The sequence below is a fragment of the Notamacropus eugenii genome, chromosome 7, assembly GCF_028372415.1.
Source record: "Notamacropus eugenii isolate mMacEug1 chromosome 7, mMacEug1.pri_v2, whole genome shotgun sequence".
Lineage (NCBI taxonomy): Eukaryota > Metazoa > Chordata > Mammalia > Diprotodontia > Macropodidae > Notamacropus > Notamacropus eugenii.
In genome coordinates, this window is record NC_092878.1 from 58226572 (window position 1) to 58370750 (window position 144179).

Here is a 144179-nt window from a genome sequence, read left to right on the forward strand (position 1 = left end):
CTCCTACCCTCTTTTCCAGTTATAGGATTTGATTACATGCTAGCTTGAGCTTCATCCTGCATGAGGCAACTTCTGTTATAGTTTGATCTTCACATCCTCTCTTTGTATCTCCAACCTTAGCCCTGGGGAAGCACCTTCCCATTGACCAATATGATTTACGTCATACAAAAGATTAATGAAGGGAATTTTATGTAGGAGAGCCCTGTGCTTCTTCTCTGTGTAAAGGATTGATTAGGGGAGTTCCCTGGTTAGCCTGGTGTTAGGTAACCAGGGTAGCAGGGCAGTGAGCCTTTGTTTGGTACTTTGTATTTCACCAATTGGGGATGAACTGGTTGACTTGGGCTGCTGCTGGGGATCAATTGGAAAAATAGAAAGACGCACTTTGACATGTCATGACCTATTTTGGGAAAGCAGTGCAGATGTAATCTGTATCCCTGTGTCTTAAGTTCAGGACTTAACATGAACTGAGTTGAATGGGGGTGGAATGTGAATTGAATTGGATGGATTGGACTTCTGTGGGTTGTATGCTGGGCCACCCTTTTGCTTGCCATGTTATAATTGCCTGGTTTGTTGAACGAAGAGAAGGAGTACTGGCCTTGGCCAGAAATGTCCCTTGGAGATCAGATTTTTGTGAGAAAGTTGAGGAGCATTAGGAAAATGTCACAAGACTGGAGAGACAAGAAAGAAGAAAGAGGCAAGCAGAAGGAAGAGATAAGAAGTGGCACATACAATGTTGGCTTTCAGAAGGAGAGATGAGGGCAGCAACCAAAGGCATCCTGATAGTGGGGAATAACAAAGAGACAGACTAGGTGAGTGTGTGTGTGTGTGTGTGTGTGTGTGTGTGTGTGTGTGTGTGTGGCCTTGGGAACTTCTTTGTTGCCCTCCTTTGACTAGCGGAGGACCTTTTAAGATTTGAAGGGTTTGAAGCAGGAATTCATTTTTTTAAAAAAATTATTTAGTTTAAACATCTTTTAAAAAAAATTTGAGTTCTCTCCTTCCCTCCACCCCTTACCCAACCCACTGAGAAGGCAAGTAATATGATATCAATCATACATGTGAAATCATGCAAAAAACAATTCCATATTAGCTATGCTGAAAAAAAAGTAATAAAAAGAAAGTGAAAAAATTATACTCAGTTTGCACTCAGAGTTCATCAATCTCTCTGGAAGTGTATAGCATTTTTCATCATGGATCCTTTGGAATTGTCTTTGATCATTGTATTGGTCAGAGTAGCTAAGTCTTTCACAGTTGACCATCCTTATAATATTTCTGTTACTGTGTACAGGGTTCTGATTTTGCTTACTTAACTTTGCATCAGTTCATATAAGTCTTTTCAGGTTTTTCTGAAACCATCCTACTCATCATTTCTTGTAACACAATAATATTCCATCACAATCATGTACCACAACTTGTTCAATCATTGCCCAAATGAAGGGCATCCCCTCAATTTCCAGTTCTCTGCCACCGTACACAAAGAGCTGCAGTAAATGTTTTTGTACACATAGGTATTTTTCCTTTTTCTTTGATCTCTTTGGGATACAGATCTAGCAGTGGCATAACTGGGTCAAAGGCTATGCACAGTTTTATAACCCTCTGGGCATAGTTCCAAGTTATTGTTCAGAATGGTTGGATCAGGTCACAGTCACACCAAGTGGAAGTGCCCACATCCCCTTCAACATTTGTCATTTTCCTTTCCTGCCATGTTAACCAATCTGAGAGGTGTGAGGTGGTATTTCAGAGTTGTTTTTAATTTGCATTGCTTTAATCAATAATGATTTAGAACATTTTTTTATATGACTATAGGTAGCTTTACTTTTTCATATCCTTTCACCATTTATCAATTGGGAATTGACTCTTATTTTTATAAATTTAATTTAGTTTCCTGTATCTTTTAGAAATAATGCTTCCATCAGAGAAACTTGTCAAAAATACACCCTCCCTCCAGTCTCCTGTTCTGCCTCTAATCTTGGTTTCATTGGTTTTGTTTGTGCCAAAATGTTTTAATTTCATATAATCAAAATTATTCATTTTATTTCCCATGATTGTCTCTTGTTTGAGGATAAATTCTTTCCTTATCCATAGATCTCCATAAAATTTTCCATGCTTCCCTAATTTGCTTATGATATATCACCCTTCATGCTAAGTCATTTACTCATTTTGACCTTATATTGGTATGAGGTGTGAAATTTTGGTGTATGCCTAGTTTCTGCCAAACTGTTCCCAAGTTTTCCCAACAGTTTTTGTCAAACAGTGAGCTCTTGCTCCCAAAGTTTGGATCTTTGGGTTTATCAAACGCAAGATTGCTATGGTCATTTACTACTGTTCATTGTGTACCTAATCTATCCCAATGATCTACAGCCCTGTTTTTTAGCCAGTACCAAATTGTTCTGATGATTACTGTGAAGCAGGAATTCCTTTTTGTTTCATGGGCCCCTCTGGCAGTCTGGTGAAGTCTATGGACCCCTTTTAAGAGTAATGTTTTAAATGTATAAAATACATAGGATTACAAAAGAAGCCAATTACGTCAAAATATAGTTGCCAAAATATTAAAACAATAAGTTCACAGACCCCAGAATCTTTGCTCTAGTGCCATTAAACCCCTACTTGTGTATTTGACCCCCAAGATTATCATCTGAGAATCAATTTAGTCAGCCAGATTTAAGCAGTTTTTAGAGAGGGGTATTTACTAAAACAGTACTTTAAGAACAGTTGGCACAAATGTACCCCTAGAGGTCTGCAACTCATTCTCCCTCAAGCATATTCAGAGTCCAGGATTAAGTTGACTCAAGCTTAGCAAACTCAAGTGGCAAAGGGACAATTCATAGTTCCTGGTTGCTGGAAGCTATTCTCCCCCTCCATCCCCCCATTTGTAGACTTCTTAAGAAGTTCCCCTTAAGGATGGTGAATCTTCATTCCTCTTTGTTCTTGACTCCCAGTGCAGGCAGTGCTGCTAACTGATTTGGGGATGAAATTGAAGATATTAACGGACAGATGGGAATTCCAAAATCCTGTCCTCTTCAAAGCTGAAAGTCTGTCTTCTAGGCAAAAACTGTGGGTGTTTTATGGGGGGGGGGGTGATAGATGAAGGAGACTTAGCTAAAAGGCCCTCCTCCTCTCCTCTCGCCTCCCCCCCATCCTCCACTTGATTCTTCCTCAGGGACTTACTGGAAAGTCAAATGCTCCAATTTTTGGAATTCAAAGCTCCTTCCAGCTAACTCAATACTTTTATAAATGTCTCTGAAGATATAAGGAAACAGCCCAAGCCAATTGAAACAGGCCTTTTTTCTGGATACATTTTGCTTCATCAAATGACTTTCAATTACTCTTCACACTTAGTTCAAGGTCTTTGAATTTATTAATTGATTGAGATGTTTTTATCTAATTAGGGTATCAGATTTATACTAGTAAAAAAAAAAGAGCAGCAGTACAAAAAGCTTTTGCCAACCTTGAAAGAGAAGTTAATCTGTACTTGAAAAAAGTTCAGAAAATATTGATGGATCAGTATGATTTTGGTTCATTTATTTTGGATAATATAAATCTCAGAAAGGGCAGCTGCTGGAATGCTTCGAAGATTCTGAGTCATCTAAAGTCATGGGAGGAATGCCATGTGATGCACCTGTCTAAATTGGATCCTTTTGGAATGAGTTCTCAGTATGCCTCTATCTTCAGCTCCCATGTTCACTGAAAAACCAAAAGATTTTTATGAGCAAATGCACTCAATGAGTCATGTGATTTTTGGAAGGGTTAGGTTCAACATTTCAAACTATGACACAGCATTAGGAGACTAGATACAGTGGTGAAAAATAGTGGAGCATGATGCCATGGAAGAAGAATTCTGTGTCTTTTTCCAGATAACTCATTTCTAAGTGCAGAGGAATTTGACAGTGCTGATGAAATCAAGCTATTTTGATTATGCTTACCAATTTCTACACAAGCAGGTGCCAGGGAATCAAGTCCCCTAGGACTTTAAGCAGGAAAGTACCGATGCTCTGATGCTCTAGGCTCCCGTAAAATGAATCTTTTGGTGATCAAAAAATGTCATAGTCCAATAACTTTTAGAAGTGTCTCATACCTAGAGACTAACCAATGGATTAGACAAAGAAACTTTTTTTAAATTAGCTGAATCAATAATTAATTTATGAAATTATGAATTAGGACAAATTGGGGGGAATAGTCAAGGGGACCAGGACAGAATACAATTTTAATAACACACTAGTTCTCATCTTTTTTTGTGCCTCTGGTAAAAGGTCATTTCTGAATTCTGGCTTTTACCTGAGGATGCAAAGTTTTTCAGTTGCTAGAAAACCATAGCTGACGAAAAGCCAGAAGTCCCTGGGTGTTGGGAGAGGAGTCCTGTCAACAAGTTGATCATTAAGCATTCATTAAGTAAGCATTCACTTACTGTATGCCAGTCACTCCTAAGTACAGAGGACATAAAAACAAAAACATAGTCCTTCAGGAGTTTAAATACTGATAGGGAGATATCCAAAAAAGCTATGTATATGAAGATATATCTATGGTGTAAATGGAAGGTAATCTCAAAGGGAAAGGGAAGGAAAGGGAAAGGAAAGCAGTGGGAGGGGCAAGAGGTGGTGGTGGAAATACCTCATGCAAAAAGTGGGATTTGGTTTTAGTTTTGAATGAAATCAGAGAAATCAAGAAATGAAGGTGAGGAGGGATAGTCAGTGCAAAGGTGCAAATTTAGAAATGGAGTGTCATCTTTGTGAAACAGTAAGGATTAACAGTAATAGACTGTGTCTATATTTATAGAGGGGGAATATAGCTATGTGGAAAGAAATAAAGTCTAAGACGACTGGAAAGGTAGGAAGCAGGAGAGAGGGGAATAATCTAGAAACTAGCAGGAGCTCATATAAACAAACAATAAACAAACATTCTAACCAGGAATGGTCCAAGGGCATATGAAGCCTAGAGTCCTTTGACCCAGGTTGATCCAAGGAGAGCGCAGCACTCTGACCTGAAATGATCAAGGGAGGAGTCTGACATTTTGTCCTCTGATATACCAGGTAAGATAAGAAACAGGAGATTGACCTTACCATTCCAAACAAGGATGTGTGATGAGGCAGTGCCTGACGATGGCTCAAAGTCTCAAACTCAGAACTGAGGTTGGAAATATGAGTAAACAGAAAAAAACACCAAACAAAACAAAGAAATACTAGGTATGTGTTAAGAGAAGCCTAAGAGACAAATCCAGGAGAAGAGAGTAACTCTATAACAAATATAAAAAAAGTCTCTAGGGAAAAAAACAATTTGGTCACAAGGCTTCCAAAGTGGCTGGAAGAAATTAAACAAAAGATTTTAAAAAATGAGATGATATGTGAAATAGCTCTGGAGAAAAGAATTGGAAGTTTATTAGGTAGAATAGAAGGTGGAAAACCTTATTCAGGTAGTGACTTCCCTGAAAAATAAATTAAAAGTAAAATAAAAAAGTAGATTAGCCCCCTCTGTCCTGTTTCCTATCTTTCCAATCTTCTTAGATCTCAGTGTTGTTGATGTTGAATTGTTTCAGTTGTGTCCATCTCTCTGCGACCCCATTTGGGGTTTTCTTGGCAATGCTTGCCAACTAGTAGAACAACATTATAAGACTGAAAAATAGAGGAAAATATAAGGTATTTCCTATAAAAAATAAGTGACCTAGAAAATGGGTAATAAGATCATTTAAAAATTGGTGGGTTAAAGAACAAATCATGGAAACAATAGGAACATTAAGGGGGCTAGTATCACTGGACTGAAGAATATGTTAGGAGTGGGGTGTAAGGTGTGAAGACTGAAGGGGGCAGGGGTTATAAAGGACTTTGAACACCAGAGGCTTTTATATTTGATCAGTTGCCCATTGAGCATTTCAAATTAGATGTCTTAGAGACATAGTAAGTTTGACATATTTAAAAGTGAATTTGGCATCTCCTCCACCTCCTTCAAACCATCCCTCTTCCAAACTTTCCTACTTTCTGTCAAAGTTGTTATCAAACTTCCAGTGTCTCAGATTCATAATTTCAGCATTATCCATTACTCTTGACTCTTTTTCCTCATCCTATATACTTAATAGTAATAGTATTTAAGTAGCACTTTAAGGTTTACAGAGCATTGGACAAACCTTATCTTACTCAGTGTTTACAACAACCCTGCAAGGTGGCTATTATTATTATTATTATTATTATTGCCAATTTTTAGATGAGAAAATTGACAGAAAAACAGGCAGGGGTTAAGTGACTTGCCCAGGGCATGTAGCTAGCAAGCTTCTGAGGGAGGATTTGAATTCAGGTCTTTCTGATTCCTTCCTCACAGTGGATAGAGCACTGCACTTGGAATCAAGAAGACTCATCTTTGCAAGTTCAAATCCCACTTCAGACACTTATTAGCTGTGTGAACCTGAGCAAGTCACTTACCCCTGTTTGCTCAGTTTCCTCGTCTGTACGATGAGCTGGAGAAGGAAATGCCAAACCACTCCAATATCTCTCCCAAGAAAACCCCAAATAAGGTCACAAAAAGTTGGACACAATTGAAAAACAACTAAACAACAACAACTTTCTGCTCCAAAATCCTATCTTTATCTGCTTTGCCACCTACCTACATCTTTAATCAATAACATTGGACCCTTTTCTCTATAACTACCACTTTGGTTCAGACCCTTACTATTTCTAGCCTAGATAATTGCAACAGCTCCCTAATGATTGACTCACCACTTGCAATCTGTCCTCCACTGGTACCAAAGTAAATTTCCTTAATCGCTGATCTGACCATTTTTATGCAACCATTCCAGTAACTTCATTGTTTGTGAGATAAGGAAATAAGTATTTATATATACCTATTAAGTACCAGGCACTGTGCTAAGTGTTTTTTACAAATACTATCTCATTTGATCCTTACAACAGTAACTGGCAGGTGGGTGCTATTATTATCCTCATTTTACAGTTGAGGGAACTGAGGTAAACATAGGTTAAGTGACTTGCCCACGGTCATGCAGTTAGGAAGTATCTGAGGCTGGATTTGAACTCCTATCTTTCTTACTTTAGACTCACTGAGCCACCAACTGCCTCTATAAAAGGGAAAAAAGATACAAACCCCTCTGTTTAGCTTTTAAATTCCTGCACAACTGACCTCATCTTATCTTTCCAGCCTTTATGGTTATTCTTCCAACACCCACCCTCACATCCCTGGATTCAGTCAAATCAGCTTACCCTTAGTTTCTTGTGCATAACAATCTATCTCTCAACTCTATGCTGTTTCTGGTCTCTGGAATATACTCATTCTTTGCCTTTCCCTCAATAGAATCTCCCTCTTCCTATAAGATGAAGGTTAGGCATCAACTTTTGTATGAAGTCTTTCTTGACTTTTTCCCAATTGCTAATGCCACCCCCCAACAACCTTGTACATATTTGGATTTATTAACTTTCTATTTCTGCTGTATATATTTTATCTCTATATTTGTTTTTTTCCTATGTTAAAATGTAAGCTTATTGTGAGTAGGGATTGCTTTATTCTTTGTACTTCTAAAATAATGATAGCTGGTATTTATTGTGTACCTCCCAGCTTGAGTCTTTTGTGAAGGCAAACTAGGTCATTTTTGCCTCCTTTCTTACCTAGCCTTTAACTACTACATGGGTGTTGCTTCAGATAAACTGAGACCTGGGAAAGACTTAGCTTAAAAAGGTCAAGGCTTCCCACTGCATCTGGGGCCATCACCAGTCATCTTGATGTATGTATTGCCCCTGGACTCCAGTGACTCTGGAGGAAAGACTTCGCAAGCTCTGCCTCACTTAAATCTAATTCACTTGCAAGTCAAGACATCACCCTCTGGATGTAATCAGTCATCTTTGAGAGCAAAGGATGAACAACCACAGTACCCATCACAGCGCCTGGTGCATATTAGGTATTTAATAAATTTTTGTTGACTTATTCTTTGGCTAGATGTCTAAACTGCAGAATCTTGTCATCTAATGAATTAAAGAAACAACTAAACAACCTATCTCTTCTACACAGTAGGTTGTGATTCAAAATCATGTTGTTTCTTTGAACTCACCCCTCAGACTTCCCTGGGCATACATGGGAGCTTGCCATCTGTTTCCCCTGATAGTTGACATTTTTGTCCCTGAAGGGATCAGGGCAAGAATGGAGAAATCTATCCTCCTACCTTTGCTGTATTCTGGCCTGGAAGTCCATTGGAAAGAAAGCTCATGAAAAAGAAAAGGCAATGAACTATCTCATAGGTCATTTTTCCAAACAACAAAGGAAAGAGACTCCTCCCAACAAAATGACTTTCAAGTGCCAACCATTTTGGGATCAGCCCCAGTCATTGAAAATTAATCAAAGGAATTCTCTGTGCATTCTTTGAATGAACTGGGGGTACATATCTACCTCCAAACTCTGTTGTACTGTCATCAAATTGATTGGATAATTCAGACTGGTCAGGCCTTCTCCTCAAAACTGTCTCCCCTAGTGTACATTTGAAAAAGATTTCCATTTTTCAAAAATGGAAAATACAACTCTGTCACTAAAGAGTTAACCTTTAGCTATGTGGGAAATGTCACTCTTCATTCTATAGCTGAGGCTTTACTGTACATCCAAAGAGTCTTATCTTTTAAAGTAAAGGTACAGAGAGGCACCATACTTATTCCAGGGAGGCTACTATTACATCAGTAAAATAGAAATTGTAATATTGTTCCCCCATCTTCCATGATAAACACACCAGGAAGATGAAGCAGTGTGGGGCCTTAGAAAGACCATTTGAAACACAGATGAGCAGGGCCAGTTTTTTTTTTCTGTTGTGTTTCTTTTCTCTGTAAATTTTCTACATTATTGTGAATTTAATTATCAACAAACATGTCAAAAGACAAAAAAAAAAGAACTATACAGAGCCTTGTGTAAGAAACTGTGAACTTCTATGATATAGTTGTTGTGTAAAGAAGAAAAATATGTTAAATCTAACAAGATAGTAACAAAGCTGTTATATTTGTATGTCTGCTGTACTTTTAAATTTTCTTCTGCACATTAAATAAAGTTTTATTGATGCTTTTTGGGGGGCATATCTATCACTACACACTAACCAATCACCTTCACCAAGTAGAAATTCTCCCTTGTGACATATGCATAGTTGTGCAAAATGAATCAACATCTTGGTCATGTTGGAGAATATCTAGTTCATTTGGCATCTCTACTTCATTAACTCTCTTTCAAGAGGTAAGAGGTACGTATCATCATCAGCCTCCTGAAGTTACTGTTCACTGATTTGGTCAGAGCTATGAGATCCTTCAAAGATGTTTTTCTTCATGTTATTGTCTTTGTCATCATGTAATTGTTCTCCTGGTCTTGTTCATTAAAAACAAACAACTACATGAAAAAGATGGGACTGTCAAGTGGTATAATAGATAGAGGGCCAGGCCTGGAGACAGGAAGATTCATCTTCCTGAGTTCAAATCTGCCCTCAGTATTTACTTGCTCTGTGATCCTGGGCAACTCATTTAACCCTATTTGCCTCCTCTATAAAATGACCTGGAGAAGGAAGTGGCAAACCACTCTAGCGTCCCTGCCAAGAGAACCCCAAAGGGGGTCAACAAAGAGTCAGACTCAACCGAATAACAAAAAATATGAAATAGAAATTCATAGTTTCACATATAATCCTCTTTTTCTGTTCTCTGTATAATTAAAGTTTCACATTTGTGATTGTTTATAAAAACATAATAAAAAGGAATTTTTTGGTGCTTTCTTTTCTTATAACTTTATTTGTTTTCAGTTTTCAATAGTCACTTCCATAAGTTTTAAATTTTCTCCCCCTCACTTCCCTTCCCCACCCCGAGACAGCATGCAATCTTATATGGGTTCTACACATACATTCTTATTAGACACATTTTCACGTTAGTCATGTTGTAGAGAAGAATGAAAACAAATGGGAGAAACCATGAGAAAAAAACAAACCAAAACAAAAGAGAAAATAGTCTGCTTCATTCTGTGTTTTGATTCCACAGTTTTTTCTCTGGATATGGACGGCATTTTGCATCAAGAGTAAAAAGGAATTTTCTTTTTAAAGGAAAGAGAATTGGACTTGGAGTCAGAGATCTTGGGTTCAAATCTCAGCTTTATCACTTGGGTAGTAAGTCTACTTTGAACAAATCATTTCACTTCCCTGGGCCTCAGTTTCTATAAATTTAAATGAGGGGGGCTAGACTAGAGGAACTCTGTGGTGCTTTACAGCTCTAAATCTATGAGCCTGTGATCCCATGTTGGCAAAGATCCCTTTACTCCTTTTTACCTCAGCCTGAAATTCTCCAAGTGCTTGTGATGTAAGGGCAATCAGCAGCTTTCCTCAACAGTTGCCCTGGCATCCTGCCCCCTTTGCAAAGGGCACTCACTGTTCTGAAAAATGAGGGTCCTGTTACGACTTGGCACCACCCCTTGGGTCTGAAGGAAGGAGCTTCATTACAATAGATTCTGTCCACTAACCCAGGCCTTTCTCTGAGTGATGGGTCTCTTGGCGGCCTAGAAAAAACACTTCCCACGAGATGACTTTGTCCCAGAGGTAAGTACTACGGCTGTAACTGGCTTCCAGCATTAGAAATGGAAATGATTTATTCTGCAAACTCTGCTAGTGTTACTATGGGATTATTAGAATAGGGGCTTTCAAGACCAGGAGTAGTTTTTCTCCCCCATCCCTCATTTCCAACTATTGCTATCTATCTGTTCTTTTGGCTTTCCCTCAGGTTTTACTTTCTTCAGATGGAAGCATTTCTGAGCCCAAGACCACCATAGCTCAAATCCTACTTTCTGCAAGAGGCCTTGTCCCTTCCATTGTTGGTACTTTCCCTCTGAGATTACCTCCATATACACCATATATATCTTGTATATACGTGGCTGTTTGCATGTTATCAGGGCAGCTAAGTGGTGTAGTGGATAGAGCACTGGGCCTGGAATCTGGAAGACCTAACTTCAAATCTGGTTTCCAATAATTACTGTGACCCTGATCAAGTCACTTCACCCTTGTTTGCCTCAGTTTCCTCATCTGTAAAATGAGCTGGAGAAGGAAATGCCAAGAAAACTCCAAATGGGGACAGGAAGAGTCAGACATGACTGAAACAACTAAAGAACAACAAATTAAGAAACATGCATTTATAGATCTAGCCTGTGTTTTTCATTTATTTTGCTTGACTATACTTCTTGATTGTGAGGCAACATGGCATAGTAGGTAGTGAGGTGGCCTTAAAACAGAATAAATAAATTAGTTAAATAGATAGTCAAGCAAAAAAAAAAAAAAGAAAACAAAAACGAATGAACAAATAGCATTTAGAGCATTTTAAGGTTTGCAAAGCACTTTACAAATGTTATCTCACTTGGTCCTTGCAACAACTCTAGGGAGTAGGTGCTATTATTATCTCCATTTTACAGATGAGGAAGTTGAGACTAGGAAATGTTACGTGATTTGCACAATCCCACAGTTAAAGAGTCTAAGGCAGGAGGCCAATTCACGTCTTCCTAAATCTAACCGCTAAATTCTATGCCTTGCCTCTGACAAGTACTTGGCTGTGTCAACCTGGCCAAGTAATTTAACCAGAATGTGCTCTAGACAGCTCTCTAAGACTATAAACAGCACAGAAGATGCCAACCTGCTTTGGCAGAGGGAGTTTCTCACCTGGGAATTCCCTCTATGAATAAAACCACAGGTCTGATCCACAATCTTAAACATCATGGTTACAAAAGAACATTATTGGGGAATGAGCGAATAATGAGTGATGCCAAAAAAAAAAAAAAAAGAAACAAAAGAAATAGCAATGAAACATTTAAAAATATATGAAAGAGAATTTCAGAAAGGGAAACTGACAAGCAGGACAGTTATATAAACTATAGTGCTAACAAACAAACAACCCCTACATAACAGAATGTATTACAAAAATCAAAAGTTATCAGTAAAATTGAAAGTTTATATTTAAGAAATATTACTGTATTCATAAATTATCATCAATAGCTTTTGGCTCAGGAAACAGTATGGGTGTCAGAAGGGTTGTAAGTCTAGTTTGGGGCCAAGTGGGGATCTTTAGGGCAGTCAGGCAATAAGCATTTATTAAGCCTTTAATTAAATTTAAGAATTTAATAAACATTTATTAATTTATTAAGTGACTTGCCCAGTGTCACATAGTTGGTAAGTTAGGCTAGATTTGAACTCAGGAAGATGTCTTCTTAACTCCAGACCCAGTACTCTGTCCACTGTGCCACCTATCTCCCCCCAAATGTTGTTGAGTTGTGTCTGAGTCTTTGTAACCCCATTTGAGGTTTTCTTGGCAAAAATACTGAGTAGTTTGCCATTTTCTTTTCTAGCTTATTTTTACAGATGAGGAAACTGAGGCAAACAGTTAAGTGATTTGCCCAGGGTCACACAGCTAGTAAGACCATGAGGCCAGATTTAAACTTATGAAGTTGAGTTTTCCTGACTCCAGGCCTGGCACTCTATCCACTATGCCACCTAGCTGCCCAAACATCTCTCAATACCTCTTTTTTTTCAAAAAGATTCATTGATGCCTTTCATTTACCTATCTATCTACCTACCTACCTACCTATCTATCTATCTGTCTATCCATTTATCCATCCATCCATCCATCCATCCATCTTATCTATCTATTTTATCTATCTATCTATCTATCTATCTATCTATCTATCTATCTATCTATCTATCTACAATATAGGCATCTCCTGTTATCCCTGATGTACTGTACCCTGCCCTCTTCCCCATTCTCATAACCCTACTTAACAATACAGGAAAAGAGTTAGGCAAAATCAGCTGATTGATAGGGTATGCACCAGTCTATACTCACAGCTTCTCATCCCTCTCTTGAGAGGGAAAAAGTAAATAGGTTGGGAATGAAATACTTTTCCATTATCTCATATAGCATTATATATCATTATATATTGTTAGAGCTGGAAGAGAGCTCTTTCCTCTTTTTTCTCAATTTTCTCCTCTTCTTAAATCATCTTATTGATATCTTTTGTTTTTATATCATCTTCACTTCTGAATATGTCCTCTCTCCTTTCCCTTCCCCAATGCATTAGGCATGTTGTCACTACAGTACTGTCAGATGATAAAATGTGTAGTGTCATGTTTATTGCGTGTATTGTTAAGGTGCATTTGTTTCTCTTATTTTCAATGGTATCATAAGTTGGTTATGTGGGACACCAGGAAAATCACTCTTGTTTTAAAATACTGATGTATACGTTTATGCATAGTTACAGGTTTCAAGTCTGTCCTGTCTGACTTTTGCAAGGGATTGCAAAAAGTTATAATCCAGGGAGGAATATAACCGCACTCCCACTCAAGTCTGTGGTAGTTTTTCTGAGGGTAGTACTGAGATGTAGCTCCTAATTGGCTGTGGGACTGTTGTATACCCGTATGGGGGCAGATACTTCTGAGAAATTCTTGAGAGATAGATTAAGAGAGAGGAAAACTCAGATGTTTAAATGGCCAATTGGAGAGTTCTTTGGAACTGCAGATGTGGATAAGCTGACTCCTGAACATGTCCCTTCATTGCTTGCAACCCTAGAGACTGCCAAGAACAAACTCTTCCCCCAACTCCAGTGGGATCATTCTCCCAGAATACCCCAGAAACCTCTTTGCCTTGGAAGCTCGCTCCAGCTCTTGACTTCAGATATTGTGGTCTCTTCTTCTGATTGGCTAGTTTTTCCAGAACCTCCATTTTTAAGGAGGCCACCCAGGCCAGTCACATCTTCCTCTCCAGGCTTCATACTTAGCTCTTCTAACTTTTATATGTTGTTTCCTCCATTAGAATACAAGATCCTTGAGGGCAGGGTATTCTGTCTGTTTGTATATGTATTCCCAGCACTTACTATAGTGACTGGCACAAAGCAAGTGCTTAATAAATGCTGGATGACTTGACTTGACTTCCTTGGGACGCTGTCCGTTCGGTGGACCTTTTAGTGAGAATAGCACAGAATTTGGGGTAAAATATCTGAGGTGGAGTCCCATTTTTGAATCTTATTAACTGCAACCTTAGACAAGTCATTTAACTTCTCTGAGACTCAGTTTCATTATGTGTGAAATGGAATGCTTGTGTTACCTACCTCATAATGTTATATGTGAGGAAAGATCTTTGTGTAAGCCTTAGCTCAAAGATCATTTGTATGAGACTCTACTTATTGGTGGAGATTGATTACCCACCTCTATGCCTTCATGAGGGGGAAAAGTTGAAGGGAACTTGAGAAAGAAGACAGATATTGGTCTTTTGGCTTCCAGTTTTGAGAGTTGAGAGAGAAGATACATGGTTATAGAGTCTCTTCAGGTTCCAGATGGCAGAGAAGGACTCTGTGAAGAAGTCAACAGTTAGAGGAGACCCAACTATAGTATAATTATTACACTACAGACTTTGGAAATTTCTCCTTTGGGTGAGATCTGGGACTCTCTCTCTCTCTCTCTCTCTCTCTCTCTCTCTCTCTCTCTCTCTCTCAGTTGAGCTGAGTTATCTTATTCCCAATGGGAGAGCTCATTCACTTTGTGAATTTTCTGAAATGTTCTCATCTGTATAACTTCTCTGATATCTGTTCACCATTGTCTTGGATAAATAGATTTATTTGCTATTTACTACATGGAATGATTAGGTAGCTAGTCGATAATTTGCTGTGCCTGGAGTCAGGAAAATCTCCAAATACTTACCAGCTATATGACCCTGAGCAAGTCATTTAAACTCTGGTTGCCTCAGTTCCCTCATTTGTAAAATGGGGATAATAATAGCACCTGCCTCCCAGAGTTGTTGTGTAGATCAAATGTAAAGTGTTTGGTGCAGTGCTTGGCACATGGTAATCATTATATAAATGTTATTTATTGTTGTTGTTGGTCTTCATTGTGGAACCAGCATTTGGTGGGAAAGCAGTCAAGCCTTGAATATATAGCTCAGGGCCTTTCTTCCCTGTTCTAAGGGATAGTGACAGGAACTGAGTTTTAACCTAAAAATTATCTCCCATAAACTAATAATATGTAAGGGGATAGATAGATACAATTGTAGCTTGTTGCCCATTTTTTGCCCTTTATTACATTATCAACATAATATAGAAATATATTTAATACTCTCTGTGGAGAGTAGGGTAATGACCAGCTTTTGGTCTGACTTTTGTATCTCCTCATGGGAAGAATCAGAGTCTTTCCTGGAAAAGGGCAGGTGGAGGAGACTCTAGAGAGAACTATCCTTCCCTTCTTTCAAGTCACAAATGTGGGCATACATAACCTATATAGGCAATGACAAAGACAATGTCAAAGGCAAATGACAAAGATACTATCTCCTTGCTCTTCCACATTTATGTAGTGCCTATGGTGGCTATGAATATGCTGGCACAGTTCTGAATCACAAAATATCACAGACTCTCCACGTGGAAAACAGGAACAAAATATTTATTCAAATACCAGAAAGCTGAATTCCAATACCAGAAAACCAAATCCATCATAGTAACCAAGAAGTCTGGCATTATCAGGCCTTCCCACAAACAGACACCCTTAAGCAAAATGCCCTTTTCTTACTCACAGCCAGCTGCCTGCTTCCTCTGTCCTTCTCAGCTCTGACTAGTCTGACCAATTTCCTCTCAGTTCTGCTTCAGCTCCACCTCTTCCTGCTCCACCCCTTCCTGTTCCACCTATTTAGCAAGCTCCTCCCACCATAGACTCATATGACTCAGGCAAGTCACATGGGCCTGTTAATGGATGGGAAAGATCTTCCCATTCCATTAAAAATACATTAATTCCATTAAAAATACATTAACAGTACAATGTGTAAACATTAAATTTCCCTTCAAAGGTATAATTGAGCTGCACCTGTGATTTCATTGTGTAGGGACATCCTGACTGAGGAAACTCCCTTTGTCAATGTATGGTAATCACTTTGCAACTCCTAGTTAACAAATGTGAATTTAATTACTCTAAGTGTGATCTTTATCTAATGCTTAGTGAGTCAACATACTGTGGTTCAGCTCTTCTGAACCACATTCCTAGTGTAACAATCATTGTTTTGACCCCATCAGGTGTGTTGTATTTTACCCCTCTACCGGGATTCTCTGATACCCTTAAGGGCTCTTGGGAATGTCTAGTCTAGGATTTTTGTCATTGGCACTAGCATCCACTGATGGTGTTTCCCCAGATCCATTTGACCACTAGAAGCTGGATTAGATTTTACAAAGAAATATTTACTACAAAAGTATAATAATTAACATGTAAACATACTCCCCAATATATGGGGCATAATCCCTCCCATATTCTGGGGAAGAGAAGGGATTAGGTTCACTGCTTAGTTCAGTTCTTATATAGCTCATTCCTATGGAGCCCAAGTTCAAAACCCTCCCTGAATTCAAGTTCCAGGTACCCTGGTTTCTCTGGGCTTCTCCACTGGACTGAAACATCCAGTCTTGAATTTTGTCTCCATGGTTGCTGTGGATCCATTCTGGTTCCATTGGGGATTACCACCTGCATCTGAAACTGAAAAAAACAAATGAAACACACTAAACAAACTCTCCAGGCTCATATCAAACCAATTCAGTTTATGGAACCTGGGCTGTGGGTGAAGCTTCATCCTCTCTGGAAGTCACACTTAAGAGAGTAAGATTGTTCCAGTTTTTTGAATTTAAAGATGCAGTCTGTTCTAGCTGTGTTGCTCATTGAAAGTGTCTGTCTACCTGGTAGGGAAATGCAGGATGTCTTCTCCAAGAAGCAGGGTACCTGCATGGTAGGTGCTGTGGACATGATCTAAAACTTCTGTTACATTGTTGTTCATTTTTGTAGAGAACCGATGACATCATAGGTGATGTCTTGACTTTCATGTGAATAGGATTTAAATGAGGTAGAGTTAAGAGAAACAGAACCTCTCTCTTTCATATGGGGACACTGGTCCCCATAAGATATTAAAAGGATCAGAGAAAGGCTTTTAACATATTGGGTAGATCCCCTATGGAGGATTTATTATAAGAACCACACAGGATGAAAATTCCTGTGGGTTACAGTCTGCTCTAGTGGATGTCATAACTACATTAAGGAGTTCTCAGAGTCATCCTAAGTATTGTCATTACTATCATATTGCATACAAAACCAAGAGAAATGTATGAACAGATAGTCTGATTTGGCCGTTCTTGAGAACTAGAAATCAGGTTGTTAGAAATACTCAGAAATTTTCTGAGAGTCTAAACTGGTGGTAGAATAAATCTCCCCATCTTTATAGAAATAATAGAGGTTAGAGAGTTATCTTCTCAGTCCTTTGTAACCTGTGGAAGATTTTCCCCAACAGAATGGCAGATGAGGACAATTTGTTCAATGGCCACAAAGCAGGCTCTGTAGAGTGCTTAGACCTTGGTCATCCACTGCATCCCAGGCCATTGCCAATCATCCTGACTTTTGTCCTGCCACTGGACTTTGATGACTGGAAGAGAGAGTGAGGTTGATGACTTTGTGCCACTCTGCCTCACTTAAATCCAGTTCACTCCCAAGATATCACCCATGATGTTATGGGTCCTCTGAAAATGAAGGAGAAACAACAAAATAACATCTTGTGGAATCTGGCAGTAAGAACTGATTAAGGCATGAAAGTTTTCTTCAGTTCTGAGGCTGAGTTGCTGCCATGTTTCTGATACATCAAACAGTCAATCTCTCTTAACTCCATCTCAGACAAACTTAATGATCTGCAAGTTATAAAATGGAAATTTTTGTTAAAGTTTAGGATTTAACTTAATGTATTTGATTATTTATGCTATGTTTCCTAAGATTGCTTTTACCCTCTGACTTAAATAATACATGAATGTTTTTTCACATACCTCATCAGATTGTCTTATCTGTCACTTTTTCACTCAGTCCTGCCTGGACCATGGAATGACTCTGCTTTGGTGACATTCTGAAATTCCTTCCTTCCCCACTCTTAAAACAGTAGCAACTATAGGACCCAGAGCTGTCTTGTGCAGAGTCTAGGTTCTCTGTCAAACATGTGGCCATTGACTATGTATAGGCTAAGTAGGCAGCTGCCTAAAATTCCATAATTCCTCTGAAAGTCACCCATTTAGAGGAAAAGCAGATATTTTCCCCCCACTCCTGAGATTACTGCCTAAAAGTCTACCACTAAAGATTCATTTCTTTAGCTTAAGACATTGTCATCTGTTAACATGCAGATACTCCTGGGAGAAGCAGCACATTAAACTGTCACCAGCTTAGCACAGTGTGAATTAATTTATCAGATCCTTTTTAAGGTAAGAGGCTGCCAAGAACCAGTTTTATTTTCTGAGGATGATGGCTCCAGTACCCTTCAATTGAATGTTGCAGGTCAGAGCTGTTAAGTGTGGGCTTAACTTGGTGGGCTCCCATTTTTCTTATCTGAGAACCCCTGACCACCTGTGAATCATATCTGTCAGGCATAGGCAGAACACTGTCCTTTATGAGCAGAGTTTAAGGAGAGTAACTCTTGTTCACCTACAGGTAAATAGCTTCATGAACTATGAGAAGCCTGTTATGTTAGTCAGTAGACATTTATTAAGCACCTACTATATGCCAGGCACTGTGCTAAGTGCCTGGGATACAAAAAGAGATGAAAGGCAGTTCTTGCCCTGAAGGAGCTCACAATATAATGGTAAAGACAAGAAGCAACAGAATAAATACATGCTGACAAGCTATATTTAGGATGAAAAGAAAATAATTAGGAGAAGGAAGGTAGTAGAATTAAGAGGGGTTGGAAAAAGCTTCATCTAGAAGATGAGATTTTAGTTTAGTTTAAAGGAAACCAGGGAATCCAGGAAGCAGATATGAAGAGAGAGAGAATTCCATGCATGGGGGACAGCAAGAGAAAATGCTTAGAGCTGAGAGATGGAGCAGCCAGGAGGCCAGTGTAACTAGTCTGAAGAAGAGATAGCAAGGAGAAAGGTGTAAGAAGACTGGAAAGGTAGGAAGAGGACTTTGAATGCCAAACACAGAATTTTGTATTTGATCCTGAGGACCTGTGTTTTAGGAACATCACTAGGGCAGCTAGGTGGCTCAGTGGATTAAACACTGGCTCTGGAGTCAGGAGGAACTGAGTTCTGATCCTGCCTCAGACACACTAGCTGTATGACCCTGGGCAGTTCAGTTGACGCCAAGTGCCAAAGAAAAGAAAACCGTTTTGGTGGCTAAATAGAAGACAGTTTAGAGCAGAGAAAGACTTGAGGCAGGCCGACTCACACTTTGCTTGCTTGTTATTTTCCTAGGACTGACAGCTGGCTCAGCTAGCTGAGGTTATTTAGAACCAACCCACTGCCAAATCTTGTACTTTCTATCTTCACATCTCTTTTCTCTACGTCCTCTTCACTGACACTGCCATCATCTGAGTGCAGGTCCTTATCACCTCTCATCTGCATTATTGCAATAGCGTCTTAATTAGAGCCTCTACTTCAAATATCTCCCCTTTCCAACCCTCCAATCAGCTGCTATGCTGATACTGCAAAAAACACAGATCTGAGCATATTACTCCTTTGCGCAATGAACTCCAGTGGCTCTTTATTATCTCCAGTACAAATTTAAACTCCTTTGCTTGTCATTTAAAGCTTTTCATAATCAGAACCCTTATTATTTTCTGAATCTTCTTGTACTTCATGCCTACCTTCTATGATTCAGCCACACTGTCCTACTTACATTTCCTTAAACCAATATTTCTCATTTATTTACTTGGTTGTTCATTCATTCATTTTTCCATCCATTCATTTATTTTTAGCATTCATTTTAAAAAATTTTGACTTCCACACTCTTTCCTTCCCTCCAGGCCCTCCCACAACCACTGAGAAGACACACAATATGGTATCAATTATTCAGATGAAATCATGCATATTTCCATGTTAGCCATGTTGTTAAAAAAAAAAGCAAAATAAATAAAATGAAGAAAGTATTCTTTGATCTGTACAAAGAGTTCATCAGTTCTGTCTCTGAAGGAGGGCAGCATTTTTCATCATGGGTCCTTTGGAATTGTCTTGGATCATTATCTTGATCAGAGGAGCTAATCAATCACCATTACAACATTGCTGCTACTGTGTATAACGTTTTCTTGATTCTGCTTACTTCACTTTGCATCAGTGCATACAAGTCTACCCAGGCTGGACCAATATTTCATGTGCCATCTCCATGCTTTTGCATCTGTTGTCTACCATGCTTGGAATGCTCGATTACCTTGGTTTCAGGACTCAGTAGAAGGCCTAATTTCTACAAGAGGCCTTTTGAAACTGCTAGTACCTTCTCCTCTCCTCTCATATTACCTTCCATTTATTCTGTATACACATACATATATATTATATATATACATATATATATATATATATCCTGCATGTACCTAGTTACTTGCAAGTTTACATACCTAGTTATTTACATGTTGTCTTTCCTGTTAAAATATACACTCCTTGACGGTGAGGACCTTTTTTTTCTTCTTTGTAGCCATATAGTGCTTTGCCCAATGACTAAATTAATAAATGCTTATTGAATGACTAACTGGTTCACAGTACTGAGTCTTTGCTATACTTGGCATTAGAATTCTCTGGTGAGACCATGAGGGCTAAAGGATATGATTCTACATTTGTAAATGAATTGCTTCTCTTTTTCTTGTTTATATACCCTTTTTGTATCATCAAGGTCAAGGTTGTTGTTTCAGAGAGGGATCAGGACCCAGAGATGTTTTTCTGGTGTCTCCCTGAAGAGTGAAAGATCTGTCTGGTTCAGATGTGCTGTCAGTGGTCTGAATATGAGGGAGACATATAAGTAGAATCACTGTCAGACAAGTTAGCCATCTCTGATGAGACCTGGATTCTTGTCCAAGGTAGTATCTGAGACTTTTACTTGAGGTAACTTAACTAGACATGATGGAGAAAAGTGGAAAGAGATGATAGTACTGGGTAGGCATGCGATGAGGAGTGGGTAGGGGGCACAAAAGAGGGTAGTAGAAAGCATGCAAATAGAATTTATCCCTTTGTGTCAAGGACGTAAGCTCACATCAACAATTCTTATGCCTGAATTATTCCCAGAGTCAATTATACTAAAGTCAAAGCCAAGTTTCCTTGCAAATGTTGAGGGTCGCCCAAAACTCTCCAGCCTGAGTGAGGACATGAACTAATTACCTGTTACCATTAACCCTATTAGATTACAAGCTCCTTGAGGGCAGGGACTGTCTTTCGCCCCTTTTTTGTATCCCAAGCATTTAGCATAGTTCCTGGCACATAGTAGGTGCTTACTAATGCTTATTAATTGACTGAAAGAATGCCAGACAGGTGAAGAGAACTGGTTTTGACTCTCAGCTCTGACACTCTTCTGGGATATCTAGTCTTTGAATGCCCTTGCATTTCTGGGGTTACTAAAATATTTCTCTTTTTAAATAGTTTCTTTTGCTGAATTGCATAGCCAGTTTTTCTGATATGACTTTTTTAGGCCTGACCAATTGTTTCAAAAGGACTATTGTGCTGTTGTATAGCAGTATTGATTTATGGGTTCTGTACAATCAGAATTCCAGGGGCATAAAGTGACTGTCAATTGGCTAACACTCTAGCCAGTGCTGAGTCCCAGGCTCTGCCTAGGAGCATGTGTCAATCTCAGGCTTAGCCCGCCCCTCCCCCACCACACCTATTTGGCCACCCTCCGTTTATTTTCCTTTCTTTTCTCTTTCAACTCCTTCCCTTTCCTTCCTAGTCTATGATTTTATTCATTCTTCCTTCACTCAAGGTGAGAAATTAAACACACAGTTTAATTAGATTAGTAAATGCATAGTGAAAGTAGAAGCATTTGTAACCCAAGTTCCAAAGTCCATTAGTACAGGATTCTGTCCTCATTAGTAGAGGGCAATGCTCTGAACTGAAACAGTGATCAGAAGTTAGATTGAACCTGTAAATCACATCCCCTAGTCTAATAATATTTAAGAGGGTAGACTTCTAACCTGGAACATCCTCTCTCCAAAGGGAGGAAAGTGGCCATGTTTCTGGAAAGCCTCTTACTTTCCCTCCTGTAAGAAAATCAAGTGTCTCTTGGAGAAGGGTGGGGTAGAAGAGGTTAGAGATTTCTATTCTGCTTGCCTTAGAACCATACAATGACACTCTTGTGCTATATGTGTGGGGACAGCCCTTCACACATATTCATCATGTGATAATGGAACTCAGGATCCAGGTTCTCCTAAGCAGAAACCTCCTTTATGCTGGAGTCCATTCCTCCTCTAATCAATTTCCTAGACACACCAAAGGAACAGGAAAGGGGCGTTACTTCGAATAGAGGTACCCAAATGTATTTGGCCTACTGCCCCCTTTTTAAAAAAATTATTCAGTACCCTATGGAAATCTACTTTCTTTAACCCTGTAATGTTTTTGTATAATTTGCTTCATTTCAAAAAATATAAAAATTTTTTAAAATGATGCATCTTAAATTTAATAATTTATTATAAATTTGTGGGTTTTTTCCTGCATTGAAATTTTGATGAAGCAATATCACATCATGTAACTGTATAGTATTGTACTGTAATGCATGCTAGACTTCCCAACAATGGAAATACATGCTTATGTGTTTCATCTGTTGTGTAACAGAGTTTGTCATATTGATTATATTACTTTCCAAATAAACACACAAATATAATCAATATGACTTAAACTCTGTTACACAACAGATGAAACATGTATAAATGTTTTTCCAAAATTCTCTTCTCTTCTTTCTTTATGCTTCCACTACTCCCTTATTTTTTTTCAACAGCCTCCAATTGCACCCAAGTGTACTACCACCCCCACCTTGAAATGTTCCAGTGCCCCTTGTATCACCCACTTTGGGAACCTAAGAAGTTCAGTTTCTTTCAATGGGCTGTATGAGTGGAAGGAGAACTCAGGCAGTTAACTAACAACTGGATTAGAGAGTACTATGGAAATGTCATTGCATCTCATGGTCATAGTTGTCTGGGCAAACTGGGACCCAGGGTCCCTCTGCCCAGGTCTCAAGGACTTCACTTTAGAGTCTGACTCATGCTCCTGTCTGTCCCTGCAAACCCAGCATTTAAAGGGGCCAGTTGAAATGCCCCAGAGGCTGATTTGACTGTCACAAATTTAATCCTGACAACCGCAGTGGGACCATCACAGTTGGGTGTCAAATCCAGCCACCATTGTGTCTCTCTCAATTTCTCTGTTTCCAGAATCCTGCATGTGAGAATATATCACCTCCATCACAGTTGCTCTTCAAATCTGTCAATTCTGTGTAAGTTTTCTCTGAGGAAGCATCCCCAATTACCTGAATCTGTCTGTGTCTGACTCCAGCTAGGGAGTATATATATATTGTATATAATATGTATGTATATATATAATATATAGATGTATATAATATACGCACACATATATATGTGTATATATGTATGTGTATATATATATATACATATATATACACCCCATCTACAGATATTTGTTGCTATTATGATTGAATGTTGGGTTAAAAATCACAGTGACTATCTAGTAATTGGAAAATCAGTGCACAATGAAGGAATTGGATTCTCATTTTGGATTGTTAGCTTTGGGTGTACATATCAACTGTTAATTATGGTTTGTCCTCCATTTTAGAAGAGGACCAATCATCACTGGGTGATGTCTTGATTTGTGGGTGATTTGGATTTTAGTGAAGCAGAGTAGCACAAAGTTGTCAGCCTTGTTTTCTCTTCCAGTCACTGAAATCCAGAGGCAAGGTAAAGGTCAGGATGACTGGCCCAGATAGGCATCTTCAACGTCTGACCAAATTCTAAGCACTTCATGGTGTCTGCTTCAACTGCCTTCATGGCAATTAGAACACATTGTTCTCATCCATCCATGCTTGGAGTAGATAACCCCAGTCCCCCGCCTCCCAATTCAATGATGGATTTAAGACCCATTGGTTCCCCTCAACCTGGTTTAGCCAGTCTGCTGAGATGGTTTACTGGGGTGTGGCCGCTGCACATGTCCTATGGCTTCTTAGAGCCACAGGTGAGAATTAGTACCAGGTAGACACCAAAGGTGGATAGCATCCTTACGTCTGAGATGCTAGGCCTCCTTGAATACCCTGAGTATTTTGATCAAGGCATTGAAAGAACCATGCTGTGAACAATTTGGGGAAATATCAGGTACCATTTAAGATATGTAAGGAGGCTGGCAAAGTACGTTCCACATTATATAAACTTTGAAATGGTAGTAAATTCTGTGGAGACATATTAAAAACCTTTTAAATTCAACTAGAAATATTTAGAAATAACTTTTTTTCTAGGCTAAAACCCTTTCTAGATTTTTTTCTTTATGGAAAATCAGTTGAAACAGGCCTTTTTTTTAGGGACATGGATTAAAGCAGATAACCAAATTTAACCCTTGTCTAGATAATATCATTGCTTTACTAGAAGTGATTGGAGGACCTAAGGGCATGTGAGGCCATACAAAGTAGGATCTTTTGCTGTTTTTGTTTATACCAAGAAATATAATGCTTCTGAATAATGTGATTAAAGAGGATCTTTCCTGCCCATTGTTGGGTCTGGGAAGATTTGTAGGAAGGTCCACACTTTTTGTTAATGAGGTACTAGTTCTCAAGGGATGTAATACCCTGTGTTTCTAAAAAGACTATAAAGACTCTGAGGTGTGGTATGTGTATTGATTATGGTCAGACAGAGGAAGTCATATCTGTTGATCTTTGATTTCTCTGTATTTTCTTTGAAGTTCAGGGTCCTGACTCCCCTGAACTAGGTGAATGATATATGTGCTTGATTAAAGTGATTGTTAACCCCTCAGAAGTTTCCTTTCCTTTTAGAGAAGCAGATCAAAGAACCTGTGTGTGTCGGGGTGCTTACTGATACAGGGCAGTATCCTTTTTTTTCATTCAAAGTTAAGATATTGATCATAGGAAGAGAACCCATTCATTTCTTAAGAAGAGTGGTCAAGGGTAGAATGGAGTAGAGACCATTCTGGAATGTTAATCTCAAACTATATTTTTTAACATACTTTGGTCTTTTCCTTGTTCAAGATTCCTACAAATGGGACTTCCAATCTTCTTGGGGTAGAGGCATGTTGGAGAGCACTGGAGGGCCCATGCAGGTCTGTGTATCTCTCTCTTTAAACTAGAATTGGCTCAAATATAGAATAATAGTAACAAATTGTTTCCGGAAGACTTGTGCCTAAAATATAGAATCTTTTTTTGTTAGACAATTAAATCATCATTAAAGGGAACGATGTTGGCGAGGTTGTTTGGAAACTAGTTACTAACTCTACTATTAAAGATGAGGAGATAGAGCTTTTGTTTAGTTTTTTTTTTTTAAAGTCCTGGTGCTCCAAGCAAGAGACATATCAGTGGAGAAGACACCACATGGACCCTGAGAATTGTCAACCTCCAAGGGCAAATACAAAGCACTTAATATATGAAGCTATGGTCCTCTTCAGTGGAGTATTCCTGTCTTCCAAATGAGTAAGTCTGTGAGTTTTGGTTAAGGCATACTCCCCTAAGTGGTAAGTGCAATAGAGGGAGAGAACAGATACAAAGAAATAGAAGTGGCTAATGGAAAAACCTCAGGAGACCTGCTTTTTGGGTCTCATGTTCCTTGAAAATGCAGTATTCCAAGTTCATAGAGTTGAAACGTTTGGGAAGCTGAATAGACAATTTGGTCGTACCAAGAAAACTTTCAATATTTTTCTTTCCTTCTTTCTTTTTTGGTTCATTAAAAATATTTTCCAATGAATATGCTTTCTTACCCATCCTGCTTCCTTCCCACTGAGAAAAAAATGAAAACAAAATTCTTGTAACAAATATGTGTAGTCAAGTGTAACAAATTTCCACACTGGCAATTCAAAATCTATCTTGTTCTTTAACTTAGGTCATTCTCCTTTCTGTCTGGGAGTGAGTAGTATGCTTCATCATTGGTTCTTTGGAATCACGATTCATTGGTTCATGATGTATTGATCAGAGTTCTTAAATCTTTCGAAGTTCTCAATACCTTCAATAGGAGGGACAAAAGTCCTCTGATTTTGTTTGTTATTATTTAAGTTATTCAGTTTTGTCTGATTCTTTGTGACCTCATTTAGCATTTCCTTGGCAAAGATACTCATTTTATAGTTCATTTTACAGATGAGGAAACTGAGGCAAACAGAGTGAAATGACTTGCCCAGGGTCACAGTAAATGTCAGGTTGGATTTGAACTCAGGTCCTCCTGACTCCAGGCCCAGCACACTATCCATTGCCTAGATGCTTGATTTTGTATTACATGTAAAAAGGCTATTTTTAGTGCATGATAGTCAAAAGATCAGATGGACGGTCTCAGATTATCTCAAGTGGCTGATCAGCTGAATTATGGCCAGAATATATAGGAGCATCTGTCATTGATTGTAAGGAAAGGACAATTTCCTAAGTGTATAAAGCTGGGGAAACTGCTCAGTTAGTCAATACACACTTTAGTGTTTACTATATGCTAGGTAAAGGTCATTTCCAGTTATCCTGATCTATATCTGGCCACTGGACCCAAATCTCTGGAGGAGAAAGTGAGGTTGGTGACTTTATACAGCCCTGCCACTTAAATCCAATTCACTTGCAAGTTGTAGCATCATCTTCCTGATATCATGGTCTTCTTTAAGAGCCAAGGATGAACAATACTTTGCCGAGTGCTGGGAAGATTCAAGAAATCAATCACAGATTGAGATTGACAATGAACAAACAGGTGTTACCTGGCTTTGGTTCCTCAGGTATGGTACACAGAAGCTAAATGAGCCATCTAGGATTATCCAGAATCTACCTTAGAAGAAGCTTAAGGGGATAAGAAAAGGCTTTGTATAGAAGATGATACTTGCATTGTGTCTTGAAAGAAGGAGAAAGTGCAGCAAAGTGGATAAAACTCCTCCTCCCAAACGGAAAAAGCAGCATGGGATATTTTTTAGCAAAAAAAGCAAATTATTTTTCACTACTAATGTAGACTCTGGTCACACATATGTCAAGTGCACTCATGAAGAAAATCAGGCATCAGTTTATCAGAAGCTGAATTCCACCAAACCTGCGTTGGGTAAGGAAAATGGGGTTGGGGAAAGTGCCGCCTCAAACCACAGAGAACCTAATCTATGCCCAGCAACTGTTCTTAGGTTCTTTCCACCTGAATTTATAGGACTGTGCAGAAATAGCCAAGAGAACTGAAGATGTAGTGTTCTGCACTCTATAGTTCTGCACTATGAGAGAATATAGTCTCTCATATCAAATCCATTCATCTGACCTGTCTTTTCCCTGAGCTTCACTCCTGCATCACCAGCTGCTTGGTGTATATTTCAAACTGGATGTCCCCAAGATATTTCAAACTCATCATGTCTAAAAAGGACTTCCTCCCCTCCCCCAAACCACCCTCCTTCCAAACTTCCCTATTTCAGACAGAGACATCATCATCCTTTAGTTTACCAAGTTTGTAATCAGTATTATCTTTGATTTCTTTTTTCCCTCACTCCACATATCTAATTAGTGACCATATCTCTCATATCTGGCCTCCTGTGTCCCCTCATACAGTCATTATCTTTCTTTAATCAACCAACCAACCAATCAATCAGTCATTTATTAAACTCCTACTGTGTGCCAGGCATTGGGCTAAATTTGAAGCAAAAAACAGTCCTTGTCTTCAAACAGTTCTTAGGTAGCCCTTAGTCATTGAATAGGCCTTGCTTCAGACAAACTGAGACCTGGGAAAGACCTTAATATCGAAAGACCAAGGTCACCCACAGCATTCTGGACCATCACCAGTTGTCCTGACTTTTGTCTTGTAACTTGATTTTGATAACTCTGGAGGAGAGAGTGAGGCAGATGTGAGGCTCTGCCTCATTTAAATCCAATTCATATGCAAGTCGAGACACCACCCTTGTGATATAATAATTGACTAGGAAAGCCCTAGAATTAAGAGGGTTTGGGGGAAGACTTCCTGTAGAAGGTAGAGTTTTATTTTTTAGGACCTTATTCCCTCTCACCTAGATTATTACCTCTCCCCATGCCACTCCATCCTGCACACTACTGCCAAAGGGATTTTCTTTCAGTTATTTCTTCCTTCTAATCTGACCATGTCATTTCCTTTCCAATTCAACAATAGCAGCTGCCAATTTCTTTATGTTCTCAAGACAGGATCTTTTGTCTAATTAAGTTTTGGATCATTTTCCTTTGTTGTGCATCTATTGATTTACAGATGCCTGAACTCATTTGCTTATCTAGAGGCCATCATTTCCCTCTGTTGTTACTGTTTTTCCTATTGATCGTCTGTGTGTGTTCAAGGACTTTGTGTTTACTTTTTCTTGAAATTTTTGGCAATTTCAGTCTTTCTCCCCCTTATTTTCCTTATCATTCACTTTCTGACTCTCTCCTCTCTGGTTACTGTTTCCTTGGAGCCTACATCTCAAAGTGCTTCAGCCTCCTCCTATACTAGGCAATTCACTGTTGACCAGCCTGCCCCAACTGACTTGAGTGATCAGAACTAGCCCCAACTGGATGCTGTGCTAATTTTCTCAGTCTTGGTGGAGTGCTCCACAGCCCCCACACACATAGTGACCTATCCCACTCCTTCTATTCCTCAGTTCTCTAGCTGGGCACTAGCAGTTCAGAGCTTTGCAGCATTGGTATTTGTAGGTTGCAGCCCCTGACAGGCTTTTGCTCCCGAAGGACTATGGCCAAGTTAGTTATTGAAGCTTGAGTAAACTTCCACAGCATGGCGCAAGAATTTCCATGGCCCTAGAAAGAGGGAGGAGAGACTGGGGTGTAAGGGTGGGTTTTGTTGTTAGCATGTTTTATGTCCTTCTATCTGCTAGTAGAGTCTTGCTACCTGGATTCTGGGTGTTCTAGACCATGGAGACATCTGAAGTTGCTTTATCCTTGGCACATAATTTCTCTTTTGGAGAGGTCTAAGGGGTCATGGGGATCAGAGAAAGTATCTAGTCCTCTGTCTTGTTGCTCACTTCCCTATTGCCTCTAGGATAAAGTGCAAACTCTTTTGTTTAGCTTTTGAAGACTTTCACAATCTGCCCCAACCCTATTTTTCTATCCATATTATAAATTACTCTTCCTTTTTCATTATTTGATCCTGCCAAATTGGCCTTCTCTCTTTTCCTTACCCATGACCTTCCATCTATTTTCTGTACCTTTGTGTTGGCAATCCTACATGCCTGGAATGTAATACCTTCCCACCTCTACCTTGTAGAATTTCTCTCTTCCTTCAGTTCAAAACACCCCCTTTTACATAAAGCATTTCTTGATCCCCCAATAGCTCATACCCTCCTTATATTCAACTTCTTAGTATTTATATTTACTCTCTTTAATTAAAATATATTTATGTGCTTGTCTCCCAATTAAGATGTAAGCTTTTTGTGAATAGGTATTGTTTCATTCTTCATACTGATATCTCCAGTGCCTAAGGAAGTGCTTGATCCATAATTAAAAATTAATATTTTATTGATTAATTGAATCTCATGTGACAATTATCTACCAGTCATTTTGTAAAAGACATTTGTGGTCTATATCTCTACAACCCATGGAAAGGCTAGTCTTCTGTGGATTGCAAGAAGACATTTATTCATGATGAATTGTATTACTGTGAGCTTGAAGTTCCCTGGGGAAATTTTGAATGTACACAGTGGGTCTGCACCACCATGGCATCTCTGGACCTGGGGAACATCTCTGGAGTGTCAGCATTGATTGGAATCAACTTTAGCCTGTCCAAGTCACTGGCAGAGCCTGGGCTTACTATTTGAATATTATGACAATCTAGTTCACCTGGCCTCAGCTTTCAATAAGCTATGGATCAGTGGTAGAAGAGAACATCAAAAGAGAACAAAATTCATACCATGAACAGAGGCAGGACTCTGGTGTCAGAGGGTCCAAATTCAAATCCCACCTCTGATACTGCCTAAGAGAACCTGGGTAAGAAATTTAACCTCCTATACCTCAGTTTCCTCATCTTCAAAATGAAGGGGTTGGCTTAGATGGTCAGTTATATCCTTTCTGACTCTAGATCTAAATTTGACTTTGAGTGATTCCCCAGTGCTGAAGAATGGAAATATTGTCTCAAGAGGAAGTTTATTATGAGAACTGATACCTTACTGCATGAATGGAATGTGTGGTGTATGATGACCTTTGTCCTACTTCCCCCCAGAAACCAAATCACTGCACTCCTTACAGAGATATTTATACTTGTATTACCCCTCTCACAGAGGTTTAAGAGGAAAGCACTTTGTGAGTCTTAAAATGATATATGAATGATCTTCCTTTCTCTCCTCCCTCCCTCTTTTTCCTCCCTCATTCCCTTCCTTCCCTCTCTCCCTTTCCTCTTTCCTTCCTTCCTTCCTTTCCTCCTTTCCTCCCTTCCTTCCTTTCCTCTCTTCCTCCTTCTTTTCTTCTTTCTTTCCTTCCTTCTTACTTCCTTTCCTTCCCCTCCAAAAGTCTTAGGTTTTGGGGAACAATTAGTTTTCCTTTAACTTTGAAAGGTCAAAAATACCTGGAAGTGAAAATAGATTGTAGTGGACTTGTAGCCAGTCATCATGTCCTCTTTCTATCTAGAAAAATGAACTGGATTATGTGAACAGTGTTACTGATTGGTAAGAGCCTACAGGAAGTGAAAGCTAGACACAGACTTGCTCCGCTGTTCTGAGACAGAAATTGAAACCTAGTCTCTGGTCTCAAGAAAATGACTATGGAAAGGAAGTTTAGTTAGGGAAGACTTTGGTCAATTTCATGACTTTCCCACTCAATTTGATGAGATTACAGGATGTGGACCTTTGTTTGGAGACTTTGGAAGGGGGCTACCAATGGAAGTAAATATTTGTACTGACACCTTGTTGGGAAGACCCAGGGGAGGAAACATGACCTGTACAGGAATTGGAATCAGGGAGAATTAGGTTGAAATCTCATCCTAGACATTTACTAGCTGTGTGACCCTAAACCTTTCTAGGCCTCATCTTCTTGTATTTGGTCCCTTCCAACAGTAAAATCTATGATCATCTGAGGATACTAGGTGGTGCGGTGGATGGAGTTACAGGTCTGGAGTTAGGAAGACTTATCTTCTCAAGTTCAGATCTGGCCCCAGACACAAACTGTGTGACCCTGCGTAAGTCACTTAATCCTGTTTGCCTCAGTTTCTTCATCTGTAAAATGAGCTGGAGAAGGAAATGGTTAACCATTCTAGTATCTTTGCCCAAAAAACCCCCAACAACCCCAAATGGGGGTTGGACATGACGGAAATGGTCAAACAAATATCTATAAACAGAGCTTATTTGTACATATTTGTTTCCCTTCCCCCCTCCTCCATTAGATTGTGAGCTTCTTGAGGGCAGGGATCATCTTTTGCCTCATTTTGTATCTCTAGCACTTAGCACAGTGCTGGGCACATAGTAGGTGCTTAACAAATGTTTATTGATTGATTAATTCTTTGTCTATATCAAGTGAGCTGTGAGACCACCTTGGGGGTTTTCTCTGTCTTCAGAATCCCCTTTTTGACTTTTTCCTTTTATTTTCTCTTAGAGTACAAGGGGTTGGGGGAGGGAGGAGTCAGGAGGGAGGACGGTGGTGGTGAAGGACAGTTCCTTTTTTCCCCTTGTCCTCTAGTCCATAGGAGCGCAAATGGTAAGTTACAGAACAAGGTCACAGCAAAGACAACATGGCTGGGTGATTCAGGGACAGTGTGGAAGAGGGGGGGATTTTGAATTCCTTAGGCAGAGTGATCCTGGAAGCTAGAAAAAGGAGTTTTCCTGGACAGCACCAACTTTGGGAGTTGCTTTGTCCCAACTTTGAGATTTCCTGAATTTGAGCATTTGAACACTGACCTCCTAGAAGGAAAGGATTTCTCCAGCCATGTGTTTCTAGGAGGAGAAATGAGATGATCAAGAGGAGATCAAACTATAGCTGAAGGGTTAATAATAATGACAAAAACAACTAGCATTTATATAGCACTTTAACCTTTACAAAAGAGCTTTACAAATTTAAGGTTACAAATATTTTCCCATTTGATCCTCACAATAACTCTTTATCATTATTACAGATTTATATTACAGATCAGGAAACTGAGTCAAAAAGAGTGATTTGCCATAGCTAATAAGTGTCTGATGCTACATTTGAATTCAGGTATTCCTGACTCCAGGTCCAGAGATCTGCCCACTGCACCACTTGACTCTCACATGGACTACTGACACTTCTTCTTAATTGGACTTAATTGGACTCTCACAGCATACCAAAATTTATGGGATGTAGCCAAAGCAATACTTAGGGGAAAATTTGTATCTCTAAATGCTTACATCAATAAAATAGAGAAAGAGCAGCTCAATGAATTGGGCATGCAGCTAAAAAAAACTAAAAAAAGAACAAATTAAAAACCCTCAATTAAACATCAAATTGGAAAACTTGAAAATTGAAGGAGAGTTTAGTAAAATTGAAAGTAAGAAAACCACTGAACTAATAAATTAATTGGACTCTCTATTGCCAGTTTCTCTCCATCTCCAATCCAGCCTCTTGGCAGCTGCCAAACTGATATTCTTAAAACATAGATTTGGCCATTTCAACCCTTTAGTCAAAAATCTTTGATGGTTTACTGTTGCCTATAGATTAAAATATAGCCTCATCATCTGATCATTTAAAAACCTTCCACAATCTGAATTCCACCTATCTTTCTGGTTTTGTTTCATGCTATTCACTCTTTATTCTAGTCAAACTAGACTGTTAACTGTTCCCAGCACATGACATTCCATCTCCTATGTCCATACTTTTAACAAGGGGTTCCCAAAGCTGGAATGCACTTCCTGGAATGCACCTCTACCTCCTAGAAACCCTAGCTTCCTTCAAAGCATCGCTCATTTGCTGACCCCTCCTACTAGAAGGAAATTAGATTTTTTTGTCTTTGGATTCTTAGCACCTAACACAATGTTTTTAACAGGTGCTTTTAAAACTTTTGTTCAACTGAGTGCTTTTTCTAAGCATATTTACTTAGAATTCATTGTAAAACCTTGCCCTAGTCAGAACTCATCTGGATCATTGTGCTCAGTTCTGCGTACAACAATTTAATGACAATAATGATAAACAGCAATAGCATTTATATAGCACTTTTAGTTTGCAAAGTGTTTTATATATGCTAACTCACTGATCCTTATAAAAATCCTGGGAAGTTGGTGCTATTATTATCCCCACTTTACTGTGATTTGCTCAGTCACACAGCTAGTATCTGAGGCAGGATTTGGGCTCAGTTCTTCTTGACTCCACGCCCAGTTCTCTAGTCACTGCATCACTTAATCCATCCAAGCCTGTTTAAGAGGATATTGACAAACTCAAGTGTCTAGATGATGGTGAAGGGACTGAAATCCATATCAGAAAAGATTTGATTTAAGGAATTAGGGATGTTTTAGTGTAGAGAATAGAAGATTTGGGAGGAACATGATAACTGTGTTTAAGTATCTGAAATGCTATCCTGTGAAGGAGGGAATAGACTTTGTTCTGAATGACCCCAGAAGCCATGGATGAAAAGTTGTAAGGAGGTAAAATTAAGTGCCATGTTAGGAAAAAAAAAAATCCCAAACTTCCTAATAATTAGAGCTGTGCAAAAATGGAAGAGTCTGTGTGGAGAGGTGGTGAGTTCCTGTAATGTTAAGTGAATTTGAAGATCTTCCCTGCCCCTTAATAGACCCATGTTTACCTGCTTTGAGCTCTTGCCCAGTCCACAGCTTGAGTCACATGGAGCCAATGGTGGGAGGAGCTTACCAAACAGGTGGAGCAGGAAGTGAGAGTGAGGCAGACTGGGAGAGAGTGAGGCAGACTGGGAGAGAGTGAGGTAGAGTAGCTAGCATGAGTGAAAGAGGGAGGGATTTTGCCTAAGGGAGCTTGTTTGTGGGGAGGCTTAATACAGGGAAGGCTTGGGGATGGCAGTCCTCCTTCTACTGGTAATGTGTACAAACTTTGTTGTTACCATGGTGGAATTGACTTTCTGGTATCTGAATAAATATTTTGGTTTCCTCTTTGAGGATGAGAGTTTATATTTTGCAAATTCACCCTGCAAATATCCATGCATTTCCATAGCAGCTGCTGTGGGCATCTCATTGGCATTACAGTTCCCCCTTCTTGGAAGTCTTCAAGTAGAAGTTGGATAATCATTTGTCAATTATGCTGTGGTGGGGATCTATTGAAGATATAGTTTGGGTTACATGCCTTCTGAGTTCCCATCCAACTCCCAAATTCTGTGATTATGAACTCGGGATATCTTTGTGGGCATCGACTGATGATGCCAACCCTGGTAAACAAAGAGGTTGTGACATCTGGGGAAATCCAAATGCCAACCATTCAGCAAGCATTTATTAAATACTCACTGTGTGCCAAGCATTGTGCTAAGCATGAGAAATATAAAGGCAAAAATAGTTCTTACTCTTACATTCTAAGAGGAGGGGAAACAACCTGTCAATACATAGGGCATTAGAAGATACATAGAGGGTAGATGGAAGGTAGGTAAGTCTAGAATGGAAGAACTAGAATTGCAACTAGTTGGGGGAGCAAGAGAAAATACTGTTGAAGGAATTGATGTTTGAGCTGAGCATTAAAGGTAGGAATCTTAAGAGTCAGAGATGAAGAAAAAAAGTGATTCAGGTTTTGGTAAAGGTATCAAGATGAGAGAATGGAGAAAGGAGGTGGAATGCTATATGTAAGTAACAAATAGACAAGTATGGCTACATAAGCTATGTAGATGGGAGTAGAACACTTTCAAGGTAAGAAAGGACCAGGTGGGTATGTATTCACATGATTACCTTCTAAATAAGAAATAAGAGGGATATCCAAGTTATGCTTTGGGAGTCATTGAATTGGTATCTTAATAATATATATAATTATAATAACATAATATGTTATATTATGGTTATATATAATATATTATGATTATAATATATAGTTGTGATATAATTATATATAATTGTATTATAATATCACATATATTTTCTTAATAACATATAGTGCTTTAAGATTTACAAAATGCTCAGATACATCCCAGCTGTGTGACGCTGGGCAAGTCACTTAACCCTGTTTGTCTCAGTTTCTTCATCTGTAAAAACGAACTGGAGAATAAAAAGGCAAACCACTACATTATTTTTGCCAAGAAAACTCCAGAGGGGGTCTCAGAGAGTCAGACACGACTGAAAGAAAACAGCAACTAAAATTGTTACTTCATTTTGCCCTGACAACAACCCTTGGAGGATTGCTATTATTATCCCCATTTTGTAGTTAAGGAAACTGAGGCAAAAAGAAGTTAAGTGACTTGCCTAAGTTCACCCAGCTAATAAGTGTCTGAGGATGGATTTGAACTCAGGACTTCCTGACTTCATATCCCATGCTCTATCCACTGTAACATCTAGCTTTTTTCCTTGTCAATTATTCCTGATTGCTTGGGATAGTCTTTCCCCTAGCTCCAGAATTGTTCCTGTCCCTCCTTTAACTCCCTAGTTCTTCTTTCCAGTTAACATTGTTTGGGGGCTGGGCCTTCCTCTCTTCAGTTCCTGAAAAGGCTGAGAGAGATCAAACCAATGATAATTTAGGGACTTACAATAGGTTCCTTCCTGCCCCAGAAAGGCAATAGCTACTTCCCTAAAAGAGCCATCTCAGAAGGAAGAACAGGATGTCCCAGTGACTGAACTATGATCATCACATGGTCAAAGAGCCATGGGCCTCCTGGGACCATATTTCCACTTAAGCTTGTCAGTTGGCACTCCTCTCCTAAAGCCTGTCTAAGCCAGATGCTGGCAATTTTTTCAACCCTCTTATGGAATTTTAGTTCTTAGGAATCTTTTCTAGGGGATAAGAATGATTGAGTAATTCCTATGGGAAATCTTAAAAGTGACTATAAGCCCCAAACAGACTGGACAGATCACCATGATATAATATCACATGAATCTACACTTGAGGGACTAGGGAATCCCCTATAATTCCATCATCCTAGTCACTTTAATTTTCTAAGTGGGTGTGGAGGGGATGAACTCCAGATAATTAGCCTGGATTTCTGCATTGGAGAATTCTTTGACCTTGGTCTGGGGCCAGCTGGAGAAGAAGGGAGGAATGTCTCCTTAAGAATTTGCAGAGAGGAAAGAGAGAACGCCTAGTTTACATCCATTTTACTCTGGTCAAATTTTATTGTCAAGTCACTAGATATCAGGGAGGGAAAATAGGGTGTGAACAAGCTTTGGAGGTGTGAGTTGGAGTGGGGAGTAGGCAGATAATAGAGTAGAGGAAAGAGTAAATTCTTCAGGGGGCACAGAAAAGGGAAACTGGCTGAATCAGTTAAGAGGATCCTAGAGAGTAGGAACTTAGGTTGGAAGGCAGTTATAGACAACTTCTCCTGAAATATCTAATTATATTTTCTTTTTCTTTTTTTTTCTCTGAGCTCCAGTAAGAGCTATGAAAATCTCTGGGAGACTTATGATATTTTCAGCATATTGTAAAAGCAAGCACCCCAACATACACAGGAGGGCCTGCTATCAGAGGTTCTTGATCTGCTTTTTAAAAAGGAAAGCAACTTTTGAGGGGTCAACAATCAAACACATATATCATTCACTTAGTTCCGGGGAAAAAGTCAGCACTTTGAACTTCAGAGAAAATACAGAGAAATACAGATCAACAGATGGTGCTTCCAGTTACCTGACATAAGCAATACATACATCAGCAGACAGGTCCAACTCTCTGACCATACATACATAGTTACCAGACAGAGAAGCACCAACATCTGGGTTTTCAAAGCTGGGGAGTTCCTTAGCAGCTGCCCAGAGTCTCATTTGGCCAAATAAACACTTCCAATGAGTTAGCCCCAAAGTAAAACCTCACCTCAGAGTATTTATACATTTTTCAGAGCCATCACAACCCTAGAGAACCAGTGTCTCATTAAGAAAAGGTGTGGGCCTTTCTACAAATCTTCCCAGGCCCATTAATGGGTGGGGAAGATCTTCTTTAACCATCTTATTCAATCAAAGGCACTTGATTATACTAAAACAAAACATGCATTATCAATACACATATATGTCAGTTTCCCATTGAATACCTTGACATCCCAGTTTATTGATATCAACTTCAGTAATCATGTAGCTCATGAAACTCTATTTTACCTTATCCAGTACCTGGGTGCTTATTCCCTTGATCTTGACAATTATCCATAAGTTTTCTACCTCTGTGATCCAGAACTCTGGAATTCCCTTCTCTGACCACAATTTTCTATCTTTCAGTCCTTCCCTTTGCTCCACTCCTGATCTGGTCTTTGTGTTAACCATGACTTTCACTCACTCTACTCCTGTCCGTTCTATCATCCATGCTCTAGCCTTTTTTAATCTTGTTAGCCAACAAAAATTCACTTTTAGTCAGTCAGTTAGTGGTTCAGTAAGTAATTCAGTTTTCTGCTGCTTCTACCTTTGAATCATTTGCCCCTTGTCCTATTGTGCCTTGCCAGACTCCAAACCTTGTCTATCCCCATTGTTTGTCTTTTCTACTCCTAGTAAAGTGCTGAAATTTATAGCATCTTATTTCAATGGAGTCCTCAGTGGTGCACAGCAGCATTTTTGTTCTTCTCTACTTGACCCTCTACTGTACTCTCAAAGCAATTGTTCTAAACCTTTTCTTCTCTACGACATCATCTTCTTTCTCAACTCCTTAGGAAAGGATATCATCTCCTACTTTACCAAAAAATCAGAGACCATTTGTCTCCCCCATTCCTCAAAGCTGTACATGATCATGCATTCTCTTTTTTTCTTTGCTGTAGTCTCTGAAGATGTGGACCTATATCCAGTCATTTTCAAACATCTATATATGCCCTGGATCCCATCATCCCTTTTTATCCCCTTAGGGAACTTGTCCCATTAGTTATCTCCCCCTTTCTTTTAATCTTTCATCTGTGTTTACCCACAGAGTTTTTCACTGTTACCTTCAAATAAGCCCTCCTCCATTCTTCAAAAATTTTCCTTTGACTATTCTCTCAAAGGAATTTAAATATTCCTTTGCTATTCTCTCAAGTTATCATCCTAGATCTCGCCTATCACAGTCAAACTCCTAGAAAAAACTGTCTGTATGATTGTCTTCACTTCCTTACCTCCTACACACTCAAAAAAACCCCAAAACAAATGAAAACTGGACTTGTGATTATATCAGTGTAAGGAGATCCCGGTGAAAGACTTCCTCTGTCTATTCAGATCACATTCTCTGAAACTTTGATATAGATTTAGAGACTTCTTTGGGGACTTGTTTTCTTTGAGTCATTTCATTCATGTCTGACTCTCTGTGACCCCATTTGGAGTTTTCTTGGCAAAGATACTGGAGTGGTTTTCCATTTCCATTTCCTTCTCCACCTCATTTTACAGATGAGGAAACTGAGGCAAAGAGTGTTAAGTGACTTTCCCAGGGTCACATAGCTAGTAAGTGTCTGAGTCTGGATTTGACTCAAGTCCTTCTGTCCATAGGTCCCCTAGCTGCCTGTTTCGGGGCGGGGGGAGGGGGGGCGTGGAATTGGGATGTTAAATGACTTGTGAAGTCACACAGAGGTAGAATTTGAACTCAGGTCTTCCTGAATTCAATCCATTCATTACTACTCAAGCTGCCTATCTTCCCATTCACTCATGTCTCAGTCCTTTGCAGTGACTTCTGATCATACTATTCAAGTGGAGCTGCTTTCTTTGGAATTATGATTAGCCTTTAAATTTCTAAATTCAATGACCTTTTCTTAATCCCAGCCTTTGAATACTTCCTCTTTTCCTTAGGTTTTTGTGAAACTACTCTTTCTGGTTCTCTTTCTACCAGCCTCACCACTGCTGAGTTTCTTTAGTTAGATTATCATTCACATTCTACTTTCTAAGCATGGGTTCTATCTTAGTCCCTCTTCTCTTTCTATATTTTCTCTCATCATCTTCCATGGATACAACAATTACCTCTACGTAGATGATTCCCAACCTGACAAATTCAGTCTTTGTCTCCTGAATTCCATTCCATGTTAATAATTGCCTACATTGTAACAGCTTTAGCAGGAAGTCTCATAGGCATTTCAAACACAACATATCCAAAACGGAACTCATCATCTATCCTCCTATATCCATACCTCCTAATTTCCCTATATCTGATACTCATAACCCAGTTTATAACCCCAGAGTCATCTTTGACTCAACTCTCCTTCACCATCATCCCCATCAATCAATTGCAAATTATATCAATTCTATCTCTTCAACATCTCTCTAATCCATCTGATTCTCCCAACAACCACAACCTTCACTGAGGACTTTATCACCTCTCACTTCGACTATTTCAATAGCCTCTTCAGCAGGCCTCTCTATTTCCAGTCTCTTTCCAGTCCAATCCACCTACCATACAGTTACTACAATAATCTTCCTATAGCTAGCTATGACTATATCACTCACTTGCAGAGGAATCTTCAGGGTCTCCCTATTGCCACTAAGATAAACTATAAACTCATATGACACTTAAAGACAAAAGATAAGAACAAAAAGGAGAGATCTATGAGCTCATTCATGTGGGTTCTCCCTGCAACAATTCAGATCAGAACCCATCCATGCCTGCCCAACCTCTGTGACTACTGTTCATGTCTTCCCATAAACTCACTCCCCAAAGGTTCTTACTACACCAGGAATATTAATAAAGAATTCATGGAAAATGAGTGATACAGACTCAAAATTCTGAGAGTATGGAGAAAATCCTTGAATGTCAGATTAAGAAATTTTTATTTTATCATTTAGGCAATGGGAGACCACAGAAACACAGAATTAGAGAACTGGAAGGGATCTTGCTTGATCCATACATGGAAAGAAAGTCCTCACAATAACATACCCAAATGGTCAGGTCCAGACCCTGCTTGGAGACCCTCTAGGAGGGAGAACTCACCACCTCTCAAGGTAGTCCACTTCTCTTTTGGAGAGTTCTAATTTGCTAAAGAGTTTTTCTTGACATCACATCTAACCTACCTTTTTAAAACTTATGCCTGCTGCCTTCTGGAGCCAAACAGAACCGATCTAATCTGTTCTCCGCTCAACAATCCTTCAAATACTTGAAGATAGCTACCATGCTCCCCTTAGGGTATTCTCCTCTCCCAGTCAAAAAAAATTAACTAATATTTACATATAAATTTTATTTATACTTATGTGTAAATAAATGATATTTATATATAAATATGTGATATTTACATGTAAATACACAATATGTTTATGGGCAGCCAGGTGATACAATGGATAGAGTGTCAGACCTGGAGTCCGGAAAGACTTTAAAATCTAATCTGCCTCAGATACTTACTAGCTATGTGACTCTGGACAAGTCACTTTACCCATTTGCCTCAGTTTCCTCATCTGTCAAATGAGCTGGAGAAGGAAATGGAAAACCACTCCAGTATCTTTGCCAAGAAAACTCCAAATGGGATCATGAAGAATTGCACAGCACTGAAAAGTGACTGAACAACAATATTTGTATAGTATTCGTTCTGTGCCAGGCACCATACTAAGTACTTTGCAGATATTACCTCTTTATTCATCACAACAACCCTGGAAGATGGGTGTTATTATTATTCCTATTTTAGAGATGAGGAAACTAAGGCAAATGGGGGTTAAATGACTTGCCCAGGTCACATGACTAGTCAGTGTCTGAGGTTAGATTTGAACCCAGGTCTTCCTGACTCCAGACCCAGTGCTTTATCCACTGCATTACCTAGCTGCCATTTCCTTAAACCAATTCTCCCATGACATGGACTAAACCATCAATGTGGTTTCCTCCTCTGGACTCTCTCTAGTTGTTAGATGACCTCTTAAATTATGGTGCCCAGAACTGCAGATAAGGCCTGATGACAGCAGAGGAATGTGAGATTATAACTTCCCCATTCCTGGAAAGTCTGCCCTTCTTAATGTCGCCCATTATTGCAATAGCTTTTTTTGGCTCCTAGATCATACTAAGCCTTCTGGATCTTTTTTGGAACAGCTATTTTCTAACAGTGTATTAGTTGCTCCTAGTTTTGTGTCACTGGCAGATTTGATGAACATATCACCATCTATATGATGAACAGAGTCCTGGGTTCAACTTCGGACTCTGATATACACTGGCTATGTCTGTCCATGGTATAGCTTAGCTCTCGGTATTTTAGGCAACTCTTTAGGACTATAAATTACAATGAAGTGATTTTTTTTTTAACAGCACATAGTACAGGGCTTTTTACATAGTGGGTATTTTATGAATATTTGTTAAATTGAATTGAATCTATAAAATGAGGAGAATGAGTTAGATAATCTTTAATGTCTTTTCCTACTCTTAACATTCTGTGATTCATAAAGAGTTGAGTTGTAGTTTGTTGGTATTCATTTCAGGAACTTATTGATAATGGTTAGCTCCTTCTGTCATGTGCGTTCTCTCTCTCTCTCTCTCCATCTCTTTCTCCCTCCTCTCTCTGTCTTGCTTTCTGTTTATTTTTTTCTCTCTTTCCATCTTTCTCTCTCTCTTTTCATTTTTCTTCCCCTTCTCTCTCTGTCTTGCTGTCTCATTTCTCTGTCTCCCTTTGTCTCTCTGTCCCTGTCCACATACACACACACACACACACACACACACACACACTCCTCTCTCTAATTCTTTAAAACTTTTCTAGGCTGTGTTCCTTTTGCTCATCACTATACACTAGTGTCTAGTAATAGATAAATCAGATAAAATAGTCCATGCTAGCTAATGTATTATCCCACTAAGAAAATGTGTGCTTTAACTTTGTTCAAATGATTAGGTATTTAAGGAAATGAAGACCTTCCTTTGGTACTGTACATATCTATTTATGGCATATATACTGTGCATGTATTAATGAAAGAAGAGATATCTAGACCATAGTCCATACACAGTAGTTGTACATGTTTTAGATTGCTTCATTGTAAATAAGGATCCTGGAAAATGCTTCTCTGTGGTGCACCAAAGATGGATGATCCAAGTTGATCTCTATATGGCTAGGAAGTTGGGAAAACATGAAAATAAAAGGATTTAATTGGGAATATAAAGTGATAAAGACAAAATTAATTTGTTTCATTTAGTCAATTTCAAACTGTGAACAGAATCTTAGAAAAGCTAGATTGGTTATCTGGATTAGGGAAAGGAGATTTCTGATTATGAGAAGGCAATAAACATTCATATAGCACCTACTCTGTGCATGGTAGAAGAAGGGAATAAGCATTTCTGTAGTGCCTACTGTGTACCAGATATTGTGTAAAATACTTTACAAACATCTCATTTGAACCTCACAACAATTATTATCTCCATTTTACAGTTGAGGAAACTGAGGCAACCACTGCCCAAAAGACTTGCTAAGGGTCACATAGCTAGTAAATGATGAAGCTGGATTCAAACTCAGGCCTTGCTAACTCAAATTCCAGGGTTCTATTTACTGTGCCACCTTGCATGGAAGACAGAGCAAAAAGTTTGTATAGTTGAGTAGTGATGGTTACCTGAAGGAATATTATCAGTCTTAATTTGGAAGTAATGTGTGTTGTTCGGTTGTTTCAGTCTTGTCTATTTTGTGAGTCCATTTGGGCTTTTCTTGGCAAAGATATGGGAGTGGTTTGCCATTTCTTTTTCTAGCTCATTTTACAGATTAGGAAACTTAGTCAAACAGGGTTAAGTGACTTGCTCAGGGTCACACAGCTAGTAAGTGTCTGAGGCCAGCACTTGATAGCACTGTACCACTTACCTACCCATAAGTAATGTATAGAGAAAAGTTAAACACGGCTGTGTTTTCTCCAGATTTAGGGAAGGGGAAGAGACCCTAAGGACATAAGAGGAAAGTGAATGGAAGTAAAAACAGAAGCTTAAGTTTATCCTTGAAAGTGGTCATAACTATATTTTTAAAAAGTTATGCTGCTTATCTGTAATTTGCATACTTCCATATAATTTGTATCACAAGATTTTTCTTGTCAGGAAAGCAATTTGAAATTATGGGAGGAAAGTGACTAAAATGTCCCTCCTCTTCAACTTTGACATTTTATTGTGAGGCATGTACACCAAGGAAGTTAAAAGACATAATACAAAGCCCCAAGAAAGGCCTGAGTGGTTGTAGCAATGGTTTTGGCAGTAACAAAGAATTGGAAACAATCTAGATGCCCATCAATTGGGGAATGACTAAATACAACCATAAGATAACATCTGCGAACTCTTCCTCCAAAGTGAAAGCAATCCAGAGAATGTGAATGAAAACAACCAGAACAAAGCAATCCACATGGAATGATGGGAAATTATAATAACCAAGATTGTCCCAAAGTAGACATAAAAGAGCATACCACCCCCACTTTGTAGAGATGGGGGCCTACGGGTGTGTAACAGTATATATAACGTCTGATCTTTTGGGATATATTGCTTAGTTTTTCTGTACTTTTTTCCTCTTTATTTTTCTCTTTTGTCATAAAGGATTACCCTCTGGAACAGGGTGGAGGGAAATATACATTCGAAAATGTAGGAAGACCAAATAAAATGAATAAAAATTATTTATTTATTAAAAAAAAATAATCCAAGTTTTTTCTTTTCTTCTTTGTGTGATATAACCAGGAAGAAACTACTTTTCAGTAGTATTGGGAAATCCATTCCTTCTAATGGTCTAAAATTTTACCATTAGAGATTCATTCCTTTGTATCCTTTTAAAATCCATTACTGTTGGGAGTACAGCTACACTTGGCAATACATTTATTCTACCAGTGTCATTTCTCAGTAATGTACAAGCATTACCAGAATTTGTTGTGTGGTTGTTTCATTTATCACCCATTTGTGCCATTGTTCGGTTTCATTGGAAGGGTTGCAGGTTTGATTGTCAGAGGACCTGGATTCAAATCTTGACTCTTAGTCAGTGACTGTTCAGTCTTATATATAATGTTTAACCAGACTTAGTTCTTCCTTTACAATTAAGGAAGACGAACAATTCCATGTCTCGGATGCCCTCTGCTCTACTCTCTGTAACATTCGGCATCAGTTAACAAATTGAGGTGAGGTATTAAGCCTTATGCTTGGAGGCTTCCCTGATGTTTTTAAACACAAAGAGTTCCACAAATCTTATGGGGAAATATTTATGGTCTTGGAGAGGAAGTACCTTTTGGTATTTCTCAGATTATGCCCTTTGGTCAGCTACTTCCTTTGTGTACACAGAAGACCAGATCTGATCTCTTTATAATGAGCAGTGCTACAAAGATATCTCATGGCATCATTTGGAGTTGGAAAATTCTCTTTAGGGGCAGCTACGTGGCCAAATGGAGGCAGCAGGGTGGCTCAGTGGATAGAGTGCTGGTCCTGAAGTCAGGACTGGACAAGTCATTTAACCTCTATTTGCCTCTATTGCACTGGAGAAGGAAATGGCAAACCACTCCAGTATCTTTGCCAAGAAAACCCAATGAACCATATGTCCATGGGACCATGAAGAGTTGTATACAACAGAATGAGGTGGCTTAGTAGACAGAGAAGTGGGCCTGGAGTCAGGAAGACCCAAGTTCAAATTTGATCTTAGATACTTACTAGCTGTCTGACCTTGGGGAAGTCACTTAACCTCTCTTTGTCACAATTTCCTCAACTGTAAAAATGGGGATAATGACAACACCTATCTCCCAGGGTTGTTGTGAGAATTAAATGAGTTAAAATTTGAAAAGTGCTTAGCATTAGTGCTCATCCTGGTATACTAGGCACTTCATGAATGCTTAATCCTGTCCCCTTCCCTTCCTCCCCTCCTCTCCCCTTCCTCCCCTCCCCTTCCTCCCCTCCCTTCCCCTCCCCTTCTTTCCTTTTCTTTCTTTTCCTTCCTTCTTCCTTTCCCACAATACAGAGGTGCTCCAAGCAAGAGAACAACCCATCCCCGTCCCCCAGGAAATAGGTGATTCAGAAAAAAACTAGTTGCTTGCTATCAGTTGGGAAGAGTCACTCCTTCTCCCCTCCCTCCTCTTCTGCCTTTTTACCCACCCCAAGACCCCCAGCGAAACCTTTGCTCTGAAGTTAAGCCCTTGATTCAATTGGGGCTCACTTTCCTCAGAGTCAGTTTGATTAAGTAGTAAAGGGAGGAGAGAATCGGCCAGAGGCCCTTGACATATCCACACTAGCACCTAGATGTGAGAAGCTCTAATGTTAGAAGGGCAGAGTATAGAGGCTGTGAAATTCACAGAATCTGGAAGTTCAGGTGGTTTCCACCCTGGTTGTTGTTAATGACACCATCTGATCCCAGGAGGGTCACACCTTCCTGGTGTGAAGGACCCTTACGACCAAGACAGGAAGAGTTCACAAAGTCTTTTCCCTAGGGAAGTAAGCAAACACAATTGGAAGAGCAAAGATAGATTTCACTGAGATGGGGAGCAGTTGTCCCATTCCTTTGGTTGGCTCTAGGTTTTGGGGTCCCTGGGGAAGGACATGGTGGGGATCAGAATCGGAGGAGTGGAAAAAAAGAATTTGAATCTTCTCCACCTTCCTTCCCCCCCATCTTGGTGTATACCTTATATAATCAATCACTATATGCTTAAGGGAGTTTAGGAAGGAAAGGGGGCTGGGGAAAGTGGTCTGGATGTTAAGGAGTGGTCAAAAGTGAGGGATGAAATTCATCTTGTAAGTATGTACATTTTACTCTTCCCTCCATCTGGTATATTTCTGTCATGCATATGTCAGAGCACATTAATACAATTATGCATATGCTTCTGATGGGGTGCTTGAGCCCCAATTCTATAATCAGTCACATTTCTCCCTAGCCTCAAAACATTATCCCAGGCAGTTTCTCCCCAGCCCAAGGAAACAGCCTACCCTAGCAACAACCATTATCTCCCTTCCTGCTATAGTAGCCAGCTGCACCTATAGATTTATTAGTGTGATCCAGCTGTGTACTGGCTGAACAGGCTGTGCACTTGGTTATAATGACATTTACTACTCACTGACCAATCATATGTATCCTAGACTTAGACATATGTATACTCCCTTACATTTATCTTGCCTAACAAGACACTGATGAGCGCAACCTGGTATTTCGGAGCTAGCCTGACAGTTCAGGTCTAAAACCACACCTCCAGGTAGCCCCCCACCTTGGGCTATTTCTCAATGATACCAAAAGTACATGTTCCTTTAAGAACTAATCACTCCTTAACCACTCCCTAATCCCACCCCAAAATACCTAGTTAGCATATTTGGCACATGCTTCACTATAGAATATCTTATATAAACTTTACCTGTACTTCTCTAAGGTTCCAGGTTTCCTAAGAACTCTTGCCTGCTGAAAAGCGTAATAAATCTTTACCTTGACCTCAACAATGCTTGAGTCTGCAAATTCCTTCTAGGTGACCTACCCCTGGTACCCTGGTCTTTGTGGGTGTCTCACCACCCCCTCCCTTCCCTCATAGCTTCTATAGGCAGCAGAGCAGTTTGATTGAAGTAACAAAATTTGCATAGACTACAATTGTCATTAAGGAAATAAAAGAACTGAAAGGAATTTTCTCACTATAATTTTCTCACTGAATTCAAATCCAGCCTCAGACACTAGCTGTGTGACTTTGGGCAAATCACTTAACCATGTTTGCCTCAGTTTCCTCATCTGTAAAATGAGCTGGAGAAGGAAATGGCAAACCACTCTAGGATTTTTGCCAAGAAAATCCCAAATGGGGTCATGAAGAGTCTGATACAACTGAACAGCAAGGCACCTCCCTCCCTCATCACCTTTCCCCTCTAGGAGCAGCAAGAGGAGGAGATGTTGAAAAGATAAACTTAATTGATTGAGGGATTTCCTAGGGAACAGACTGTGGCTAGCTTTGTCTCAAAAAAAAAAAAAAAAAGCTGAACTAGCCTGAGGCTATGAGTTTTTTCAGAGCTGAATCCCCAGCCACTTCAGAGTAGCATTGCCAGGGAAGATCATCTGTTGTTTTTCTTCACTTGTTTCTGACTCTTTGTGATCCCACTTGGGGTTTCCTTGGCAAAGGTACTAGAATGGTTTGCCATTTCTTTCTCCAATTTTCTCCAATTCATTTTACAGATGAGGAAACTGAGGCAAACATGGTTAAGCAACTTGCCCAGGATCACACAGCTAGTAAGTATCTGAGGCTGATTTGTACTTAGAAAAATGGGTCTTCCTGACTCCAGGCTGGGCACTCTATCTACTGTACCATCTAGCTGTGTTTTTCTACCAATAGGTAGAAACAGCAGTAGCTCATTAGAAATATCCAACGGAGAATAGCAAAGGACATTACATTGTTGGCATTAACAGGCAAGAAATTCATTACCTTGGTCATATGTGTGCCTTTCCACACATGTTCCCTGGTAGCACCTGTTCCCTACCTGTGTGTCCCTCCATGTGTATTACTTGGCTATCAATGTACCCTGTGTTTATCTCCCCCGACCTGGGTGGTTACCTGGAGAAGACTGTTTGTACTTATGTTTGTGCATGCAGGCATACTTATTTTGTCATGCTGTTCAAAGAAATGCCCTTTGCTTTGAACTACTGTGTATTTACTTGGGTTGGGTTAGTGAATGAAAAAAAATTGTGGGGGTTTGTGAACTATGGTTTTCAGGATATACTAGCCCACAATGTGCCATGAACCTTGAATGGCTTTCTGGGGATCCACGTGTGAGTGAGGGCTGTGGGTGCTAAACTTAGATAATTCAAGGGTTTGAGATTTCACCAGCAAGGGCATTCCTACCAATTTAGAATATAATTCCTCTTTACCTCATTAGATCTTTGTGACTTGTTGTGCCTGAAAAATTTCTTCATCTAGTAGCCAAACTCATCAGAACTGACTGATGAATTTCTCCAAATTTAGCCAGAGAGGCCAATCAATCAATCAGCAATCATTTTTTAAGTACCTCCGATGAATGAAGCACTGCCCCAGGTGCCAGGGATACAAAATAAAAATTCACTGATCACAACAAGCTAACATTTTATTAGAGGGAATGCACCACACATATCCTAGGGAGGTGGCCAAGGAGTGAACTATTAGGCATTGTGAGTTGAGCCATAGGACAATGGATTGCTTTCCAATAGCGATGGCAGTATTAATTTGTTTATTGTTCTCTGAGCAAAAGATGAAGAGAAAAGGGATGGGGGAACCACAGCAGTGAGACTGTTGGCATGATAACCTAAGTGGGCTAGCCCTTGCTTTCTAGACTGTGCTTTATCTGATCCAGTCATCCACTGGGGTGTCAGGGTCATGATAATACATAAGCATTTACATGTACCTTATGGTGTGTTCCAAAACAGAATGGATTAATTCCCCTGGGGTGGGGACAGGGTATCTGTAGGTTCAATCCAGAGGGACCTTGTGGTTCCAGATGCTCATTCTGGCCTGGCCCCTGGTATGTCTGTGAATGGCTGGATGGAATGAAACCTGATCCTTAAACAACTGATACTATCACATCTACACACGAAATCTTTCCCACTTAGTAGGACCTACTACTGATGAGAGAATCTTCCAGACCATAGAGTTACTTTCATGATGCCATGATGAAGCTTTAAAGCAGGATTTTAATGTTGATACTAATTTGATAAAATGAGAAAATTCTATTAGCTTTGTCAATATGGTCCTAGCTTTAATATAGCACTTTAAGATTTACAAAATATTTTATAAATATCAATTCCTGCAAAACCTGATCATATTCTTACCTTTCCCTCCCCGATAGTCCTTTTAATCTTGGAGCCTATAATTCTATGTAGTAAAAATTAGTGCCCCAAAGGAGTTTTCTTGGCTTTTTCAACCAGTTCTGCAACTACATTGTCAGCTAAGCTTCCTTTGGGGCAGCTGGGTATAAGTGGGTAGGAACCAGAAGGAAGAATTTCCTTCTTTTCTGTGGCCTGGGCCATGAAATAAAATCCTTCTCTGACTATAAAAGGCAGAATCAAATTCAATACCATTTCCTAATTTTCTTCACCAGTTGGAAACAGAATTATTTTGCAAAGATTCTAAATGGTGAATTGCTTTCTCTAGGTTTTTGGCACTTTCCCTGATACCTTCCACTGTTTCCCCATAGTTTAAAGTCTATAAAAATATCATAGTTAATATTGAGAAGCACTCAGCTCACTGTTTGTGTCCAAAGGAAGCAGCCAAATGTTTTGGGAAGGAGTATTGGTGTATTAGTTTTTTAAGTGGGAACTAGATCTACCCACAAGAAACACTGTTCCTAAGTTTTCAGCCTCATGATTGACTATGTGTGAATGATGATAGACCAGTGGAGTTGAATGCTATGTGTGGGGTAAATGCTTGTTGAATGAGTTATAAAAGTCTGAAGACCAAAATCCTGGCATGTTTGTGGAGCAGAAAGACTCAACTTACCACATCTGGTCAGGTTAACGTTTAATAATCCTCTTATTAATAGGAATATTTCCTTGGTTGATGTGGAATTTTTAAAAAATAGGGGCCAAATAATTCAATAGGGTTGCAAAATTTTGGTTCCGGAGAATTAATATCTGAGTTTTATGTTGTCTCTAGACGCTCTAAAATTTCTGGATGTGGGTCAGATGAAACGATTGTGAAAATCACATTTTATATTAAGTCTTTGGTATCTATGTTTCTGTAGTTACAAGGTCTTGTTCAGGCTATACCATATTCTTCTGTAGTAAATGGAGTGAATATTTCCCCAGGAAGCCACTTTTGTATCTTTTAGTGCTTAGGACAGTGCCTTGCACATAGTAGGCATTTAATAAAGGCTTATTGAAGTAAAATAAATTGGAGAGTAAGAAAAGGAAAATTGTTGTTATACTAGTGTGAAAACAATAAAATTGAATAAGAAATAGATTTTTGTATTTAAAGGTTGATGCTTAAAAACAAATCAAGTTTAGAGAAAGGTGAGGAGGTATATGAAGATGCCTGTGGAGATACTGCAGAAAACATCTTGCCACTTTCAGTGGTTTTTAGCAGGTTTTTAGCACACTTTTTGGTGTGATGGAGACCTTTGGCAATCTGGTGAAGTTTATCCACTCCTCAGAATAATGTTATTTAAATGTATAAAATACAATACATAGGATTACAGAGGAAACCAATTTTATTGGAATAGGCTTATCAAGATATTTTTAAAAAGCAAATTCATTAATCCTAAGTTAGAATCTCCCCTGTAGAGATCAATGGCACCAATCATTTGTTGTCCCTAACTTCACCAAAAAACAAATTGCCTTCCTTCTCCCTAATAATGTTATATTATTAGCACTACACCTATGCTTATTAGTCATGACTGAGTTGTTTGTTTTTTTTTTTCCTGGTTGACAAAGAAAGAGAAGGAGGGAAATAGCTTGGGAACTCACTGAGTTGTAAAAGACAGAAGAAAAAGGGACACATGGCTTGTGCAAAATCCCCTTGAGGGGAAGAAAAGAGGTAGTGTGGAAGAGGTAATGGACCAGAGAATTCCTTGGTCTGTGTGCCAAGTAGTGTTGTTGGCTCAGGTTGCTGAAGTGGGTGGGGATGGGTTAGAGATTTGAGGAGAGAGTTGTCAGCATGCAATACTGAAAGTTTGGAAATTCATTGCCCATAACATGAAGAGTGCCTGTACTTTTCATAGTTAGAGAAAAGAAAACTTTCATTTGAGAAGTGACCCTTGCAATGGAAAATATAGTTAGCATATCCCTTTGTGGTTCATTTGGCCATGAGGTAGAAGTGCCTTTACCCTCTGTGGAGTAAGCAAACTTGTGATTTGAAGAAAAATCTACACAGAGCTGTTTTCTTTTTAGGCGAAAGCTATGTACATACACCATTAAAGATCAAAGCCCAAATACTTCCTCAATCAAAAACAGTGCTAGTCCAAAGCCAATCTTTAATTTTCCAAAACTTAACAGCAAACATTATAGTAACCAAAACAAAATGAAACAAGTTCCCAATATATACTCCAATGAGTAATCATGTTGGTATTTTACTTCTTAATCCTTTTCATTGAGTCCTGATGGCATTTAAATTAACCCTTTACCCCTCTGGAGGAAAAAGAACTCATGACTAGTTGGCGTTAGACACTGGAAGGGTTAGAAATGAGAGAAAAATTGTGCATGCACGTCAAGCTACCTTCACTTGTTCACTTGTTTATTCATCCCTCTTGCCCTCAAGGTGTCACTCAACCTCTGAAAGCAAGAGTGGAGTAAAAAGGAAATAAAGGGCCTCTCAGCACACCTATAAGTTGAGTGTACCAGTTATGGAGAAAAAATGTTGGGTAGTGGTAGTGATGCAGACCATTGAACCTGAGTCCTCATTCAGGTCTCTCAGTTTGGCGTGAGGTGAAACCACAGAAGATTGTTTTGGTTTGTGTAGTTGGAGTATCCTTTCATATGGTTGTTAATAGTTTGCAGTTCTTTTGAGAATTGCTTATTAATATGTTTTGTCTAATTATCTATTGGAAAATGGCTTTCAGTCTTATGTATTTCTCTCCAACAAGCTTTTATCAAATGCTTGCTGTGTAAGGCACTGAGCTAGGCAATGGGGATATCAAAATGAAAGGAAAAAAGTTGCTGCCTTCAGGGGTACAACATTGAAACAGATAAATATACAGTGTAGTTTGAGTAGAAGGGAAACACACAAAAGAAGAAAAAGGGAAAGAAGAGAAAAGAAAAGAAAGAAAAAGTAGTAAAAAAAAGAGAAGAAATCATTAAAATCTTCCTACAAGAAGGTGTCCATGAGCTGACTCTTGAGGGAAGCTAGGGATTTTGAGGTGGAAGTGAGAAAGGATGGAGGCCATGAGCTGACTCTTGAAGTGGAAGTGAGAAAGAATGCATTTCCTTGCATTCCAGGCAGTTTGACTGATATGTAGTATGGAGGAAGTGAATTAATGTGATAAGTCCAGAAAGTTGGCTTCTACTTTCTTTCTTGCTTTCTTAACTCTCTAAAGAGTCTGGCTTCCAACCTCATCATTAAACTGAAACTACTTTCTTCAGCGTGACTAATGATCTCTCAACGGTTAAATCTAACGACGTTGTTCAGTCCTTGTCCTTCTTGATCTCTCTGCATCTTTGAACACTGTTGAACACCCTCTGCTCCATAATTCTCTTCTCTCTGGGTTTTCATGACGTTGCCCTCTCCTGGTTCTCTTCCTACTTGTCTGACCTCTCCTTCTGTGTACCCATTGCTGAATCTTCACCTAAGTAAAAGTAACTGTTGCTAACCCTGAGTGTCTCCAAAGCTTTGTCTTGGTTTCTCTCCTCTTCTCCATCTGTGCTTTTAAATTTGGTGACCACATCAGCTCCTAAGGTTTCAGTTAGCATCTCTAAGCAGCTGACTTTCAGACCTTCTTGTCCGGTCTTCTCTCTTAACCTCTAGTTTCACATCTTCAAGTATCTATTAGATATCTCAAACTGGATGTCCTGCAGACATCTTAAATTCAACATATCCAAAGCTGAACATATCACCTCTCCTCTCAAACTCTCCCCTTCTCTCTGCTTCCTCATTACTCTCAAGAGGACTGCTGTTCTCCCAGTCATCCACTCCTCATTATTTTTCACTCCTCTCCAGATCCAATCAGTTGGCAGGTCCTGCCATTTCTAACTTTGTAATATTTCTGATATATGCCTCCTTATCTCCTCTGACACTGCCATTGTCCTCGTACAGGCCCTCATCACCTCACACTTAGACTATTTCAATAGCTTGTTGGTTGTTCTCTCTGCTTCTAGTCTTCCCCCCCTCCCCAATCTCTTCTCTACTCCTGTAATCAAATTGATCTTTCTATAGAACAGATCTGACCTTGTTGTCTCCTTATTCAATAAACTCCAATGACTTCCTGTTGTCTCCAGATTCAAAAATGAAATTCACTGTCTCTTAAAGCCTTTTAGAATCTGGTCCCTCCCTACCTTTCCAGTCTTCTTAATACCTTATTTCCCTTTGCATATCCAGTGATCCAGTGACATAGGCTTCCTTGCAGTTTCTCCCACAGGACACTTGATCACCTAATTCTGAGTGTTTTCCCTGGCTGTCCCTATGCCTGGAACAGTCACTTGCATCATCATCTCTACCTTCTAGGTTCCCTGGCTTCCTTTAGGTTTCAGCTAAAATTCTACCTTCTGCATGAACTTTCCAAGTCCTTCTTAATCTATCTGATTTGTACCTTGTTTACATATTACTCCACCATTGGACTAAATGTTTTGTTTTTTTTAAACTTTCTTCATATCCCCAGAATTTAGCACAATGCCTAGCATAGAGTAGGTAATTAATAAATACTAATTGACTGATACATTTACTACCTGAAGAAGAACTGGGTGATAATCCTACCTTAGATAATTGCTTACTGTGGTGACCTTGGGCAAGGTTTTTAACCTCTTTGGATCTCAAAGTCATATGTAAAATGGTGATACTTACAGGTTTACCTCGCAGGATTGTGGGGAGGAAAAATTGAAATTAGGTTGGTAAGACACGTTATATAAGTCTTAGTGGCTGTAGTGTGAAGGAGGTGGCTTCTACCAGAAAGCTCATTGTTAAATTGTGATCACTTATACCTCAGAATCTCCAGATCAGGACTTGATTTATTGTTTTGCTGGTTGTCAAGACTTAAGAAAGTGATGGAGAAACTGTTAATAATATAAATTAAACTTAAAGGTATGTTTGTATACATTCCCCCTTAAGCCCTGGAAAATTAATTGGTAAACACCAGTATGCCCCTGACTTAGGGGATTACATAAAAATAAATTACTCTTATTGTGGCCCATTTTGTATAGAACCAAATAGCAGGCCAAATCCTAAAGTAGAAAGGATTGTTGTTTTCCACTTTCCTGGCTCTCTCTATCCTCAGGGCCCTTGCCAGCCAATCCCTCTCTTTTGGAAGTTTTTTGCTTTCACCTAACTAAAAAACCAAAGTTTGGACTGGATGATATAGTGAGAAATAATGGGTGATTAATGAAACTGGGGAAGCCATAAGGAGTGAAGTTAAATACATGACAAAGCCATAATCAGGGAAATTTCCCCAATATCTACTAAATGCTCAGAGTCCAGGTCAATGCCTTGGATGTGATCTGTGTTTAATTCAATTTAATCTAGACTTAAAACCAAAGAAACTAAAAAATAAACAAGGGCGATGAAATAAGGCTTGAGAAGGGGTAAAATTATCAAGTTCTTGGAGAGATTTTTTTTTTTAGGGGGGAAAGTCATTAAAAATTCTTGGATTCTTGATAACATTTTCTTTTTATTCTCTCCTTTGTGAGACATGTACACCCATTCTGTCCATCAATCACAAGAAGCAATGATTTATAAATCCTAGGAACGGAGGGTGGGGGAAGATCTCCCATCAATCCTTGGCCTCCCAGGGTTAAAATGAACTAAAGAGGATATCAATTCTAATGTGACATGTCAAACAGGGGCTTTTTCCTTTAAGAGACCATTTAGTCTAGAAGGGACCTTATAGACCATAGAGTCCTAGTCCTTCATTTGAAAAGAAGAGGAAAGTGATGCTCAGAGACAAGCTATGTGACTTGACCAGTGTCACATACCTGGGAAGTATCTGAGGGGAAATTTGAACCCAAATTGACTCCAAGTCTAAACTTGTCTCCTTGACTGCATACTAGACTGGAAAATGTTATAGATATGGGGCAGTACATAGATAGAGCTGCTTAAGTAGGGCATAGGCCTCCCTATATCATGTGAGAAGTGAGGGAATTTTCTGGGCAAATGGGAAAATTTTGTTTGGGGGCCTGGAATTTAAATTTATGACATTGTCCCTCGTTACTTCTGTGACAGTTGGGAATGGTGCTGCTGACTTGGTCTTGAGTCTGGTCTTCCTTTGAGCCATGATGAGAGCTGGGTGATAGGTATGAATTGGTTGAGTGCTAATGAGCTATTTTGTTGAATCATTAGAAAGTCAAGACATTTACACCTACCACCCCTACAGGTATAGATGTGAAACCTACCCCTCCTTCCCAATCAGACATAGGTAAAATTGCTTTCTTGAGTCAATAGTCAATAAACAATTATTTGGCACCTAACGTGTCCAGGTACCGTACTAAGTGCTGGGGATGTGACTATGAAAAAAAGAAAGATGGTCCCTTTCCTTAAGGAGCTGTTTAGTGGGAGAAGTTGTTCAGTCATATCCAACATTTTATGAACCTACTGGGGGTTTTCTTGACCAAGATACTGGAGTGGTTTGCCATTTCCTTCTCCAGCTCATTTTACAGATGAGGAAACTGAGGCAAGCAGGGTTTAGTGACTTGCTGAAGTTAACACAGTGAGTGTCTGGGCTGCACTTGAACTCAGGAAGGGGAGTCTTCCTGACTCCAGGCCCTGCATTCTATCCACTGCACCACTTAGCTGCCCAGAAGTAACGTATAGAGAAAAGTTCAACAGAACCTTGTTATCTCCATGATTAAGGGACTGGAAAGGCTGGGGGTGAGGTAGGGAGGTATCCCACATGGGAACACAGTGAAGAAGTCAGTCAGAAAAGTCCCAAAATAATGCAGCCAGGCAGGAAATAATGATATGTCTGAGTCCCTCTGAGGAATGAAGAAATCTTGGGTTTGTGATATAAAGAAGTTCAGTGCCCTTCCAATGACTTCCTTTGGGGCAGGGTCAACCCGTGGGGGTACATTGCTCAACCTCCTGCCTGGTGAAAAGTTCATAGGATCATAGACTCAGAGACCTCTGAGTACAACCATGCTCATTTTACAGATGAGGAAACTGAGGCCGAGGGAGATTAAGTGGCTTGCCCAAAGTCACACAGATAGTAAACCTCAGAAGTGAGTTGTGCACCTAGATCCTTTGGCCCCAGAGTTAATGTTCTTTCCATGGGACCAGGATACTTTACAGCATGTGCACTTTTGTTGGAGCAGAGAGAAACTACCCTTATATATCTGGAGGAAGCCCTGGTCCTTCAAGTGCATTAGATAGGTGGGTGGGGAGGACTCACTCAAGTGGTTACGATCTGGATCCCGCAGACGCAGACACTGCACAGGAATATTTAGGGACTTGTGGGGGTAGGGGAGTGGGTGCCTTTGTTTCCAGTCCAACCATTAAAAAGGCCCCCAGGCCAAGCAGAACCCTGGTAGGCTAAAAATAACCTAGGTTTGCTTTTGCCCACGCAGACTCGCCCTCCCACAGCAGGCTGGCTGGGCATCCATGGAAAATGAAGTCTGGGTGTTGGCAATTGAGCGCCGGGCTAGTCCCTGCGCGTCTTGTCTTTCCAGCTCCTACCCCACGGGAAGTCCCAGGAGGGGTGCCTCTCATTTAGGGGCAAAGCTTCGCTGCCAGCTCCCACCTCCGAGTTCCCTTTTAATCCCACCTCCCCAAGATCGAGTCTCCAACAAGGCTGGGCTCTGGAGCTGGGCGCCCGCCAGTCAGTCTGGCCAGAGAGGGAACTATTTTGGGAATTTTTATGATGGAACAATATTTTTTTGGTAAACAAATGGAAAGCTGTTAAATGGGGACGCTCACCCCTAGCTCCTGGTTCACCTCCCTCACTGCTGAGGTGTTACAGTAGCTGCACTGTCCAGCCTGGAGAATAGCCCCCTTCCCTGCTACCTCACCGGGAGGGGCAAGGTAAACAGTCATCAGGCAGGGAGGCAGGGCTTCCCTCTTACCTTACCCTCATCTGTCTCTGGACTTCTCGAAAACAGTAGCAATAGAAGAATACTGCCTGTGGAGTTCTTTTCGAAATCTTGGGTGGTGATGGCTGGGTACCAAGCATATTAACTCTTGAGGTGCCTTAAGGTATTCTCACCTTAGCAATCAATTTTTTTAAACCACCCACCCTGTCCTCTGAATCATCAGAGACCCAAGTGGTGAGGCACATGGTGGCTAGGTAGATGGACTGATAGATGGAGAGAGACAGAGACAGAAACAGAAATAAAGACAAAGAAAGAGAGACAGAGAGAAGAGAGAGAGTAGGGGAGAGAGAAAAAGGCTGAGAGAAGAGGAGGGACACACATAGAGACAGAGTGAGATGGAGAGAGAGAAGAGTAGAGACAGAGAGACAGAGTGACAGAGACAGAGAGATCCAGAGACAGAAAGAGACAGAAACACAGAGAAAAAAGAGAGAGTAGGGGAGGGAGAGAAAGGGAGAGACATACACAGAGATAGAGGAAGACAGAAAGAGAGAGAGAAGAGGAGAGACAGAAAGACAAAGAAAAGAGAGAAAGGGAGAGACAGAGGCATACACACACAGAGACATAGAGACAGAGAGAGAGATTGAATACTTATTAAGCCCTTATTCTGTGTCAGGCTGAGGACCCAGTTAAAACCTAACAAGAAAATCCCAACTCTCAAGGAGTTTATTCTAATGAAAGAAAACAAAACATAAAAAGGAGCTGGAAAAGGGAAAGGGGTTAGAGAGGATACAAAGCTGTACAAGAGAGGAGGTAAGGCTGTTGGTAAGGAGGTGAAGTTCATAAATGAATTGAGCAGGGAGTGAAGCGAGTGTGGCTGAGATCCCTCATGAAGTGGTGGCACTGAAATAATAAAAATTCAGAAGACCCTACCTAATTCAGTCACTGGCTTTTGGGCCTGATTGGGCACTGCTACTGACCTACCCTATTCCTCAGGTATCCCATTTGATAAAATGAAATAGTCAATATTATGTACTTCAAAGGGATTCTATATATATCTTAGGGGCAGCTAGGTGGTGCAGTGGATAGAGCACCAGTGCAGGAGTCAGGAGGACCTGAGTTCAAATCTCACCTCAGACACTTGACACTCACTAGCTGTGTGACCTTGGGCAAGTCACTTAACCCCAATTGCCTCATCCTGGGTCATCTCCAGGCATCCTGATGAAGAAGTGAGGCTGGTGACCTGCACAGCCCTCCCTCACTCAAAACAAAATCAATGCAAGTCATGTCATTATTTCTCTGATGGCATGGTCTTCTTTGGCAACAAAGGATGAACACAGGCACGTATATATCTTATTTGAGAAGTTGGTTGACTGCTTGAGGGTACCTAGGAACACCCTCTGTAGAGGCCACACCCAAGGCTAAGGTAAGGGGCCAAGTGGTGCCCTGGAGGATAAGAAAAAAATGTTCAATGTGTAAAAACTGGTTATGGCACAAATATAGGCTTCTGTTCATTTTTCTATTTGATTATTAGATAGCATGGCATCAACCCCTGAATTGGGACCATGATTATGGGCGGGGTGAGGGTGGGGAAGGGGGCGGTGTTTAGGGTAGGGAGAGAAGATTTAATTCGATTCTAGATCTCCCTAGTCAACTAATGGGGCTAAGGGCCTGGAATTGTGATTCCCAGAAGAGACTGTGGGATGAAGAAATTCCTTTTACTGATGTAGGCTGGCACCTTCTCTGCAACCTAAAGTCTTAGAGCATCCAGAAATTAAGTGACTTGCCTGGGGTCACAAAATTAGCATGTGTTGAAGGCAGGACTTAATCCCTGGTCTTCTCAACCTGGAGATCGGTTCTCTACCCACCATCCCACAGCTGCTTAAGAAAACAAACCAATCAACTAGATAGCACAGAGTAGGTGCCAATAACTTAACCATCTCTGGGTGACAAAGTTCACTAAGAGTTCTTCCATCCTTATCAAGGGAAGCTGTTAACTTCTCCTCTCATACAACACAACCTGTCCTAGTGGAGAAAATCTACACTCTTGAAAATACATATTAATATGAAAAGAAAGGTAGTTCAATCTTTAAGCTACTAATTTCTTCCATCCTCCTCTGTGTTCTTTTTAAGGGACATGAATCTTAGGATTCTTGTCCTTTCTAGTAAGGCGACTTTAAGGCCTTTAGGTAGAGAGCTAGGCCTGGCATCAGGAAGACTGGGGTTCAACTCTGGCCCCAGACACTGTGTGTCCCTGGGTAAGTCACTTAACCTCTGGTTGCCTCAGTTTTTTCATATGTAAAATGGAAATAATAATAGCCCCTACTTACCAGAGTTGTCTTAAGGGTCAAATGAGATCATTATAAAGTGCTTGGCATGTTACTGCCTTTTCTCAGTCATATCCGAATCTTTATGAACACATTTGGGGTTTTCTTGACAAAATTAATGGAGTGGTTTGCCACTTCTTCTCCAGTTTATTTAAGCACTAGATAAATGGCAACTAGGTGATGCAGTGGATAGAGTGCAAGGCCTGGAGTCATGAAGGCTTGAGTTCAAATCTAGCCTCAAACACTTACTAGCTGGGTTGTCCCTGGGCAAGTCATTTAACCCTGTTTGCCTCAGTTTCCTCATCTGTAAAATGAACTGGAGAAAGAAATAGCAAACCACTTCAGCATCTTTACCAAGAAAGCCCCAAACAGGGCCACAGAGTCTGACATGACTGAACAACAATAATATTACTATTATTTTAAGCAGAGGCTGAGTAACCACTTATAGCAGAGATGAAATCACCTCTGAGGGTCCTTCCAACCCTTTGTGATTCTAGCTGTATGACTTAGTGGAAGGAGAAACTAAACTGGAGGTCAAGAGACAAAGGTCATTGCTGGGTGAGCTTGGGGATTCCACTTAGCCAATTTAGGGAATTGACTCGCCTTACCTGAGTGTATGATGGAAGGCTAGGGCATGGCCTGTGACTCTAGGAAACCTACAGTTTTGGCTTTTTGGAATCTTAAAATCTGTACACATAAGGAACTTAAATCCTTTTGTTTATTCATTTATTTTCAAGGCAATTGGGGTTAAGTAACTTGCACAGGATCACACAGCTTCTAAGTGTCTGAGGCCAGATTCGAACTCACGTCTTCCTGACTCCAGGGCTGGTGCTCTATGTACTGTGCCATGTAGCTGCCCCAACTTAAATTCTTTTGATAGATTTATGATGTCATTAATGTGAATACTCCCTTCAATGATGCAAATTAGAATCCATCCACGTCCATAAAAGTTCACTATGGAATCCACTTAAATTTCTGGGGGGATTTGTTTTTCTTTTAGCAAAGTGAGGACACCAGTGGATCACAGTCCTTATTCATTGGTTAGCCTTCAATTTTACCATTTGATTAACCCTTCTGTTTTGCTTTTATGTTTCTTGACATCATGCATAACTTTATTCCTCCTTTAAAATTCCCTGTTGGTATTGTATTGTAGACTACTCACTCACCCCTATCATGGGTTGTTCCATCGTCATTTGGTGATAGTCATTTTCAGCTTTTTTAAGATTAGCATTTCCATGTCTTATAGCCATACAACAATAGACCACAGCTGATCTACCCAGTTCTTTTGATATATCATGAATACCACTGGAGGATGTAAGCTGTCCATGGTTATCTCCTATTCTTACCATGTGACTGGCCTGGCATTTTTTTTTTCCTTCTGGTCCTTCATTTCATAGGATTGTAGATTCAGATCTTGAAGAGAACTTAGAAGTTACCTAAACCCCTCATTTAACAGATGAGGAAACTGAGTCCCAGAGAAGTTAATAATGCCTGAGATCATGTAGGTGAAAGATGTAGCATTTGAACCTAAGTACTCTTATTCCAAAGACAGTTCGTTGCCATTAGACCATTGCTTCTCTAATAACATCTTCCCACTATTTCCTGTGTGTAATTCTTCATTAGTAATATATCAGGGCCTGATTGTACTCACTGGGTGCCTTTCCATTGACTTTTGGGTGATCCTTGACTTCAGTTGTTCAGAAACTGTAATTTTCAATTTTAGTACTAAAATGTCACTGGAACACTTTTGGTACCAATAGAAGGTGGTCCTATCCTCAAGTATAGGTTTTCCTAGGAGGCTATGAATTCATACCCTGATCCTCCAGGAGTCACAAAGTCATCTTTGAACTTCCAGGTCAGCAGAAAGAAGTCTGAAGGGGCAAGGATCACCCTTCCAGTATAGCCACTGAGATCCAGCTCAGCAGCCAATTAAGAAAAATCTCACAGCTGATCTGGAGCAGGCAGAGGATATCTGTGCTTCAACTGAAATGGGATGGTGGTAGAGGATCCCTACATCACCCGTCCCTAAGAGGGCTGGCTGTACCACAGTGTTCTAACATTGATAAGCTCCTTCCTCACAACCAACCCCTGAGGCTGGTAATGGCTATTAGCCCCATTTCACTGGTTCAGAAGGCCAGCCTCAGGGAAATTAAGTGATTTGTCTGAAGTTATTTTTTCATGCTGGTAAACAATAATTGCAGGCCCAAATGTGAATACAGGTCTTTGGTTTTCAAATCCAATGCTCTTTACTCTCCATGGTATATTCATATTACTTCACTAAGCATTCATTTGTTGGTTGCCTGTTTCTGTTCTTCTGAGACTTTGGTGGAAAGAACACTGAATTGGCAGGGGGGATTATAGTGCCAATGCTATATTCACAGTGCCTACAGCAGCTATGAATATGCTGGTGTAATTCAGAATATACTCTCCACATGGAAGACAGAACCAAAACTTTTATTCAAACACCAGAAAGCCTAATCCATTATAGCAACAAAGAAATATATATACGATAACAATGCAGAGGACAACACATCCCCAAACCTTCCCCCTGCTAGGGCCTTCCCACAAAAGAAAACTCACAGCCAGCTGCCTGTTTCCTCTCTCTCTCTCAGTTCTAACTGCTATGACCAATTTCCTCTCAGTTCTGCTCCAGCTCTGCCTCTTCCTGTTCCACCTTTCCTGTTCCACCCCTTTCTGTTCTACCTGCTCAGCAAGATCCTCCCACCACAAGCTTCATGTGGCCCAAACTCATGCAACTTACAATTCCATGGGCCTATTAATGGATGGGAAAGATCTTCTCATTCCATGAAAAATACATTAATTCCATTAAAAATACATTAACAATACAGGGGTAGAGAACCTGGGCTTAAATTCCAGTCACTCCTCCTTTGGGTCCTTAGGCAAATTGATTAATCACTCTGTGCCTCAGTTTCCTCATTTGTAAAATAAAGGGGTCAGACTAGATGATCTCTAAACTCCTTTTCAGTCCCAATCTAAGATCCTTTGTATTAGTTATGTTTATTTATAGTGTCTTTTTTAGACTATAAGCTGATGGAGGGCAGGGCCAGTGCATAGATATAAATTTTTTTTGGTATGGAGCCTAATATTGTAGCATACCAAACCAGGCCTTTGATTGGGAAGTAAAAACAAGGGCTGCCATTCTCTAGGGAAGCCCTCCATAATTGAAACTATATGCTCTAAGCATTTCCTCAGCCACAATCACTGCTTCCATCAGCTTACACTCATCCGTGTGCCCAGGCAGACCCAAAAATGCAAGAGTTACTAGAAGGTGCCTTAGAAACCATCTAGTTCATTTCTCTCTCTTATCTTACAGACGAGGAAGCAGCAGCCTAGAAAAGTCATATGAGTAGCCAGAAGTCACATAGGCATCCAGGTGGTGTAGTGAGTAGAGTGCTGGTTCCGGAGTTAAGAAGACCTGAGTTCAAATTCAACCTCAGACACTAGTTGGATGACCCTGGGCAAGTCACTTAACCTCTGTTTGCCTTAGTTTCCTCATCTGTAAAATGAAGATGAAAAATAGAACCTATTTCACTGGGTTGTTGTGAGGATCAAAGGAGATAATAATTGTAAAGGGCTTAACACTGCTTGGCACACAGTAAAGAGGATATAAAAATTAGCTATTATTATCATAGCAGAGCTGGCCTTCACACAAATGTCCTCTGACTCCAGGGATCTTTCCATTCAGTCCAATCTAATCGCATTCAATAAAAATTTGTTTAGCCCCTACTAAGTGCAAAGAGGCACTATCTCAGGTGCTTAGGATACAGAAGCAAAAATGAAATCTCCTCTGCCTTCAAGGAGTTTACATTCCACAGGGGGAATCACTGGTGCCATTATTATCCATCTCTTGATGAAACTGAAGTAGACAGAGCTTAAGTGACTTGCCCAATATCATACAGCTAGTAAATTTGTCCTGAGGTTGGATTTGAACTTCTGTCTATCTTGAGCTCCAGGCCCAGTGCTCTATCGATTGCATCCTCTAAGCTGCCTTTTGTTGTTGTTGTTCAGCTGTTTCAGTCATGTATGACTTTCTGTGCCCTTATTTGGGGTTTTCTTGGCAAAGGTACTGGAATGCTTTGTCGTTTCCTTTTCTATGAGGAGTGGAGGCAAACAGGGTTAAGTGACTTGCTCAGGGTCACATGGCTAGTAAGTGTTTGAGACCAGATTTTTTTTTTTTAATTTAACTTTTAATATTCATTTTCACAAAATTTTGGGTTCCACATTTTCTCCCCTTTTGTCCCCTCCCTCCACCCCAAAACACCGAGCATTCTAATTGCCCCTGTCTGCCAATCTGCCCTCCCTCCCTCTCCACCCCTTCCCTTTGGAAGGCAAGCAATTCAATATAGGCCAGATCTGTGTAGTTTTGCAAATGACTTCCATAATAGTAGTGTTGTGTAAGAACTAATTATATTTCCCTCCATCCTATCCTGTCCCCCATTACTTCTGTTCTCTCTTTTGATCCTGTCCCTCCCCATGAGTGTTGACCTCAAATTGCTCCCTCCTCCCCATGCCCTCCCTTCCATCATCCCCCCCACTCTGCTTATCCCCTTATCCCCCACTTTCCTGTATTGTAAGATAGGTTTTCATACCAAAATGACTGTGCATTTTATTCCTTCCTTTAGTGGAATGTGATGAGAGTAAACTTCATGTTTTTCTCTCACGTCCCCTCTTTTTCCCTTCACTAAAAAGTCTTTTGCTTGCCTCTTTTATGAGCGATAATTTGTCCCATTCCATTTCTCCCTTTCTCCTCCCAATATATTTCTCTCTCCCTGCTTGATTTCATTTTTTTTTTTAAGATATGATCCCCTCCTTTTCAATTCACTCTGCACACTCTGTCTCTATGTATGTGTGCATGTGCGTGTGCATGTGTGTGTATTATCCCACCCTGTACCCAGATGCTGAATAGTTTCAAGAGTTACAAATATTGTCTTTCCATGTAGGAATGTAAACAGTTCAACTTTAGTAAAGTCCCTTATGACTTCTCTTTGCTATTTACTTTTTCATGCTTCTCTTCATTCTTGTGTTTGAAAGTCAAATTTTCTTTTCAGCTCTGATCTTTTCATCAAGAATGCTTGAAAGTCCTCTATTTCATTGAAAGACCAATTTTTCCCCTGAAGAATTATATTCAGTTTTGCTGGGTAGGTGATTCTTGGTTTTAGTCCTAGTTCCTTTGACTTCTGGAATACCCTATTCCACGCCCTTCGATCCCTTAATGTGGAAGCTGCTAGATCTTGTGTTATCCTGATTGTATTTCCACAATACTTGAATTGTTTCTTTCTAGCTGCTTGCAATATTTTCTCCTTGACCTGGTAACTCTGGAATTTGGCCACAATGTTCCTAGGAGTTTCTCTTTTTGGATCTCTTTCAGGCAGTGTTCTGTGGATTCCTTGAATATTTATTTTGCCCTCTGGTTCTAGAATCTCAGGGCAGTTTTCCTTGATCATTTCATGAAAGATGATGTCTAGGCCCTTTTTTTGATCATGGCTTTCAGGTAGTCCCATAATTTTTAAATTGTCTCTCCTGGATCTATTTTCCAGGTCAGTTGTTTTTCCAATGAGATATTTCACATTATCTTCCATTTTTTCATTCTTTTGGTTTTGTTTTGTGATTTCTTGGTTTCTCATAAAGTCATTAGCCTCCATCTGTTCCATTCTAATTTTGAAAGAACTATTTTCTTCAGTGAGCTTTTGAATCTCCTTTTCCATTTGGCTGATTCTGCTTTTGAAAGCATTCTTCTCTTCGTTGGCTTCTTGAACCTCCTTTGCCAATTGAGTTAGCCTATTTTTCAGGGTGTCATTTTCTTCAGCATTTTTTTGGGTCTCCTTTAGCAGGGTGCTGATTTGTTGTTCAAACTTTGCTTGCAAGTCTTTTATTGCTCTTCCCAGTTTTTCCTCCACCTCTCTATCATGATTTTGAAAATTGTTTGGGCTCTTTAAGACCTTTTCCCAGAACTGATCCCATTGAGTGCGCTGGGATGTAGAAGCACTGACTTCTGTGTCTTCCCCTGATGGTGAGCACCGCTCTTCCTCATCAGAAGGGAGGGGAGGAGAAACCTGCTCACCAACAAAGTAACCCTCAATAGTCTTGGTTTTTTTCCCTTTTCTGGGCATTTTCCCAGCCAGTGACTTGAGCTCTGAATATTCTCCTCACACCCACCTCGCCTCCAGATCGTCCCAGCCAGCGCTTGGGGTCTGAGATTCAAATGCTGCTCCCAGCCTCGGGGCTTCGGCAGGGACAGGGCTGCTATTCAGTGTGAGATTAAGTTCAGGTGCTCAGGTGGGGGCAGGGCTACCTCACGGCTCAGTTCCCTCAGGGTGTTTATGCAGAGATCTTCAACAATGGATCTGGGCTCCTGCCTGCTTGGGGAGCCCCTGTCTGCTCCCACCTCTGCTGTTGCCTCCCGAGGGGGCCTGAGTTATGGGGGCACCCTACTCCCCTCTCGACCCACCAAAGAGACCCTCTCACCGACCCCTGTCACCTGTGGGTGTAGGGACCCGCATGGCCGCTGGAGATCCCGTCCCTGAAGCCCGCTCGGATCTTTTCCTCTCGGTGCCGTGGCTGTGGCAGGGCTGTACTCAGCTCCCAGTCCCGGCGCCCAGTCCGCAGTGCAAAGGACCTTTTGCGAGAGGTTTGCAGGTCTCTCCAGAACAGAAATCTCCCTCACTCCAATGTTCTGTGGCCTCTGGGTGCAGAATTCACCGTGAGTTACTTCTTTGTAGATGTTCTATGGGTTGTGGGTTTGGAGCTATGTGTATGTGCGTCTTTCTACTCCGCCATCTTGGCTCCGCCCCCTGAGACCAGATTTGAACTCAGGAAAATGAAAGTGACAATAACTGGTGCAGGGATGGATTAGGAATGGGGCAGCTAGGTGGCACAGTGGATAGAGTACCAGGTCTAGAGTTAAGAAGTCACTTAATCCTGTTTGCCTCAATTTCCTCATCTGTAAAATGAGCTGGAGAAGGAAATGGCAACCTCCCTCCCAGTATCTTTGCCAAGAAAACCCCAAATGGGGTCACAAAAAGTTAGACATGACTGATAAATGACTGAACAGCAACAATTACAAAAGGACCAGGAATAGTCTCAGATGCCATCTGAAATGTGGCTCAAAGGAAGCCAGGAATTCTGAGGTTTTGTGTGTGTGTGTGTGTGTGTGTGTGTGTGTGTGTGTGTGTATGCATGTGCGCATATGTGTCTGTGTGCATGTGTGTGTGTGTGTGTGTGTGTGTGTATGAAAAATGAAGGCCTGGAAGCAAGAGATGGTATCTTGAGCCTGGAAGTTCTACCTCCTTGTATCATCTTGGAGGACTGGTTTACTTTCTCTGGCCTTCATCACCTCTGGTGCCAAATGGGGATGTGAATATCTGCTTTATTTACTTGACAAGGGTATTGGGAGGATAAAATAAAAAAAATGAATCCTAGAATGCTTTCAGAAACATAAAGTGATGAATAAAACAGTTCAGTGGTGAGATCTCTGGATTTGGAATCCAGAAGACTTGGGTTTGAATTCTAGCTTTGCTCCTTGCTACCCTCATGACCCTGGGCAAGCCATTTAACTAGAAACATATATTTTTCTTCTATAAAATGGAAGGGTTGAACTTGATGGGATCCCTTCCATGTCTAAATCTATGATCCTATAAATATAAGGGCTTATGCTTATTCTGGTTAATGGAATAATTGTTCTTAGTTTCTGCCAGGTTTCCCTGTCATTTCCTATCTAGAACCTTAACTAGTTTAGCTGACCCTTGTGGTACCCCAAATGGCCAGAAGCTTAAGGAATAATCACTACCGACATTCAACATCTGCCCAGATGAAAATTTTTCTCTAACCTTAAACACTCATAGGAAATTAAAGCATGCATAGAGTCGAATTGGACTGGGGCTGAGGATATGATCTAAGTTGAATTGCTTTTATACAAATCTTAAGTAGTGGAACATACTGAACCTGGCTGAACCTAATTAAAATGCTGTGGCCTGTTTAATGTTTATGTTCAATGTCTGTGAGGTTGGAATGTTTAAGTTTGCATGAAAAATGTGTGCGTGCAAATGAAATAATTGGCAGGAGCTGGGTTGCTAATTCAAAAATGAAATGTACACCAGGATGACAGCATCACTAATAGCTGGCTCTGACTTGCAATGTGTAATACACTGATGGCCCTAGCTCAGGCCATGTGCTCACATGACACATCTCTCTCCCTCCTCCCCCATTGCGCTTCCCCCACTTCCCTCTCTTCTTCTCATCCTCCATCACACAAAACCACCGAGCAAGATGATTTTGCTTCCTTATTTAACAGTATTGGGGATATAAAGACAATCAAAGAATTTTAAGTTGGAAGGGATGTCAGGACCAATTTAATCCAGTTCATACCTGAAAGCAATAGTTGTTACTACAAATGTAACAAGTGGTCATGTATTCTCTGTTTTAGGATCTCCAGTTGAGGGGGAGGAACCCATTTCTTCTCTAGTCAACCCTTTACACTTTTGAACAGCTCTAATCATTAGGAAGTTTTTCCTGACATCAAACCTAAATCAGTTGCTTTGAAGCTTCTACCTCTTACATCTGTTTCTTCTTTCTAGGGCCACACAGAACAAATCTCTCTTCCATGTGACAATTCTTCAAATACCTGTACACAACTATCATAGCCTCCCTGAGATTTCTCCTCTACAAAGTCAACACTTCCAGTTTCCTTCCTCTGATTTTCAAATGACATGTCCTCAAGGCTTTTCACAATCTGGTTGTTCTCCTTTGGACCTTGTCCAGTTTGTTAATATCCTTCTTAATCTGGGGCACCCTTACTTGGACACTATACTCAATGTGTAGTATGACCAGGACAAAGTGAGGTGGGGCTGTTAATCCCTTATTCCTAGAAGCCATACAGAGTACCCCAAAGACTTAATATCATTTTAAGCTATCACAGTTTAAAAAATTATTGTAGCTTTAATAACCTTCAGTGGCACTGTAACTTTTGGTGTCCAAGATTCATTATCTTCATTGACAGCCACATCACAACTATCTACCTCATCTTGTGTGAATTTGATGGTTCGCATGGCATGGTTGGCAAGGTTAATGGGGAAGGGGGTAGAGTTTAGGGAAAAAGTGAATTGACAGGAAGAAAGGGAAATACCTTAAGGAGGTGATTGATGCAACGTGTCTGAGAAATAAACTGGGTAGGGTCGTCTGACTGCACTGACAAGCCTCTGGTATGGAAATAATGAGTTCTCTTTCCCTGGGAAATTGTCAACCAGAAGCTAGATGACTATTGGTCATGGATATTTGAGAAGCTATTTATGCTCAGGGAGGAGTAAAACTAGAGGATCAGAAAGGGCTCTTTTGATTTTTGTTAATACTTCAAAAGTGGAAGAGCTGCCCATCATTTTACCAGCTCCTGGACAATCTTTGAAACTGTCGCGTTGAAAGGTTTTAAGTATCACTTGGCATCCCAGGATTTAGAAAGAGCCCTTTTAATGCTTACTAACCACAGATTAAACTGATCACCCATGTAGAAAGGATCCCTCCTTTCATGATTCCTTCTTTTCTTTATACAAGGGATGTTTGAGTGGCAACTGCAACTAGACTCAGTGTATAGAGTATACCAGGAGTGGGGAACCTGCAGATTTGTTCTATGAACTTTGGATTCAGTCTAGGATCTAGAGGACCACATGTAGCCTCAAGGCTGCAAGTTTTCGACTCCTGGTATAGTCGAACTAGGTAGAACTATGCTTAGAGCAGCTAAGTGTCAAAGTCGGGGGAAGAGTGCTGAATTTGAAGTCAGGAAGACTCATCTTCCTGAGTTCAAATCTGACCTCGGACACTGATAAGCTGTGTGACCCTGGGAAAGTCACTTAACTGTTTGTCTCAATTTCCTCATTTGTAAAATGAGCTGGAGAAGGAAATGGCAAGTCATTCCAGTATCCTTGCCAAGAAAATCCCAAATAGGGTCATGAAGAGTTGGACACAACTGAATAGCAAAAGGCATATGCTAGACAGGGCAGCAGAACAATGGCAAATATAGCTAACATTGTATAGTTCTTTAAAGTCTGCAAAGCCTTTTAGAAATATGATCTCACTTTAATCTCACAAACAGCCCTGAGCGATAGCTGCTATTATTCCTATTTTACAGGTTAGTTAACCAGGGTCACATATCTCCAAAGTGTCTGAAGCCATATTTGAATTCACATCTTTCTGACCCGAGGGCAGTTAGGTGGTGCAGTGGATAGAGCACCAGTGCAGGAGTCAGGAGGACCTGAGTTCAAATCTCACCTCAGACACGTGACACTCACTAGCTGTGTCACCTTGGGCAAGTCACTTAACCCCAACTGCCTCATTCTGGGTCATCTTCAGTCATCCTGATGAATATCTGGCCACTGGATTCAGATGGCTCTGGAGGAGAAGTGAGGCTGGTGATCTGCACAGCCCTCCCTCACTCAAAACAAAGTCAAGTCATGTCATTATTTCTCTGATAGCATGGTCTTCTTCAGCAACGAAGGACGAACACACTTCTGACTCCAGGTTTGGTACTCTATCCATTGCCCTACCTAGGATGAGATTAGCACAAACTAGTTTTCTCCAAGAGATTGGTTTATGTTAAATGCTATATATCAGGCCAAGATGAGGGCACTCATATGAGGGTAGCTTTCCTCGAATGGAGAGAATTATAATCAGGGCTCTCGATGACCCCCTCTCCCCCAATTCTTTAGGCTTAATTGCCCAATCTAGGTCTCTGATAAGGTAACATTCAACATTCAATCAGCATTTATGTTATGTATCTAAGCCTTCTTTGCGCCAAGTTTTTATTTTATTCCATTGCCTTTCACATTGGCATTTTATTGGTTGTGTTTATTCAAATGAGTACAGGTTGTACTTGTCACAATTGGTTAAATGAGGTAATGTATGTAAAATGCTTTTCAGACCTTAATGTACTGCTGTTGTTCAGTCATTTTTTAGCTGAGTCTGATTCTTTGTGACCCCACAGATCATACTGTCCATAGCATTTTCTTGGCAAAGATACTGGACTGGTTTGCCATTTTCTTCTCTAATGGATTAAGGCAAACAGAAATTAAATGACAAGCCGAGGGTCACATGGCTAGTAAGTGTCTGAGGCTGGATTTGAGCTCAGGGTTTTCCTGACTCCAGGCCCAGCACTCTTTCTACTGAGCCACTGAGCTGCTTTCAAAGTACTAGCTCAGTGTCAACGTGTAGTAGTAGTAGTAGTAGTAGTAGTAGTAGTAGTGGTGGTAGTAGTAGTAGTAGTAGTAGTAGTAGTAGTAGTAGTAGTAGTAGCAGCAGTAGTAGTGATTGTATAATTGATATCATATCACTTGTCTTCTCAATAGGGGTTGAAGGGAGGAAAAGAATTTGAAACTCAATTTTATAAAAAAAGTGTGTTAAAAATAAATAATAATTTTTTAAAAGTAGTAGTGATGATGATAATTTCTGTTTGTAGCAGCTCCAGTAAGAGCACAGAATAAATAAAACAAATTACTTGTCAAGATCTCTTGACCCACAGACACACAAAGGAAGAAGAAATGACCTCAGAAAGGTTGACTCAGATACCCAGCAAGTTGGAACTTGTGGCACCTGGTTCATTACTGGCTATTTTCTTACTGGTGTTAGATATTCCAGGTTCGCCAATAACCTTCAAATACGTCTGAAGACATGCGAGATATATCAAGGGAACACAGGCAGGCTATGCCCTGCTAGCTTCCATTCCTAGAGCAAGGACAAAGAGCAGCACACAAGAAGCTGCTCTCAGGGCAGGGCAGTGTCCTTAAGAATCCTAATCGCTGCTCATTCCAGTCGACTCTCAATTGTTCTTTGCTACTGCTCTGCATCTTAGTATTGTAAAGCCTGGATGAGAGCTCAGTGCTAGTGGTGTTGACTGCTTCTCTGCTACTGGATCCCACTGGCTGTACAGAGCCTTGGTGTGGGTAGAAATGCTATTGTATTCTTCTGGCTGAAAAGCTGAAAAGCCATTGCTACTCCCTCACAACTTCCAGAAAAAAGCTTCACTGCTTTCCTCACTGGGCTAACAATGACCTTGTTTGAGGCCCATGAGGCAGATTGTTAATTCAATAAGGCTGAGTACCTGGGACAGCCACAAAATTGAATGATTTCCAGCCCACAGGCCAGGACTATGTTTATGATGCCAGGTCACTTGGCAGAATTTCCATATGGGCAGGCTGCTCCCTTTCTGCCTCTGACGTTTTAGAATGTAGAGTGTGCCATTTCTCCCACAGACAGGTTGGCCTTTCCCACAGGTGAGGGTAGAACGATTACTTTCTTCCTTGATAAAAATTGAGGGATAACTTTTCCTCTCATCTCCTACCTTCCAGCTAGTTTTTAACAGATTTATTATTTTGGGTTAAGGTACTGGTTTCATGAAAATGCAAATAATAATAATGATAATAAAATGATAGCTAACATTTGCAGAGTGTTTTAAGATTTACAAAGCACTTTACATATATCAAATAATTTCATACAGCTAGGAGTGGTAACACACTAAGTGTTATTTGTTAGCCATTAACATTTTAGCATGAATTCATTTCTTGGCTCTTTCCCAATGTTATTAGCTATCCATGAGTAGGCTGTCTGAAGGGTTTGGAAGAATATAAGAGAAGGAAGTGTGTGTGTGTGTGTGTGTGTGTGTGTGTGTGTGTGTGTGTGTGTGTGTGGCAGGGAGTTGGGGAAAGATGTAGGTAGAATGTTATAGCCATGGAGGTCACTGGTACAGAATGATAATTAGTAATTTCTTTTCCTGGAGCAAGTGATTGGGATGGGCATAAATAGGTTCACCTGGTATGTAGCCCTGGGACCCTGTGAAATTTCTGTTGTTCTTTGTCTTTTGTTTTCAAAGAGGACCAGTGACATCACTGGGTGATGTCTTAATTTGTATGTAAATTGGATTTAAGTGAGGCAGAGTTGCACAAAGTCATTAGCCTCACTCCCTCTTCCAGAGTCATCAAAGTCCAATTGCAAGACAAAAGTCAAGAGAACTGGGCAATGGCCCAGGATGCAGTGGATGACCTTGGTGTCTTCTGTGTCCCACCAAGCTCTAAGCACACCAAAGTGCGTGCTTCAGTCTCTTTCATGGCCATTGGAACAAATTGTCCTCATCTACCCATTCCACTGGGGGATGTCCTCACATGCTTAGGGTAGATACCCCTCAACTCACTGATAGGTTTGAGGCCCACCTTCAACCTGGTTAAGCCCATTTGCTGAGATGGTTTTACTGGAGTGTGGTTACTGGGCATGGTAGAGCTTCTTGGAACCACAGGTGAGAGTTGAATGCCAGGTAGACATCAAAAGTGGATGAGCAGCCCTGTGCTTGCCAAACTCTCACACAAGAGGTGCCAATCCTCCTTGAACAATATTGAAGAAAGAGTAAGTGCCTCAAGAAGTGTTATTATTGCCACTATGGCAATTATATTGGCTCCACGCTTGTCTTCCAAAATGGTGATGTTGATGCCCTCTCAATTTCTTGCCCCATTGAAAAGGACCTTGCCTTAAAGCTCTGACTGGGTATCTAGGGAATAGAATTTGGCATAAAGTAGGTATGAGACACTGAGAGTAGTGGAGAGAGGGCATCTCTGGAATAGTACTTTGCAATGTTGCTGGGGGTCAACTTTGCCCGTAGCCAACCCCTAGGCCAAGGATTCCCAACACAGGATATGTTACCAAAGGTACAAGAAGATTGTCAGGAGGTCACAGGAAAACACATGGTAAATAATTATATCATCTTATTGTGTGTGTTCATCCTTCATTGCTGAAGAAGACCATGCCATCAGAGAAATAATGAGATGACTTGCACTTGACTTTGTTTTGAGTGAGGGAGGGCTGTGCAGATCACCAGCCTCACTTCTCCTCCAGAGCCATCTGAATCCAGTGACCAGATATTCATCAGGATGACTGGAGATGACCCAGAATGAGGCAATTGGGTTAAGTGACTTGCCCTAGTGAGAGAAAGCTAGTGAGTGTCAAGTGTCTGAGGTGAGATTTGAACTCAGGTCCTCCTGACTCCTGCACTGGTGCTCTATCCACTGCACCACCTAGCTGCCCCTATCATCTTATTAAAATACTCCAGAGACTCCAAATTGATTTCTAATCAATTAAGCTATACTGTACAACTTTTAGTTCATCCTTGGAGAAGAAAATATATTTTATTTCTTATGTGCACATTCATGGCAAACTCTAGCATTTGTTTCTTTTTATGTTAAATAGCAAGTATAGGGAAGGTTTAATGAAAATTGAGGGCTGCAGCAATAAAAGGAGTTTGAGAACCATTCCCCTAAGCAAATACCTGACAGCCCTCTCAGGGTAACTTTCCAGGCAACAGCCAATATGCTTGGGCACTGCCCACTCTCCTCACCCATCCCTCATTCTGTGGCAAGTTGAAGGAGGGGGTAAAATGGAAAGACATATAGGCTTTGTTTTGTGATCCTTCAGTACTCAGGAGGGAGTTCATGCTTCATGGAGAATGGCTCTTTGATTCTGGGGTCCCCTTCCTTTCACATTTTCTCCCAGGTCAGATTCATGCCTGGGGCTGCTTTTTCTTTCTGACCCTTCTCCTTGGAGCAGTACGTATGACCAAACCTCAGAGAAGGGAAAGTTGGTCTCCCTAGAAATTGCATGTTGATTCACTTTCTCTAGGAGGTCTACATTCATCTCCAGGACCTTGACTGAAGGGCCCCAAAGAGAAAGACTGACCAGAAGAGTTCCTCTTATGGATTTCAACTCTCTGGAAGGTTGTATGGTTGCCACAGACATCTTGGCTTTGTTCCACTCCAAGAGAGTTAGGGAACTGTGAAAAATGACAAGCGTGGAGCCAATACATTTTTAAGTAGACCATACAGCCTATTAAAGGTTGAATTCCTTCTAGTAGTCACATCCTGGATTAGCTGGTTTGGAGACAGACAAAGGTCCTTTTGTGGAAAGTGGAACCTGGCGGAGAAGGGGAAGCTATGTTCCTAATGTGGCCAACCCAACTTCCGGCTTATATCAATAAAATTTCTCCATGGCCCTTTTAAAATAAAGCATCATTAATGTACAGCCACAGTGCTAAAAGCAGTTGTAGGCTGTACTTTCTCTGGTACCTTTAACTCTTGGATTAGATCAACTCTAGGCAAAACCATGGAGTGGCCAACATTTGCTTTTGGGGCCTTCCAATTCTTATTTTTGAGTTCATTTACCCCCTCCTTCTAGGACCTCAAGATTTTCCTAGTGCTCTGTCCACCACCCCTACCCTGCCCTGTGAAGGAGGAAAGCACTTGATACAAGTATTCACACAGCAGCTTTGGTAATTTAGTTTAAGGTAGTCCTCAACACAAAAGAATGAATCACTAATGGTGAAATTGAAGGCATTGGTAGCAGGCAGTGGGACTCACCTGAAACTCCTCAAATTGTATTCTGTAGAGAAGATTGCCTTCTCTTCCTAAATGCTCTTAAAAATAATCTTTCTTTTTCTCCTCCCATCCCTTCATGAAGAACAGAGACAAAATCAGTTCAAGCTCTCAATATTCAGTTCAGTTCAGTGGATGTTTATTAGATGCCTACTATGTGCCAAGCACTGAGGATCCAAAGACAAAAACTCAAATAGTCCTTGTACTCAAAGAAAAGGTATTTTACTGAGTAGGTGGAGATGGCTGACAGCAACATGTAATTAAAAACAAAAATATTCAAAATAAATAAAATAGTAATTTTGGGGAGGGACTGACACCTGGAGGTGTCAAAAAGTGCCTCATGTAAGAGGTGGCAGTAAACTGAGCTTGAAGGGAACTGGGGATTCCACGTGGCAGAGATGAGAAGTAAGAGCATTCCAGGGGAGGGAATTAGCTTGTGCAACGATAGGAAGTTAGAGTGAGAACCTCTAGTGACCTTTGATTAATGGATCTGTGTTCCAAGATCTTATTTATGTGATAGCAGGGAACCAAATCATTTTGGAAGTCAAGATAAACAGTCGAATAGAAGACTGCCTGGGTGTTTCCTTCAGAAAGTAGATCTAGGTCATGCAGCTAACTTCCCACGGAAGATCTAGCTGAACTGGTGAGCAGGAGGGCAGGTGATGCCCAGCACTCCTATATAGGCACCTTCAACCCTTGGACTGGGCTAGCTCTAGACAAAGCTATGGAGTGACCAACATTTGTTCTGGGGGCCTACTGACTCTTCTTTTTGTGCCCTTTCCCCCACATGATCTTAAACAAATCAATGGCCCTATGACTCCCTCTCTTGAATTTCACAGATTTATCACATGGGCCTGTCAGATACACACCTACTCATTTTTTTACAGACAATGTGGCAGCTGTAAGTCTTAAGATGGTATCTAGAACTCAGGTGTCATGTCTTCCTCTTCAACATGCAACCCAATACTTTCTGTCTGGGTCATTTCTGGGGATAAGAGTCATATACATTGAGGCTACACCATTTTAAGAGGTAATGGATTAGGTATAAATTGACTGGATTGATCAGACAGAAATTCAATTGGACTGGTCAAACATGTTAAAGTTAACTAGATAGACCACAGTTTTGAGCCTTCTAGTGATTTGGGTGGTAATTAAATGGTGGATGTTTAAATACTGCTTTGAGGTTCTCAACAAGTTACTACATTCGAAGCTCTCTATAATATTGGAAGGTTGACACTGTAAGTAATTTACATTTTACAGGTAGCACTGAAGGCACCTCTGTTTTACATGAGGGTCCCCTAGGACAGCTATCCTAGGTTCAGTGAGGCCTCCACCATTAATGATCTATGCCGTTATTGTTAAGTACTACCTTCTCATCCTGGTCTTCCTCTTTTAAAGTACAAATACCTTTAGAGTATAAAAGATTAAATGTGTGAATGCATTCATCTACTAAAAATTGCAGCTCACAAGCCTCCACTCGTGTTTGCATTTTTCTAGTTAGTCAGAAGACACAAAAGCAAAGGCATTTAATAAAATAGCATAGTAAGTCACAAAAGAACATCTAATACTTACCCTATTCCAATAAAGCTGGGGTATATTCTCCCACAAATATATAGAACATCATTGGGAAAGTAGGCATTCATAGGAATCACACATGAGGGGAACATATATAGGGAATTTGTGTGACTCAGACACACCTCTGGAGGGTCAATTCACACCTTTAATACTGAAGAACCACTTATGTCTTCAAGTGGTATCATTATGATATTCTCTTTGAGTCTGTTTCCTAGTATAACATTTCTGGTGGTACACTGGTCTTATAGTAACTATTAGGTATGTAGTCTTTGCTGGGCATTGCTTCCATTATAAGGAACCACTTCCATTATAAAAACCACTAAACCCAGTTAATAAAATCCAGGAAAAGATTCCCCAAACTAAAATTCTAAAATTACTTCTTTTCTTTTTGATTCTGTCTTGGACTAGAAGCCTTTGTCCCAGACAACAATCTGATGCAGGGTTAGACATTCCAAAGCTCCTCTCTGAATATGAGCCAGAATAAAGACAAGCAAAGGAAGCAAGGTCATTGTTCCCTTCCCAGAATTACTGCCTTTATTATATAAATCTGTAAGTAGCAAAATCCCCTACCTTTGGTGCTGTATTTTGGCAGGAAGGCAGGTAATAAGTACTTATTAAGTGATTACTATGTATCAGGGACTGTGATAAGCTGACAATACGTATACAAGCAAAAATGAAGGTAGTCTTACTCTCAAGGAAGGAAGGAAACAAGCATTTAATAAGTACCTACTATGTGCCAGGCACTGTGTAAAACACTTTATGAATGTTATTTCATTTAATCCTCACAACAGTCCTGAAAGGTAGATGCTATTTACTATCTTCATTTTATAGTCAAGGAAGCCGAGGCAGACAAAAGTTAAGTGACTTGCCCAGGGTCACAGTATGTACAGCCAGATTTGAACTCGTTTTCCTTGATTTTATGTCTAGTATGACATTTCTAAACACTGTACCACCTAGTTTCCTTTAATCTTTTAACAGGGGAAGATAAAAACATGAGAAGGAGCTGGAAATGGGAAGAGATATGGGGAGGGCAGAAAGTACCCACAGACAGGAATGGTGGCAGTCTGGAGCGTGAGAAACATAGCTGGGTGGGGAATGAAGCATGGATGCTTAGGTCCATGTTCAAAATGGAGGCCCTGGAATGAACTCATCTATGGGAGAAGGGGACTGGCGTGGTAGAAGGATATTCCAGGATAAGAAGACAACTGAGGAATGGTGACAAAGTCTGGTTTTTCAGACACAACTGAAAGGAGAATGGTGGGTGGAAAGCTTGCTGTGTCCCTATATACAAATGAGGAAGCTGAGGCTTACAAAAAAGTAAGCAACTTGATTATTTTTACATAGTTAAGAAGTATAAGAGACAGGATTTGAACCCAGTTTCTTCCAGCTGCAGGTCTAATGGTCTTTCTACTATAGCCCTTGGTATGAGTAAACACTCAGCGAAATATGAGTATCTGGCTTATGGACTTGCCAAGTTTGATCAGACACAACCCTATTTCATCACCATCTATACTGAAGTGAAAATAAGGTAGATTTTTGTCATCCCCAAGGTCTACTCTGGAAGTAAGTCAGGTACCTCATGTAAGTGCATTAGCTCTTACCAACCATTATTCATTAAGCTAGTGCTAAACCACAGCAATGGGGCCATCTCCAGTTGTCCTGATCTATATCTTCCAACTGGACCTAGATGGCTCCAGAATAGAAAGCGAGGTTGGTGACTTTGCACTTAAATTTACTTGCCAGTCATGGCATCATCTTTCTGATGTCATGGTCCTCTTCAAGAATAAAGGACAAATAACACCACAGCAGAATCAGCATGAAGGCTGCAGACATTCTAGACCAAGCTTGGGTGACCCACTGCCTGAGCCCTCAAGGGGAGAAAATTTTGGGTAAAAGGTACTATTTGATTGTCTGCTTCAGTTTTTAACACTCATTCATGTGCATCTTTTTCCTTTACCTTCCCCTCTCTCCCTCACCTTTGGCAGAAGAACGGGATCTAGCAACTTGACCCTTACTTTCTAAAAAGTTCTCAACTCTTGTTCTATACAACAGTGTTGAGGTGTTCTCCATTAGGCAGAATAGTGACCTATCTGCCCCCAACTGCAGAAACAACAGCCATGACAAATCCACAGGTTGCCTGAAAGTGAGTTGCGGAAACAGCCCCAATTAGGGATTGGGTGTTAAATGGTTTCCTAGCTGGGATTCCTCAGCACTTTCACTGTCAACCAAAGATATACATTAAAATTCCCTAGATGCCGAAGCCAAATTGGAAAGAGTATCTTGCTGTATCCCAACAGCTTCACTCCACCAAAAGCTGGGCCCCCCTTAATGTGGTAGCTGCACTTGGGGACCATCACTAGTTGTCCTGACCTATGTCTTGCCCCTGGACTCCAATGACTGGAGGAGAGAGTGAGGCTGATGACTTTGTACAGCTCTCCCTCACTTAAATCCAAATCACTTGCAAGTCAAGACATCCTCCTCCTCATGTCATTGGTCCTCTTTAAGAATGAAGGATGAATAACAAACAACAAACCATACCTGTATTATTAAGATACTGGAAGGACCAGAATTTAAAAATAACTCAAAGGATCAAATTATGTCAATGGGTGCAATGCGTTTCTTTTTAGTCCATAAAGAAAGTAGAGATAATAGGAAGAAAATTTTTATTTCAAAGTTAAAAAATGCATCAGTTGATGTTCTTGTCCTTTTAGTCTTAATCCAATTGCTGCCAGCAGAGCCCTTGGTTAAAGGGAAAATGCAATAAAATCAAACCACTTGTGTTGTCTACATGACAACAAATTACATGAATTTAAGCGACTTCCAGGATGATATAACTAGTCCCTGAGTTGGCATCTGAACCTGGATCTTCTTGATTCCAAGCCTGACATGCTCTCTTGAAGTAAGCCATAAAATTTAGAATTGAAGAGGACCTTAGGACCAGAAGAATCAGACTTTAGGAAACTATCAGGGTTTGAAATGCTGGGGGTCAAGTTGGTGGAATTTGGGAAAGGAGAGAGTATTCAAGGGAACTGAGAAATGGAATTTGCTCAGGAATGGAAACCAATGGACTAGTGAGGAGAATAGAGAGCTTCAGACCAGAATGCAAGGATTTTGAGGTCAGGGAGAGGGGAAAATAACCTGGAGTCTGGGTTTTGGGGCAGATGGAAGGAAAGTGCTAACTAGGTGAAAGATTGGTCCCTGTGCATATAAGCATGTGGGTGGGAATGGAATGAAAGCCCCTTTTTTTTTTAAAAAAAAAAAAAGAAAGTAAGGCATAGACTTTGGATGTTTTTATTGGCAACATCCCTGTAACCTCACCTCATTAGACTACATCATGAATTTATTAACACGTTAGATATTACACCTTCCTCTGTGCAGCCACATCTCTCAAGACACCTCTGGGATCTTGGGGAAATCATGCTCTGCTCATATAAGGGGAAAACTGAAACAGCCCACAGATTTTCAGAGCAAATCAGAGCTGTGAGGAGGTCCTCCTCAGGGGCTCAAGATCCCCAATGATTGGGTTAGGGACATGACCCAGTCTCATTAATACAAGGAAGGAATATGTTCCAAACTTGGGGAAAAATTTATATGAAGACTGGTTTCAGTTTAATGTAAGATTGCTTTCTTTTAAAAAAAAATATGGGAAAGAAAATGGGAGTCCAACCTAATTCAGAACCTTTACAGTCAATCCTTTTGAATGAAAACCATGTACAGTAAAACTTTGGCTATTTGGAAACCTCAGGGAAAACACCATTCTGAATAACTGGATAAATGAGTGTACCTCTTTAAATATCAACATTTTTATTCTTTTAACCACTTAAAATGGAATTCTTTCTAAAATATGTCACATATTTCCCTGCATTTTAAAAAAGCAAACTTAACATAACTTTTTCTTGATGACTTAGGTAATCCTTGTGAAACTTATTATATTGCGCTTTAATACGTTGAAGCCCTTAGGGCCTCTTGAGTTATGTAGAGTTTTTTTGTGAACCAGGACCACTGTGCTTTATGACTTCTCTGTCTGCTTTTTATAGTCTTTCTGTCTCCTCTGTCATTGTCAGTAGTTATTTCTCACTATTATTAGTATCTGGTCCTGTAGTTGCCTCTATCTCCTCATCTATTTTGCTATTTCTCATCTGATTTGGCCTTGGAAATAAGAATCAAGTATGTTAGAACTGTTGATAAAGTAAGGATAAAGAGGCCTTTTGGGTTTTCCCCTGCGTTCTTGGCAATGTTCCCAATAGTTGAGGTGTTACTGTTCTTTACCTAAAAGAATTGAGGCTTATTTTCAGCAAAGTTTAACTTCTTTTTGAATATCTGCTTTCATGATTATTTCCATTCCAAACATGGACAATAGATTATTACTAAGGCTTAACAGAAAAAGTTACCTTAAAACTAAAGTAATGAGCTTGATTTTTCATTTCACTTTTAGTATGCCAGTAAAAAGCACTTTTGCAGGAGCAGAAGGAATGATCCATCCCATTTCCCAATTGCAGTCCCAAGTCTGTCTGTAGCTGAAGAATGAACTGGCTACCCCTTAAAGCAGTGTTTTGGGAGAAGAACCATGATGCCCAACTGAATATTTAAGGCAAGGATCCTCAACCTTTTTAAGTTTCTGTGCAGCCTTAACAAAGAAGCAGGAGGGAAGGGAGATGATATGAGTTAACACTGAAGTCTGGGAGGAGAGTAGCCATGTGCCCCCTCCTATCTTTTGTCCTCTGGGAATTCTAGCAACTCAGGCATAGTGAAAATAGATGGGAATGGTGGCATCCTGCCAGGTGAAGAAACCCTCTCATAGGCATAAGAAGGTGGAAAAATATGGTTATAGAACCCCCAGTGGACTGTAAGCCCCTTCTCTAAATCCACTTCTGCTCCAGCCTTATAATATAGAATAATAACTTACATTTCTATTAAGGTAGATCAGGGCCTTTCCTTAGAACAACTCTCGGGTAAGTAAAGTAAGTATAATTATTCCCATTTTACAGGTGAACAAACTGATTCTAGTTAAGTGATTGGCATGGGCTCTTGCAGTTTGTAGATATCAAAGCCAGGCTTTGGATTCAGGTTTTCTCACTAAACACCTGGGGCTTTCCTATTCAACATGGCCATAGCTTGCTTTTAAGTGTTGTCTTCATCAGTAAAGCATTAAATACCCTATTTAAGTATCAATTTGGTGCTGTTCTGTAGACTCTATGTATGGAACAATCAATAGACACTAAGTGTCCATGTGGCAAAAAAGGGAAATGAAATCCAGTGCTGAGGTCACTTGTGGATAATAAATAGACTATGGGACTTGGGATGAATTTCACAAATATTCAGCCTCAATCAGGAGCAATGATGACTAGGAATGCTTTGTGGAAAAAACAGATTGAGTGTTGCAAAAACATCACCTCCCCAGAAAAGAAGCGTAGAAATCAAAGAAATCAAGCTACAGGATTGTGTAAGTAGAGATTCTCAGTCTGGCAGGGGCAGGATAAACCTTACCAATCTTGAAAGAGATCTTCACTATTTTTTAGAGATCTCATGCCCCACTAGGGTATTCTGACAAAATTAACTATAGAGAAAACATCCCTTCTGGTACAAATTTGATCTTCAGCAACTCCCAAGACCCCAGAATTAACAAGTTTCAACCCAAGGTTAACTCATTCTCTCCTAAATCATCTGACATCCTGTCCCTTTTATACAACCTCTCAAATAAGGGAGGGGCTGAACAGCCTTTCCTGATAGACTCCTTTTCCACTATAACGTGTCAGCCCTAAGACTGTACAAAACTATATATGGGTATCTCCCAGCACATTGTCCTCCACTTGACAACTACTCATGAGCTGATGGTAATTAAACTTTGATCTTGTAGCCTCGCCACTGATTTATTGACTTCCAGTCAAATGGACCAAGATGGGAGGAATTATTCTCCAGGAAGGTCTTGGAACTTCTGGGTTGAGGAATTCTTGAACACTTAGACACTAAAAAGGCCAGTCTGACATATTCTATCAGTTCTGAATCTCCTACTTGCTATAGACCAATTATATTTGTTCTTTTAACATGAAACTGCAGAGTTGTAGGGAGAAAATTGCTGCAGAGGGAGAGTTGGGGGTATGGGTGGGGAATGGATTCGCCCCCCTACTTCGAGCTTTAAAAGACTGTGTCTGCATGTTGGATCCACAAGTTTTGAGGTCAACAGCCTAAGGAATATATATATATATATATATATATATATATATATATACACACACACACACACACATACACACAGACACATAGACATATATACATATACATATGTATATATAATATACATATTATATATGTATACTTGTGCATGTATGTGTGCATATAACATATTATATATGTGTTATATGTGTGTATATACATATACATACACACACATATATTTGTGAGAATATGAGCCCAAGCCCCATAATCTGATTAATACCTACAAGTGATCCCAGCACCGGATTCCATTTCTCTTCTTTACCACATGGCACACATTGTCTATTGATTGTTCCATACGCAGAGTATACAGCACAACACCAAACAGGTGCTAATACAGGGTACTTATTGATGAAGACAACATCTAACGGTAAGCTATGGCATATTGAGTAGGAAAGCCCCAGATGCCCAGTGAGAAAACCTGAGTCCAAAGTCTGGCTTGGAGATTTACAAACTGTGTGACCCCATGCCAATCATTTAGCTAGACTCAGTTTGTTCTCCTGTAAAATGGGAATAATAATACTTACTTTACTTACCCCGAATTGTTTTGAGCAAAACTCTTTATATCCCTAAGGAATATTTTTTCAGGGCCAGCTCTTTAAGCAGCTTGGCATTGGATGATCTCTTCCCTCATTGGCTTTGCATCGTTGGGGAAGGTGTCTGGCCAGGGCAGAGTAAGGATAGAAAAGATCCCAGATACTAGGATGTGGTTATCTGGTGGTGAATAAGTAAGTCTCGCATCAATTCTTCTCACTGGAACATTGTGGAGACTAGTGCCTTTTTTATTTTTAAAGCAGTTTAGAAAGCTGTCTCAAGATCAGGTATCCTGTACTTCTCCAGGGCTGGGACTCCCTCTCATTTGATTGTTACCTATCAAGGCTCTCTATTTTTGTTAAATTGAGTTGAATACAACAAGGCTTCACTGATATCTTCTCATAAAACCTCCGTGAGAAAGATCCGAACCATTATTATTTTTACCTGTAATGTTGAGCCAGATCGTCCTAAACGTTGCATCGAGGGGCACCCTCCTTCCCTCATTTTAGAGAGGGAATCTGCCAGGCAGGGCTAGTAACTTGAATTTCAAGGTCCACTAAAACTATTGCTTATGTGCTTCCACCAGTATCTTTATCTTCAACACTCAGGCAGAGGACACAATTAATTTAGAACAAAGAAATTTCATGAAATGTCATGTTAAGAAAAGTAGCAGTAATACCTTTTTCCCACACACTTGGGTCATATTCTCTCACAAATAGACATACTACCTCGGGGAAGAGTGGACACACAAAGGGAACACTTACTAATTATTTTTTATGCTGCTGGCCAGGATGGGACCCCATTGAAAAACAACTAGAAACTTGCTTCTAGAAACTTGATGAGGAGCAGAGATTATCAATGGTCTGACCTCCTTAGAGACTCGGGCTCCTGGTGATGGGCAAATATGTCACCCAGTGGTCATGTCCTACTGGGCCAGTAATGATAGTCTGATCACAATAGGGTGTTATTAGTGAGAAGGGAAGAGAAGAGAAAAGGGTGATGAATTCTCTGACACAGACAGATTAAGTAGGTTTGCAACTCAGGCCACTATTAAAGGCAAGGGTTAGTAGGAATGTTGCACTGCTATAACACTAATTGCAACAGAATTTTACCTCTTATGCTCTGCTACTGTTTCCTCATCCAAAAAAATCCCATCCTAATGAACCAGATTCTTTCTGTAAATAAGTTTCAGGAGATTCTTCCTATGAGTATTTTACAAGAAAAGGTTAAGGACTTTGGAAAGCTCAAACTACACAATTCAAGATGTGGTGGAAGGAAAATTGGAGTGCAAATGTAAACAACTCTCAAGTTTTACCTTGTACCCAGAAAATTGGCAAAGAAGAAAAAAGTTGGAAATTGTGAGTATTGGAGGGAATGCAGGAAAGCAGACACTAACACACCTTTGGTGGAGTTTTGAATTGGTTTAACTATTCTGGAAAGTACTTTGGGATTATGTGACAAAAGTCACAAAACTGTCCACACTGTTTGACCACAATGAAGTAAATGTGACCAATTTATCTGTATCTATATCTATGCACACACACGTGTGTATGTATACACGTATACACACATTTATAATGTATTTCTGTCATTTATATGTGTGTATATGTACACACACATATATATGTATATCATATGTGACCCCCTTCTCCCCCTAGCTCCATTAAACACACCGTCTCTGCCAGATGTAGCCAGTTGGACATTGGCTGGGTATATGGCTTTGAAGCTTTTCAGTGCTTCCAGCTTTTGGCTTCAGCTTAAATGTTCGACTATCACCTGCCTCCCAGGTTTGTCATAAGGGTTAAAGGAGCACTTAGCCCTGGCTCATAGAAGAGACCTAATAAATGTTTGTACACCCCTATCATGTGATTTCTTCTTTGGAGGACAGTGGATAATGCAAAATGCTCTTTTAATTCAAAATCCAGAACCTTAAAAAAAATCATTCTTTGAGAACATCGATTGCCCCAGCCATGGGTAAAAAAACCCTCCCTGAGGGAAAAACCTTCTCTGCTTTTTTTCCTTAGGTCTTATTCTTTTCGGAGTCTAGGCAGTTAGAGCAGATGCCTTTCTTCTCCAAAAGTCAATTATCAGCCCTAGGTGCCAAGTTCTTTAGAACAAAAAAGAGAGACATTTCTAGTGTAGCCAGTGACCTTAGGCTCAGGTCTATGTATTTTGGAACTAAACTTCCTGTCACAGTTTTGGATCTTTGATTTATGACCGTGCTTCCTGATTTTAATCTTGGAAGGCTGGACTATATCTGGCTGTTATCTGATCAGTCCAATAAATACCAAAAAGCTTTGGGGTCATCTAATTTTTTTTTCAACCCCTAGCCCCTTCTGTTCTTTCATGTAGATGAGATGTGAAGGTGGTAGGAAGGCCCAAAGATAAAGGTAAACCGGAGAGTCAAGGTTATTGTCTCTTCTACTGGACTGGCCTCATTCCTGGCCTTTCATATGTAGATATGGCCAGGATAGCCTTCTAAGGCCTTGCCAGCTGCAATTATTTTCCACACTGTGGGTTAACTCTTTCAAGCATAACTCACTAGTGTACCATTTAGTAAATTACAATGTTCAGAATCCAGCAAGCTAACTTCACAGGCTGAAAGAGCTTTTTGTGGAATAAGGAACCAAAGGGATCAGCTAATTCAGTACATTCATTTTGCAAATGGAAAAACTGTTACAAGAGAAGTGAAATGACCCACTTAATGTCACATAGCCCAAGCCAGAACCCAGATCTCCTGTCAGTCCAATATTCTTTCTTTCTTTAAAAAGAAAATTATTGATGGCTTTTGTTTGTATCACATTGATTTTCCCACATTCTCTCTTCTCCATTGAATCCTTTCTTGTAACAACAACAACAGCAAAAGTTAAGCAAAACTGACCTACAAAGGGTCCATAACTAATAACATATGCGACAATCTCTACCCTTCGTCCCCCAGCTCTTTACTACAAGGAGGAAAATTAGTTTCATTGTTTGTTACCAAGAATCAAGATTGATTGAAGTGTTTAGCATTGAACTGTCTCTTGTGCATTCTGCTTACTTCACTTTGCCTCAGTTTATTTGAGTATCCCTATTTTTCTCTGAATTCTTCATATTTTTCTTGTAGTCAATAAGATTTCATCACATTCATGCACCACAGTTTGTCCAGCCACTCCAATCAATAAGCCCCACCTCTGTTTCTAGTTATTTGATATACAAAAAGTTGATATGAAGATATATATACATGCATACATATATATTGCACACATAAACACACACACATACACTGGCTGTTCCCTGTGTCTGGAATTCCTTCGTTCCTCACTTTTGCTTCTATATCTATATTCCTACATATATACATACACATGGATATGTCTATACATATATGGGCATATGTCTCTATGTGTATATGTATGCTGGGAATACAAGGAAATGTGAAAACAGTCCCTGCCCTTCAAGAACATGACAAAATACAAACAAGTCCTGTGGAGGGAGGGTCATATATGATGCAGATATGTGTGTATACATACACACACATATATACACACACATATAAATGAAAGAAATATAAATATATGTGTGTATATACACACACACACATATATATGTGTACATAAATATAGATACAGATAAATGGGTTATATGTGCTTCATTGTGGTCAAACAGTGTGGACAGTTTTGTGACTTTTGTAACATAATTCCAAAGTACTTTCCAGAATAGTTAGACCAATTCAAAACTCCACCAAAGGTGTGTTAGTGTCTGCTTTCCTGCATTCCCTCCAATACACACAATTTCCAACTTTTTTCTTCTTTGCCAATTTTCTGGGTACAAGGTAAAACTTGAGAGTTGTTTACATTTGCACTCCAATTTTCCTTCCACATCTTGAATTGTGTAGTTTGAGCTTTCCAAAGTCCTTAACCTTTTCCTGTAAAATAGGAAGAATCTCTTGAAATTTATTTACAGAGAGAATCTGGGATTCTTTTGGATGGGATTTTTTTGGATGAAGAAACAGTAACAGAGCATAAGAGGTAAAATTCTGTTGCAATTGTTATAGCAGTGCAACACTCCTATTTAACTCTTGTCTTTAATGGTGGCCGAAGTTGCAAACCTACTTAATCTGCCTGTGTCAGAGAATTCATCACCCTTTTCTCTTCCTGTCCCTTCTCACTAATAACACCCCATTGGGATCAGACTATCATTACTGGCCCAGTAGGACATGACCACTGGGTGACATATTTGCCCATCACCAGGAGCCTGAGTCTCTAAGGAGGTCAGACCATTGATAATCTCTGCTCCTCATCAAGTTTCTAGAAGCAAGTTTCTAGTTGTTTTTCAATGGGGTCCCATCCTGGCCAGCATCATAAAAAATAATTAGTAAGTGGTCACAAGGTTTGTTGTGTATATATAACAGCACACATGATCCATGAATGAGGGCCCATAATTAAACAGTAGGAGAAGAATGGATTGCTGGATTGTCTTTGAAAAATTATGTCATGTCTCCAAATTTTTCTTTGAAACAAAGGCTCGTTTTTTAAAAAATAATTTTTTATTCAAGAAGCTACATGCTATTTTTAGGTCGAGTCAACAAGCATGTGTTAACACCTTAATTTAGGAAGGCTAACGTCACCCACTGCTTGACTTTTGTCTTGTCACTGGACTTTGATGATTCTGGAGAAGAGAGGCTGACGACTTTGTGGAACTCTACCTCACTGAAATCCAATTCATGTAAAAGTCAAGACACTACCCTCATGATGTCATTGGTCCTCTTCTAAGATGAAGGATGAACAACACCAAATAATTATTAGTCAGGCCTTGTGCTAAGTTCAGTAGATCCAGTGCTGGTTTTAGAATCAGGAAGACTAATCTTCCTGAGTTCAAATCTGGCATCAGACGCTACTAGGTGTGTGCCTCTGGGCAAGTCTCTTAACCCTGTTTGCCTCAGTGTCCTCCTCTATAAAATGAGCTGGAGAAGGAAATGGCAAACCACTCTAGTACCTTTGCCAAGAAAACCCCAAATGCGATTATGAAGAGTCAGACATGACTGAAAATGACTCAACACACATAACTCACATGCTAAATGTACAATGGGGATACAAGGAAATGCAAAAATAGTCCCTGTCCTCCAGGAGCCTACAATAGAATGTGGATGACAACATACAAACAACTGTGTGCAAACAAGATGTACATACAGGATAAATAAGTGATAATCTCCAATGAAGATACTGACATTAAGGAGGACTGAGAAAGACTTCTTGCAAAATGTAGAGTTTCTGCTCAGACTTGAAGGAAGCCAGGGAAGTCAAGAAGCAGATGTGAGGAGAGAAAACATTCCAGGTATCAGGGAGAGCCAGTGAAAATACTCTCAGTTGGAAGGTGTGCCTAGAGAGCTGGACTCAGAGACAGGCAATTCACATCCTGCCTTGGACATAGATGTTCTGTGTAATCTTGTGCAAGCCACTTAGTCACTTGGTGCCTGAGGAAGCTTTTAAAGGATGTAAGTCCTGGAACAATCACCCATCTGTATTGCTTTGATGAAGTTCCCCTTGCTAATGAAGTAACAATAGCTAGCATGTGTATAGTACTAACAAAACATTTTACATACAGTTATCCTTTCCACATAGAGGATGGGGGTGGGGATTAGGAGCATGGCACCTGTGATCTGGAAAATCCATTTAAAATTTTTTGGACCTCCTTTTGTACCAGGAAAGAAGTCTGAATTTTTTTCTTTTTCTTTTTATGGGGTGTTTACAGTACCTTATTGTAAAATTTGGGTTAAGTGTCATCTGTGGCTTCCGCAAAACTCCCTCCAAATTCCCATTTAATTTCTTACACTGATCCACAATATGTAGAAATCGATCCACAATATGTCACAACTGTGGTGGGGAAAGTTGCAATGTGGAAAGCTGTGATGTGGAAGGGATAATTTCATCTGATATGGAAGAAAACCCTATGAGGGAGGAACTACTATTATTCCCATTTTATGGATGAATGAGGTGACCCTGGGAGAGATTAAATGATTTAGCCAGGATCACTGTTAAGTACCTGAGGCAGAATTTGAACTCAGGTCTTATGAATTTTTTTTTTTTTTAGAGAGTAAACCATTTATCCAAGCAAAGGGGACTTTGAGAACTTACAGATTTAAATATAACAAAAAATACACAAGAATGAATGGTCTTACCCATTCTAAGACCAGCACTCCATCCATAGTGATACCCAATTCTCTACCACAGTTAGGTCTGGGCCACAATTTTTCTGTGGATGTAAATCATAGGTAATACACCAGACTCTGAAGTTACAGCTCACCCAAACTGTGATGGAAAGGAGCAATGTTTTGCTGTGATGCACGCAAGGCTGTAACACACCATAAATGAACCCACATCTTCCCTTAGTATCTCTGCAGTGTTAAGAGATTTGGGGAAGATCATGACATGCTAGGTCAATCTCTTGTGGAAGACTTCTGGATGGACATGGCAGAACATCACCCAGGATTAGAAGGAATGGAAGCCTGGTGATTCTCATAATTTGAAAAGAGGGCATCCAGATAGATGAGGTCACAAGTCTATCTTGAAGTACTGAGGTATCCACATGTAAGTCACCCAGGCAAGGTCCTAGAGGGGAAACTGGGGCAGTTAATGCCCAACTGTCAGTAGTAGGCAGGTTGTGGATCCAAGAGGAAGACCCAGAACTGGAGAAAGCCAAAGGATTATCAGGGAATGGGGCCAAAGCAAGGCCATGATGCAGAACCAGGGAGCAGTATATACAAGAAGACTAATGATCTAGGCAACTAGAAAGTTAGCAACTAGATAGACTTGTATCAAAGAGGACACAAATGCCAAAGGGAAGAACCTAGTTGGGTGGTCAATAGTTGAGGCAAAAAGTAACCGAAATGGAATTGCTGTGTGAACTGATGGGTGGCAGGATTTCTCATCTTCTCTTAAGAGTGGGACAGCTAAGTGGCATGGTGGATATGTGCCAAGTCTAGAGTCAGGAAGACTCATCTTCAGGAGTTCAAATCTGGCCTTGGACATTTACTAGTTATGTGACCCTGGGCAAGCCACATAACCCTGTTTATCTCAGTTTCCTCATCTGTAAAAATGATCTGGAAAAGGAAATAGCAAACCATATCAGTATTTTTTTTACTAACAAAAATCTCTAAATGGGGTCATGAAGATTTGGATATGACTAACAACTACTCTCAAAAAGCTACAGTTTTGATGAGGATCTAAGACATAGACACATTAAATATAGATGGATCATGGGCCTGAGTGGGCTGCAACATTTTATGAAGGATTTCATATAAAAGTTATTTAAGGGATATCATCAGAAAGATCATAGGATGACAGAAATAAAGCTGCAAAGAACTTTGGAATCAATCTAATCCAACTCCTTAATTTTACAGATGAGGAAACTGAGTCCCAATAAGGTAAAATCATACCATGTTAGAGGTAGAATTTGAACACAGGTCTCTTGACTCCAGGGCCAATGCCCTTCTCTACTGTACCATATTGTTTCCTATGAATGAGTGGAAAAGGTGTGCTGGTTATGTTGTAAGAAAAAGGGATAACTGAGGGACAGCCCACAGAAACCAGTGGTATTTCTGCAAGGATAAAAAATCCAGAAGAAATCATATAAAGGAATATAAAATGATGTCATGGAAAGAGTGCTAGATTTGGCATCTGGTTTTAAATCCCAGACCTGTACTTACTACCATTTGCAATCTTGGACACCTCCCTAGAACCTCAGTTTGCTCATCTATAAAATGAGAGAGTCAGTCAGACTGGCTGACCTCTAAGGTCCCTTCCAGTTGAAAAATTATGATACTAAATGTCAAAATAAGTGGTTAAATATAGTATGTTTGGAAAAGGAGGGTAGAAAAAAGGGGGAGTCTTTTCTCTCTAGGCTGGAGTGATTGGGGGAAGCTTTCCGGAACTGAATGAAAACTCCAGGAGCCCTTCAAGGTAATTTTGACACTTATGTTTGCGAGGCATTGATAGACAGAGGACTGTAGAGACCTAGACCTGGAAACACCAGAAAGTGGGAAGTGTGGTTAGTGTATATGTGCCTAGAGCTCAGCACAGCAAAGCTCCCAGCAAAGCCTTTGACTCTAATGGTTTCGGGCTTTGTTTTCCCAGGCCGGGGCAATCATTTATTAATCTCGTTTCACCAGCAGCCTCCACAGCTGCAGTCGTAACTCACAGCTTCCTATAAGGAAGCAGGTGTTGGCAGTCTCGAGTGCCTGATGCCCAGGAACAAGCCTTCCCGATCCAGTGGTAGCTTGGAGTTAAGTAATCCGAGCGATCCAGGTCATTCTCAAATTTGCTAGGGAAGTGTGCGAGCTCTCCCACGAGATTAGTACTAGCCAGTCACCTTTCCATGTCTCAGAACCCCTGGCTGTCATCCCTTCTCCTTTCTCACCTGTCTGGTCTTGTGGCTAGAAGGAACTTGATTTACTTTTGTTTCTAAAATAAGGCGATTTCAGGGGCCACACATTTTTTTCAAGGACATCCCAGGTATGTTGCCCAGAAGGATTAACTCCGCACCTTTCTGCCAATACTAAGGTGCCATTTCACTGACACCTTAATTCCTCAACCTCCTTCAGCAAAGGAAGCTTTTTTCACTCAGTATTTAACTATGCCTGATCATTAAAGATAGGAACAGGCTGAAAAATTGGAGGAAAGAAAGAGGTAGTTGAAACTATTTTCCCAACCTTTATAAATATGCTTATTAGCTAACTAAAGTGGCCTTCATGCAGTTCCTCGGATGGAATATTCCCTTCCCCATCTAGATGCCTTTGCCCATGTCTGGAATGCCCTTCTTCTTTACTTCTACATTTTACAGTCTCCAGTTTCCTTCAAAGTGTAGTTCCAGCAATTTTTCATTAAGCCTTTTCTAATACCCCAGCTACTGGGTCCCACCCTAGTATTTATTTTGCATATATGTATACGAAGTACATATTTATATACATGTATGGGTACTGTACAATACAGGTATATGGGTGTGTGCACACATAGGAACAGTTTGTATGTGCACATATATGTGTACTCACATATAAACGTATATCATGTACACATGTGGATATGAACACAATAATATGTCTGTGGATGTGTACATCTGTGTGCACATATATGTACATTGTACATTCATATGGTCTCCTCCCATAGACTGTAAGCTCCTTGAAGACAGGAACAGTCTCACTTTTGTCTTTGTAGCCCCATTATGTATCAAAATACCCAGCATATAGTAGGTGTTTAATAAATGTTTCTTCATTCCCTGATGGATGGATTGGTTGTCCCATCAAATGGGATCTTCTGTGTTCCCTACCTTCTTCCATTTCTGTTTTTCCTCCTTTTCCTCTCTGCTTTCTTCTTTTTTCCCAAGATAGGATTCAGCAAAGGGTTTCCCTTCTGGGCTCCCCTCTGGCCTGTGCTTCTCCGAAGGCCTCTTTCTCATCTGCCTGAATGTTATGTTGTTGTTTTCTCCCCGTCGCTATGGGCAGAGATTAAAGACACTGAGCCAGGGATTGAGGGCGGGCAGAAGGAGAGAGAGGAGGAGGGAAGAGCCAGAGGGAAGGGGAAGGAAACGACTAGAGAAGCAGACTGAGAATGGTAAAGAAAAATTGATTTTTTCTTTAAGAATACACGGACAGAATTGGGTTTTCTGCTTCACCCTTCAAAGATAATTCTCTTAAAGCTCAGCCCACAGCCAAGGAAACGAACTTTCATTTTTATGGCAACATATAGTCAATCACTAGCCTCCAAGCTGAATGTAGAAGGCTCTCGATAATTCACATTGTGTGGGGCAACATAGCTATAAAGAAGTGACTTTGTGATCTAGTGGGAAAAGAGTTGAGATTTAAGGGCTTTCGATTCTGTTCCTGATTCCATCTGTGACTCTTAAATTTCTTCCTCTTCTGTGCCTCAGTTTTTCTCTCTGTAATAGGTTACTAGTCTACCTTTGCTAAAACGCTTCATGGTTAGGATGAATCTGAGTGTTGGCAAACCCTGAGAATCATACTTAGAAGATGTAAAATATAATAATGCTTAATAATGTGGAAATAAAAAATATAATTACAAAATATAGCACCAAAAACAACATATGGTTCAAAGGAAAGCTCGTTGACTTTGGAGTCAGAAGACCTGAGTTCAAATCCTGTGTTTGATACTTACTGCCTGTTGGACTTTAGGTAAATCGCTCTTCCCTCAGCCTTACTGTTCTCATCTATAAAATGAGAGGAGTGGACAAAAGGATCTTTTTTAGCTTTTAAAAAAAAAACCTTTTAGTTTTTTTAAAAGCTTCAGAGCTTTTACCTCTGAAGATATAATCTCAAGATTTGAAAGCTACCAGAAGTACAAAAAAGCTCTGTTTTTATCCAAGATTTTTTTTAAAATTGCATTTAACCATGACTCTGGGATTTTAGAATCAAGATATTGCAGGGAATAATCTAACAATCCAAACAGAACATTTGAACCTATTTTCAATTTGAACACTACTCATGAATATATTTTGATTGAATAGAAGATCTCTTCTAGATTTAAATGTATGATCCTAATGAAATTCGGGGGGAAAGTGGAGAGAGATAAGTGCAGAAATAGAAATAGAGACAAAGACAGAAAAAAGGAGAAAAGGAGGGAGGGAGAAAGAAAGAGAGCTTGAGGGGACAGAAGGACAAAGGGAATGGTTTTTTGCTTTATTTTTTAGGAAAAGAAGGCTCAAGCAGAAGAGAAAGAAAAAGTGGACAGTGAGATATTGATGTTGTCAACACAAATAAGAAAAGGAGGTAATTGATGGAGGAAGCCCAGAGAAATTGTGTTGAAATTTAAAAAGAAACTTATTTTTAATTTATGGGACAAAACAAGCTTTTCCATAACATGGTATAATAAAAAAAAGACTGCACATGAAACTGCAAATTCATTGTGCACAACTTGCTGTTCCATATAAATATATAATAAAGTTATTGGGTAAATTTCTTTTTTTCTTCCCTCCCCTCCCCAATGGCTAACATATTTGTGTGTGTGTGTGTGTGTGTGTGTGTGTGTATGTAAAATCATGCTATACCTACTTCTATTTATCAGTTCTTTCTCTAGATGCAGATAACATCTTCCTTCATATGTCCTATATAGTTAATCTGGCCATTTATTATAGTCAAAATTACTTATTTGCTTAAAGTCATTCTTAAAACATTATTGCTGTTAACTGTATACAATATTCTCTTGGTCCTGCTCATTTTACTCATTATTATTTCATACAAGTCTTCCCATGTTTTTCTAAGATCATGGAGTTCATCATTTCTTATAGCACAGTACTATCTTATCACGATCATAATACCACAATATTGTGTTTGGTTCTGAGTGCTGCATTTTAGAAAGGACATTGACAAGCTAGCAACATCCAGAGCACAGTAGTCAGGATGAAAAGGTGAACTGATGCCATATCATTTGAGGATTGGCTGAAGGAACTAAGGATGTTTACTCTAGAGAAGAGTAGATTTCTTGGTGAGAGGCCTGGGGGAGTATTCAGAAATATTAAAATAACTGAAAGGTTGTCATGTGGAAAAGATATTAAACTTGACCAGTGGGTGGGCATTTCAGGAAGATGGATTTCAGTTCAGCATAAAGAAAAACTTCCTTGTAATTAGAGGCTACAGACAAATAGAATAGGCTGTTATAAGGGGTTGTGAGTTCCCAGTTACTTCAAGTGTTTAAGTATAATGAAGTCCTTATTATATTTATGTAGCACCAAAATCTGTCCTTAGAATCATAGATTGTACAAATTTTGAGTTAGATAAGACATCAGAGTGCTCCATCTAATGTATCTAAATCATGAATCTTGTCTAGGACATCTCTGCTTAACTGTGTCCTTCAAAGTTGTAAATGGATCCTTCTTTCTTTTCCTTATCCTACTCCCCTAATAACAGAATACAAAGAACAAGCAGATTCTGCTGCTAAGACTAAAGTGAATCTGTGGATACAGTTAGCATGTATAGCCTATTATTTCTCAATTCTCTGTAACCAGCTCTTTTTGCTTTAAAATGAGGGGTTTGAGGAATAGACTCTATGACCTCTAAGGTCCCATCTACCTCTAAAACTATAATCTATGTTGTACTAGAACGGGTTTGATTGAAAAGAAACTGGTGCCCACTGTTGGGCAAATATTTCAAGAAGATCAAAGTCAGAAAAGAAGGGAAGGGGAGTGGGGAAAAGGAGAAGGAAAAAGAAGGGAAGAGAAAGGAGGAAAGACAAAGATTTATATAGTGTCTACTATATGTCAGCGTTAAGTGCTTTAAAAAACAAATATAATCTCACTTGATTCTCACAGACACCAAAATATTCATGGTAGCACTTTCTGTGACAGTAAAGTGGAACTAAAATAGATGCCCATTAATTGGGGATCTGAATCTTCTGCCAAAGGTGAACTACAGCAAAACTCTGGCACATGACTGTAATGGGATATTACTGTATCATAAGAAATAGTGAATATGAAGAAATTGGACAGGCATGAGAAGACTTGTATGAACTGATGCAGGGTGAAGTAAGCAGAAGCCATAAAACAACATACTCATTGACTATAGCAATATAAATGGAAAGAACCAAAATCCCCAAGTTAACACTCTATAATTATGACAACCCAGTTAATGTTCAGAGAAGAGATGAGAAAATGTACCCCATTCTTGGCTTTGCAAAGATGAGGGAGACAGACACAGAATATGAGAGAGAGAGAAAGAGAGAGAGAGAGAGAGAGAGAGAGAGAGAGAAGGAGGGAGGGAGGGAGAGAGACAAAGACAGAGAAACAGAGAGGAGAGCTTGAGAAGAGAGCAGAATGAAGGGAAAATTTTTTTGTTTTGATTTTTAGGGTGTTGTTGAATTGTTTCAGCTGTGTCTGACCCTTTGTGATTCCATTTGGGGTTTTCTTGGCAAAGGTTCTGGAGTGGTTTACTATTTCCTTCTCATTTTTCAGACAAAGAAACTGAGGGAAACAGGGTTCAATGACTTGCCCAGGGTCACACAGCTAGTGTTTGAGGCCAGATTTAAATTCAAGATGATGAGTCTTTCTGACCCCAGGCCCAACACTCTATCCACCCTTGAGTTTTTGTTTGTTTTTGTTTTTTTTACAGTAGGGAAGGCTTAAGCCCAAGAGAAAGAATAAGTGGAGAGTGAGATATTAATGTTGAAGACACAAATAAGGTATGGAACTTCACATATATTATCAGACTCTGTTAATGTGCCAGTTAATTTTTTTCAGACTTTTTTTTAGGTTTTTTTTATTCTTTATTAGAAGCTGTAGAACTTCCCACTAGGGAAATGAGAATCTATGACTTACTCTCAGTTTCCTAAACAATATTAGGTATCTACCTCCAGGATGGGGAAATGTCTCAAGTTCATGCCATATGAAAATTAGCTAAAGGAACTCTGGATGGTTCTCCTAGAGAATTGTGGGTGTGAGGAAGGGGAGATATGCTAGTTGTCTTCAGGTACTTGAAAAGTTGTCATGCAATAGAGGCATTGACTTTGTTTTGTTAGATCCTTAGAGGGCAGAAGCAAAAGCAGTGGTATAAATTGCAAACAGAAAAATTTTAAATTTAGGATTGATGTCAGCAAAGAAAAAACTTCCTTTACATAATGATTTTGGTGTCAATTTCAGTTGTGTCCAACTCTTTGTGACCCCATTTAGGTTTTTCTTGGCAAAGATAGTAGAGTGGTTTGCCATTTTCTTCTCTAGCCCCTTTTATAGATGAGGAAACTGAGGCAAACAGGGTTCAGTGACTTGCCTAAGGTCACACAGCTAGTAAGTGAGGCTGGTTTTGAACTCAGGAAGATGAGTCATTCTGACTCCAGATCCAGCACTCTATCCACTGCACCACTTAGCTGCCCCTAGAGTAGTTCAAAAGTGAAATAGAGGAATGAACATCCTTGGTAGTAGTGGGCTCCCCTTCACTGGATATTTTTAAGCAAAGGCTAAATGAATACTAATCAGGTAGAGTATAGTAGGTATTTTTTTTTCCAGGTTGGACTAGATGATTGCTGTGGTACCTTTCAATAGAAATTCTTTGCTTCTATGTTCTGAGTGCTAGAAGCCTTGAATTGTGTTGTCTGGTAGTATCAGATTCAGAAATGGGGATCACTAATCTCTCTATAGGGGCAGATAGGTGGCACAGTGGATAGATTTCTAGGTCTGGAGTCAGGAAGACTCATCTTCCTGAGTTCAAATGTGACCTCAGACACAGTAGCTGTGTGATCCTGGGCATCACTTAATGCTGTTTGCCCCAGTTCCTCATCTGTCGAATGAGCTGAAGAAGGAAATGGCAAACTACTTCAATATCTTTGCCAAGAAAACCCCAAATAGGGTCATGAAGAATCAGACACAACTCAAATGACTGAACAACAACCCCTATATAAGTATACTTGCTGGCCATATGTTGATCTAGCTTTAAAATGTAATATTATCTATATTTTAATTTATTTTGTTAAATATTTCCCAATTGCATTTTATCCTGGGTTAGGCTGCAAGCCTAAGTATTGTAAGCCTCATGGCAGCATGTATGACACCCTTCTTGTAGACCACTGGGATTCCTGATCTCTTATCTCACAGCCCCTGTGGATTATGCCGTGGTCCCTAAAAAACTTGTCTGGGCTGGGATTTCTCGTGGATCCAACAACCATGTGCAATAAACCTGGAATGAAGATCAGATTTCCCCAAAGCCTTGCCCATCCCAACCTCTTTCATTTTAAGGTCAGGGAATTTTAGGAGGGGATGGAGGGAGATGTGCTGCTACTTTTTTCCCAATCCCACCCACTCTGGAAGGGAAACAGAGCATCCAGAGTGAGTAGGAAGATAAAAGGATGTTTACAAAAATGAGCAGAATGCTACCCAGGCGAGCGCACAGTAGCTTAGAAGCATCTGCGCCATCTTCAAGCCCAGGACAGACTTGCTGTGATTGTCTAAAGCTGTTTCTATTATCAAGTTAAAAACAAAACCAGAGCCCCTTCCTGGGTAATGGGAGCCCATGGGGCTCATGCGGCAGGCAGCAACATCAAGAAGACAGATCTCATGTAAGCTACACAGAGAATGAATGGGAGGACAGCTTCAAAGAATCCAGACAAATCCAAGAAGAAAAACCCCAACCAACAGCCAATGTCAGCAGGTAAGTTGTGTATGTACCTGTGGAGATGTGACTTTTTCTGTGTTGGTGCCTCAGGCAAAGGTACAGAGTGTACTTGGCTTGAGCCCTTCCGATAAGGAATTCACACGTTCCCTGGAGGGGAAGGACAGTAGGAGGGAATATATGGAGAATTATCAGAGCCTGCAGCGTAGCTCACAGGCTGTGGGCATCTTGATCTCTCCCCAGATGGGACAATATCTAGCTTCCAAATTAGTGCATTAAGCCACTTTGCCCAAGGGCATGTTTTATGTGCCATATCTACTAGTCTCCAGTACAAAGCTGTTTGATTGTGGTAGCAAGTAAGAGAGTCTCTGTCTTTAAAGGAGTTTATATCCTAATGGGGCAGATAACACTGAAAGGGGAGTTGGAGGGAGGGTGATGGTGAGGGTGGGGTAATATGGGGGCAATACACTGGAATTTCATTGAAATGCTGCCCTTGAGGCCTGTGGTGAAGGCCCAGGTTACAGCTGAGCTATCAATCAATTGACAAACATTTAAAGATATGCTGTGTGCCCACATTGTGTTAGAAATAACAATAATAATAACAGTAGGTCAATCATGTCCAACTCTCTGTGACTCCATCTGGGGTTTTCTTGGCAAAGATTCAAGAATGGGTTTGCCATTGCCTTCTCTAGCTCATTTTACAGATGAGGAAAATGAGGCAAACAGGGTTAAGTGACTTGCCCAGGGTCACCCAGCTACTAAAAGTCTGAGGCCAGATTTGAATTCAGGAAAATCAGTCTTCCTGACTCTAGATCTGGCATTCTATTCACTGTGCCACCTAACTGCCCTAAGCCCAAATTTGCAAGATACTTTACGAATATTATTTCATTCCTCACAACTCTTGCAGATAGATACTATTATAATTCTCATTTTACAGATGAAGAAACTGAGACAATTAGAGATGAAGTGACTTGCCCACTGGAGGGTGGACTTGAACGCAGATCTTTCTGACTCTACTTTATCCACTGTGACACATAGCTGAAACAATCTCAGCTGCTCTCAAGGTGAGCTTTTGCCTTATTTTGTTGGTGGTCAGAGCTCTAAGCCGCTTTTCTCCTGTCTCCTGTTGGCCTTGCTTTTGGTTTTTCCTTAGGATGGCTTTACTTTCTGACCACCTTCATCCCTGGGTCACCTGGCTCTGGTAAAGAATCTTTAGTCTTACCTTTCTAGGTCTCAGGCCTCTATGACACTTTCTGCTTTCTCCTTTTGGGTATTTCCTTCCCCTCCCTGTTTCTCTGATCATAGAATAACTCTTTATATGTTATCTTTCCTCATTATAATGTAATCTCATTAAGAGCCAGGACTGCTTATTTGCTTTTATTAGTATCCCTATTCCTTAGCACAGTGTTTGACACATAATAAGTACTTAAGAAATATTTTTCCTTCCTTCCTCCTTCCCTCTCTCCCTCCCTTCCTCCCTTCCTTCCTTCTATCCTTCCTTCCTTCCTTCCTTCCTTCCTTCCTTCCTTCCTTCCTTCCTTCCTTCCTTCCTTCCTTCCTTCCTTCCTTCCTTCTTTCCTTCCTTCCTTCCTCTCTCCCTTCCTTACTTTTCTATCTATCTATCTATCTATCTATCTATCTATCTATCTATCTATCTATCTATCTATCTATCTGTCTGTCTATCTATCTGTCTATCTATCTATCTATCTATCTGTCTGTCTGTCTGTCTGTACGTAAGTTTCAGTAATCATAACTGTAACTTCCATATGGTATTGCCAGTAATAAATTCCTATGGACACGGTCTCAGGTGGTATTGACTTATATTGACTTCTATATTCTAGCAGGCAGTGCTATTCCAAATCATAGAATTATACATCATGAAGTCCTGGGTAAGAAAATGAAGATCTTGGGATCACAGGTGGCATTTTCACCATCTCTGAAGATTGAAGGTAGGCACTTTTAAAGGAAAAAGTGCATTCAAGAAGAGAGTAACTGATTAAGAAGATAGTGTCTCTTGCATGTGCAATACTCTTGTTCTCTTTTATAACATAGGAAATGCTCGTTTTATTTGGTGTTTTTAAGTTCAATTTTTTTGAAAGAAAAACAAAGAAAGGGAGTGGAGCCAAGATGGAGGAGTAGAAAGATGCACATACTGTAGCTCTTCTCTCACAGCCCATAAAATACCTGTAAAGAAAGACTCAACAAATTCTAGAGCAGCAGAAGCCACAGAACAACAGAGTGGAGATTTCCAGCTCAGCTCAGGGTGATCTAGAAGGCAGTCTGGAAAGGTCTGTTGCACCAGATGCGGAGTGGAACCCAGCCCAGCCTTGGCCCTGCAGCACCGGGAGGAGCAGGGCTGGTGCAGGCTTTGGAGATTCTCAGCAGCAGCAGTGGTTCACAGATCCCTTGACCCTTCAACCAGAGTGAGAAGGAAGCAGAGTTCTCCCCTAACCCTGACCCCAGGTGGTGGTGGGCAGCAGCAGGCAGCGGGTGCTGTAGTGGCCATTGGAGCAGCCAGGGTCCATTGTTAGAGTGGCTCAGTTTAAAGCCCCTGGGGGAATTGAGCAGCTGATCTGAACCTCAGCCCTGAGCATGGTCCTGGGGCATGTCTGAGCTGGAGGCCCCTGAGGAGTAAACTCCTCTCCTTTGATTGTGCCACCTTGGAGGAACTGAGATCTTACAGATCCCCAGAGTATACCCTACTCTTGACAAAGGACCCAAAAGTCAAGTAACTGGTTGGGAAAATGCCCAAAAAAGGGAAAAAAGTAAGACTATAGAAAGTTACTTTCTTGGTGAACAGATATCTTCTCCTATCCTTTCAGATGAGGAAGAACAATGCTTACCATCAGGGAAAGACATAAAAGTTAAGGCTTCTGCATCCCAAATATCCAAAATAAATATTCAATGGTCTCAGGCCATGGAAGAGCTCAAAAAGGATTTTGAAAATCAAGTAAGAGAGGTGAAGGAAAAATTGGGAAGAGAAATGAGAGAGATGCAAGAAAGTCATGAAAAGCAAGTCAACAACTTGCTAAAGGAGACCCAAAAAAATGCTGAAGAAAATAACACCTTGAAAAATAGGCTAACTCAATTGGCAAAAGAGGTCCAAAAAGCCAATGAGGAGAAGAATGCTTTAAAAAGCAGAATTAGCCAAATGGAAAAGGAGGTTCAAATGCTCACTGAAGAAAAAAGTTCTTTAAAAATTAGAATGGAACTGATGAAAGCTAATGACTTTATGAGAAACCAAGAAATTACAAAACAAAACCAAAAGAATGAAAAAATGGAAGATAATGTGAAATATCTCATTGGAAAAACAGCTGACCTGGAAAATAGATCCAGGAGAGACAATTTAAAAATTATGGGACTACCTGAAAGCCATGATCAAAAAAAGAGCCTAGACATCATCTTTCATGAAATTATCAAGGAAAACTGCCCTGAGATTCTAGAACCAGAGGGCAAAATAAATATTCAAGGAATCCACAGAACACTGCCTGAAAGAGATCCAAAAAGAGAAACTCCTAGGAACATTGTGGCCAAATTCCAGAGTTACCAGGTCAAGGAGAAAATATTGCAAGCAGCTAGAAAGAAACAATTTGAGTATTGTGGAAATACAATCAGGATAACACAAGATCTAGCAGCTTCTACATTAAGGCATTGAAGGGCGTGGAATAGGATATTCCAGAAGTCAAAGGAACTAGGACTAAAACCAAGAATCACCTACCCAGAAAAACTGAATATAATACTTCAGGGGAAAAATTGGTCTTTCAATGAAATAGAGGACTTTCAAGCATTCTTGATGAAAAGACCAGAGCTGAAAAGAAAATCTGACTTTCAAACACAAGAATCAAGAGAAGTATGAAAAGGTAAACAGCAAAGAGAAATCATAAGGGACTTACTAAAGTTGAACTGTTTACATTCCTACATGGAAAGACAATATTTGTAACTTTTGAAAGTTTTTTCAGTATCTGGGTAGTTGGTGGGGTTACACACACACATACACACACACACACATACACACGCACATACAGACACACACACAGAGCACAGGGTGAGTTGAATAGGAAGGGATCATATCTTAAAAAAATAAAATTAAGGGGTGAGAGAGAAATATATTGGGAGGGGAAAGGGAGAAATGGAATGGGGCAAATTATCTCTCATAAAAGAGGAAAGAAAAAAACTTTTCAATGTAAGGAAAAGTGGGGAGATGAGAGGGAAAAAGTGAAGTTTACTCTTGCCACATTTGACTCAAGGAAGGAATAACATGCACACTCATTTTGGTATGAAAACCTATCTTGCAATACAGGAAAGTGGGGGTGAAGGGGATAAACAGGGTGGGGGGGATGATGGAAGGGAGGGCAATGGGAGGAGGGAGCAATTAGAAGTCAACACTCTTGGGGAGGGACAAGGTCAAAAGAGAGAATAGAAGAAATGGGGGGCAGGATAGTATGGAGGGAAATATAGTTAGTCTTATACAACATGATTATTATGGAAATCTTTTGCAAAATGGCACATATTTACACTGTATTGAATTGTTTGTCTTCTCAGTGGGGATGGGTGGGGAGGGAGGAAGAGAGAGAAGTTGGAATTCAAAGTTTTAGGAACGAATGTTGAGGATTGTTTTTGCATACAACTGGGAAATAAGAAATACAAGTAATGGGGTATAGAAACCTATCTTGCCCTACAAGAAAAGAGAGAAGATGGGGATAAGGGAAGGGAGCGGTGTGATAGAAGGGAGGGTATACTGAGGGAAAGGGTAATCAGAATGCAAGGCATTATGGGGTTGAGGGAGGGGAGAGATAAGGAGAAAATTTGGAACTCAAAATTTTGTGGAAATGAATGTTAAAAACTTAAAATAAATTAAAAAGCAAAAAAGATAGTATCTTAGGATGAGATTTAGATCTCTTGACTCTAGTTTAAGATGTAGTAATAATGGGGCAAAGACGAAATGCTTTAATGAGAGTTTGTAAAAGATTATTTTCTGATGAAAAATTCAGAAAATGCATGGACTAATGTACAACTTTCCTTTGAAGGAAGGAAAACACAAGATCATTAAAAGGCAAGACAACTAGCAAAACTCGTGAAAGGGTCACATAAAAAGGACATCTGTACCCTTTCTAATTATTAAAGTTAATGTGTACATTATTTCTGTTAAAAGCAAAACAAAACAAAACAGACAAACAACCCAGTAAGCATCATGGTTTGCTGATGAGAGTACCAAATAGAGAGTACCAAGAGAGAAAGGTCAGGAAAGTAGAAGAGCCAGGAGAGAGCAGTATCATGAAAATCCAATGAAGAGAAGTTGACTAGGAGGAGGAACAGTGGTTAAAAACAATAGCCAATTATATGACAGAAAAGGAAAATGACAAATGTTGAGGGGGTATGGGAACACTGAGACATTAATATACTATTGCAAAGTTGTATACTGATTTAAGCATTCTGGAGAGCAATTTGGAGCTATGCCCAAAGGGTTATAAAGCCATGCGTACCCTTTGAACTAGTAATACCACTACTAGGTCTATATCCCAAAAGAGATTAAAAAATAAAAAGGAAAAGGACCTATGTGTACAAAAATATTTATGGTACCTCTTTTAGTGATGGAAAAGAATTGGAAATTGAGGGGATGCCCATCAAATGGGGAATGACTGAACTAATTGTCATATATGATTGTGATGGAATACTGTTGTTCTATAAGAAATAATGAGCAGGATGCTTTCAGAAAAACCTGGAAAGATTTACATGAACTGATGCAAAGTGAAATGAGCAGAACAAGGAGAACACTGTATGCAGTTACAGAAATACTGTCTGATGATAAGTTATGAATGACTTAACTATTCTCAGCGATATAGTGATCCAAGACAATTCTGAAGGACTTATGATGAAAAATGCTATTCATCTCCAGAGAAAGAAATTATGGAGTCTGAAAACAGATCAAAGCATAGTTTTTCTTTGCTATTTAAATTTTTCTTGTGTTTTTTTTGTCTATGTTTTCTTTCATAACCTGACAAACATGGAAATGTTTTGCATGAGCATGACTGTATATGTATAACCTATATCAAATTGCTTGCCTTCTCACTTTGGGGGGGGGGGGAAGGAGAGAGAGAATTTGGAACTCAAAACATTTTTAAAAACAAATGTTAAAAAATGTTTTTACATGTAATTAGGGAAAAATAAAATATTAATTTTTAAAAAAAATAACCAAGATTTGTATGGTACTTAATCATTTTCAAAATACTTTACTGTATATGACCTTATATGATCCTCACAACAACCTTATGAGGCAGATGCTATTATTAACCTCATCTTACAGATGAGGAAATTGAAGCTGGCAGAGGCCATGTGACCTGCCCAGGATCACTCAGCTCATAAATGTTTGAGGTTGGGTTTGAATTCAGGTCTTACCAACTCCCGGCACAGTGCACTATCCAAGGTGCTACCAAATCATAAACCTGGCATAAAGGCATGACAAAGTAATAGTGGGGAATTGGAGATGTGCTGGTAAATGTTTAACCACCAGCTCTCTAGAAAAGAAAAAAGGAATGCACAGCACTTTTAATTTTAATCTAAATTATTATTTTTCCCACCACTTTTAAAAGTCTAAACAATCAACAAAACAGTAAATCAAGTCCTCATTTATAGCATTTACCAATTTCTGAGATGTCAATAAAGGTTAACAATTGGCTCTCAAGAGCTAGTAGGAGCTGGTTCAGTGCACTCTTATGAAATGAAAACATTAATTTTCTGGACATCTGCTAGAGTTCTGTCCCCATTAAAACCAGACTTGCCTGAAAGATCATTACATTCTTTAAAAAGTGAGGAAAAAATGAAAATTGCTGTTCTGGACTTGCTGTTGTCCAGGAAGGAAGACCTGGTACTTAGAATAGAAATGATAGGAACATTCAGAGGAAGTGAACGTTCTGCGTTAGAGTCATCACAGAGAAAGAGAAAACCAAGCATAGTCTGAAACACGTTCCATCCCCCCTTCCGATTTGGGAAAATGGATTTCAGTGAATATAGAGAAAATAGATGTTGGAATCCATAATTTTAAATGCTGTGAGGGGAATTGGCTCAAGAGGTATGGGATGAGATATCCTCAGAAATGAAAATTTTAAGATATGGCTCTTTAAGGAATAAAAAGTTACTATTTGAAAAAAATACAAATGCAGAGAATTTCATAAAGACATATATGGTGGAATACTATTGTGCTATAAAAATAATGATCAAGTTGATTATAGAAAAACATGGAAAAAAAGAAGAGAAAAACATGGAAAGACTTGTATGAAATAGTGCAGAGTTAAACAAGCAGAACCAAGAGACTGTTGTATACAGTAACAGCAATATTGTTCAAAGAGTAATTGTAAATGATTAAGCTATTTTGAATAATATAAATATTCAAATCAACTACAAAGGACTTGTGAAGGAAAATGCTATCCACCTCCAGATAAAGAACTGATATATGGAACCATGTATTGTATAGTTTTGCAAATAGATCTGTGTCAAATATTGGTCTTGGATTGGGCGAGGAAGGGAAAGAAACAGCTTGGAACCCAAATGTAACCAAAAAAAGACTAAAAAACAAAACAAAACAAACAGCAAAAATGTATGGAATGATGTAAGCAAGGGTAGTAACTAGTGTAAAGTATTTTCCTTTTTTCTATGTGGATATTTTGGTTGCAGAAAAGAAGCATAGACAGAGGGGGAGAGATGAGAGAGAGAGAGACAGACAGACAGACAGACAGACAGAGACAGAGACAGAGAGAGAGACAGAGACAGAGAGACAGAGACAGAGAAGGAAAGAGGGAGAGAGGGGGAGAGAGAGAGAAAGAGAAAGAGACAGAGAGACAGACAGAGAGAGAGAGAGAGATAAAGAAAGACAGAGAGACACATAGAGAGAAAGACAGAGACAGAGAAAGACAAGGAAGGAATGTGTGAAAACTGAAAAAAATCACCTTGAGAGGAAGCACAGTCTTTCAGATAAAATGAGGAAAGACTTATAGCCTGTTTGAGGATCTGAAAGAGAATTGACCCTCACACAAATATATTGAGAGGAACTGTTTAGAGGAAGAGCAATGATTGAAGTAGCATGGCAGTAGAACACTGTGTTCCCTTAGCTCATTTGCATGTGACTATTTTCAGAGTTTTGAAGGTTATGACTGAGAAATTATAAATCAAGTAATTGTTTGGGGAGCATGGGAATAAAAGGACTGTTGGGGGGGTTCTACTTGACAGAAAGATGGAATTGTTCAATTTCACATCTTAAGTTAGAGATGGGTCACTCTTATGAATAGGCACTGATGTGAGACATGAAAAGTGATAGAAGAATAAAAGGAGAGAAGAGGAAAAGAAGAAAAGAGGAGAAGAAAAAGGAAAAAAGAAAAGTGAGAAGGAAAAGAAGAGGAGAAAGACAAAAAAAAGAAGATAAAAAGAAGATGAAGATACAAGTAGGAAAGCTAAGCATAGGAGGTACAGAAGTTGGAAGGAACTGCTTCCATAAGATAGAAGTCTGAGATAATCTATTATAGCTTCTGGAAGTTAATTGGAAGAGAGCCTCACTCCTGCTGTTGTGTGTAGAGCTGTCTGGATTTATTGTCCTTAAGTGCCATCAACAACCAGAAGGATAGAAAACCTTTCAGGAGTGCCCGTGTTGTCCTCTTCTTTTCTGGGAAAAGACAGGTTTTTACATTTGCTTTGCTGTGAGAAGAGGCTGACTTTTTTGAAAGCAGAGTGGATGAAACAATTCCTTGTTATTTGAATAGTTGGTTGGGGAAAGATTACATGACTATTGCTATCTATAGTCTGAGAAAGAGAAACTCCTCAGAACCCCTAAAAAGATCCGAGGAGCTTGGGAGATCTTTGGTTTAAGGGCACTGTTTGCTGCTGATGTTTGATGCTGCTGATGAACCAACACTGTCTCAGCAACCTGCTAAAGGTATTTGTGTGCTAAAAGAACTTGTCATTCTGTTATGGAAATGTTTTGCATGAGTACACATGTATAATCTATACCGAACTGCTTGCTTTCTCAATGTGGAATGGGAGGGTGGGGAGGGAAGGAGAGAATTTGGAACTCAAAAGTTTTAAGAACAAATGTTAAAAATTGGTTTTGATATTAATTGGGGGAAAATAAAATACTAAATAGGAAACACACACACAAACAAAAAAGAGCTTGTCATTGTTTAAGCAGTCTGAGGGAAGCAAAGAAGTGGCTTCACGCAATAGGAGAACTGAAGATCCAGAATGGGAGCAGACAGCACACAATACAGATTGTTCTCTGAAGAGACCAAGAACATCAAGATTTTCCATCCACAGTCCTGAGATGCTCTGTGAACATGGATTTCCTCACTCATATGTCTCTCTGATAGATTTCTCTCCCCCCTCTATGGACATTGTGTTGGAGAATGTGATCCGTGGTTAGAAAGTTATATTTTAAAAAATAATTCCTACTTTTGCTTTCTATTTAGCAAATGCTATGATTATTCCTGCTCTTCTCTTCTATTGAATAAATGTTTTGATTATTCTTGCCTCTTTTTATTTTATTTTATTTTTAAATTTATTTATTTAACTTTTAACATTCATTTTCACAAAATCTTGGGTTCCAAATTTTCTCCCCATTTGTCCCCTCGCCACACCCCAAAACACCAAGCATTCTAATTGCCCCTATCACCAATCTGCCCTCTCTTCTATCATCCCTCCCTTCCCTTGTCCCCATCTTCTCTTTTGTCCTGTACGGCCAGATAACTTTTTATACGCTTTTACCTGTATTTCTTATTTCCCAATAGCAAGAATAGAACTTGACAGTTGTTCCTAAAACTTTGAGTTCCAACTTCTCTTCATCCCTCCCTCCTCACCCATTCCCTTTGGAAGGCAAGCAATTCAATATAGGCCATATCTGTGTAGTTTTGCAAATGACTTCCATAATAGTCATGTTGTGTAAGACTAACTATATTTCCCTCCATCCTATCCTGCCCCCCATTGCTTCTATTCTCTCTTTTGATCCTGTCCCTCCGCAAGAGTGTTGACTTCAAATTGCTCCCTCCTCCCATTGCCCTCCCTTCCATCATCCCCCCCACCCTGCTTATCCCCTTCACCCCCACTTTCCTGTATTGTAAGATAGGTTTTCATACCAAAATGAGTGTGTATTTTATTCCTTCCTTTAGTGGAATGTGATGAGAGTAAACTTCATGTTTTTCTCGCAACTCCCCTCTTTTTCCCTCCACTAAAAACTCTTTTGCTTGCCTCTTTTATGAGAGATAATTTGCCCCATTCCATTTCTCCCTTTCTCCTCCCAATATATTTCTCTATCACCTCTTAATTTCATTTTTTTAAGATATGATCCCATCTTATTCAATTCACTCTGTGCTCTCTGTCTCTCTCTCTGTCTCTCTCTCTGTCTCTCTCTCTGTCTCTCTCTCTGTCTCTCTCTCTCTCTCTCTCTCTCTCTGTGTGTGTGTGTAATCCCACCAACTACCCAGATACTGAAAAGCTTTCAAGAGTTACAAATATTGTCTTTCCATGTAGGAATGTAAGCAGTTCAACTTTAGTAAGTCCCTTATGACTTCTCTTTGCTATTTACCTTTTCATGCTTCTCTTCATTCTTGTGTTTGAAAGTCAAATTTTCTTTTCAGCTCTGGTCTTTTCATCAAGAATGCTTGAAAGTCCTCTATTTCACTGAAAGACCAATTTTTCTCCTGAAATATTATACTCAGTTTTGCTGGGTAGGTGATTCTTGGTTTTAGTCCTAGTTCCTTTGACTTCTGGAATATCCTATTCCACGCCCTTCAATCTCTTAATGTAGAAGCTGCTAGATCTTGTGTTATCCTGATTGTATTTCCACAATACTTGAATTGTTTCTTTCTAGCTGCTTGCAATATTTTCTCCTTGACCTGGTAACTCTGGAATTTGGCCACAATGTTCCTAGGAGTTTCTCTTTTTGGATCTCTTTCAGGCAGTGTTCTGTGGATTCCTTGAATATTTATTTTGCCCTCTGGTTCTAGAATCTCAGGGCAGTTTTCCTTGATAATTTCATGAAAGATGATGTCTAGGCCCTTTTTTTGGTCATGGCTTTCAGGTAGTCCCATAATTTTAAAATTGTCTCTCCTGGATCTGTTTTCCAGGTCAGTTGTTTTACCAATGAGATATTTCACATTATCTTCCATTTTTTCATTCTTTTGGTTTTGTTTTGTGATTTCTTGGTTTCTCATAAAGTCATTAGCCTCCGTCTGTTCCATTCTAAGTTTGAAAAAACTATTTTCTTCAGTGAGCTTTTGAACCTCTTTTTCCATTTGGCTAATTCTGCTTTTTAAAGCATTCTTCTCCTCATTGACTTTTTGGACCTCTTTTGCCAATTGAGTTAGCCTATTTTTCAAGGTGTTATTTTCTTCAGCATTTTTTTGGGTCTCCTTTAGCAAGGTGTTGACCTGCTTTTCATGCTTTTCTTGCATCTCTCTCATTTCTCTTCCCAGTCTTTCCTCCACCTCTCTTACTTGATTTTCAAAATCCTTTTTGAGCTCTTCCATGGCCTGAGCCCATTGAATATTTATTTTGGATGTTTGGGATACAGAAGCCTTGCGTTCTATGTCTTTCCCTGATGGTAAGCATTGTTCTTCCTCATCTGAAAGGAAGGGAGGAGATATCTGTTCACCAAGAAAGTAACATTCTATGGTCTTATTTTCTCCCCCCTTTTCTGGGCATTTTCCTAGCCAGTTACTTTACTTCTGAGTGTCCTCTCCACACCTACCTCGCCTCCAGATCCACCCAGCCAGTGCTTGGGGTCTGAGATTGAAATGTGGCTTCCCAGCCCAGGGCTTTGGGTGGGGGCAGGGCTGCTATTCAGTGTGAGATTAAGTTCAGGTGCTCAGGTGGGGGCAGGGCCGCCTCATGGGTCTCAGTTCCCTCGTGGGGTTTATGAGGAGACCTTCAACAATGGATCTGAGCTCCTGCCTGTCTGCTGCTGCCTCTGCTGCTGACTCCTGAGGGGTCCTGAGTTATGGGGACACCCCACTCCCCTCTCGGCAAGCTGAAAAGACCCTCTCACTGACCTTTGGCACCTGTGGGTGGAGGGACCTACGCGGCTGCTGGAGATTCTGTCCCTGAAGCCTGCTTGGATCTGCTCCTCTCGGTGCTGGGCGGCCAACGCAGGGCTGGGCTCTGCTCTGGGTCTAGTGTGCGACAGACCTTTCGGGTCAGTTTTTCAGGTCTCTGGAACAGAAATCTCCTCTGCTCTGCTGTTCTGTGGCTTCTGCTGCTCCCAAATTTGTTGGGAGTTCTTCTTTACAGGTATTTTATGGGCTGTGGGTTCAGAGCTAGCATATGTGTGTCTTTCTATTCCGCCATCTTGGCTCCTCCTTGCCTTTTTTTAGTAAATGTTTTTATGTTTAAGAATCAATGTTGTCACTCTGACTGATTTCATATAAACAAACAGGACACTAGTGGGGTTTAGGAGCTATGGAGTGAGCAGTAAGACTGCATCCCCCTCTCTACCCTCTATCCTTCAAACAGGTTAAATAGTAGCTGAGTGGCTGTGGCTAGACTTGTTCCCCCCCCCCCCCCCCCCCCGCTATCTGGAAAAGAAAACCCAGCCTTATCAGTGTAAGGACAGGTTGGGATGAGTGAGGAGAAAGAGAAAGAGTGAGAGACAGAGAGAATGAGAGACAGAGAGAGATAGAGAAAAAGATAGAGATGGGGAAGAGAGAGACACAGAGACAGAGAGAAAGAGAAGAGAGAAAGGAGAGAGAGAGACAGAGAGACAGAGAGAGACAGAGAGAGAGAGAGAGACAGAGACAGAGAGAGACAGAGACAGAGATAGAGAGAGAGAAGGAATGTGTATGGGCCATGTGAGATGCCAGGCTAGTAGCTGGAGCACTTGACTGCCTATGTAGATAGGTTTGTGACCATGCCTGGGTTATATAAGTATGAACATAAAAGAATGGCATGCTCTTATAAAAGTAGTAGCAGGAGGACTTCAGCTCGGAATAAACTGATTTTGGCAATAAATTCTTTTTTTAAATTTATTTATTTATTTTAAGTTTTCAACAATCATTTCCACAAAATTTTGAGTTCCAAATTTTCTCCCCATTTCTCTCCTCCCCCCACCCCAAAACTCTTAGCATTCTAATTGCCACTATCACCAATCTGCCCTCTCTTCTAACATCCCTCCCTTCCCTTATCCCCATCTTCTCTTTTGTCCTGCACGGAAAGATAAATTTCTATGCCTGTATTTCTTATTTCCCAGTTGTATGCAAGAGAAATACTCAATAGTTATTCCTAAAACTTTGAGTTCCAACTTCTCTTCATTCCTCCCTCCCTACCCATCCCCGTTGGGAAGGCAAGCAATTCAATATAGGCTATAGATGTGTAGTTGTTCAAATGACTTCCATAATAGTCATATTGTGTAAGACTAACTATATTTCCCTCCATCCTATCCTACCCCCCATTTCTTCTATTCTCTCTTTTGACCTTGTCCCTCCCCAAGAGTGTTGACTTCCAATTGCTCCCTCCTCCCATTGCCCTCCCTTCCATCATCCCCTCCACCCTGCTTATTCCCTTCTCCCCCACTTTCCTGTATTGTAAGATAGGTTTTCATACCAGAATGAGTGTGCATTTTATTCCTTCCTTGAGTCAAATGTGATGAGAGTAAACTTCACTTTTTTCCTCTCACTTCCCCACTTTTTCCCTCCATTGAAAAGTTTTTTCTTTCCTCTTTTATGAGAGATAATTTGCCCCATTCCATTTCTCCCTTTCTCCTCCCAATATATTTCTCTATCGCCTCTTAATTTTATTTTTTTAAGATATGATCCCTTCCTATTCAACCCACCCTGTCCTGTGTGTGTGTGTGTGTGTGTGTGTGTGTATAATCCCACCAACTACCCAGATATTGAAAACACTTTCAAGAGTTACAAATATTGTCTTTCCATGTAGGAATGTAAACAGTTCAACTTTAGTAAGTCCCTTATGATTTCTCTTTGCTGTTTTCCTTTTCATGCTTCTCTTGATTCTAATGTTTGAAAGTCAAATTTTCTTTTCAGCTCTGGTCTTTTCATCAAGAATGCTTGAAAGTCCTCTATTTCACTGAAAGACCAATTTTTCTCCTGAAATATTATACTCAGTTTTGCTGGGTAGGTGATTCTTGGTTTTAGTCCTAGTTCCTTTGACTTCTGGAATATCCTATTCCACGCCCTTCAATCTCTTAATGTAGAAGCTGCTAGATCTTGTGTTATCCTGATTGTATTTCCACAATACTTGAATTGTTTCTTTCTAGCTGCTTGCAATATTTTCTCCTTGACCTGGTAACTCTGGAATTTGGCCACAATGTTCCTAGGAGTTTCTCTTTTTGGATCTCTTTCAGGCAGTGTTCTGTGGATTCCTTGAATATTTATTTTGCCCTCTGGTTCTAGAATCTCAGGGCAGTTTTCCTTGATAATTTCATGAAAGATGATGTCTAGGCCCTTTTTTTGGTCATGGCTTTCAGGTAGTCCCATAATTTTAAAATTGTCTCTCCTGGATCTGTTTTCCAGGTCAGTTGTTTTACCAATGAGATATTTCACATTATCTTCCATTTTTTCATTCTTTTGGTTTTGTTTTGTGATTTCTTGGTTTCTCATAAAGTCATTAGCCTCCATCTGTTCCATTCTAATTTTGAAAGAACTATATTCTTCAGTGAGCTTTTGAACCTCCTTTTCCATTTGGCTAGTTCTGCTTTTTAAAGCATTCTTCTCCTCATTGACTTTTTGGACCTCTTTTGCCAATTGAGTTAGCCTATTTTTCAAGGTGTTATTTTCTTCAGCATTTTTTTGGGTCTCCTTTAGCAAGGTGTTGACCTGCTTTTCATGCTTTTTTTGCATCTCTCTCATTTCTCTTCCCAGTCTTTCCTCCACCTCTCTTACTTGATTTTCAAAATCCTTTTTGAGCTTTTCTATGGCCTGGGACCATTGAATATTTATTTTGGACATTTTGGATGCAGAAGCCTTGACTTTTATGTCTTTCCCTGATGGTAAGCATTGTTCTTCCTCATCTGAAAGGATAGGAGAAGATATGAGTTCACCAAGAAAGTAACCTTCTATAGTCTTACTTTTTTCCCTTTTTTGGGCATTTTCCCAGCAAGTTACTTGGCTTTTGGGTCCTTTGTCAGGAGTAGAGTATAATCTGGGGATCTGTAAGATCTCAGTTCCTCCAAGCAGGCACAATCAAACGTGTACACTGGTGTAGGAGCAACCAGAAACTTTTGTGCCCAGAATCTGTGAGTAATAGAATTTCCTCTCCACAGCCACCTGTCCTCTAGTTCCACCAAGCTAACACTGGGGGCCGAGATTCAGAGAAGCTGCTCAATTCCCCTTGGGGCTTTTGGTGGGGGCAGGGCTGCCATTCAGTGTGAGATAAAGATCAGCTGCTCAAATCCCCCAGAAGCATTATGTGGAGGCAGGGCCCCTACACAGGGCTGAGGTAAGAATGAGCTGTTCAGATCCCCCAGGAGTTTTAGGATCTGACAGTGGATACGGGCTGCTATGGGAGCTGCTGTTGCCAGATAAGGCCTCTGGTGCCACTGCCTGAGGCTGGAGCTATGGGAAGATCCTCTTGCCTTCTTGACCAGCTGAAAAAACCCTCTCACTGATCTTTGGTGCCTGTGGGTTGAGGGATCTGCAAACCACCACTATTGCAACTGGGGATTCCACCCCTGAGGCCTGCTCAGATGCTCCTCCCCAGCTCTGAGCGGCTTGGGCCAAGGCTGGGCTGGGCTCTCCTCGGTGTCCAGGGTGACAGACCTTTCTCATTGGTCTTTCATGTCACCCTGAGCTGGAGATCTCCTCTACTCCATTGTTCTGTTGCTTCTGCAGCTGTAGAATATGTTGAGAGTCTTTCTTTACAGGTATTCTATGGGCTATGGGGGAAGAGCTAGTGTATGTGCATCTTTCTGTTCTGTCATCTGGGCTCTGCCCCTGGCAATAAATTCTAAAGGCAACCAAGATACCTTTAAAAAAGTTGTGTTGGGTAGAAGAGAAAGGTTAAATAGGAAATAGAAATATTGCTTGGGGTGAATGGGATGATGACAGTATGATACCAAGAAGGCAGAATTATTTGACTTTTATTCTTATTCTATTTTGTTTACAAAAAGGAGCAATCTTTGCATGGAAAAATGGTGAATGAAAAGTGATTTATTAAGTGTTTACTCTGAGTCACACACTGGGTCAAGTGCTGGGATGCCAAAAAGAAAAGAAATGAAGGAAATTTCTGCCCTCAAGGAGCTTACCTTTTGCTAGTCAACACACCTATTGGGAATGATGGCCAAGGAGGCATATTTTGATCAGAGAAGTCTCAGGAATGGTGAGTAGAGTTATAGGGAAATTGATTAACACATTATTTCCAGATGTAACTGAGGGTTCACAAATTTTTGTTTGCTTGGACAGATGTGTCCAAGAGTAGAAGCTCAGCTCCTCCTTTCCCCTCCCTAAGAGATAAGGTATGATCATCAGAGGGAGAAAGAGAAAAAGGCAAACTCACTGGAAAAGCAGTGAGGAACCCCTAGGATCTCATGACCATAGCAACATAGAGGTCACAGCTGTGAGTTGGTGAGTTTGGTTAGAGACAAAGGACAGCACTACTGGTCTTTGCCATATCTTCTGCATACAACAGCTTGCTGGAAAACCATAGCTAAAGAATAAGAGAGAGGTAGGTAAATCCAAGATGGTGAACTAAAAGCAGCAACCCAGGCAAACTCTGTCAACATTTTCCTCCAAACAACTTCTAAGTAACATCTCAAATGAAATTCTGGAGCAGTGGATTCAACAAAAAGTCAGGGTGAAACATTTTTCCAGTTTAAGACCATTTAGGAGGGCAGCAGGAAATGTCTGTGACACCAGGGTGGGGCATCCTGAAGCAAGAACAACAGCAGCTTTGGGAGCTCTCAGCCCAGAGATAGTAAGGAGGTCAGGCAACAGGTCAGAAAGAGATTACAGAAGCTCCTTTGCTGGCACTGGGTAAAGCTGATGTTGATTGGCACCTCTCTTGCTCATATGCAGTTCTAAGTGACGGTTCCAGGGTGGAGAAGATCCCTTGTGGCTGGTCACAAGGGAGCAGAGACCTTGGTCACAGTTCCTGAGGCAGAGATGTGCTACAGCTTGTATCTATAGAAGAACAGGGACCTTTCCTGGCTAAAGCCCAAAGTACAGACCAGGAGAACAGTGACCAGACCTCTCTCCAGATCATACCACCTTGGAAGCATCAAAAACTTGCAGACCCCTACAACTAGTTCTGAAAACAGCACACACACACACACACACACACACACACACACACAGTGTAATCTTTCAGGGGAAAAATGAATATTTAATGTAATGGAGACCTTTCAAGCATGCCTGATGAAAAGACTAGAGCTGAATAGAAAATTTGACATTCAAACACAATACTCAGGAGAAGCATAAAAAGGTAAACATGAAAGAGAAATCATAAGGGACTCAATAAAGTTAAATTCTTTACATTCCTATATGGGAAAATGATACATGTTACTCCTAAGAATTTTATCATTATTAGGGCAGTTAGAAGGAGTAAACATAGATAGATAATGCAACTCCAATTGGCTGGCCATGTTATTCAAATCCCAAATTTACATTTGCCTATAAGACTATTTTAGAGAGAACTCACACAAGGTAAGTGCTCACATGGAGGTCAGAAGAAGTGATAGAAGGTCCCTCTGAAGAACTTTGGAATTGATTGTGAGACATGGGAGACACTGGCACAGGACCACCCAGTATGGTGTGCCCACATTAGAGAAGCAGCTGTGTTCTATGAACAAAGCAGAATTTCAGTTATTCAAAAGATGTGAGATATGCAAATTTAGAAACATCTCCATTCCAAATATTCATATAAACTATTTGTGCCCGACCTGTGATAGCACCTTCCAAGATCATGTTGGTCTGATCAGCCAGTTGAACATGCTATATGTAGAGCCCAACATAGTGATCACATTTTATTCCTCTTAGATTAGAGACAACAACTACTGTGGACAGAGGACATGGATGAGAGTTGATTATGTGGAAATGATCTCAAAAAAACCTGAAGGAGTGAAAAATAGGGATGAATTAGCAGGAGAGGGAAGAGAGAGAAAGAATGGGGAAAATTATCTCACATAAAAGAAGCACATAAGGAAAAACTTTTACAGTAGAGGGGAAGATGGGGGTGGGGTGGAAGGTGATATTTGCATCTAACTTAGTTGGTTCAAAGAGGGAAGAATACACATGTACACATGCATACACTCATTCAAATTTATCTTACCCAATAGGTAAGAGAGGAAAAGATAAGAGAAAGGGGGGAGTGATAAAAGGGAAGGAGTTCTAAAGTACTCAGAGGTCAGAAGCAAAACAAATTTTTGAGGAGGGATTGGATAAAAAGAGAGAGAGGAAGATAAACAGAAGAAAATAGGATGGAGGGAAATACACAGTAATCGTAACTGTAAATGTGAATGAGATGAGCTAATCCATAAAACAGAAGTGGATAGCAGAATGAATTGTTTACAAGAGACATATTTGAAACAGAAAGACACACAGAGTTAAAATGAAGGGCTCGAGCAGAATCTATTATGCTTTAGCTGAACTAAAAAAAAAAGGCAGGGGTAGCAATCATGATCTCAGACAAAATAAAAGCAAAAATAGACCCAATTAAAAGAGATAATCAGGGAAACTACATCTTGCTAAAAGACACCATAGACAATGAAGTTTCATCAAAAAATTTTACAACAATTTGCTCTGACAAAGTCCCCATTTCTCAAATATGTGGGGAATTGAGTTGAATTTATAAAAATAAGAGCCATTACCCAATTGATAAATGGTTAGGGGATATGAATAAGAAGTTTTCAGAAGAAGAAATCAAAATTATCCATAGTTAAATGAAAAAATGCCCTAATTCACTATTGATTAGATAAATAAAAATTAAAACAACTCTGAGGTACGACATCACACCTATCAGAAATGAAAAACACTGGAGAGAATATGGAAAAATAGGGACACTGATGATCTGTTGGTGGAATTGTGAACTAATGCTACCATTCTCTGGAGAACAATTTGGAACTATGCCCTAAGGGCTATAAAGCTGTGCATACTCTTTGACCCAGCAATACCACCAACAGGTCTGTATCTGAAGCAGAGTAATTAAAATGGAAGAGGATCTATATGTAGAAAAATCTTTATAGCAGCTTTTTTTTTGTGGTGGCAAAAATTAGAAACTGAGGGGATCTCCATCAATTGGATATGGCTGAACAAGAGGTGATATATGATTGCAGTGGAACACTACTGTGCTCTGTGGAATAACAAGGGGAATAGTTTTAGAAAAACCTAGGAAGACCTATATGAACAAATGTAAAGTGAAATGAGCAGAATTAGGAGATCATTGTATGCAGTGATTGACCGTTAAAGACTTAGCTACTCTAATCATTGCAATGATCCAAGACTGTTAGGAAGTACTCATGATGAAAATTGCTATCTATTTCCAGAGAGAGAGAGCTGATGAACTCTGAATGCTAATTAAAGCATAATTCTCTCTCCTTTAAAAATTTTTCTTGTCTTTTTTGAGATATGGTTGATATGGAAATATGTTTTGTATGATTTCATATATATCGTGGGCATCGTGTTGCTTGCCTTCTCAGTAGATGTGGGAAAAGCTGGAGGGGAGAGAATTTGGAACTCAAAATTAAAAAGTACTCATAAATTTAGAAAAGAATGAGAGATAGACACACATAAAGAGACATACAGAGAGATAGAGATAGAAAGACAGAGACAGAGATATCAACTCAGCACTGCCACTATGCTGCTCTCATGGGATAAGACAAGAGAAGAGACAGTAGTTGAGAAATAGAGGGCTGCTAGGATCCCATGCAAAATAATGGAGTAGCTGATCCAGTTCCCTGAGAACTCTAGTGATGAAATATCTATTTCCTTCTTTCTTATCTTGTTCTGGTCCCCTCCCACTGAGCCCGCATATCCCATTCTGGAGTTCTTTGAAAGTTTATTCAGTTTCAATATTGCTATTGTCATATGTTCTTAAAAGGAACTTTTTTATATCATTCAACTGTGCATGTGTATCCTTAGGGAAAGAGTAAAAGAAGCTAAGTGACAGGCTATGGTTAGCTATCCACATGCAGAGAAGGAAAATCTTGCTAAATTTCTAGGGGTACTAACTGGGGGCTTGAACTAACTGACAATATTCTATTGAGAGCATATATTAAAACAGAGATCAAAATGAATCCAATCTATCCATAGATTCCCTCAGGTACAATTGAGTTAAATAATGGCATTGGGGGAAACATCCTGGTAAGTTAGAAACAGGAGTCACAGAGGCAGTTGTCTTAGGTATAGTAGAAGTGCCTGAGAAGCTTAAAGAAACCCTCTGCCCTTTCAAGAAAGAGTTGAAACCCCTCTCCTGAAGGGAAGAGTAGGAAACAGAGTGGCGTCACCCACACAAGAGCAGGGACCATGCACAAGGAAGTAGTTAGCTTTCTTGACAAACCAAACCAGTCACTAGTATACAGAAATAATAATATGGATTTGATTACTGTTCTCAGAACCAGAGATGGAAAGACAGGAGGGAAGAGAAAGTATAGGCATGGCATAAAGATGGCCTTCGGAGTAACGTGGTAAGTCTGGGCTAGGGCTAGATGTGAATGATCACCAAGCAGAAGTCAAGGGTACCAGGTGGGAGCTATGGAGTGCCAGATCAGAGATAGAGTCTACTATGAAAGAGCATTACTTAAAAATGATCAAAGAGGTGGAGCTGGTTGAATGATCAGAGTATCAGCCTAGAAAGAGGTCTCTAGTAATTTGTTCTTAGCTCTACACATTCTGATCAGCATCTTGAATGAAAAAAGGCATAGATGATTGACTTCTCCAATTCACAAATTACATAAAACTGGAAGGCATAGAAGTAGCATGATATAGCAGGTCACATTCTGGTCCTATAGTAGGGAGACCTGGGTAAAATTCTTAGCTCTGACAGTTATTAACCGGATGTGTCTGTCATTGTCATGGTAGATATCCTTCTCAGGGTCCAAGGGGTACAAAGATTCCCTATAGGTGATGATGTTCTGAGATGTTCTTCTTTGGGAATTATATTAACATTCTAGAGTCACCTCAATAATATCCATTATTACACAAAAAAGATTGACCTAACAATTTTCCATACGGGGAAATTAATTGGATGGAAAGTATCTTATCCAGACTATGTCATGTAGTTGACTGACCAGTCCATTGAGATCATCTAACATTCTATTAATCAAAAAACATTTATTAAATGCCTACTGTGTGCTAGTCACTGTACTAGGCAGGGCAATGAGGGAAGGTGATACAAAGAAAAAAATGAAAACAGTTTCTTGTACTTAAGAAGCTTTCATTTTATTGGGAGGAAGTAAGTAAATGCAAAATGTAGCATATTTTTTTTGAAGGTAGGAGAATGTTGGTAACTGAAGAGATCAAGAAAGGCTTCCTGTAGGAGGTGAATCTTGAGCTGATCCTTGAAAAGAGCTAGTGATTCGAGGAGGATGAGGTGAGAAGGGAGATTGTGACAGGCAAGGCAAAACCTGTGTACAAAGTTTTGGAAATAAGAAACAAGAAGTCGTGGATGGCAAATAGTGAGTAGGCCAGTATAGCTGAAAGGTAGAGCTATGAAGGGGAATGGTGTTAAATATCTGGAAATATCCAAATTTGAAGGATTTTAAATGCCAGATGCAGGAATCTTTATTTTATCTTAGAGGAAATGGGTAACCACTGAAGCTTTTTGAGCATTTAAGTGACATTCAATTTCAATTTAGTTCAGTAAATATTTATGAAGCTCTTACTATATGCTAAGCACTGCAGATACAAATTTTTAAAAAAAGATAGTCTCTGCCCTCAAAGAGTCTAATGGGAGAAGACAATACATAAAAGGAAGGTGAAAAAAGAGTGTATTTCAAAGAAGGTACCCAGCTCTGGGGCATGATGATGGCGGAGCTGGATCTAAAGAGTACAGCTGGTGGAAAAGGCCTGTGCTTTGCACCCTTTTTAAATGGAGGTTTAGGGAGGAGATTTTTACTCCGCCCTTCAGCTTTCTAGTCAGAGGGGCAGAGGCTACAGAAAGGTACTGATGGGATTGGGCATGCCAAAGCTGAAACAATCTCCGGGATGATGAATTTCTTAAGCTTTTCCCAGGGGCATGATAGAGGAGCTGAATCCAAGGAGCTAGCTGATGGGAGATGTCTGGGTTCTGAACCTTTAGTAATAAGACTTATGACTTAGGAATATCCATTTAGCATCCATGTGGAGAATGAATTAGAGGGGAGAGAGATTGGAGTAGGGGATATCAATTAGGAGATGATTTCGGCGATTAAGGTAAGATGTGATGAAAGCCTAAAGCAGAATGGTGGCTATGGGCAGAGGGAAGAGAATAAATTCATGAGAAGTATTAGAAGCAGAATTGATAAGGCTTGGCAAGTGATCGAACACAGGGAGAGAAAGAAAGGGAAGAGTAAGGATGACAGTTTATGACTGGGTGACTGAGAGGATGGTGGTACCCTCAACAGAAAAGGGAAAGTTAGGAAGATGGATGAGTTTAGGAGAAACGATACAGAAATTTTTCTTTCTGAAATGCTGAGTTTGAGATGCCTATGGAGGATCCATGGGAATACCCAGTAGACACTAGATAAAGTAGGACTAGAGCTCAGGAGAGAGATAAGGGCTGGGTAGATAAGTGGTTTTGTTAGTTATCTGAATAGAGATAATTACCATCCTCACCTGCATGTTGGAAGAAACATCCATCTTGTTAAAAAACACAAATGTTTCCTTGGTAAAGAATCAACATTTAGGTGACTGATGGCATGGAATAAGCATTTATTATACACCTACTATATACCAGGCTCTGCACTAAATGCTTCAGAAATTCTCTCATTTGATCTCACAACAACCTTTTGAAGCATGTGATAGTACTATTATCATTTTGGATTTGAAGATATGGAAGTTGAGAGGTTAAGTGACTTGTTAAGGTCACAGCTAGGAAGTATCTGAAGCTAGATTTGAACTCAGGTCTTCCTGATTCCAGTTGTAGTGTTGTATATACTGGCTACTTCTATATTAGTGGGTACAAATAAATTGTAGCATATTTTCAGTAAGGACTTATATTCAGGAAGTGTATGGACAGTGAGGTGGTACAGTAGAGTGCTGACCTGGAGTCAGGAAGACCTGAGTTTAAATCCTACCTTGAACAGTTAATAGCTGTGTGATCCTTGGCAAATCACTTAACTCCTGTTTGCCTCAGTTTCCTCATGGGGAATAATAAAAATGGGGATAATAATAGCACCTATCTCCCAGGGTGGATGTGAGGATTAAATGAGATAATATTTCTAAATATATAGTATGGCATATATGGCATATAGTAAACTGTATATAAATGTTAGCTATTGTTATTATTATTAGAAAAGGAGGTGAGCTGAACAGGTGGAGAGAGAAAAAGACATAAGGCAATGCCTCCAGCAGGTTAGGTGGATCCTCTATGGAGGCTCAAAGGACCGGGATAGAAATTTTAGTTCCAACTACTTACTACATGTTTGCCATAGGGAAAATCGCTTAAATCTTTCTGGGTCTCAGTTCTTTCATCCATAAAATGAAGAAGTCAGATCAGATGGCTTCTGAGGCTTTTTCCAGATCTTGATTCATGATTTTAGCCTGTCAAACTCAAATATAAATGGGGCCACTACTCCATACATGAAGGGCAGCTAGGTAGCTCAGTAGTTAGAGTGCCAGAGCTGGAATCAGGAAGACCTGAATTCAAATCTGACCTCAGACGCTTACTAGCTGTATGACCCTGGGCAAGTCATTTAATTCTCTTTGCCTTAGTTTCCTCACCTGCAAAATGATCTGGAGAAGGAAATGGAAAACCACTCCAATATCTTTGCCAAGAAAACCTCAAATGGGGTCACAAAGAGTCAGAAATGACTGAAACAACAACAAACCCATAGAGAAGGCTCCCCACCAGCTGTATATCAACTTGGTTTTTAAAATGTGATGTCTATATTTTATTGGATTTTTATTTTGTTAAATATTCCTAATTACATCTCAATATAGCAGCATGTGGGAGTCTTGGGTCTCGTATTTGAAACCTCTGACCTATGGAACCATATTTTTATTTCTCTGGGTAGAGTGTTATGGATGGCTTGAGATTCAATTCTGATAGACCGAATAAACACACACACACATAAATGTATATATGTGTGCGTGTATATATATATATATATATATATACACACACATATACATATACCTATACACATATATGAAATCACAACTCCACTGAAGCATTCAGTCTGGGGTCCCACATTGTAGGAAAGTCATTGATAACCTGAAGTATATCAAGAGGAGGGTAGGTGACTATGATGATGAGAGGTCTGGAAACTAGGTCAGAGATGGATCATAGTGATCCTAGATTTGGATTTAAGGATGCTTAGCTCTGAGAAAGAGGAACATGTTGCCTTGGAGTATTTGAAAGGTTATTATATAAAATTGGTTATTATATGAAAGGCTCATTCTGCTTGGCCAGAGAGGGAAAGACTTGGATTAAGATAGAAAAGTGGCAGAGACAGATTACAGCTCCATGTCAGGAAAGACTTCCCAGCAATTAGTGCTGCCCCAAAAGTAGCATGGGTGGTATCAAGAGGTAGATGGTTGACAGTCACTGAAGATCTTTGAGCAGAGACTAGATGATCCCTTTTTTGGGCGGAGCCTTTGTAGAAGGAATCTTTGAGTATGATTTCTAGGCAGCTCAGTAGATCACTGAACATAGAGTTATGACTGACATTTACTCAGACATTTACTACCTTGTGATTCTGGGCAAATGAACTAACCTTTGTCTGCCTCAGTTTCTTCAACTGTAAAAATGGAGGGCAGCTAGGTGGTACCGTGAGTAGAGTACCTGGACTGAAGTCAGGAAGAATCATCTTTCTGAGTTCAAATCTGGCTCCAAATACTTACTAGTTTTCAAACAAAAACCGTTTGTCTCAGTTTCTTATCTGAAAAATGAACTGGAGAAAAACATGGCAAACCACTTTAGTACCTCTGGTAAGAAAGCCCCAAAAGGAGTCATGAAAAGTTGGACATGACTGAAAATGGCCGAACACACAAAAATGAAGATAATAATAGCCACAACATTCCAGGGTTGTTGTGAGAATCAAATGAGAAATATATAGAATACATAACACCATGCCTGGCACCTATTAGATGGTTAATAAATACTTGCCCCCCTTCTCACTTTAGAGAGAGGCAACTTTGTAGAAGGGATTTCTGTTCAAAAGAGTTGAGTCTGGCCATCCACACAGAAAAGACCAAGTGGATGGCAAATGTACATTGCTCAAAATATGGCATGCAGTTGGATAAATGCTCTATAGAGCTTGTGCATCAGTATCAGGGACAAACAGTAAAAATGGACAAACAATTGGTCCCTGAATTAAGCAGAAGGAGTACAAAGAGTTTAATAGCTTTTAGGAAACTGCAAAGCTATCAAAGCATTTCTTCCTAAAACACAGGTATAATCATTTCCTTTCCATTAACTTAAGAAGCTTCAATGGCTCTTGACTCAGTGGCAACTAGGACAAAATACAACTCCTTAGCTTCACATTTAAAGCCCATAACATCTTGGTTCCAATCTACCTTTCCAAACTTTCTCCACGTATTTCATGTATTCTTATGGTCCAGCCAAATTGGTCAGCTGGTCTCCAAACTGGTAATTATTTCCTCTATGTTTTTGTACAGACTGTCCCCTAAATTTAGAATTTGCTCACTCCTCTCCTCTATTCCTTAGAAAAATAAGGGAATGTGTACCCCAAACATTCAAAGACTCCCCACTCCTCCACCTACTCCCCCATTGTGGAATGGGGGGTTAAGAATAATTTGTTCCAATGGTTGTGAAGGTGGCTAAAACAGGCACTGTAGAGTGCTTAGTAGAGGATCCCAGACTTATTTGGCCTGCTGTCCCCTTTTCCAAAAAAAAAAAAATTACTCAGTGCCCTCCTAGAAATCTATTTTCTTTAACCCTTTAACTTTTTTTTTGAAATTTGCATCATTTCAAAAAATAAAAGATATATTTTTTAAATGACATATCTTAAATTTATTAATTTATTGTAAATTTGTGACTTTTTTCCTGCATTGAAATTTTGATGATACAACAATGCATCATATAACCATATAGTATCATATTCTAAGTAAGTCATTACATGCACATATTCCTGCTGATGCATGCTGGACTTCCCAACAATGTGGGGAACGCTAACCTGCCAACACTTGTTTATGAAGACCTGTCAGCAGACTTGATCACTGATCAGTTAAAACTTGCATTTTGTATGTTTATTTGGAAAATAATGGAACCACTATGACTTTAATTCTGTTACACAACAGATGGAACAGTATGAATGTTTTTAAAAATTTTCTTCTCTTCTTTCCTTATGCTTTCACCACCCCCTTATTTTTATTCAACTCCCTCAATTACACCTGAGGTTACTAACATTCCCCAGGATCATTCCAGTGCCCCTCAAGGGACAGTATCACCTACTTTGGGAACCTGTAGATTAGAGCTTGGTCACACATGGAAGACTGCATCTCAAGCCAACGCCAGCTTTCTTGACTTCTGTCCTGTCATTGGACTTCAATGACTCTGGACGAGAGGACAAGACTGATGACTCTGTATAACTCTGCCTCACTTAAATCCAGTTCATGCACAAGTCAAGACATAACCCAGAATGCCACTGGTCATCTTCAAAAGAAGGATGAACAGCATAGAAATATTTCTTTAGTGCTCCACAGAGATACTTACTGCCATTTTCCTGATCCCCACTTGCTCCTTGGATTCACTTATTTGAAATAGACACAAAAAAGCTTTTGACAATATGTAACACCCATTTGCACAAAAATATTAAAAAGCACAGGAATAAATGATCCTTCCTGTAATATGATAAAGAGTACATATCCATCTGAAAGCATTTGCTGTAATATAGAAACTCTAGAGGCCTTTTCAATAAATTCAGAGATAAAATAAGGATGTCTGTTGTCACAACTATTATTATATAGTGTTCTGGAAATGGCAATATGAGAAAAAAAAGAAGTTGAGAGATTAAATATAGGATATAGGCAAAGAGGAAACAAAATTATTTATCCCAGCTATAAGTTCTATAGGTCATTCATCCAAATGCATGCCATGTTATAGGCAATGGACATTCATTATCCACTTGATCTTTTCTGTGTGGATGGTCAGACCCAACTACTCTGAGTAATTATGGATTTCTTCTAGTATATCCTGGTACACAATATAATCAGCACAATGTCATCCACAAAGAAGAGCCTCTGGAGGATTTGCCATCTCTTTCCCCACCTGGACGCTCATAGTAGTTCATCCTCCCAAGTGGCCACCTGGAAAGGGAAGGGCCCAATGCTCTTTCAACTGTGCCATACTGCCTCCGAATTAAAATGCAAAAAACTCTATAATGTATACTCCATTTACTAGTAATCATCTAACTCTTCAGTGGGCTTTCCTTGAATAACTCATTCCTTTGCAAATAGGACACAAAATATGTTGGGAGATGGAAAGGAAATAGATGTCAAAGACAAAGTGTAGCTTCTTCACCATTCTGCCTAGAGCCCTCCCTTCCAAACTTTAGAGACCACTTGGACTTGGATTCAGTAAAACTTGAGTTCCAATCTCATCTCAGTCACTAGCTGTGTGACCCTGAGCAAGTTATTTAACTTCTCTCAGACTCAGTTTTCTCATTATAAAATGGTGAAAAGAATATCTGTAACAGTTACCTCATAGGATTGTTGTGAGGATCAAATGAGATAATGTACATGAAGTGTTTTTAAAGCACTCTCTAAATATCTATTCTTATTATTCTTATTTAGAGTCCAGAATTTCCAATCTGATTCCAGTGGGATCATCAGACTTGCAAAGAATCATAGGTGAAAGGGAACCACCATATCAGGAAGCTATTTCTGGATATGAATTATACCAAGAGCTCTTTCATTCCCACTTTAGTATATTGTAATATATTCTAATAAGATTTCAAAGGAGAAGGAGGAGGAGAGCGGCTTAATGTGCTTTATAGGGTGGTTGACTTGCTCTTGTTTTGCTTTCCTGTCTGTGCTTGCCAATTCTCTCATATTTTATTCTCGCCTAACCATGTGGCCCCTGGCTTTTATGCCCTAGAATGGCATTGCCTTGATTCTGTATGTTTAAGCTAATTCTCATTAGCTTATAGAACTTGTCCAATGATTACTCAAGTGTTCTGGGATCCAAATTTTATTAGCTAAACTTTCCACTCTGTTGTCATGGCAACTTCACATTGAGACAATTAGATGTAAATCTGGGTGTTTCTTAAGGCAAGTTGATAACTTCCAGGCAGAGATGTTGATTTAAGAGTGCATTGGGAGGAACAGAGGATTAGTGGCACTATTGAATTACTGGCTTTGACACCTTAGTCCTTCAGGATTCACACCTCACACCTGGAATCAATGTTTTTATTTCTGACTTAAAGCAGAAATCTCTTTCTTTGCTGTTGGTGCCCTTTTAAATGCACTCCTTTCCTTTAAGAGAGTGGCCATGAAGTGAATCCTGGGGTTCAGGTTGAATGCCTAGACAATGTGATCCCTGCCCTGAAGGCACCCTGGCTCCCATTCTCTTGCCAGTTCCTCACTGTTTAGAAGTTTTGGAGAGGGAGATATTTGTGTTTCAGCTGGTCTCAGTGACTTTTTTGACTCTGAAAGTTGGACTTTCTGGCTGCCAAGAAAAATTGCCAAGGAAGAGAATAATTGACCCGAGAAGGAGGGAAATTGGTTGCATATGAGAAATCATAATGCAGGTCTAATGGGGAAATAGAGGCAGCAAATTAATCTATAGTGTAGCCCAATATCTTCCCTTTATTAACACAGACTTTCTAAAATATGTTAGGAAGAATGTATAAAGAGTATAAATGTGAAATGAGACCCCTGTCAACACTGGAATTATTTCACATGGGTCTACTGGGGAGAGAGGAAGGGAATAAGCATGTATATAGGATCTGCCTTGTGCCAGGCATTGTGCTGAGTGTTTTATAAATATTATCTTATTCTATCCTCGCAATGACCCTGTGAGGTATGTGCTGTTATTACCCTATTTATAGCTAAGGAAACTCAGGAAGGCCTCAGTTCAAATCCAGCCCTGGACACTTGCTAGTTTTGTGACTTTGGGCAAGTCACAACCTCTCTTTTTGTCTCAGTTTCCTCAACTGTAAAATGTAGATTAGCACCTACCTCCCAGAGATGTTGTGACAATAGAATAAGATAATATTTATAAAGCACTTAGCATAGTGCCTGGCACATAGTAGGCACTATATAAACACTTATTCCCTTCTCTTTCCTTCTCCGCTGAAGCAAAAGTTAAGTGATTTGCCTAGGGTCATACACTTGAACTCAGGTTGTCCTGATTTCAGGTTCAGCACTCTACCCACTGTGCCACCTACTGCCCTGTTTCTGATGTAAGGGACACATCCTGATGCAAGGGACTGCATCACCCACAATAATTTGTGCCAGGTAAACCTCTATCACTGAGCAATATTCTCTGTGGACTACATCTTCAAGAAGGCTGTGTGTGAGTCCACTGCATAGAGATGTCAACCAGCAAAGATCCTGATTGGTGGTTATGAGCCTTTCCAACCAGGGAGGCATACAAAGACTGAGGGAGTTCTGAAGAGCTATCTTCATTGTACTTAGAGTAATTTCCAAATTTTTTAAAGTTGTACTACACTGCTATTACATATATACATATATATGTATGCATACATGCATATATGTATATATTTCTACATATCCTCTTCCTAAAAGTGCTTTGTGATTTTTAGTAAAAGCTCATATTTATATAGATCTTTATAGTTTGCAAAACATTTTTCTCAAAGCTCTATAAAGTAGGTGGCATCATTATTGTTACCCTCATTTTACAGATAAGAAAACAGATACCCATCAAACAAAGATACATATCAGAGCAGGAACTTACACCTATATTTAGGTTCATGGGATCTAGAGATAGAAGGGACCCTAGAGATCATGGGGTCAAAATCCCTTATGTGACAGATAAGAAAACTGAAGAATGGAAAGATGAAGTGGTCAACTAGACACACAGGTAGTAAGTAGTAGAAGGTTAATGGAATTCCAACCAAGGTCCTCTGAGTTTAAAGCCAAAGTTCTTTCCACTATATTTGGTGTTACTTTTCTGACTCTAAGTGATTCTCTTTCTATAATAATTTAGATTTAATATTATGGTTATTTAAATAGAAATTATTTATTATTTATTTCATTTATTATTAAATTATTTAAATATTTGCCAGAAAAAAGAAGTTTGGAAGAAGGGAGTGGTTTGGGGGGTAGGGAAGGGGGAAGATGATGAGTTGGACCTGTTGATTTTAAGATGTCTGCAGGATCTCCAGTTTGAAATGTCAAATTGGCAATTAGTGATGTGGGACTTAGGCTCAGTGGAGCATTTAGGGCTGTAGCTAAACATCTGGGAAGTGTCTGTGTAGAGATGATAGTGAAACCTATAGGAGTTACTCAGGAGAGAGAGAGAGAGAGAGAGAGAGAGAGAGAGAGAGAGAGAGAGAGAGAGAGAAGAGAACAAGACTTAGGACAGAACCTGGGGCAACATCTACACTTAGAAGAGAATGATGTAGATGATGAACCAGCAAAAAAGACAGGAGAAGAAATGGTCATACAGGCAAGAGGAGAACCAGAACAAAAGGTCCAGAATATCAAGGGAATGAATGTAAAGAAATACTAGGGAAGGTGGTCTAGCCAAACCAGATCTTAAGTTTTATCAAAAAGCAGTAATCATCAAAACCATTTGGTACTGGCTGAGAAATAGAGGGATAGATCAGTGGAATAGGTTAGGTACACAAGACACAGTAGCCAATGACTATAGCAGTCTACTATTTGATAAACCCAAGGAAACTGGAAAGTAGTGTAGCAGAAACTGGGCATAGACTAATGACTGATACTGTATACCAAAATAAAGTCCAAATGGGTACATGATCTAAGTATAAAGGCTGATACTATAAACAAACTAGGGAAGGAAGGAATAGTTTATTTGTCACACCTATAGAGAATGAAGGAATTTATGACCAAGCAAGAGGTAGAGACCATTATGAAATGCAAAATGGGTAACTTTGATTACATTAAATAGAAAAGGTTTTGTGCAAACAAAGCTAATGCAATCAAGATAAAGAAGGCAGCATTTTTACAACATTTATAATAGCATTTATAATATCTGTGATAAAGGTCTCATTTCTAAAATATATAGAGAAATGAGTCAAATGTACAAGAATACAGGCCATTCCCCAATTGATAAATGGTCAAAGGATATGAACAGGCAGTTTCCAGAGGAAGAAATTAAAGTCATCTATAGTCATATGAAAAAATGCCCTAAATTGCAATTGATTAGAGAGATGCAAATCAAAACAACCCTGAGGTACCTAACATGACAAAAACAGTAAAATAATATATATTGGAGAAGATGTATTCATTGTTGGTGGAGCTGTGAGCTGATCCAACCATCCTGGAGAGCAATTTGGAACTATGCCCAAAGGGCTATAGAGTTGTATCGCAAAGAGATCTCAAAAATGAGAAAAGGACCCACTTGTACAAAAATATTTATAGCAATTTTTTGTAGTGGTCAAGAACTGGAAATTGAGGGGATGCCCACCAATTGGAGAATGTCTGAACAAGTTGTGGTATATGAATGTAATGGAATACTACTATGTTATAAGAAATGATGAACAGGCAGACTTCAGGAAAACCTGGAAAGACTCATGTAAAAAGATTCTGAGTGAAGTGAGCAGAGTCAGGAGAACATTATACATAGTTACAGCCATAGTGTGCGAGAACTGGTTTTGATAGACTTTGCCCCTTACAGCAATGCAAGGATCAAAAACATTTCCAAAAGACTCATGATGCAAAATTCCATCCACATCCAGAGAAAGAACTATGGAGTCAGAAAGCAGAATAAAGCATACTATTTTTTCCTTTGTTATGTCTTGTTTTATTTTTCTCATAGTTTGTCCCATTCGTTTCATTTCTTCTATGCAACATGACTAATGTGAAAATGTGTTTAATAGGAATGTATGTACAGAACCATATAAGATTACATGCTGTCTTGGGGAGGGAGAGGGAGGAGGAAAAAATTTGGAACTTATGAAAGTGATTGTTGAAAACAGAAAACAAAGAAATTAATACATTTTGGGAAAAAAAGAGGGTCTATTTGTATGAAGTTCAATGAATGTTTTATAATGCAGTGTTCTATTAGATTCAATAAATCAAGAGTGATATCATGTGTGACCATCAAAAACAAACAAACAAACAAAGAGGAAAACCAGGAGAGCAATATAATGAAAACCTAAAGAAGAGAGACTATTCAGAAGGAGAAGGTGTTCAACACTGTCAAAGAAAAATCCTCTAGATGCTCCTCAGCCTATCTATCAATGTCCTTCTTCAATTGGGGTTGCCTGAATTGGTCCAAACAAGGCAATAATAGAGTAGGATTATCATGTCCTTGTGCCTGGAAACTATGCTTTTCTTAACACAGTCTAATAGAGCATTAGCTTTTGTGTTTACCACATCATACTTCTGGCTCAGATTGAACTTGCAGAACATTAAATATCTTTTTCAGTCAAACCACCATCCAACAATATCTCCTCCATCTTGTACTTCTGAAAAAAATGGTTACAGTAATAGAAGCTACCTCATAGAGTTGTTGTAATGATCAAATGAGTTAATATTTATTTAAAAAAAACACTTTACAATAAGTGACTGAGGCTGGATTTGAGCTCATGCCTTTCTGATTCCAGACCCAAAGTGTTACCCATCTGGCTCTGAATTGAATATATTAGGTGTTTAATACATAGTTGTTTAAGTTGAAAATATATTTATCACTGGTGGAGCAGTTTAATTTTTCAGTACTGTATTTTAAAGTTGAAAAGGAATATATATGTATATATTATCAAATTATACTTTGATCTGTGACTTTACTGGTAGGGGCATTCCTTTCACACATGTATGTTGAAACCCCTCTGCCCCTTCTCCTTTGTGACTCCTGTTCAAATATCACTTCAAATGTTCAACATCTACTCAATAGCTTCCCCTTGTTCTTTTTGTATTTGAGGGTTTAAGAATATCATTTGGATATCTATTTTCTCTGATTTTTTTTTACATGACAGCTCCCCTTCCTTCACTTCTTGCCTGTATCTTCAAAATATTTTGTGCTAACTTCTTACATGAAAGTCTTATTCTAAAGCTTTTTCAGGGGTAGAGATGAACCATGTTAAAAAAGGTAGTTCATGCTGCTTGACTGGAGCTCAGGAGAGACACTAGGACTAGGGACATAGATCTAGGAACCATCTATATAGCTGAACCCATGAGAGCTGAACCTTGGGGGACACCCACAGTTAGGGGGTATGACATGGATGATGAATAAACAAAGGAGTCTGAGAAGAAACACTCAAGTGGATAGGAAGAGAATGAGGAGAGAGCACAATCATGAAAACTCAAAGAGTGTATACAAGAGGAAAGGTGGGTCAACTTTGTAAAATGCTATAGTTAGGTCAAGGAGGATGAGACTCAGGGAAAGACCATTAGATCTGGCAATTAGAAGAGAATAGTTTCAATTGAACAATGAATCTGGAAGGCAGATTACAAGTAGCAAAGAAGAAGGCAAAAGGAAAAGAAGTGGAGACATCAAGTATAGATGGCTTTTTGAGAAGTTTGCTGAGAGAGGGATAACAGCTCTTGGGATTAAAAGGATCTGATTATTTTTAAGAATAGGTAAGGCTGGTACTTGTAGGCATTGGGCAAGGAACAGTAGATAGGGAAAGATTGAAGAACAGAGATGTAGAGGTGATAGTGGGGTAATTTTCAGGAGAAGACCAGAAGGGGCAGAATCGAGGGTGCATGTAGAGTTTGGCCTTGGCTCTTTTCATCAGAGATGAGTAAAGAAGGAAATGTTAGGGGATGATATTAAGGAATTATGAGATGAGGAGGAGGGAAGAAGGAGTTCCTGGCAGATAACTCTTCTTTTTTTTTTTTTTTTTTTTTTTTTAGTAATGAATAAAATGGATGGTTGAGGAAAAATGATAAAGTTTGGAACAGAATACTTAGAGAAAAAGATAGAAAATCAATTAGGTTAGAGTAAAAGGATTGGCTTGCTTCAGTGAGGCTCCTGTCAAGCTTAGGAAATACAGATTTATAATGGACCCTGTTGGCATGACTCTCTTAGTTCCTCCAACTCTGGCAGCAGATGAATAGGCATGGAGGAGGTAGATGATGGGAGCAATGTGAGGTTGAAGTTTGACAAGGTATGAGTGATCATGAGAAAGAGAGAAGGGGATTCAGGAGTAGAGGGTGCAGAATTGAACTGGTTCCCTTAGGGGTCAAGAATAAGACAGGAGGAGAGTATAGCCAGAGTGGTTGTGATAACCTGGAAAAATATTGAGGGACAGAGAGATTTCAGGTCAATTTCAGGTGAGGGCAAAGAATAGGACTGTAAGGATTGATGCTGAGGGAAAGATGGCATGGCATGGTCGGAGACTTACTAGATGAATAAATTTTAGAATTCTTGATCATGAAAGTGGAACATGTGTGGGTCAGGGTAAGATCAAGGGTGTGGCCATTTTCTGTGTGTTTCTGAGGCAGAATGGAAAAAAAAAGTCATGGAAGTTGAACACATTGAAGAATTAGGAGAGGCATTTCTAGAAACACTATGTATGTTGAAGTCCCCTTGTGTAAGGATAGAGGTTGGGGCATCGAGGGATACAGTGAGTCACACAGTGAGAAAGCAAGAAAAAGAATGGTAGACAAAGCCGCCATGATCTGGATTGTGTTATAAATTTGGATAGAATGAATCCAAAAGGAGGAGAAGCTGCTGAGTGATGGTTTTAGAGGGAGTCTGAAAATGGATTTGGGGACAAGGAGTATTCCAATTCCTCCACTGAGACTAATGAGTTAGGAAATATGAGAAAATGTACAAGTAGTACTTAAGAGAAAAACCTGGTATACAGTGCCATGGAGGAAGAGCCAGACCTTAGTGAGGTCTAGAACAGAGATGTCAAACATGCAGTCCACCACACTCCCAAGTGTAGCCTAAACGTGATTAAAAATGTCACTGGGAAATACTTTTAAAAATACAATCAGATACAGGTAATATTATATTATAAAACTAAATTGATGTATGGCCCACAGGGATTCTGTGAGTCATCATATATGGTTTAATGATCTCTGTTTCTATTTGAGTTTACACCATTGGTCTAGAAGATGGGAAAGAGCATGAGAGGATGAAGTCCAGAACAAGGATAAGATGATTAACTGTGGAGTGGAATCTTCCTTCCCTTCCCTTTTTCTTTTCTCATCTCTTCTTTTTTTTTTCATTTACATCATCTGTCAGTGTCTCAAATATGGTAGTCATTTAATAAATGATTGTTGTTGATTTGAATTCATTTATTTAATTTTTCAGCAAGCATTTATTCCATGCCTTCTGTTCTAAAGATATTATGCTAGCCTCACCATGTGATCTGTTCAATTTGCATCCGGTGTTCTATGAATGAATATATCAAAACACTGCTCTGAAGGTCTCAATGGTGCACAAGTATACATAAGAGATAGAGAATAAGAGACAATAGTCAAGAGACAAGGTGACCCTAGCCCTACAAAGTCAGGCATAAAGAGAAGCTTGAGATTTAAAAGGAAGGAGGGAGAGGGAGAGAGAGGAAGAGAATAGGGAGGAAGGAGAGAATGGGAGGGAGAAACCTCAGTTAACCCATCCAACTGGGAGCAACTGCACCTGGCATTAGACTGTTGGGAGAAACTGCATAACTCTCCTTGTCCAACTAAAGGCAGAGTTGGTTTCATCCTTCTAGACTTCCCAAAGCAGTAATTTGCCTAGGATTCAGAGTAAATTTTGAGCCAGGAAGCAGAATGGTTTTCCAAAGGTGACTTGGCCCCTTTTTGTCCTATGGGGGTCCTAATGCAAGTATCTATTGAGCATCTACTACGTTCATAATTCTGGATTACATGGTATAGAGAATCCAAAAGAAATATAAGACAAAGTCTCTTCATTTAAAATGCTTTTAATCATATTGGGAACATGTAATAATCAGAGAACAATTCAAGGCAGCATATTATTAATTCTTCAAAAAGATAAGAAATGTTGCAGATCAGAGTGGGTAAAGATCAGTGTGGGCTAGGGAAGAAGGCTTCATAGAGAGGTTATCCTCGAAGAATGGTACGACTTGTATAGAAGGAGGTCATCGTTCAAGATGAAAGAAAGGCAGCAGTTTAGCATGAAAGGATACAAGTGAGGCACGCTGCTCTGGGTTCATTCTTTGCAACTTTCACTCATACTGACAGGCTGGGTCCCTTGGAAGGCAGCTGAATACTCCTTCCCTCTGAGTTCTATGGAGTCAACTTGAAGGATTGTGGGTGGTTTTCTAACACAATTGCTTACAAGCCCCCATCTGATGTGTTCCTCATTGATTATCAGCTAGGCAGACTTAATTAGCTTTTAGAAACTATTATTTACTAAGTTAGTATAGTAACATCAGTTGTTATAAAAACATTCCTCTTAGTACCTGAAATATACTCTCTCACAGGTACATACAGAATCCAGGAAAAAGTGGGTTCAGGATTAGAGAGTTCCTAATTGAACTGCAAATTTTCTCTCTTTCTGGAGTCTTTATAAATCTTTCCTTTGAAATTTATAGTTCTCTTGTTAACTCTCAGCACTGAGACTATTGTTTAGTCGTGTCCAACTCTTCATAACCCCATTTGGGGTTTTCTTGGCCAAGATACTAGAGTGGCTTGTCATTTCCTTCCCCAGAGCATTTTACAGATGAGGAAACTGAGGCAAGCAGGGTTGAGTGACTTCCCAGGGTCACACAGCTAGTAAGAGTCTGAAGTCAGATTTGAATTCAAATGTGTACTTTTTAAGCTGACTCCAGGCTCAGCACTCTACCCACTGTGGAGACCCTTATAGAGCCCTGAAACTGCAATTTTCTCTTTCAGAATCCCACTCCTTGGGACTTGCCTTTCAAACTAGTGTCTGGCTTGTTTCTCTCAGCTCCCAGCTGGATGCAGTTTGTTACTGGTCAAGTCTCTCTAGTGATTTCTGGACCATGGGAGGAGGAGAGACCCTATAGGATCTCTTCCCTTCTCCTGACTCTCCACTCCCTTTACTGCCCTTTGCTTTCAGGTGCAAGAGGCTTGTTCCTCTAAGCGCTTCCAAACCTTGATTCTCAAAGCATTTGCTGGAATGTCTCTCCTAAAGTCTCCTTCTCTGATAGTCATAGAGTGCAAGATATGTCTAACTCTTCCAACCAACCCAAACACATTTCACCATCTGCTTCTGTCCAATTGTTAGAATTATTTCGCTCTTTCTCAACTAGATTAATTAGATTGTTCTCTCCTAGTTTATGTCTTTGTTGGATTGATTCAATAGGGGTATCTAGAAATTTTTCATACCAAATTTACACATCTGTTTGATTAATTCTGTAAGTAAAAAAAAAATAGACATTCTTACCTAATAGAGTCCATACCTAATGATACTTACCAGTATGAGGACACTGAGCATCTTGTGAGTTACATTAAGTGAGGATGGGCTATTGTGTGTGTGTGTGTGTGTGTGTGTGTGTGTGTGTGAACACCTCTCTTGCACAAGAATGTGGAAATGTATATAAGCATACTTAGGCTATGGTTAAGGATTCGCCCTACCTTGAGTGGAAGGCTTACGTAGAGAAGCAACACACATATTTACTTAAATTTCTTAGTGGCAGAAGTATACTTCCTTCCATCTAGTTTAGGTTGGAGAGCATCTATAGGAGAGGAGAAAAATACATTTTTCTTTTTGCTTGCGGTCCAATTGGTTGCATTACAAGTATCTTCCTATAGCATTAAATAAATAGAATTCTAGAAATGGAAGGGACCCTAAGGAGAGGTTTGGTCCAAGTGTCAGCCTCCAGGATGACTAAGAAGCTGGAAAAAAAAGATTTATAAGGCAAGGCTAAAGGAACTAGGCTTATCCAGCACTTTTGGCTATATTATATGTTTCATTCAAATCCAGTGGAATGTTGTTTTCATGTGAGACCTCAGGAAGATGTTGCACAAAATATCTTTTTTAACATTTAAGTATTCAATCTATTCAATCTATTATAAAATAAATATAATAAATAAAATAAAAATAAAATATTTATAAAATAAAAATATTATTATTAGTCAAGATAACTTTATCAAGATTATTACTAATAAAGATATAATTAATCAATATAATCCAGGTTATTAATCAATATAATAATAGTCAAGATTATTATTAATCAAGTTATTTTAATCTCATTTCACTTTTGGCTCTGTTGCCTTCAAAGTGGCTTTTGTTTTTTGTTGTTTTTACTGGGAATTCAGGCTGATTTTTATCAGGATCATTAGCATGCTATTTGTCAAAGATGCCATCCCTTTCTCCCCAGCCTGTGTTTAAGGTCACAATAATGAGGAAGATGCATATGAAGATACTTATATAAACAGCTAGGTAGCATAATGGATAGGTTATTGGAAGTAGAGTGAGGAAGTCTTGAGTTCAAATCTAGCTTCAGATGCTTATTAACTGTGTGACTGAGCAATTCACTTTACCTCTGTCTGTCACTGTTTCTTCAACTATAAAATGGGGATAATAATAGCGCTTATTTTCCAGGGGTTTTGTGAAGACCAAATGGGATAATGTTTGTCAAGTGCTTTGCCAACTTTGAGGCATTAAATAAATGCTAACTACTGTTCTTAGATATTTGGTGCTTTGTAAATTCTGTATTGGGGCTTGTGGGTAGCACCCTTGTCATTTAGAACCTAAATTTTCGGATAAATCTTTCCTCCTGGAATTGATATGAGAGATAGGTTTCTCCAGTGATTTGAATATACCTTCCTAAGAACACCATTTCTGACCAGATCTGGTAGTCTTTTCTCAATTCACAAGCTTCTTGAGATTTCTAATTCATCTGAAGCTACTGTCTAGTATTTTGTTAGTGTTTCTTGTGACATCCACAACATTTGCTTGTCTGATTATTATATCGTTTCTCTGTCTATTTCTCTGTCTCCTCTTATTAACAGCTATCAATATTCTTCAATGATCAGCCGTAACTCTACTGCTTGTGACAGATTCATTTACTGTAAAAACTTACCACACTCAACAATCAGTGAATCAGCAAGCACCTACCATGTGACAGTTACTTTGTTAGATCCTAGAGATACAAAGACATAATTTTTAAAAATACATGGTTTTATTTAAAGAGTTTACATTCTAATTCTAATATAATGTCTATTATGGGCAAGGAACAGGGCTAGGAGCTATAGAGAGCACAAAGATGATTAAAATAAGGTACCTGCCCTCCAAGAGCTTATCCACATTCCTACTTGCTACTCTAGATACCACCTATATGGGGACAGTTTGTAAATCTATACTTCCAAGGTACTTAATCTTCTATTCTTCAAATTCTCAAAATCCTATTGCTTCCTAGACATCTCAGTTTCCTATCTTACCAACTGAATATAGCATGTTGATAAGCAACCTTGTCATACTTGCCCTCATTTTTTCATGTTCCCATTTCTATCAACAACCTCCATGGGAGTACCTCTTGAGAGCAGAGACAGTATCTTGTAGAGGTTTTGTATGTGTCCAAAGCTCCTTTGATAGGCAGAGATCTTAATGTTAAGGAATAGAAGGATGGGGGAAGACGGGGAATCATGAAATTTAATACTGGTGTCCTAAAGAGCATAGTCTTGTATTCCAGTCAGACAATGTGAATTTCCCTTTCTATCCTTTTTTACTAGAAATCTTACTTTCTGCTTCCCCTCCAAAGACTTGTTATATATTAGGAAAAATGAAGAGAAGTTGCCAGGCTTTCCTAAAAATTGGATGCATTTCCATGAGTTTGAGTGAGAGCTATGCACACAACACCTAGCACAATGCCTGTGTACATGGTAAATATATCATAGTAAGTGATTGTTTGGATTATTAAGCCCCCAGGGATGAATGTTTTACAGAAACCATATTGGCTTTTGTTTGAAGGAGAGGACATTCTAATTCCCTCTCCTCTCACTCTTTTTCTGATATATTTCAGTCTTGCAGATAGGTTCAGAGAACCGATCAGCGTATAATTTATTTTTTTTAACCAGTCCACTAAAGAAATACCAGTGTAATGAACCTTATTTTCATCTTCCATTATTTTTTTCTTGCTTTCAGCTTGATGTAGAATAGGTCTGATCTAATTTCTTTCCAGGTCATGGTCCTGTGGGACCTTACTATTTGCGTGGTTTATGTAGGGAGAAAATAACACTTCCACACACACTATACAGCATTTATGGATTTGAATAAATAGACAAACTTCTCAATACATAAGATATAGAAGGGAAAAAAACCCACGGGATTTTAAACCACTTGGGTAAAAAGAAAAATTGTATTATACAGTCTTGTCCAGTTCTTCAGATGCCCATATCCCTGCCTGCGCATGTTAGTCTTGTGCAAACTGAGTCCTAAGGTGAGAAGCCATGAAGAAGGAAAGTCTTCTCTTCACCTTCCACTGTCAGATAGTAAGTTTCTTGAGGTCAGGGATTTGGTTGCTTCTCCTTTTTGCTTCTAATGCCTGGCAACTTACAGTAGGCACTACAAAAATGTATGTTAAATAGTTTTAAACTGTAACAGGATACTTTAAGACAACAATGTTTGATAACAATGGTTCTTTTACCACCCCTTCTGATCCTCCCTTATCACTTTCTTCCTCCAAGAAACTTGAAGAAGCAATGATGACTTGATGGTCTTGTAGATGCCAGTTGGGTGGTTGACCAAGGGAAAAGCAGGAAGGAGAAAAACAGCTATTTAAAGCTAGCTCTATTCATTACAATTTTCAGACCACCAAGCACTTAATATTTTTGGACTTTCAGAGCACCATTGTTGTTTGTTTATCCTCAGAATGATAACTCCTGACACCCCTGATAGTTAAGTATGGCATATATCTACTTTTTAAAATGAAACCAAGAATTTCTATTACTTGCAGCTTTTAAAAAAAGTGTATGATAAATTCTATGATAAATTCAACATGTTATGTCCTGCTTTTCTGTGCCTCCTTCTGAACGTCTTTCTGTTTTCTTCTCTTCATTTTAAAAACTGTTTCATTGATTCTTTTTCTGAAATCTCCTACCTTCCTCCCTACCCCTACAAAGACACTTCATGTAATAAGTAAGCATAGTTAAATAAAAACCCATCTACATATTGGCTATGTCTCAATACATATGTCTCATTCTGCATTTCTAGTACATCACCTTTCTGTCAAGAGGTGGAAAGTAGGAGTGATCATCATCCTTCTAGAGTTACAGTTTCTCACTGAATTTGTTAATGGCGGTCTGGCATAGGCAGAGTGACTTTGATGGTGTTTCCTTGTATAGAAATGCTGGGAAACCTGCTTCCATGAGAACTGTGATGCTGTAGAATGGAAGTGCTTTGGAGAAATTGTAGATGGTACAAGGAAATTCTGTAACTGTCTATATTCTGTTCATCATGTGATTTTTTTTTCCAATTGTCTACACAGCTAGAATAGAGAATATTTTCAAAAAGGCCTGAGTCATCCTCAGCTTCATCTCTTTGTCCTTAGTCTCTCTGGCTGTGTTCTGCTCGTGGTTTCTGATCTGTGAAGTGAAAAACAAAGTTGGAAGGCTTTGGCCCCTCTCTACGAAGGCTATAAAGTGATCCCATAAAACAGGACTTGGTCCGTGTTTGTTTTTTTCCGCTCTATAGGAAGTGATTGAAGCCTCTGATCATTTGCATTTTTTTTTTTTTTGTAATATACAGAAAGGCTAATAACTTCTTTGGGTTTATTTTATTTTAGACTATTTTACTGAAGGTACTAATCATTTCAATAATTTTTATTTGATTTTCTAGGGTTACATAAATTCACCATTATATCATATATAAAAATAACAATTTTGTTTCTTTTTTGTCTGTATTTATTCTCATTTTCTATTTCTTGACTAGAAATGACAAGCATTTCTAGAACTATACCAGATAATAACAGTGGCAATAGACATCCTTGTTTTAAGCCTAATCTTATTGGAAATACCTCTAGAGTTTCTTCATTACAATGTTGGTTCTTGATTTTAGAGAGATAGTACCATACATAAAGGGGTGTTATATTTTGTCAAAAAGCATTTTTGGCATCTATTAATATATTCATGTGATTTTTTGATATTTATATAGTGTATTATGTTTATGGTTTCCTTAATATTGAACTAATAGCATTCTTCATAAATATTCTATCTGGTCATAGTATATAATATTTTAATATACATTATAACTTCTTCATTAATATTTTATTCACTATTTTTGTTTTGCTAATCATTGGGGATTTTGATCCATAGTTTTCTCTCTCTGCTTTCTCCCTCCTTGGCTTAGGCATCAAGATCATTTTTGTTTTATAGAAGGCATTTCATATGATCTCTTATTTTTCCTAATTTTGCAAACAACATGGGTGATATTAATTGAATAGTTTTTTATTGTTTAAAGGAACTCACTTATAAATATAATTAGCTTTGAGATTTTTCTTTGGGAGTTTGTCTTTGTTCAATATCTTCTTTTCTAAGATTAAGTTCTTGAAATTCTCTATTCCTTGTTTTGTTAATTGGAATATTTTAAATTGTTGCTAGCATTGATATATTTCATTTGTTATTGGTTTTGTTGGAATATATTTAAGCAAAATGGTATCTAATCATTTATTTTACTTCCTCTTAATTTGTTGTAAATTTTCCTTTTTAGCTTTTTTATGTTGACAATTTTGATTTCCTATCCTTTATTATCTAATAAAGGATATCTAACCATTTATCTATTTAATTTTTTTTTAAAAAAACAGTCAATGGTTTTATCTGTCAATTCAATTTGTTTTCAATTTTATTAAACTATCTTTGATTTTCAGAATTTACATTTTTGTGTTTAGTAGGCATTTTGATGTGTTTCTTTCCTAGGGTTTTTTAGTTACATATTTAATTAATGAATCTTTTCTTTCTTTCTTTCATTGATGAAAGCATTTAGAGATATAAATTTTCCTATAGCAAATGCTTGAACTCCACCCCAAACTTGGTTATGTTGTCTCATTGTCATCACATCATTAGATAAAATTATCTATTGTTTCTATGAGGAATGCTTTCTTTAGCTGTCCTTTTTTATTATAATGTTTGTTGCATTGTGATCAATAAAGAATTTTTTTATCATTTCTGCTTTTCTGCATTTGATTATGAACTTTTTTAAAATGTCCAACACATGGTTAGTTTTTGTAAAGGTGCCATGTACAGGTGAGAAATATGTATGGTCCTTTCTATTTATATGGTCATCCCCAGAGATGTGTCATATCCAACTTTTCTAAAATTATGTTTAGGTCTTTAACTTCTTTCTTGCTTTCCTTCCCTTACATTTGCCTTGATCTGAAAAGGACACATTGAGGTTCTCAGTATTAATTTTTACCATCTCTTTATTCCTGTAATTCTATTAATTTTTCTTCTAAGTACTTAGGTATAACGCCATTTCATTACTATTAAATTTTTATATTATATTATATGTGCATATAATACAATATAAAATTATATATTATATTATTTTATTGTCTAGGGTTCCTTTAAACACAATGCAGTTTCCCTGTTTAACTGTTAACTATTTGCATTCTTACTATTGCCTTGTCTACGATCATGATTGCTATCCCATTTTTTTTTTACCTGAAGCATAATAAATTCTGCACCAGTCCCACATTTTAAATCTGTTTCATCTTTATGATCCAAGTACTTGCGAACAACATTTATTTTTGGATTCTATTTTCTAATACAGTCTGTTATTCTCTTCCATTTTATGGGTGAATTCATGCTGTTCACACTCATAGTTGCATTTCCTTCCAACATATCCTTTTATGATTTTTCCTTTCTTTTCTTCTCTTTATGATGAAGGAGAGGCAAAAGGGTCTCCTTCTTTACAATGAAGAATAAGGTAAAGAGGAGGAAATTGATCAGCATTAGTAATCTGTAATTGAAGTAGCGGACTTCCACTCTACTTTCCCTCTTCTCCTCAACCAAACTGTATTCAGTGCCTTTTATATTTCCTTTTTTTCTTTTATTTCAATCACCCTTTTACAAGCTACCCTCCAAAGTTGAAATTTGTCTTAATTGTCCCTATTACCTGTCTAACCCTACCTTTTACGTTTAATCTTTCTCTTTCTTCTCCCTGTTCCTGGTTTAATATATTTTTATACTAAACCATTTATGTATGATATATTTAAACCTCCTTTGTTTGGCTCATATAAGAATGAGATTCATGTGATGTTCACTTTCCACCCTCACACCCTTCACTGCATGTTCTTATATACTTCCTCTACTGTACTGCAATTATTTGAAAAATACAGTTCTTTCCCCTTCTTCCTCTTTTTGTGCATAGCATATTTCTTTTTAATCTCCCCTTTCTTTCCTCTCAAAACCAGCAGAAGAGAACTATATGCAGCTCCCCTCTCTTTTTCTTTTTTTCTTAATAATTCTTTCTATGACTCCTGAAGACATTTAGATTCTGAAAGATTTCCCTATTAGAACATAAATACTTCATCATTATTTAGCACCCTCTTCAAGTTGTTCAGATATATTAATGTTTCTAGGTTTCTTTTTTTAAATTTTATTTTATTATTTTTTAATGTTTAACAATCACTGCCATACAATTGAGATTTTATCCCCCCCACACCTACCCCCCACTACCCCCCTCCCTCCCCACGACTGCATACAATTCTGTATAGGTTCTACATATACTTTCCTATTGAGTATATTTTCACTATAGTCATGCTATGTAGTCAGACTAAAATAAATGAAAGAAATCATATAACAAAGCAAAACATGATACACAAAAACATACACTCTAGGTTTCTTTTGACTTTCATATTTGCATTTAAAAGTTTCTACTTAACTCTGGTCTTGTCATCAGGAATGCTTGAGAGTCCTCTATGTCACTAAAGGTGCATTTACCAACCCCATCCTTGTAAAATTGTACTCAGTTGTGAAGGGTCAGATATTATTGATTCAGCCTTTTTTTTAACCTCTTACAATATCGTATTCCAAGATATTCTCACATTTATAGTAGTTGCTACCAAGTCTTGTATACCATGACTAGAGTTTGTTGATACTTCAACACTTTTTTTTTGGATGCTTCCATTATGTTTCCTTTGACCTGGAAGTTCTGGATTTTGGCTGTGATACTCCTTGAAGTTTTCAATTTGAGATTTCTCTTAGGAAGTGATAAATGGATTCTTTCTATTTTACTTTTCCCTCTATTTCTAACAGATCTGGTCAGTTTTCATTTATGATTTCTCAACATATGGTATTCAGAGTTTTTCCCCATCACAGTTTTTAAGGACTCTAATGATTTTTAAATTATTTCTTCTATATATTTTCTTTAATTTTTTTCAATCTTTTGATTCTGTCCTAATATTTCTTGTCTCTTGAAATCATTGAGTTCTTTTTGCTCCATTTTCATTTTCAAAGTGTCTGATACTTGGCTATTACTTTCTTTTTTTAACTACATTTTCTCCTTCCTATTCTTTCTTCCAGAACTCTTATTTTACTTATCACTTCATTTTTTTTTAACTCTTGCTTCATTTTTCTCCAGTTACTCTTGGAGTCCTTATGACCAAGCCATTCTCCTGCTTCCCACCTGAAACTGTTTGTATTTGTTGGGGAGTTGTTCTCATCCTTTGAATTTAGTTCTTGGGCTTCTCTTGATCTATACTTTTCCTTCATTATTTGCTTTCTTCTTTTTCTTCTCATCTCTAGCCTCAGTTCCTGGTTTGAGATACTGTGCCATCGCCAAGTTCTACAGTATCCTGCACTCTTGGGTGATAATGCCCTGTTTGGTTCTGACTTCAATCTCCTGGGCTCTTGCCACTGGCTTCTACTTCTCCTGGTATGTCTACTCTTACAGACCTGGGAGAGTTAATTCCCCTCTGGATTGTCCAAGTGCTGTACTCTTTACATACACCTGAAATTTCCTTGGTTATAGCATTGTGGTCTTCAGGAATTTTTGGAGTGTCCCCAGTTTGAGCCCTGCAGGCTTCTAAACCTCCTTGGAGCTATCCCATCAAAGCAACTTCTAGCAGGCTTCTAGCTTCCCACAGCATCCCTGGTCAGAGTGCTGACAGAATTCTAGCCTGTTCACCTGTGCTTATTTACCTGGTGGGATCTTTCTCCAATGACTGCAGGTTTCTGGTTGCCTTTTTGTATAATCCTAGCTGGATAAAGTTTCTTATCCTTGTTTCTCTTTGGTTTTCTCGATCATTATTCAATATATGCTCTCTTAAGATCTTCACTGAAGTATTGAAGGGAGAGTGGAATTCTTTTAGAATCTCTCACATCACCTTAACTGAAAGTATCGTGTCTCTATTTTGTGCAATGCAAAATTATTTTGTTTTGAGAACTTTGTACTTTTTTGAGATAACCTCATGGTTTGGGATATTGTGTCATGGTTGGGCTCTGCACTATCTTGCACTCTTTGATGGAGTGGTAAGGCCTTGTTTGGTCCTGACCTTAAATTCCTAGGTTCTTGCCACTGGCTTCTACATCCCTAAACAGAATTG

General features: G+C 39.4%; 2 long non-coding RNA genes and 1 other non-coding gene across 4 annotated transcripts; 1 reads left to right on the forward strand and 2 right to left on the reverse strand.

Annotated features, from left to right (window-relative positions):
* Positions 1-3332: 3332 nt before the first annotated feature.
* On the reverse strand, positions 3333-91890 carry LOC140513603 (uncharacterized). 2 transcript variants are annotated; one of them, XR_011970250.1, is made up of 3 exons: positions 91741-91890; positions 16359-16471; positions 3333-3681 (listed from the first exon to the last, which is right to left on the reverse strand). It is a non-coding gene; the product is annotated as an uncharacterized lncRNA (long non-coding RNA). The 2 variants fall into 2 exon arrangements; XR_011970249.1 differs by lacking the exon at positions 3333-3681 and having other exon boundaries at positions 15377-16471.
* Positions 58270-58395, reverse strand: LOC140515095 (U6atac minor spliceosomal RNA). Its single transcript, XR_011970852.1, has one exon. It is a non-coding gene; the product is annotated as a U6atac minor spliceosomal RNA (small nuclear RNA).
* Positions 91891-93109: 1219 nt separating the features above from the next.
* On the forward strand, positions 93110-99854 carry LOC140513604 (uncharacterized). Its single transcript, XR_011970251.1, has 5 exons — positions 93110-93196; positions 95531-95600; positions 97379-97558; positions 98457-98583; positions 99361-99854. It is a non-coding gene; the product is annotated as an uncharacterized lncRNA (long non-coding RNA).
* The last annotated feature ends 44325 nt before the right edge of the window (positions 99855-144179 follow it).